The sequence below is a fragment of the Staurois parvus genome, unplaced genomic scaffold (assembly GCF_062004578.1).
Source record: "Staurois parvus isolate SC_StPar_1 unplaced genomic scaffold, SC_StPar_1.0 ptg002187l, whole genome shotgun sequence".
NCBI lineage: Eukaryota > Metazoa > Chordata > Amphibia > Anura > Ranidae > Staurois > Staurois parvus.
In genome coordinates, this window is record NW_028319983.1 from 150,720 (window position 1) to 294,898 (window position 144,179).

General features: G+C 45.3%; 1 protein-coding gene across 1 annotated transcript; it reads right to left on the reverse strand.

Moving 5' to 3' along the window:
• Positions 1 to 9,086: 9,086 nt before the first annotated feature.
• On the reverse strand, positions 9,087 to 110,455 carry LOC149431659 (carbonic anhydrase 4-like). The gene is made up of 9 exons (XM_089665424.1): positions 110,425 to 110,455; positions 107,693 to 107,761; positions 107,410 to 107,436; positions 103,266 to 103,430; positions 101,597 to 101,739; positions 100,682 to 100,771; positions 15,237 to 15,306; positions 12,443 to 12,606; positions 9,087 to 9,516 (listed from the first exon to the last, which is right to left on the reverse strand). The coding sequence occupies exons 2-9, from the start codon at positions 107,748 to 107,750 to the stop codon at positions 9,292 to 9,294; spliced, it is 942 nt and encodes a 313-aa protein (XP_089521550.1). The 5' UTR covers positions 107,751 to 107,761; positions 110,425 to 110,455; the 3' UTR covers positions 9,087 to 9,291.
• Positions 110,456 to 144,179: the final 33,724 nt, after the last annotated feature.

A 144,179-nucleotide genomic window follows, 5' to 3' on the forward strand; every position in this document is an offset into this window, starting at 1 on the left:
CGCCCCCGCTGTCGGAGCTCGGGGGGGCACTTTAAAAGGAACTGTTCCTTCAGGATGGCCTGAATGAGCTGCTCAGGGGAGGTTGCCTTCTCCCCTTCCTGCCACCGGTGACATGCTACCAACAACTTGTGTGCAAACATCTTGAAGGAGGTCTCTGGGAGGCGGGGGGTAGTCTGGAACTGGGCCCGATTTGACTCTGATGAGACCGCATAGTACGGCCCTTTTTATCTCCTTATAGCTCCATTTCTTGAGGGGTTCATCATTTGGTAGGCCTCAGCAGCCCCTCCGTCAAGCAGCCCTACCACATGGTGAGTCCAGTCTGTGGGTGGGACCTCCAGTAGTTTGCATTGGTATTCATAGTCCTGGAAGAACCCTTCCACATCTCCGTTGTGTTCTTGGTAGGGCTTAAAGTATTTTCTGGATATTCTCTGGGCCTCCCGTGCCACAGGGACAGGCATAGGGGCAGCTGATTGGTTCTTTGCAGCTTCCCATTCTTTTTGTCTCTTTTGAGCCTTTTCAATGGCCGCCAGCTTCCTTTCTGTGGTGGCATCCTCCCCTAGAATGGCCATTGACTCCTGCTGCTTTCCTCTGGGTAAATGCATCTATCTCCTATCTCCGCTCTTAACTGGAAAAACGCATTGACTCCTGTTAAATTCAGAACAAATGGTGTATTTATATCGGTGTATGATGACCAGTCCTCACCTCCAGCTGCACTCAGGTTTACGACTGTAGCCTGTTCCCAATGAAACATCCCCCACTATTCATGTGATCCTTATCAGCTTCTAATTGGGGTGGAGTTGAATGCTCATTTGAGCATCTCCCTATAAATTTAGATCAGCTCATGGGGGGGAGATCACTGATGGGGGGCACAGTCTCTGATGGGGGGAGATCACTGATGGGGGGCACAGTCACTGATGGGGGTGCTGCTTCTGATTGAGTGCTGCGTTGAAGGAGTGTGAAGCAGTTGAAATAAAGCAGGAGAACTTCAGCAGCAGGAAGACACAACAACAGCATAAACTCTCCTGCACGCTGGACAGACTGCAAGCAATCACCCCGGGAACATCTCTCACATACCTGAGTCCCACTCCGTGTACCTTTATATAATACTCCCCTCTTCTCCTTTCCATATTACTATCCTCTGTTCCCAAATCTCATTTCTTTACCCCTCTGCTCCACCACAAAGCTTGTACATCTCCCCCTCATTGCTATCATCTCCCTACTACTGCTCTCATCACCTCCCCAAAATGCCTCTTCCACTCCTCCTCATATTCCTCTCCTCCGTTCCCAAAATCCATTCACTATATCCCTCTGCCCCTCCCAAACATTTGTATATTGTGTCCTCACTGCTTCCCTCACCCCTCTACGGCACCCCCCACCTCCTCCTATTACTCCACTCTCCCACTGACCCCAACACCTCCACTAGTAGTTTCTCACGCTCCTGCACATCCCGCTCCCATGCCACCTTTCTCACCCTTCTCCTCCTCATAACCGCGGGGGACATCTCCCCGAATCCTGGCCCTCCACCACCTCACTCACCCACACAACACCCTCCCGCCTCCACGTCCTACCGCAACCCCCGCAACTTAGTATCTGTCCCCCTGCTCCCTAAAATCTCCCCCCCCCCGTTTTCATGTGCACTCCTGAACGCCCGATCGGTGTGCAACAAGCTTACCGCCATCCACGACCTCTTTGTTTCCCGCTCCCTCAACCTCCTAGCGATCACAGAAACCTGGATCCAGCCCACTGACTCCACCTCCCCTGCTGCACTCTCCTACGGAGGTCTCACCTGGACCCACTCACCCAGGCCTAACGTTCGTAAAGGTGGTGGGGTTGGTCTGCTCCTGTCACCGCAGAGCACCTTCCGAGTCCTCCCAAATCCCCCCTCCCTATCCTTCTCCTCCTTCGAGGCCCACTGCGTCCGACTATTCTCCCCAACCTCCCTGAAGATTGCTGTGATATACCGGCCTCCTGGACCCGTATACCGGCCTCCTGGACCCGTATCCCGCTTCCTGGAAGACTTCTCCTCTTGGCTACCCTTCTTCCTCTCCTTTGAGCTACCCACCATCATCCTTGGGGATTTCAACATCCCTGTCAACCTCGACAACCCGGACACACCCATCACCTCCACTTAACCTCCTCCTTTGCACTCACACAGTGCATACAATCCACCACCCACTCCGACGGGAACATCCTGGACCTTGTCTTCTCCAACCGCTGCGCTCCCCACAACCTCACTAACACCCCCTTCCCTCTCTCTGACCACAACCTGATCACCTTCTCTATCTCCTCGTCCTCCAACACCTACCCCTCCAAATGTCACACTACTACCAGCCGTAACCTCCGCAACCTTAACCCTGCCCCCCTCCACTCCGCAGTTGATCAACTCCATGACCGCATCCTCCCCCTGTCCTGCCCCGACTTGGCTATGACCGCCTACAACAATGCGCTGTCAACAGCCCTTGACTCACTAGCGCCTTTAACCACACGCAACATCAGACCCCGACCGCTCCAGCCCTGGCAGACTGATCACACCAAAACCCTCAAATGACACAGTCGTGCCCTGGAGCGACTATGGCGCAAAACCAAATCCCAACAAGCCTTCACCCGCTACAAATCTGCCTTCCGCACCTACACCTCCTCCCTCCATGCTGCCAAACAAGCCTACTTCCTGACCCTCATCAAGGCCCTCTCCTCCAATCCTCGCCGACTCTTCTCCACCTTCAACTCTCTACTCTCTCCACCCCCACCTCCACCCAGCACCTCACTCACCGCTCTCCCCCCCCCCCTCATCCCCACCCAGCACCTCACTCACCGCCCTTGAGATTGCCAATCACTTCAAAAACAAGATTGACACAATTCGCAAGGACATCGCCGCAACTCACACGCCCTCTCAACCCGTCCCCTCTCACACAGCTACCCCCTCATCCCCCCTCCCCCTCGACATAACCCACAGGGACTTTGTCGCTGCTTAAACTCCCTCCAGCCTCATTCCCCCTCACTCAGCTACCCCCTCATCACCCCTCTCCCACGGCCCCACCACTGCTCTGACCTCCACTTCCACCCCACCCTACATTCCTCATACTGAAGCCCCCCCAACACTCCACACCTTTGACCTTGCTACCATCGAGGAAGTCTCCAAGATCCTCTCTGATGCCCGCCTCACCACCTGCCCCCTCGACCCTATCCCCTCACAACTCCTACGACCTCCCTCCCCCTCCATCCTACGCTCCCTCACCCACATCTTTAATCTCTCCCTCTCCTCCGGCACTTTCCCCTCCCCTCTGAAACATGCACACATCACCCCCATACTTAAAAAGCCCTCCCTGGACCCCAATGACCCGAACAACCTCAGACCCATCTCCCTGCTCCCATTTACATCTAAACTCCTCGAGCGCCTAGTCTATACCCGCCTATGCTCTCACCTCAACGACAACAACCTCCTCGATCCCCTACAGTCCGGCTTCCGCCCCCTACACTCCACCGAAACTGCCTTACTCAAACTCTCCAACGACCTGCTAACCGCCAAGGCTAATGGCCACTATTCAGTGCTCCTACTCCTTGACCTCTCCGCAGCCTTCCACACAGTCGACCACCCCCTCCTCCTCAAAAAACTACACTCCCTCGGCCTCAGAGATTCTGCTCTCTCCTGACTCTCATCCTACCTGTCACAACGCTCCTTCAGCGTTACCTATAATGCTACCACCTCCCCCTCTCTGTTGGGGTCCCTCAAGGCTCCGTCCTCGGGCCCCTTCTCTTCTCCATCTACACCTCCTCCCTTGGCCAACTCATACACTCCCACGGCTTCAACTACCACCTCTATGCCGACGACACACAAATCTATCTCTCAACCCCCCACCTCACCCCCTCGGTCTCCGCCCGAATCACACACCTACTGAGCGACATATCAGACTGGATGTCGCTCCACTTCCTTAAACTGAACCTCTCCAAAACCGAGTTTCTTGTCTTCCCCCCAGCCCGGACCCCATCCCCCACTGACTTCTCTATCACATCCAACAACGCCACCATCAAACCCGCCCCGCAGGCCAGAGTACTTGGTGTCATTCTGGACTCCAACCTATCCTTCCAGCCCCAAGTCCAATCTTTAACAAACTCGTGCAGACTCCACCTCCGCAACATGCAGACTCCACCTCCGCAACATCGCCAAAATCCGCACGTTCCTAACCCCAGAAACCACTAAACAGCTCATCCACTGCCTCATCATTTCACGACTCTACTGCAACTCCCTCCTCACTGGCCTGCCTCATCGCTGGCTATCCCCGCTTCAGTCGATCCTGAATACGGCTGCCAGACTCATTCACCTTTCCAACCGCTCCATCTCCGCCACCCCCCTCTGCCAATCCCTCCACTGGCCTCCACTCAGTGTCCTCCACCCCCCTCTGCCAATTCCTCCACTCAGTGTCCTCCACCCCCCTTTGCCAATCCCTCCACTGGCTTCCGATTGCGCAACGGATCAAATTCAAAATCCTAACACTGATGTACAAAGCCGTCCACCATACTGCCCCGAACTACATCACCGACCTAATATCCAAGTACCACCCAACACGCACACTCCGCTCCTCACAAGACCTCCTTCTCTCTAGTTCCCTGGTCTCCTCCTCCCATGCCCGCCTCCAGGACTACTCCAGGGTGTCACCCATCCTCTGGAACTCCCTTCCCCAACCCATCAGATTATCACCTACTCTCCTCTCCTTTAGGCGCACTCTGAAAACCCATCTCTTCAGGGAAGCCTACCCCACCCCCTGCTAACTTACCGACCTCCTCCTCTCTTCCTACCACTCCATCCCCCACAGCTATCTCCTCCTGTGCCACCATCCCCTCCCTCCTAGATTGTAAGCTCCAAGGAGCAGGGCCCTCAATCCCCTCATGTTTTGCATTGTATTGGTATTGTTCTGTCACATATTCTAGAAATTCTGAAGACCCTCTGCACACTGGTATATAGTGGTAATATGTGGTTACACCCCTTTAGCACCTGATGGATAAATGCATGCACTAACTGTTGGGATTTGAGTGCAGGAATCTCTTGTTTGTTGTATTGTTGGGTCAGTAGCCGGACCTGAACCTTGTAGCTCTGCCCATTGTGTCTTTTCCCCTATGCTAGCATTGTGTCCACAGTAGCATTTGCGTAGGCAGAGCAGAGTAGGGACTGGCCAGAGAGGGATGACTTTGACGCAGTTGGCAGCTTAAGCATGTATTGCACTATGTGTGAACTAAATATCCCTCTTTATTGCATAGTCTGCTGGGAAGGGTATATAGCAGTGTGCAGAGGGTCCTTCAGAATTTCTAGAGTTAATGTGGTTACACCCCTTTAGCACCTGATGGATAAATGCATGCACTAGCTGTTCGGATTTGAGCACAGGGATCTCTTGTTTGCTGTCACATGTTCTGTCCCCCTTTGTAATGTACAGCACTGAGCGAACTATTGGCACTTTATAAATACTGTATAATAATAATAATCTCTTCCTTATACCAGATGACCCAAGGGCTCTTGCCGCTTGTGCTGTGAAGCTCTGGTCCGTCTTCCCTCGAGACCGCTTGACCCCTGTCTGTGCCTGACTCTTCCCATTGCTGTTGGCTGGCTTCCTCCAGCATATGGACCAGCTGATCTTTATTAATTCCCTTGTAGTTGAGGCCCAACGTTCTGGCCTTTTCTTGTAAGCTGGTTGCGATCCAGTGTCGATATTTCAGGGCCTCCATTTCCATCGTATTCAGTCTCTCATCTGCCATCTCGAGTGCTCTTGTCTCGCTGCTGCCAACCAGTTGACCCTCATCAGCACAAGCTCCCTGGGTTTGTGAGTACCTAAGGCCTTGCCTCCCACTTTGGGCCTTGTTGCAATACTGCTACTTGAATGCAACATGTCTGCAAATGGAAACAGAGGGGGGCAGTCCTGCTGCAGGTGACCCCATCCCATATTCTCCTAAGGGTTCTAGGGCTGATGCTACCACTAGACAAACTAGATAGCCACCTAGGGCGCAGCCATGGCTGCTGGTTTCTAGCCTAGCACGGGCCCTGGTTCTGGGGGTGTCTATTTGGTATCCTACAAGGGAGATGATGCCTTGAATCCAGAATTTGGTGACCCTTATGATTGTTTGGTCTTCATCATTTGAGTCTCCTTTGGGTCTGTCTGTTATGGTCCAGCCCCTCTGCTCTGTTGTCAGGGACCTCCATATCCATTCAAGACTTTGCCTACCCAGATAAGGACTAGATTCCCAGTGGGGGGTTTAATTCTTTTATATATCAATTTTAAGTGAACAAAAAAAGAACACAAAATGACAAAAAGCCACGGGCTTGGTTTGAGGAGCTTCAAGTACAAAATCAATCTGAGTGGTAAAGCTGAATACAGTAAATCCAATGCAGAAAGAACATGGCGCGGGATATCACGATCTATGAGAAGCGAACAATAACTGAACAAGCAAGGATGAGAGAGTTCGGAGTTATCTGTCCTGGCCACTGATTGGGTAACGGTTCTTTGTCATCCAGCGGACTGTCGCCTTTACCATCCTGTGGCATCTTAGTAAACATAAAGTCAGAGAAAAAAAAAAAGAGATCCTCCATGTTGACTGAACGCATCCATCCAACACTCGAAGCATTGGCCCTTGTGTTCCGTCTTGTGTCATTTATGGCATCCCCATCGTCCTGCGAAGAGTCAGCTTTTTGGATCTTTGTAGTCACCACTTTCTTAAATGGCCCAACACCCGCAAGATCCAACTGGATCAGGCTTTGCCGGGTTTCAGCATTGGCAGCTACCTAACAAAATCAATGACTACCCGTGCTAGGATATAAACGTGAATAGATAAATGAATGAATATTGTGAAAAGGACTGCTGCTGCACAGGTATGATAATCGTAACTACAAGATATACACAATATTGCCCCACATGACCTCTAATGTCCCCCCAGTCTTAGTCCGTAGGGTCCAATATTGAGTTGGCCCCGCCCTTTGCAGCTATAACAGCTTCAACTCTTCTGGGAAGGTCGTCCACAAGGTTTAGGAGGGTGTCTATGGGAAGGTTGGACCATTCTTCCAGAAGCACATTTGTCAGGTCAGGCACTGATGTCGGGGGAGGAGGCCTGGCTCGCAGTCTCCGCTCTAATTCATCCCAAAGGTGTTCTATGAGGTTGAGGTCAGGACTCTGTGCAGGTCAGTCAAGTTCCTCCACCCCAAACTGGCTCCTCCATGTCTTTATGGACCTTGCTTTGTGCACTGGTGGGCAGTCATGTTGGAACAGGAAGGGGCCATCCCCAAACTCCTCCCACAAAGTTGGAAGCATGAAATTGTCGCCTTAAGAGTTCCCTGCACTGGAACTAGGGGGCCAAGCCCAACCCCTGAAAAATAAACCCACACCATAATCCCCCCTCCACCAAACTTTACACTTGGCACAATGCAGTCATGCAAGTACCGTTCTCCTGGCAACCGCCAAACCCAGACACGTCCATCGGATTGCCAGACAGAGAAGCATGATTGGTCACTCCAGAGAACACGTCTCCACTGCTCTAGAGTCCAGTGGCGGCATGCTTTACACCACGGTATCCGACGCTTTGCATTGCACTTGGTGATGTAAGGCTTCCTTTCTAGCTTCTGTGGATTTTAGTGGTGTAGTCTCCACCTCCCCCAAGAAATCGTACATCTCTGCTTTTTAAAGCACCAGAGCCCCTCGGACAGAAATTAGGAATTGTCCACCCAGAGCCGAAGCACCAGAGCCTCATGGACAGACGTTAGGAGGTGCCCACCCGTAGCGGAAGTGCCAGAGCCCCATGGACAGACGGTAGGAGATGCCCACCCATAGCTGAAGCGCCAGAGCCCCATGGACAGAGGTTAGGTGGTGCCCACCCATAGCGGAAGTGCCAGAGCCCCAAGGACAGGGGTTAGGTGGTGCCCACCCATAGTGGAAGTGCCAGAGCCCCAAGGACAGGGGTTAGGAGGTGCCCACCCATAGCGGACGTGCCAGAGCCCCATGGACAGAGGTTAGGAGGTGCCCACCCATAGCGGACGTACCAGAGCCCCATGGACAGAGGTTAGGAGGTGCCCACCCATAGCGGAAGTGCCAGAGCCCCAAGGACAGGGGTTAGGAAGTGCCCACCCATAGCGGAAGTGCCAGAGCCCCAAGGACAGGGGTTAGGAGGTGCCCACCCATAGCGGACGTGCCAGAGCCCCATGGACAGAGGTTAGGAGGTGCCCACCCATAGCGGACGTGCCAGAGCCCCATGGACAGAGGTTAGGAGGTGCCCACCCATAGCGGAAGTGCCAGAGCCCCAAGGACAGGGGTTAGGAGGTGCCCACCCATAGCGGACGTGCCAGAGCCCCATGGACAGAGGTTAGGAGGTGCCCACCCATAGCGGACGTGCCAGAGCCCCATGGACAGAGGTTAGGAGGTGCCCACCCATAGCGGAAGTGCCAGAGCCCCAAGGACAGGGGTTAGGAAGTGCCCACCCATAGCGGAAGTGCCAGAGCCCCAAGGACAGGGGTTAGGAAGTGCCCACCCATAGCGGAAGTGCCAGAGCCCCAAGGACAGGGGTTAGGAAGTGCCCACCCATAGTGGAAATGCCAGAGCCCCAAGGACAGAGGTTAGGAAGTGCCCACCCATAGCTGAATCACCAGATTCCCATGGATAGAAGGAGGTGGTTATCTTTTCTGAGCAAGGGGGGTGATGCCATTACTACTGTTGTGTAAAGAGAGCATTTGAAGACATTCCTGTTCTGAAAAACCTTTTGAGACAGGAGATACTCCTTTTCCAGCAGATAAGTTGTGATATTGCAGTGTGGAGCCCCCTGATGACTGGCCTGGATCTATTGGGTTGCTGCAGCTTTGGACTTGTGCTCCTCCCCCGTCCTGTGTGCAGACCCAGCTATCTTTATGCATATGAACTTTCACCCTAAAAGTCTCCTGAAGAAGTGCAATCTGCAAAAGGCATTGAGACACAGAATTGCCCTCCTCAGCACACCTGAGTCTGCATAACATCTAATAGATCGTCACATGACCATTGATGGGATACGTAAGGTGGCTTCATAAATCTCTTTCTTCATAGGGCTTTGATGCACATTCTGGCTTTCAGCATGGTTGGAACATGTGACATTTAATAAAACATTTAATAAAACATATGTACATTAAACATTATCGTGTTTCTGTGTCCTTCCTGAGGTTGTAAGCACCTTAAAAGTCTCACATTTTGTTTGGTTAATATAATGAATTGTCCCTAGAAAGTGTCCATCCCCCATATAAAGCTCCATTAGTAGGCAGGCAGACCTTTGGTAATACAACTCTGTGACAAGAGCTCAGCAGATGACATGGCCGGCCATCCCTTGGTAGAGCAGCAGCAGTGAGGCCCACAGGATGCCGGTGGGCTGTATGGTGGGAGCCGCAGTGCTGTTGGCAGACGACGTGTTGAAGGACGCTTGCACCTGCCGGTTGTTGAGAGGCTGAGGAGGGCGGAAATTGTTCACCAGTACCTCCAGGTTCCCTGACACATTGTGGTTAACAGAAGTTGTGAAAGCTTGTACCTGAGGAGAAACAAGAAATATCGTCATTTCTCACGTAGAACTGGGACTGAGCTTCCCCGGCTATGTCTACATCGTCATAACTACCGGTTACCATAACTGGTCTTTGTCATGGGGACCTTATACCAAAAAAATCCTCCTCCACAAGAATCATTCCTAAATTATTTACACAGAAAAGGATTCTCACCTCTAAATAAACTGACTGCAAAAAAAGGATTAAAGGGCCCCAAGTGACCCCAAAACCTCCAGTCTGACCCCAGTCTATCCCAACTGTGGCTTTCACAGAGAAAGACAGCATAGTCAGAGCTACTGGAGGAATCTGTACAAGCAGAGGGCAGAAATGTGAATGAAGAGCGACTTTGGTTTCTACAGGAGGAGAGACAGAGCATCCATCATCAGAACAGAAGGTTATACAGAGACATAGGACCTGCTGTGGCAAACCTGAGATCTGAAAGACTCAATGTGAAGACTTCTAAGGTGACACTAATAGCTCCACCAGAAAATGGAAATGTTAGGACATTAGGACCGAGTGGTCTGTGTCCTATAACAATGGGCCTAGGAAATAAATGTCAACCCGGACTTCAAATCATGAGGAAATGGAAAGCCATAAGGAGGAACCTGGGGAGACCTAGACCTGAACCCCTCATGTACAGTTGTGTTCAAAGTAATAGCAGTCAGACATCACTAACCGGATCAATCGCTGTTTTTGGTGGAAATGATATTTCTACATGGCAAATAATTTCCTAGCAGGTGTAGTAGAGTCATAGAAATCCAACAGACCCAACAGTCATGACATGCATGCTGCTGATTCTGTGTCATTGAATCCCTCATTGAAAGGGGCGTGTTCAAAATAATAGCCGTGTGGAGTTCTATTAGTGAGGTCATTCATTCTTTGATAAACAGGTGGCAATGATTGCCCTTATTTAAGGAAGGAAGGCAGCAAATGTTGGACATGCTGGTTACAGTGCATTTCTCTCTGAAATTCTGAGGAAAATGGGTCGTTCCAGACATTGTTCAGAAGAACAGCGTACCTTGATTAAAAAGTTGATTGGAGAGGGGAAAACATATAAAGAAGTGCAGAAAATGATCGGCTGCTCAGCTGAAATGATGGCAAATGCTTTAAAATGGCAACCAAAACCTGAAAGACGTGGAAGAAAGCGAAAAACTACCATTGGAATGGATAGAAGAATAGCTAAAATGGCGCGGACTCAGCCAACAATCAGCTCCAGGAAGATGAAAGAAGGTGTGACGTTCCCTGTGAGGACTCAGCCAACAATCAGCTCCAGGAAGATGAAAGAAGGTGTGACGTTCCCTGTGAGGACTGTTACAATTAGAAGATGCCTATGTGAAGCCAAGCTATCTGCAAGAAGTCCCCGCAAAGTCCCACTGTTGGGAAAAAGACGTGTGCTGAAGAGGTTACAATCTGCCAAAGAGCACATGGACTGGCCTAAAGAGAAATGACGCAACATTTTGTGGGCTGATGGAAGTAAGATTGTTCTTTTTGGGTCTAGTGGGCGGAGACAGTTTGTCAGACGGCCCCCAAACACTGAATTCAAGCCACAGTACACTGTGAAGACCGTGAAGCATGGTGGTGCAAGCATCATGATATGGGGATGTTTCTCATACTACGGTGTTGGGCCTATTTATCGCATACCAGGGATCATGGATCAGTTTGAATCCATTAGAATTCTTGAAGAGGTCATGCTGCCTTATGCTGAAGAGGAAATGCCCTTGAAATGGGGGTTCCAACAAGACAACGACCCCAAACACACCAGTAAACGGGCGACATCTTGGTTCCAGACCAACAAGATGGACGTTATGGAGTGGCCAGCCCAATCCCCGGATCTTCATCCAATAGAAAACTTGTGGGGTGACATCAAAAATGCCGTTTCTGAGGCCAAACCAAGAAATAGAGAAGAACTGTGGAATGTGGTCCAATCATCCTGGGCTGGAATACCCGATCACAGGGGCCAGAAGTTGGGGGACTCCATGCAACACAGATGTACAGCAGTTCTCAGAAACAGTGCGACTACAACCAAATATTCATGAAGTCATTCAAAGGAAAGCAAAATCTTCAAACATTTCTCAGTTTATATAGTGAATGTTGGAGTTTGTAAAGAAGAATACAAACACGGCCATTTTTTTGAACCGTCTAATATTCACTTTTCTTCCATTTTTTTAGAGGAACAACACAAATTTGATGTATTTTTCTTCATGTTGTGATTTGGAATAGAATGTGTCGTGTTCCCAATGCATTTGTGTGGATGGAAAGAAAAGGATTAGAAGGATTTGCAGCTTTACTCACTTTTTACAACACACGGATATTATTTTGAACACAACTGTATGTAAAGAAGAGAGCCCATTGGATTGCACAGAACCTGACCTGGTTTCATAAAGAAAAGACAGATAACCTATCAGAGATGGGATCACGTTGGTCCTACATCCAGGTAAGAACCCCTCTATCCATTGGAGGTGTGATATTATCCTATCACCAAGATGATGTTCTGCACAGTCAGGGGCCTCTCTTCTTTATTCTCTTTCAGTTCTATTCTGCCTTATGGGAATTTGTGGCCTGCCACGGCACATACTGGTGAGCACAACCTCTGAATTGCTCTCATTTATTAGTAGCTGTGCTCACCTTAGAGTGGCCACCTCATCCCTTTAAACCCGAACACATATTAATGACACGGGTTCTGTGGCTGGTTAGGGTGATAATTAAACTCACTTTGTGCCTTATCTGCAGTAAATGGGCCACAGAACCCGTGTTATTAATATGTGTTCGGGTTTAAAGGGATGAGGTGGCCACCCTAGCTCGTCTTCAATTGGTTCCCTGTGGGCAAGGAGGAATATTCAGTCAGGTTTCACAGTTAGGATGACATGTAACTAATGGTGGAGGAAGAGTTGGTGATAGGGGAAGAAGACGACTTACCACCGTACGAGGGACATAGATTGGATTTTTGAAGACTGTCCAGATTACGGCCTCATCACATGTTGGAGTGGTCAGAGAGCCAAGATAGCGATAGTACGTGGTACGACTGACATTGGCCAACAAACCATCGAGAGAGAAAGTCGAATTCAGAGTCAGCATTGTTCCTGGCATGGAAGAACATACAAGGGAAACGGATTATCAGGAGCCATTGTTCCTACATCTAACCCATAACCCAAACTATCAGCACTCCCTCCGATGTAACTATGTATATACCATACATGATGATCCTCGGGAAGCTCAAAATCACTGAACTAGACAATGCTACTACACCCCTACTACACTTCTACTACAATGCTACTACACCCCTACTACACTACTACTACACCACTACTGCACCCCTACTACACCACTACTGCACCCCTACTACACCAATACTGCACCCCTACTACACCACTACTGCACCCCTACTACACCACTACTGTACCCCTACTACACTTCTACTACAATGCTGCTACACCCCTACTACACTACTACTACACCACTACTGCACCCCTACTACACCACTACTGCACCCCTACTACACCACTACTGCACCCCTACTACACCAATACTGCACCCCTACTACACCACTACTGCACCCCTACTACACCACTACTGTACCCCTACTGCACCACTACTGCACCCCTACTACACCACTACTGCACCCCTACTACACTTCTACTACAATGCTACTACACCCCTACTACACTACTACTACACCACTACTGCACTCCTACTACACCACTACTGCACCCCTACTACACCCCTACTACACCACTACTGCACCCCTACTACACCACTACTACACCCCTACTACCCCACTACTGTACCCCTACTGCACCACTACTGCACCCCTACTACACCACTACTGCACTCCTACTACACCACTACTGCACCCCTACTACACCCCTACTACACCACTACTGCACCCCTACTACACCACTACTACACCCCTACTACACCACTACTGTACCCCTACTGCACCACTACTGCACCCCTACTACACCACTACTGCACCCCTACGCACCTCTACTGCACCCCTACGCACCTCTACATAGTGATCTCCACTGGTTTCCAGGCTGAGCTGAGTTGCTGCCCTGCTGCACTATGAACATAGGAGGTCGGCCGCTCAGCACGGGATCTGGGAGCCAATGGAGACCTCTGTAGTAGCAGTGTCTATAGAGTGAATTCCAGCTTCCTGAGGGATCCCACTGGTATGGTAGATGGGTCCAAGCTGGATCAATGATGTATCAAATATCCCTCTTGGAATTCATCTTTAACTAAAAGTATTTGTATCGACTTCTTCTCCATAAATTCACACTCAGCCTATTCTCCAAAGATTCCCCGGCTTATATTTCTTTGAACTGGATGGACTTTTGTCTTTTTTCAGCTATGTAACTATATCTCAGTGGTGTCATCTCTCCTGACATAGGGACTTCAGTATATAATGTCCTCATATGCAGGTCCAGTCATAAGACTTGGCCCCATCATGGCTCTCAGCGGTGTCATCTCTCCTGACATAGGGACTTCAGTATATAATGTCCTTGTAAGAAGGTCCAGTCATAAGACTTGGCCCCATCATGGCTCTCAGCGGTGTCATCTCTCCTGACATAGGGACTTCAGTATATAATGTCCTCATATGCAGGTCCAGTCATAAGACTTGGCCCCATTATCGCTCTCAGTGGTGTCATCTCTCCTGACATAGGGACTTCAGTATATAATGTCCTTGTATGAAGGTCCAGTCATAAGACTTGGCCCCATTATCGCTCTCAGTGGTGTCATCTCTCCTGACATAGGGACTTCAGTATATAATGTCCTCATATGAAGGTCCAGTCATAAGACTTGGCCCCATTATCGCTCTCAGTGGTGTCATCTCTCCTGACATAGGGACTTCAGTATATAATGTCCTTGTATGAAGGTCCAGTCATAAGACTTGGCCCCATCAAGGCTCTCAGTGGTGTCATCTCTCCTGACATAGGGACTTCAGTATATAATGTCCTCATATGAAGGTCCAGTCATAAGACTTGGCCCCATCATGGCTCTCAGTGGTGTCATCTCTCCTGACATAGGGACTTCAGTATATAATGTCCTCATATGAAGGTCCAGTCATAAGACTTGGCCCCATCATGGCTCTCAGCGGTGTCATCTCTCCTAACATAGGGACTTCAGTATATAATGTCCTCATATGAAGGTCCAGTCATAAGACTTGGCGCCATCACGGCTCTCGGTGGTGTCATCTCTCCTGACATAGGGACTTCAGTATATAATGTCCTCATATGAAGGTCCAGTCATAAGACTTGGCCCCATTATCGCTCTCAGCGGTGTCATCTCTCCTGACATAGGGACTTCAGTATATAATGTCCTCATATGAAGGTCCAGTCATAAGATTTGGCCCCATCATGGCTCTCAACGGTGTCATCTCTCCTGACATAGGGACTTCAGTATATAATGTCCTCATATGAAGGTCCAGTCATAAGACTTGGCCCCATCATGGCTCTCAGTGGTGTCATCTCTCCTGACATAGGGACTTCAGTATATAATGTCCTCATATGAAGGTCCAGTCATAATACCATCCTCCTCCATAAGAATGAGGGATGTGGTGGTGTCCAGAGAGTTTGGAAAATAAGACCCCCCCACCCCCACCCTACATACCCAACGTCTCCTGTTGTCTTCAGCCATAGAAGACGGAGTGGAAGCAGCTTCTCTGGACTCTCATAGAAGAGACAAAACTGCCGCATTAGAGGAGTCTGCTTACCAGGAACACACACTTGTGGTAACAGCGTGGACAATGATGTTATCTGGGAGGTGTTGGCTGAATCTAGGACCTGTAAAGAGAATAGAACTCACAGTCACCTCAAGGGAAGGACTATAATCCAGCAGTGTCAGGAGGACCATAAAAGAACCGAAAGAGCCACACTCAATACCTGGAGATCACAAAATACTGAAGAATGAAAAAAGGTTTCAGGGACCTAAGTCACAATCTTAAAAAAAGGACCCCCAAGGTAGTATCATTAGGCTGGGTGGTGGTAGGAGGGGTACAGCCAGTCGGGGGGGGTGAAAAGTTGAAAATGAATCCACAGGATCAATAGGATAGGATGTGTCTCAAGTGGAGCTCCTGGCCCGAGCACCCTACGCCATGCTGCTTTAGGTCCTACAAATGAGGAACGGTATAACAAGGGAGGTCGGGGGGTCCTGGAGAACCAGGCTGATTTTTGGTTACTGGCTGGTCTGCTATGAGGATGGACTGCATCTAAATGGGTGTTGGGGGGGGGGGGGGGCGGGTTACAGCTCAGTTGGTGGAGAAAATGGTTAGAAGGTTGGAAGAGTTTATAAATTAGGATCTGAGGGGTGAGACCTGAACATGTCATTAGTGGGCAGGAGGTCATAGAAGGCACTGGAAATAAAGGTGGGTGGAACAGCGAGAGAAGGGGACCAACACTAGAAGCAGGGAGACCACGTTATCAAGGCACAATGAAGAAAGTATAATTGTGTAATAAAAAAAATAATAAAAAAGTGTAATAACAGAAAGTTTTAAAATCAACAGTAAGCAATAGTAAAATAATAAACACCAATACAAAATGAAAATGGATGTTCACCATTGCGAGACGTCTGGAAAACAAAATGTCAGGGAGACTTCTAGTTCTTGAGGACTACTTTGCCTTGGTGGGAATTTCAGAAACCTGGCTAGACAGCTCACATGACTCATAAATCAAGGGTTAATATTCAAGGGTGCAATGTGTTATGGAGGGACTGGGCTAGTGGAGAAGATGGTGGGGTATGTCTGTATGTCAGGAGAGATGACACCCCTGAGAACCATGATGGGGCCAAGTCTTATGACTGAACCAGGGGCGGACTGACAACTCATGGGGCCCCCAGGCAATAGGGGATCATGGGGCCCCTGTGTCCTTGCCCATACTCAAAAAAGCCTATGAAAAAGGTACCAGGGGCATCTCATGGGGCCCCTACTGACCAGGGGCCCTCGGGCAGTGCCCGAGTTTCCAAATGGTCAGTCCGCCCCTGGACTGGACCTTCATACGCGGACATTATATACTGAAGTCCCTATGTCAGGAGAGATGACACCACTGAGAGCCATGATGGGGCCAAATCTTATGACTGGACCTTCATATGAGCACATTATATACTGAAGTCCCTATGTCAGGAGAGATGACACCACCGAGAGCCATGATGGGGCCAAATCTTATGACTGGACCTTCATATGAGGACATTATATACTGAAGTCCCTATGTCAGGAGAGATGACACCACCGAGAGCCATGATGGGGCCAAATCTTATGACTGGACCTTCATATGAGGACATTATATACTGAAGTCCCTATGTCAGGAGAGATGACACCGCTGAGAGCCATGATGGGGCCAAATCTTATGACTGGACCTTCATATGAGGACATTATATACTGAAGTCCCTATGTCAGGAGAGATGACACCACCGAGAGCCATGATGGGGCCAAATCTTATGACTGGACCTTCATATGAGGACATTATATACTGAAGTCCCTATGTCAGGAGAGATGACACCACCGAGAGCCATGATGGGGCCAAATCTTATGACTGGACCTTCATATGAGGACATTATATACTGAAGTCCCTATGTCAGGAGAGATGACACCGCTGAGAGCCATGATGGGGCCAAATCTTATGACTGGACCTTCATATGAGGACATTATATACTGAAGTCTCTATGTCAGGAGAGATGACACCACCGGGAGCTGTGATATAGTTACATAGTTAGTCTAGCTAAAAAAAGACAAAAGTCCATCCAGTTCAAAGTTCTAATCCTACACCCATAGTTGATCCAGAGGAAGGGAAAAAACTCAGCAAAGCATGATCCAATTTGCTTCCGGATCCCCGTGAGAGGCAATCGGATATTCCCGGGATCAACTTTCCCTATAAATGTTATATCCAGTTATATTCTGTGTATCCAAGAAAGAATCCAGGACTTTCCTACAGCAATCCACTGAGCTGGCCACATCCAACTCTGGAGGGAGTCTATTCCACATTCTCAGCTCTTGCTGTGAAGAAACCTTTCCGTGTTTGAAGATTATATTTCTTTTCCATGGAGATCATATCCCCCCCTTATGTATTATACATGAAGATCAAGACGAAGATCAAGATGAAGACACTAAATGGAAGCCAGTGAAAGGATTGGCAGAGAGGGATGGAGGACACTGAATGGAGGCCAGTGGAGGGATTGGCAGAGAGGGGTGGAGGACACTGAATGAAGGCCAGTGGAGGGATGGGCAGAGAAGGGTGGAGGACACTGAATGGAGGCCAGTGGAGGGATGGGCAGAGAGGGGTGGAGGACACTGAGTGGAGGCCAGTGGAGGGATTGGCAGAGAGGGGTGGAGGCCAGTGGAGGGATTGGCAGAGAGGGGTGGAGGACACTGAATGGAGGCCAGTGGAGGGATTGGCAGAGAGGGGTGGAGGACACTGAGTGGAGGCCAGTGGAGGGATTGGCAGAAAGGGGTGGAGGACACTGAATGGAGGTCAGTGGAGGGATTGGCAGAGAGGGGTGGAGGACACTGAATGAAGGCCAGTGGAAGGATTGGCAGAGAGGGGTGGAGGACACTGAATGGAGGCCAGTGGAGGGATTGACAGAGAGGGGTGGAGGACACTGAGTGGAAGCCAGTGGAAGGATTGGCAGAGAGGGGTGGAGGACACTGAGTGGAAGCCAGTGGAGGGATGGGCAGAGAAGGGTGGAGGACACTGAATGGAGGCCAGTGGAGGGATTGGCAGAGAGGGGTGGAGGACACTGAGTGGAGGCCAGTGGATAGATTGGCAGAGAGGGGTGGAGGACACTGAATGGAGGCCAGTGGAGGGATTGGCAGAGAGGGGTGGAGGACACTGAGTGGAGGCCGGTGGAGGGATTGGCAGAGAGGGGTGGAGGACACTGAATGGAGGTCAGTGGAGGGATTGGCAGAGAGGGGTGGAGGACACTGAATGGAGGCCAGTGGAAGGATTGGCAGAGAGGAGTGGAGGACACTGAATGAAGGCCAGTGGAGGGATTGGCAGAGAGGGGTTGAGGACACTGAATGGAGGTCAGTGGAGGGATTGGCAGAGAGGGGTGGAGGACACTGAATGGAGGCCAGTGGAGGGAATGACAGAGGGGGGTGGAGAACAATGAGTGGAGGCCAGTGGAGGGACTGACAGAGGGGGGTGGAGGACACTGAATGGGGGCCAGTAGAGGGAATGACAGAGGGGGTGAAGGACACTGAGTGGAGGCCAGTGGAGGGAATGACAGAGGGGGGTGGCAGAAGCGGAGCGGTTGATAAGGTGGATGAGTCTGGTCGCTGAGTTCAGGACAGACTGAAGCGGGGATAGTCTGTGGTGAGGGAGGCCGGTGAGGAGGGAGTTGCAGTAGTCCAGACGTGAGATAATAAGGGAGTGAACGAGTAGTTTAGTGGTGTCTGGGGTTAGGAACGAACGTATCTTGGAGATGTTGCAGAGGTGGAGTCTGCATGAGTTTGCCAATGATTGGACTTGGGGCTGGAAGGACAGGTCTGAGTCTAGAATGACACCTAGGACTTTGGCTTGCGGGGTGGGAATGATGGTGGCGTTGTTGGTCGTGATGGAGAGGGTGGGGGGGGGGGCAGGCTGGGGGGAAAGATCAGGAGCTCGGTTTTGGAAGTGGGGTGACATCCAGTCTGATATGTCGTTCAGTAGGTGGGTGATGTGGGTGGAGACTGAAGGGGTGAGGGGTGGAGAGGTAAATTTGCGTGTCATCGGCGTAGAGGTGATAGTTGAAGCCGTGGGAGTGTATCAGTTGGCCAACGGAGGAGGTGTAGATGGAGAAGAGAAGGGGCACGAGGACCAAGCATTGGGGGACCCCAACAGAGAGGGGGAGAGAGGGGGAGGTGGTAGCATGATAGGTAATGCTGAAGGAGCGTTGGGATAGATAGGAGGAGAGACAGGAGAGGGCGGAGTCTCTGAGGCCGAGGGAGTGTAGTTTAGTAAGGAGGAGGGGGTGGTGGACTGTGTGGAAGGCCGCGAAGAGGTCGAGGAGTAGGAGGACTGAGTAGTGGCCATAGTCTTTGGCGGTTAGCAGGTCATTAGTGATTTTGAGTAAGGCGGTTTCAGGGGAGTGTAGGGGACAGAAGCCGGACTGCAGGGGATCGAGGAGGTTGTTGTCGGTGAGGTGGGCGCTCAGGCGATTGTAGACTAAGCGCTCAAGGAGCTTGGATGTAAATGGGAGCAGGGAGATGGGTCTGAGGTTGTTAAGGTCGGTGGGGTCCAGGGAGGGTTTTTTTGAGTATGGGGGTGATGTGTGCATGCTTTATGTATTATACATGGAGATCATATCCCCCCTTATGTATTATACATGGAGATCATATCCCCCCCTTATGTATTATACATGGAGATCATATCCCCCTTATGTATTATATATGGAGATCATATCCCCCTTATGTATTATACATGGAGATCATATCCCCCTTATGTATTATACATGGAGATCATATCCCCCCCTTATGTATTATACATGGAGATCATATCCCCTCCTTATGTATTATACATGGAGATCATATCCCCCTTATGTATTATACATGGAGATCATATCCCCCCTTATGTATTATACATGGAGATCATATCCCCCCTTATGTATTATACATGGAGATCATATCCCCCCCTTATGTATTATACATGGAGATCATATCCCTCCTTATGTATTATACATGGAGATCATATCCCCCCCTTTGTATTATACAGGGAGATCATATCCCCCCCTTATGTATTATACATGGAGATCATATCCCCCCTTATGTATTATACATGGAGATCATATCCCCCTTATGTATTATACATGGAGATCATATCCCCCCTTATGTATTATACATGGAGATCATATCCCCCTTATGTATTATACATGGAGATCATATACCCCCTTATGTATTATACATGGAGATCATATCCCCCCCCTTATGTATTATACATGGAGATCATATCCCCCCCTTATGTATTATACATGGAGATCATATCCCCCCTTATGTATTATACATGGAGATCATATCCCCCTTATGTATTATACATGGAGATCATATCCCCCCTTATGTATTATACATGGAGATCATATCCCCCCTTATGTATTATACATGGAGATCATATCCCCCTTATGTATTATACATGGAGATCATATCCCCCCTTATGTATTATACATGGAGATCATATCCCCCTTATGTATTATACATGGAGATCATATCCCCCTTATGTATTATACATGGAGATCATATCCCCCTTATGTATTATACATGGAGATCATATCCCCCCCTTATGTATTATACATGGAGATCATATCCCCCTTATGTATTATACATGGAGATCATATCCCCCCCTTTTGTATTATACATGGAGATCATAACCCCCTTATGTATTATACATGGAGATCATATCCCCCCTTATGTATTATACATGGAGATCATATCCCCCTTATGTATTATACATGGAGATCATATCCCCCCTTATGTATTATACATGGAGATCATATGCCCCTTATTTATTATACATGGAGATCATATCCCCCCCTTATGTATTATACATGGAGATCATATCCCCCCTTATGTATTATACATGGAGATCATATCCCCACTTATGTATTATACATGGAGATCATATCCCCCCTTATGTATTATACATGGAGATCATATCCCCCCTTATGTATTATACATGGAGATCATATCCCCCTTATGTATTATACATGGAGATCATATCCCCCCTTATGTATTATACATGGAGATCATATCCCCCCTTATGTATTCTACATGGAGATCATATCCCCCCTTATGTATTATACATGGAGATCATATCCCCCTTATGTATTCTACATGGAGATCATATCCCCCCTTATGTATTATACATGGAGATCATATCCCCCTTTATGTATTATACATGGAGATCATATCCCCCCTTATGTATTATACATGGAGATCATATCCCCCCCTATGTATTATCAAGGGAGATCATATCCGCCTTATGTATTATACATGGAGATTATATCCCCCCTTATGTATTATACATGGAGATCATATCCCCCCTTATGAATTATACATGGAGATCATATCCCCCCTTATGTATTATACATGGAGATCATATCCCCCCTTATGTATTATACATAGAGATCATATCCCCCCTTATGTATTATACATGGAGATCATATCCCCCTTATGTATTATACATGGAGATCATATCCCCCCCCTTATGTATTATACATGGAGATCATAACCCCCTTATGTATTATACATGGAGATCATATCCCCCCCTTATGTATTATACATGGAGATCATATCCCCCTTATGTATTATACATGGAGATCATATCCCCCCCTTATGTACTATACATGGAGATCATAACCCCCTTATGTATTATACATGGAGATCATATCCCCCCTTATGTATTATACATGGAGATAATATCCCCCCTTATGTATTATACATGGAGATCATATCCCCCCTTACGTATTATACATGGAGATCATATCCCCCTTATGTATAATACATGGTGATCATATCCCCCCTTATGTATTATACAAGGAGATCATATCCCCCCTTATGTATTATACATGGAGATCATATCCCCCCCTTATGTATTATACATGGAGATCATATCCCCCCTTATGTATTATACATGGAGATCATATCCCCCCCTTATGTATTATACATGGAGATCATATCCCCCCCTTATGTATTATACATGGAGATCATAACCCCCTTATGTATTATACATGGAGATCATATCCCCCCCTTATGTATTATACATGGAGATCATATCCCCCTTATGTATTATACATGGAGATCATATCCCCCCCTTATGTATTATACATGGAGATCATATCCCCCCTTATGTATTATACATGGAGATCATATCCCCCTTATGTATTATACATGGAGATCATATCCCCCCTTATGTATTATACATGGAGATCATATCCCCCCTTATGTATTATACATGGAGATCATATCCCCCCTTATGTATTATACATGGAGATCATATCCCCCTTATTTATTATACATGGAGATCATATCCCCCTTATGTATTATACATGGTGATCATATCCCCCCTTATGTATTATACATGGAGATCATATCCCCCCTTATGTATTATACATGGAGATCATATCCCCCCTTATGTATTATACATGGAGATCATATCCCCCTTACGTATTATACATGGAGATCATATCCCCCTTTATGTATTATACATGGATATCATATCCCCCCTTATGTATTATACATGGAGATCATATCCCCCCTTATGTATTATACATGGAGATCATATCCCCCCTTATGTATTCTACATGGAGATCATATCCCCCCTTATGTATTATACATGGAGATCATATCCCCCTTATGTATTCTACATGGAGATCATATCCCCCCTTATGTATTATACATGGAGATCATATCCCCCCTTATGTATTATACATGGAGATCATATCCCCCCTTATGTATTATACATGGAGATCATATCCCCCCTTATGTATTATACATGGAGATCATATCCCCCCCTATGTATTATCAAGGGAGATCATATCCGCCTTATGTATTATACATGGAGATCATATCCCCCCTTATGTATTATACATGGAGATCATATCCCTCCTTATGTATTATACATGGTGATCATAGCCCCCCTTTATGTATTATACATGGAGATCATAGCCCCCCTTTATGTATTATACATGGAGATCATATCTCCCCTTTATGTATTATACATGGAGATCATATCCCCCCTTATGTATTATACATGGAGATCATATCCCCCTTATGTATTATACATGGAGATCATATCCCCCCTTATGTATTATACATGGAGATCATATCCCCCCTTATGTATTATACATGGAGATCATATCCCCCCTTATGTATTATACATGGAGATCATATCCCCCCTTATGTATTATACAAGGAGATCATATCCCCCTTATTTATTATACATGGAGATCATATCCCCCTTATTTATTATACATGGAGATCATATCCCCCCTTATGTATTATACATGGAGATCATATCCCCCCTTATGTATTATTCATGGAGATCATATCCCCCCCTTATGTATTATACATGGAGATCATATCCCCCCTTATGTATTATAAATGGAGATCATATCCCCCCTTATGTATTATACATAGAGATCATATCCCCCCTTATGTATTATACATGGAGATCATATCCCCCCTTATGTATTATACATGGAGATCATAACCCCCTTATGTATTATACATGGAGATCATATCCCCCTTATGTATTATACATGGAGATCATATCCCCCCCTTATGTACTATACATGCAGATCATAACCCCCTTATGTATTATACATGGAGATCATATCCCCCCTTATGTATTATACATGGAGATAATATCCCCCCTTATGTATTATACATGGAGATCATATCCCCCCTTATGTATTATACATGGAGATCATATCCCCCTTATGTATAATACATGGTGATCATATCCCCCCTTATGTATTATACATGGAGATCATATCCCCCCTTATGTATTATACATGGAGATCATATCCCCCCCTTATGTATTATACATGGAGATCATATCCCCCCTTATGTATTATACATGGAGATCATATCCCCCTTATTTATTATACATGGAGATCATATCCCCCTTATGTATAATACATGTTGATCATATCCCCCCTTATGTATTATACATGGAGATCATATCCCCCCTTATGTATATATACATGGAGATCATATCCCCCCTTATTTATTATACATGGAGATCATATCCCCCCTTATGTATTATACATGGAGATCATATCCCCCTTATGTATTATACATGGAGATCATATCCCCCCTTATGTATTATACATGGAGATCATATCCCCCCTTATGTATTCTACATGGAGATCATATCCCCCCTTATGTATTATACATGGAGATCATATCCCCCTTATGTATTCTACATGGAGATCATATCCCCCCTTATGTATTATACATGGAGATCATATCCCCCCTTATGTATTATACATGGAGATCATATCCCCCCTTATGTATTATACATGGAGATCATATCCCCCCTTATGTATTATACATGGAGATCATATCCCCCCTTATGTATTATACATGGAGATCATATCCCCCCTTATGTATTATCAAGGGAGATCATATCCCCCCTTATGTATTATACATGGAGATCATATCCCTCCTTATGTATTATACATGGTGATCATAGCCCCCCTTTATGTATTATACATGGAGATCATAGCCCCCATTTATGTATTATACATGGAGATCATATCCCCCTTATGTATTATACATGGTGATCATATCCCCCCTTATGTATTATACATGGAGATCATATCCCCCCTTATGTATTATACATGGAGATCATATCCCCCCCTTATGTATTATATATGGAGATCATATCCCCCCTTATGTATTATACATGGAGATCATATCCCCCTTATGTATTATACATGGAGATCATATCCCCCTTTATGTATTATACATGGATATCATATCCCCCCTTATGTATTATACATGGAGATCATATCCCCCTTATGTATTATACATGGAGATCATATCCCCCCTTATGTATTATACATGGAGATCATATCCCCCCTTATGTATTATACATGGAGATCATATCCCCCCCTTATGTATTATACATGGAGATCATATCCCCCCTTATGTATTATACATGGAGATCATATCCCCCCTTATGTATTATACATGGAGATCATATCCCCCTTATTTATTATACATGGAGATCATATCCCCCTTATTTATTATACATGGAGATCATATCCCCCCTTATGTATTATACATGTAGATCATATCCCCCTTATGTATTATACATGGAGATCATATCCCCCCTTATGTATTATACATGGAGATCATATCCCCCCTTATGTATTATACATGGAGATCATATCCCCCCCTTATGTATTATACATGGAGTTCATATCCCCCTTATGTGTTATACATGGAGATCATATCCCCCCTTATGTATTATACATGGAGATCATATCCCCCCTTATGTATTATACACGGAGATCATATCCCCCCCTATGTATTATAGATGGAGATCATATCCCCCCTTATGTATTATACATGGAAGTCGTATCCCCCCTTATGTATTATAAGGGGGGATCATATCCCCCCTTATGTATTATAGATGGAGATCATATCCCCCTTATGTACTGTACATGGATATCATATCCCCTTATGTATTATCATGGGAGATCATATCCCCCCTTATGTATTCTACATGGAGATCATATCCCCCCCTTATGTACTGTACATGGATATCATATCCCCCCTTATGTATTATACATGGAGATCATATCCCCCTTATGTATTATACATGGAGATCATATCCCCCCCTTTTGTATTATACATGGAGATCATAACCCCCTTATGTATTATACATGGAGATCATATCCCCCTTATGTATTATACATGGAGATCATATCCCCCCTTATGTATTATACATGGAGATCATATCCCCCCTTATGTATTATACATGGAGATCATATCCCCCCTTATGTATTATACATGGAGATCATATGCCCCTTATTTATTATACATGGAGATCATATCCCCCCCTTATGTATTATACATGGAGATCATATCCCCCCTTATGTATTATACATGGAGATCATATCCCCCCTTATGTATTATACATGGAGATCATATCCCCCTTACGTATTATACATGGAGATCATATCCCCCTTTATGTATTATACATGGATATCATATCCCCCCTTATGTATTATACATGGAGATCATATCCCCCTTATGTATTATACATGGAGATCATATCCCCCCTTATGTATTCTACATGGAGATCATATCCCCCCTTATGTATTATACATGGAGATCATATCCCCCTTATGTATTCTACATGGAGATCATATCCCCCCTTATGTATTATACATGGAGATCATATCCCCCCTTATGTATTATACATGGAGATCATATCCCCCCTTATGTATTATACATGGAGATCATATCCCCCCCTATGTATTATCAAGGGAGATCATATCCGCCTTATGTATTATACATGGAGATCATATCCCCCCTTATGTATTATACATGGAGATCATATCCCCCCTTATGTATTATACATGGAGATCATATCCCCCTTATGTATTATACATGGAGATCATATCCCCCCTTATGTATTATACATGGAGATCATATCCCCCCTTATGTATTATACATGGAGATCATATCCCCCCTTATGTATTATACATGGAGATCATATCCCCCCTTATGTATTATACATGGAGATCATATCCCCCTTATTTATTATACATGGAGATCATATCCCCCTTATTTATTATACATGGAGATCATATCCCCCCTTCTGTATGATACATGGAGATCATATCCCCCCTTATGTATTATACATGGAGATCATATCCCCCCTTATGTATTATACATAGAGATCATATCCCCCCTTATGTATTATACATGGAGATCATATCCCCCTTATGTATTATACATGGAGATCATATCCCCCCCCTTATGTATTATACATGGAGATCATAACCCCCTTATGTATTATACATGGAGATCATATCCCCCCCTTATGTATTATACATGGAGATCATATCCCCCTTATGTATTATACATGGAGATCATATCCCCCCCTTATGTATTATACATGGAGATCATATCCCCCTTATGTATTATACATGGAGATCATATCCCCCCCTTATGTACTATACATGGAGATCATAACCCCCTTATGTATTATACATGGAGATCATATCCCCCCTTATGTATTATCAAGGGAGATCATATCCGCCTTATGTATTATACATGGAGATCATATCCCCCCTTATGTATTATACATGGAGATCATATCCCCCTTATGTATTATACATGGAGATCATATCCCCCCTTATGTATTATACATGGAGATCATATCCCCCCTTATGTATTATACATGGAGATCATATCCCCCCTTATGTATTATACATGGAGATCATATCCCCCCTTATGTATTATACATGGAGATCATATCCCCCTTATTTATTATACATGGAGATCATATCCCCCTTATTTATTATACATGGAGATCATATCCCCCCTTCTGTATTATACATGGAGATCATATCCCCCCTTATGTATTATACATGGAGATCATATCCCCCCTTATGTATTATACATAGAGATCATATCCCCCCTTATGTATTATACATGGAGATCATATCCCCCTTATGTATTATACATGGAGATCATAACCCCCTTATGTATTATACATGGAGATCATATCCCCCCCTTATGTATTATACATGGAGATCATATCCCCCTTATGTATTATACATGGAGATCATATCCCCCCCTTATGTACTATACATGGAGATCATAACCCCCTTATGTATTATACATGGAGATCATATCCCCCCTTATGTATTATACATGGAGATAATATCCCCCCTTATGTATTATACATGGAGATCATATCCCCCCTTACGTATTATACATGGAGATCATATCCCCCTTATGTATAATACATGGTGATCATATCCCCCCTTATGTATTATACATGGAGATCATATCCCCCCTTATGTATTATACATGGAGATCATATCCCCCCCTTATGTATTATACATGGAGATCATATCCCCCCTTATGTATTATACATGGAGATCATATCCCCCCCTTATGTATTATACATGGAGATCATATCCCCCCCTTATGTATTATACATGGAGATCATAACCCCCTTATGTATTATACATGGAGATCATATCCCCCCTTATGTATTATACATGGAGATCATATCCCCCTTATGTATTATACATGGAGATCATATCCCCCCCTTATGTATTATACATGGAGATCATAACCCCCCTTATGTATTATACATGGAGATCATATCTCCCCCCCTTATGTATTATACATGGAGATCATATCCCCCCCTTATGTATTATACATGGAGATCATATCCCCCCCTTATGTATTATACATGGAGATCATATCCCCCCCTTATGTATTATACATGGAGATCATATCCCCCCCTTATGTATTATACATGGAGATCATATCCCCCCTTATGTATTATACATGGAGATCATATCCCCCTTATGTATTATACATGGAGATCATATCCCCCCTTATGTATTATACATGGAGATCATATCCCCCTTATGTATTATACATGGAGATCATATCCCCCCTTATGTATTATACATGGAGATCATATCCCCCTTATTTATTATACATGGTGATCATATCCCCCTTATGTATTATACATGGTGATCATATCCCCCCTTATGTATTATACATGGAGATCATAGCCCCCCTTTATTTATTACACATGGAGATCATAGCCCCCCTTATGTATTATAGATGGAGATCATATCCCCCTTATGTACTGTACATGGATATCATATCCCCCCTTATGTATTCTACATGGAGATCATATCCCACCTTATGTATTCTACATGGAGATCATATCCCCCCCTTATGTACTGTACATGGATATCATATCCCCCCTTATGTATTATAAATGGAGATCATATCCCCCCTTATGTATTATACATGGAGATCATATCCCCCCTTATGTATTATACATGGAGATCATATCCCCCCTTATGTATTATACATGGATATCATATCCCCCCTTATGTATTATACATGGAGATCATAGCCCCCTTTATTTATTACACATGGAGATCATAGCCCCCCTTTATGTATTATACATGGAGATCATATCCCCCCCTTATGTATTATACATGGAGATCATATCCCCCCTATGTATTATACATGGAGATCATATCCCCCTTATTTATTATACATGGAGATCATATCCCCCTTATTTATTATAAAATGGATATCATATCCCCCCTTATGTATTATACATGGAGATCATATCCCCCCTTATGTATTATACATGGAGATCATATCCCCCCTTATGTATTATACAATGGATATCATATCCCCTCTTATGTATTATACATGGAGATCATATCCCCCCTTCTGTATTATACATGGAGATCATATCCCCCTTATGTATTATACATGGAGATCATATCCCCCTTTATGTATTATACATGGATATCATATCCCCCCCTTATGTATTATACATGCATATCATATCCCCCCTTATGTATTATACATGGAGATCATATCCCCCCTTATGTATTATACATGCATATCATATCCCCCCTTATGTATTATACATGGAGATCATATCCCCCTTATGTATTCTACATGGTGTTCTTATCCCCCCTTATGTATTATACATGGAGATCATATCCCCCCCTTATGTATTATACATGGAGATCATATCCCCCCTTATGTATTATACATGGAGATCATGTCCCCCCTTATGTATTATACATGGAGATCATACCCCCCCTTATGTATAATACATGGAGATCATATCCCCCCTTATGTATTATACATGGAGATCATATCCCCCTTATGTATTATACATGGAGATCATATCCCCCCTTATGTATTATACATGGAGATCATATCCCCCTTATGTATTATACATGGAGATCATATCCCCCCTTATGTATTATAGATGGAGATCATATCCCCCTTATGTATTATACATGGAAATCATATCCCCCCTTATGTATTATACATGGAGATCATATCCCCCTTTATGTATTATACATGGAGATCATATCCCCCCTTATGTATTATACATGGAGATCATATCCCCCTTATGTATTATACATGGAGATCATATCCCCCCTTATGTATTATACATGGAGATCATATCCCCCTTTATGTATTATACATGGTGATCATACCCCCCTTATATATTATACATGGAGATCATATCCTTCCCTTATGTATTATACATGGAGATCATATCCCCCCTTATGTATTATACATGGAGATCATATCCCCCCTTATGTATTATACATGGAGATCATATCCCCCCTTATGTATTATACATGGAGATCATATCCCCCTTATGTATTATACATGGAGATCATATCCCCCCCTTATGTATTATACATGGAGATCATATCCCTCCTTATGTATTATACATGGAGATCATATCCCCCCTTATGTATTATACACGGAGATCATATCCCCCCCTATGTATTATAGATGGAGATCATATCCCCCCTTATGTATTATACATGGAGGTCGTATCCCCCCTTATGTATTATACATGGAGATCATATCCCCCCTTATGTATTATAGATGGAGATCATATCCCCCTTACGTACTGTACATGGATATCATATCCCCCCTTATGTATTATCAAGGGAGATCATATCCCCCCTTATGTATTCTACATGGAGATCATATCCCCCCCCCTTATGTACTGTACATGGATATCATATCCGCCCTTATGTATTATACATGGAGATCATATCCCCCCTTATGTATTATACATGGAGATCATATCCCTCCTTATGAATTATACATGGTGATCATATCCCCCCCTTATGTATTATACATGGAGATCATATCCCCCCTTATGTATTTCACATGGAGATCATATCCCCCCTTATGTATTATACATGGAGATCATATCCCCCCTTATGTATTATACATGGAGATCATAGCCCCCCTTTATTTATTACACATGGAGATAATATCCCCCCCTTATGTATTATACATGGAGATCATATCCCCCCTTATGTATTATAGATGGAGATCATATCCCCCTTATGTATTATACATGGAAATCATATCCCCCCTTATGTATTATACATGGAGATCATATCCCCCTTTATGTATTATACATGGAGATCATATCCCCCCCTTATGTATTATAGATGGAGATCATATCCCCCTTATGTATTATACATGGAAATCATATCCCCCCTTATGTATTATACATGGAGATCATAGCCCCCCTTTATTTATTACACATGGAGATCATATCCCCCCCTTATGTATTATACATGGAGATCATATCCCCCCCTTATGTATTATACATGGAGATCATATCCCCCTTATTTATTATACATGGATATCATATCCCCCCTTATGTATTATACATGGAGATCATATCGCCCCTTCTGTATTATACATGGAGATCATATCCCCCTTATGTATTATACATGGAGATCATATCCCCTTTTATGTATTATACATGGATATCATATCCCCCCCTTATGTATTATACATGGATATCATATCCCCCCTTATGTATTATACATGGAGATCATATCCCCCCTTATGTATTATACATGGAGATCATATCCCCCCTTATGTATTATACATGGAGATCATATCCCCCTTATGTATTCTACATGGTGTTCTTATCCCCCCTTATGTATTATACATGGAGATCATATCCCCCCTTATGTATTATACATGGAGATCATATCCCCCCTTATGTATTATACATGGAGATCATGTCCCCCCTTATGTATTATACATGGAGATCATACCCCCCCTTATGTATAATACATGAAGATCATATCCCCCCTTATGTATTTTACATGGAGATCATATCCCCCTTATGTATTATACATGGAGATCATATCCCCCCTTATGTATTATACATGGAGATCATATCCCCCTTATGTATTATACATGGAGATCATATCCCTCCCTTATGTATTATACATGGAGATCATATCCCCCCTTATGTATTATACATGGAGATCATATCCCCCCTTATGTATTATACATGGAGATCATATCCCCCCTTATGTATTATACACGGAGATCATATCCCCCCCTATGTATTATAGATGGAGATCATATCCCCCCTTATGTATTATACATGGAGGTCGTATCCCCCCTTATGTATTATACATGGAGATCATATCCCCCCTTATGTATTATAGATGGAGATCATATCCCCCTTATGTACTGTACATGGATATCATATCCCCCCTTATGTATTATCAAGGGAGATCATATCCCCCTTATGTATTCTACATGGAGATCATATCCCCCCCCTTATGTACTGTACATGGATATCATATCCCCCCTTATGTATTATACATGGAGATCATATCCCCCCTTATGTATTATACATGGAGATCATATCCCTCCTTATGTATTATACATGGTGATCATATCCCCCCCTTATGTATTATACATGGAGATCATATCCCCCCTTATGTATTTTACATGGAGATCATATCCCCCCTTATGTATTATACATGGAGATCATATCCCCCTTATGTATTATACATGGAGATCATAGCCCCCCTTTATTTATTACACATGGAGATCATATCCCCCCCTTATGTATTATACATGGAGATCATATCCCCCCTTATGTATTATAGATGGAGATCATATCTCCCTTATGTATTATACATGGAAATCATATCCCCCCTTATGTATTATACATGGAGATCATAGCCCCCCTTTATTTATTACACATGGAGATCATATCCCCCCTTATGTATTATACATGGAGATCATATCCCCCCCTTATGTATTATACATGGAGATCATATCCCCCTTATTTATTATACATGGATATCATATCCCCCCTTATGTATTATACATGGAGATCATATCCCCCCTTCTGTATTATACATGGAGATCATATCCCCCTTATGTATTATACATGGAGATCATATCCCCTTTTATGTATTATACATGGATATCATATCCCCCCTTATGTATTATACATGGATATCATATCCCCCCTTATGTATTATACATGGATATCATATCCCCCCTTATGTATTATACATGGAGATCATATCCCCCCTTATGTATTATACATGGAGATCATATCCCCCTTATGTATTCTACATGGTGTTCTTATCCCCCCTTATGTATTATACATGGAGATCATATCCCCCCCTTATGTATTATACATGGAGATCATATCCCCCCTTATGTATTATACATGGAGATCATGTCCCCCCTTATGTATTATACATGGAGATCATATCCCCCTTATGTATTATACATGGAGATCATATCCCCCCTTATGTATTATACATGGAGATCATATCCCCCCTTATGTATTATACATGGAGATCATAGCCCCCCTTTATTTATTATACATGGAGATCATATCCCCCCTTATGTATTATACATGGAGGTCGTATCCCCCCTTATGTATTATACATGGAGATCATATCCCCCCTTATGTATTATAGATGGAGATCATATCCCCCTTATGTACTGTACATGGATATCATATCCCCCCTTATGTATTATCAAGGGAGATCATATCCCCCTTATGTATTCTACATGGAGATCATATCCCCCCCCTTATGTACTGTACATGGATATCATATCCCCCCTTATGTATTATACATGGAGATCATATCCCCCCTTATGTATTATACATGGAGATCATATCCCTCCTTATGTATTATACATGGTGATCATATCCCCCCCTTATGTATTATACATGGAGATCATATCCCCCCTTATGTATTTTACATGGAGATCATATCCCCCCTTATGTATTATACATGGAGATCATATCCCCCTTATGTATTATACATGGAGATCATAGCCCCCCTTTATTTATTACACATGGAGATCATATCCCCCCCTTATGTATTATACATGGAGATCATATCCCCCCTTATGTATTATAGATGGAGATCATATCTCCCTTATGTATTATACATGGAAATCATATCCCCCCTTATGTATTATACATGGAGATCATAGCCCCCCTTTATTTATTACACATGGAGATCATATCCCCCCCTTATGTATTATACATGGAGATCATACCCCCCCCTTATGTATTATACATGGAGATCATATCCCCCTTATTTATTATACATGGATATCATATCCCCCCTTATGTATTATACATGGAGATCATATCCCCCCTTCTGTATTATACATGGAGATCATATCCCCCTTATGTATTATACATGGAGATCATATCCCCTTTTATGTATTATACATGGATATCATATCCCCCCTTATGTATTATACATGGATATCATATCCCCCCTTATGTATTATACATGGATATCATATCCCCCCTTATGTATTATACATGGAGATCATATCCCCCCTTATGTATTATACATGGAGATCATATCCCCCTTATGTATTCTACATGGTGTTCTTATCCCCCCTTATGTATTATACATGGAGATCATATCCCCCCCTTATGTATTATACATGGAGATCATATCCCCCCTTATGTATTATACATGGAGATCATGTCCCCCCTTATGTATTATACATGGAGATCATATCCCCCTTATGTATTATACATGGAGATCATATCCCCCCTTATGTATTATACATGGAGATCATATCCCCCCCTTATGTATTATACATGGAGATCATATCCCCCTTATGTATTATACATGGAGATCATATCCCCCCTTATGTATTATACATGGAGATCATATCCCCCTTATGTATTATACATGGAGATCATATCCACCCTTATGTATTATACATGGAGATCATATCCCCCTTATGTATTATACACGGAGATCATATCCCCCCTTATGTATTATACATGGAGATCATATCCCCCCTTTTGTATTATAGATGGAGATCATATCCCCCTTATGTATTATACATGGAAATCATATCCCCCCTTATGTATTATACATGGAGATCATATCCCCCTTTATGTATTATACATGGAGATCATAGCCCCCCTTTATTTATTATACATGGAGATCATATCCCCCCTTATGTTTTATACATGGAGATCATATCCCCCTTATTTATTATACATGGAGATCATATCCCCCTTATTTATTATACATGGAGATCATATCACCTCTTATGTATTATACATGGAGATCATATCCCCTTTTATGTATTATACATGGAGATCATATCCCCCCCTTATGTATTCTACATGGTGTTCTTATCCCCCCTTATGTATTATACATGGAGATCATATCCCCCCCTTATGTATTATACATGGAGATCATATCCCCCCTTATGTATTATACATGGAGATCATGTCCCCCCTTATGTATTATACATGGAGATCATACCCCCCCTTATGTATAATACATGAAGGTCATATCCCCCCTTATGTATTATACATGGAGATCATATCCCCCTTTATGTATTATACATGGAGATCATATCCCCCCTTATGTATTATACATGGAGATCATATCCCCCTTATGTATTATACACGGAGATCATATCCCCCCCTTATGTATTATACATGGAGATCATATCCCCCCTTTTGTATTATAGATGGAGATCATATCCCCCTTATGTATTATACATGGAAATCATATCCCCCCTTATGTATTATACATGGAGATCATATCCCAATTTATGTATTATACATGGAGATCATAGCCCCCCTTTATTTATTATACATGGAGATCATATCCCCCCTTATGTTTTATACATGGAGATCATATCCCCCTTATTTATTATACATGGAGATCATATCCCGCTTATTTATTATACATGGAGATCATATCCCCCCCTTATGTATTATACATGGAGATCATAGCCCCCCTTTATTTATTATACATGGAGATCATATCCCCCCTTATGTTTTATACATGGAGATCATATCCCTTTTATGTATTATACATGGAGATCATATCCCCCCTTATGTATTATACATGGAGATCATATCCCCCCATATGTATTATACATGGAGATCATATCCCCCCCTTATGTATTATACATGGAGATCATATCCCCCCTTATGTATTATACATGGAGATCATATCCCCCCTTATGTATTATACATGGAGATCATATCCCCCCTTATTTATTATACATGGAGATCATGTCCCCCCTTATGTATTGTACATGGAGATCATACCCCCCCTTATGTATTATACATGGAGATCATATCCCCCTTATGTATTATACATGGAGATCATATCCCCCTTATGTATTATACATGGAGATCATATCCCCCCTTATGTATTATATATGGAGATCATATCCCCCCTTATGTATTATACATGGAGATCATATCCCCCCTTATGTATTATACATGGTGATCATATCCCCCCTTATGTATTATACATGGAGATCATATCCCCCCCTTATGTATTATACATGGAGATCATATCCCCCTTATGTATTATACATGGAGATCATATCCCCCCCTTATGTATTATACATGGAGATCATATCCCCCCTTATGTATTATACATGGAGATCATATCCCCCTTATGTATTATACATGGAGATCATATCCCCCCTTATGTATTATACATGGAGATCATATCCCCCCTTATGTATTATACATGGTGATCATATCCCCCCTTATGTATTATACATGGAGATCATATCCCCCCTTATGTATTATACTTGGAGATCATATCCCCCCTTATGTATTATACATGGAGATCATATCCCCCCCCTTATGTACTGTTCATGGATATCATATCCCCCCTTATGTATTATCAAGGGAGATCATATCCCCCCTTATGTATTATACATGGAGATCATATCCCTTTTTATGTATTATACATGGAGATCATATCCCCCCTTATGTATTATACATGGAGATCATAGCCCCCCTTTATGTATTATACATGGAGATCATATCCCCCCTTAGGTATTATACATGGAGATCATATCCCCCCTTATGTATTATACATGGAGATCATAGCCCCCCTTTATGTATTATACATGGAGATCATAGCCCCCCTTTATGTATTATACATGGAGATCATATCCCCCCTTATGTATTATACATGGAGATCATATCCCCCTTATTTATTATACATGGAGATCATATCCCCCCTTTTGTATTATACATGGAGATCATATCCCCCCTTATGTATTATACATGGAGATCATATCCCCCCTTATGTATTCTACATGGAGATCATATCCTCCTTATGTATTATACATGGAGATCATATCCCCCCTTATGTATTATACATGGAGATCATATCCCCCCTTATGTATTATACATGGAGATCATATCCCCCCTTATGTATTATACATTATTATTATTCAGTATTTATAAAGCGCCAATAGTTCGCTCAGCGCTGTACATTACAAAGGGGGACAGAACATGTGACAGAACAATACCAATACAATGCAAAACATGAGGGGATCGAGGGCCCTGCTCTTTCAAGCTTACAATCTAGGATGGAGATCATATCCCCCCTTATGTATTATACATGGAGATCATATCCCCCTTATGTATTATACATGGAGATCATATCCCCCCTTATGTATTATACATGGAGATCATATCCCCCTTATGTATTATACATGGAGATCATATCCCCCCTTATGTATTATACATGGAGATCATATCCCCCCTTATGTATTATACATGGAGATCATATCCCCCCTTATGTATTATACATGGTGATTAGAGATAAGCGAAGTATTCAAAAATTCAATTCGACTGATTCGGCGAATTCGTGGAAAAATTTTGATTCGAATCGAATATATTCGCTGCGAATTTAACTTATAAAAGGGTTTCTAGGCTTCAGAGAGACTTAATATTAGTGCTGAACACTGTACCTTTAATTTAAATGCCCTTGGAGTCTGCTGGGGAAGAGAAATAATACTGTCAGTCAGTATGACATGCAGATGAGTGCCGTCCATCTTAGAATCACCGCACACTTCACTCATTTGGGCAATCACGGGTCCAAAACCAGAGTGTGGAGCCACAGTGTGGCGGTGGAGGCAGCAGCAATGGGAGGCCATACAGCACCCTGTGACAAAAATGGAAACCACCAGCAGTGTGAGGAGACCTGAAAGTGGCACATGGCAGAGTGTGGCGATGGAGACAGCAGCAATGGGAGGCCGTACAGGGACCCATGACACACTCTGGACCTGGCAGCAGCAAGAGGAGGCGGTACAGGGGCCCATGACAGGTTACGGGCCTGGCAGCAGCATGAGGAGTCGGTACGGGGGCCCATGACACACTCTGGACCTGGCAGCAGCATGAGGAGGCGGTACAGGGGCCCATGACAGATTATGGGCCTGGCAGCAGCATGAGGAGTTGGTACGGGGGCCCATGGCAGATTACGGGCCTGGCAGCAGCATGAGGAGTCGGTACGGGGGCCCATGACACACTCTGGACCTGGCAGCAGCATGAGGAGGCGGTACAGGGGCCCATGACAGATTACGGGCCTGGCAGCAGCATGAGGAGTCGGTACGGGGGCCCATGACACACTCTGGACCTGGCAGCAGCATGAGGAGGCGGTACAGGGGCCCATGACAGATTACGGGCCTGGCAGCAGCATGAGGAGTCGGTACGGGGGCCCATGACACACTCTGGACCTGGCAGCAGCATGAGGAGGCGGTACAGGGGAGCATGACAGATTACGAGCCTGGCAGCAGCAACTTGGACAGGAGGACGTTCAGCTTCTGCACCGTCGGGTGCGTGCTCGCAAACTGTTGTCTCTTGGAAACGGATTCCAAGAAAGACTGCTGACGGAATCCGTGAAGAGGAGTAGCAGGAGAAGGAGCATCTGAACGAGCGGAATATGCCAACAAGCGACAACAGGGGCCCATGACAGATTACGGGCCTGGCATCAGCATGAGGAGTTGGTACGGGGGCCCATGGCAGATTACGGGCCTGGCAGCAGCAATGGGAGGCCCGTAATCTGCCAGCACCCTATGACAAAAAATGGAACACACCAGCAGTGTGTGAGGAGACCTGAAAGTGGCACATGGCAGAGTGTGGCGATGGAGACAGCAGCAATGGGAGGCCGTACAGGGACCCATGAGAGACTGTGGACCTGGCAGCAGCATGAGGAGGCGGTACAGGGGCCCATGGCAGATTAGGGGCCTGGCAGCAGCTATAGGAGGCCCGTAATCTGCCAGCACCCTATGACAAAAAATGGAACACACCAGCGTGTGAGGAGACCTGAAAGTGGCACATGGCAGAGTGTGGCGATAGAGACAGCAGCAATGGGAGGCTGTACAGGGACCCATGAGAGACTCTGGACCTGGCAGCAGCATGAGGAGGCGGTACAGGGGCCCATGGCAGATTAGGGGCCTGGCAGCAGCTATGGGAGGCCCGTAATCTGCCAGCACCCTATGACAAAAATGGAACACACCAGCAGTGTGAGGAGACCTGAAAGTGGCACATGGCAGAGTGTGGCGATGGAGACAGCAGCAATGGGAGGCCGTACAGGGACCCATGAGAGACTGTGGACCTGGCAGCAGCATGAGGAGGCGGTACAGGGGCCCATGGCAGATTAAGGCCTGGCAGCAGCAATGGGATGCCCGTAATCTGCCAGCACCCTATGACAAAATGGAACCCTGGGCTGGGGCAGGCAGAACCGCCGTATCTTTATCACGGTTTTCCCAGGCCACCGAATGGCGACGCTGCATATGCTGACGCAACGCTGTAGTCCCAACATGGGCCCCCTGGCCACGCTTGACTTTCTGGCCACATAGTCGACATACGGCTACGTTTACTTCCTCGGGCGGCTTGACGAAAAATTGCCACACCGCAGAGTAGGAAACTTTGCCTCCGCTACTCCTCACTGGCTGACTGCTACTTCCTCCGTGCACACCGGCACCACTACTGGCCGTGGTGGTAGGCTGCAGTGGAGCTGGTGCTCTACTCCGTGGCCGTTTGCCTCCACTGACACTGCTGTGACCCTGCTGCCTCCTGGCAGCAGCAATGGGAGGCCGTACAGGGACCCATGACACACTCTGGACCTGGCAGCAGCATGAAGAGGCGGTACAGGGGCCCATGGCAGATTACGGGCCTGGCAGCAGCAATGGGAGGCCCGTAATCTGCCAGCACCCTATGACAAAAAATGGAACACACCAGCAGTGTGAGGAGACCTGAAAGTGGCACATGGCAGAGTGTGGCAATGGAGACAGCAGCAATGGGAGGCCGTACAGGGACCCATGAGAGACTCTGGACCTGGCAGCAGCATGAGGAGGCGGTACAGGGGCCCATGGCAGATTAGGGGCCTGGCAGCAGCAATGGGAGGCCCGTAATCTGCCAGCACCCTATGACAAAAAATGGAACACACCAGCAGTGTGAGGAGACCTGAAAGTGGCACATGGCATGAGACACTGTGGACCTGGCAGCAGCATGAGGGGGCGGTACAGGGGCCCATGGCAGATTAGGGGCCTGGCAGCAGCTATGGGAGGCCCGTAATCTGCCAGCACCCTATGACAAAAAATGGAACACACCAGCAGTGTGAGGAGACCTGAAAGTGGCACATGGCAGAGTGTGGCGATGGAGACAGCAGCAATGGGAGGCCGTACAGGGACCCATGAGAGACTGTGGACCTGGCAGCAGCATGAGGAGGTGGTACTGGGGCCCATGGCAGATTACGGACCTGGCAGCAGCAATGGGAGGCCCGTAATCTGCCAGCACCCTATGACAAAAAATGTAACACACCAGCAGTGTGAGGAGACCTGAAAGTGGCACATGGCAGAGTGTGGCGATGGAGACAGCAGCAATGGGAGGCCGTACAGGGACCCATGAGAGACTCTGGACCTGGCAGCAGCATGAGGAGGCGGTACAGGGGCCCATGGCAGATTAGGGGCCTGGCAGCAGCAATGGGAGGCCCGTAATCTGCCAGCACCCTATGACAAAAAATGGAACACACCAGCAGTGTGAGGAGACCTGAAAGTGGCACATGTTTGGGGCATGATTCATGGCGGATTTAGTCAGTTGTGTCAGGAACTGGTGGTTTGAAATCCAGACTAATCCACGCCTGATTCATTTTCACAAACGTGAGTCTCTCCACACTTTGGGTGGACAGTCGTGTCCTCCGCGGAGTTACAATACCTCTTGCCGCACTAAACACGCGCTCCGATGCCACGCTACTGGCCGGGCATGACAGCCTTTCAAGGGCAAATTCAGCTAGTTGGGGCCAAAGGTCAAGTTTTGTTGCCCAGTAGTCAAGGGGATTGTCTACCTCGGTTGGCAGGGTGCTGTCCAAGTAGGCCCAAGCCTGTTGTTTGAGGTCCTGCTCCAGGTCCACCTGATGCTGCTGCTGCGGCTGGTTAGTAGTTTCCTCACTGCGCTGGTGAAGAAAGCTACTCATCATCGACTGCAGACTGAGGCAGCCGCTGCTGGTGGAGCTGCCACTGCTCCTACCACCCCACCCCTCCCCTGCAGCCATGGCAGCGGAACGCGAGCGCACAGGGCCCACAGTGTCTGAGGATGGACGTTGGCGCACAAAGGCAGAGACCAACTGACTACATAGGTGGTTTTTATAGTACGTTATTTTGGCCTCCCTCTCAGCAGGTGTGAAAAAGGCCACTATTTTTGAACGGTAGCGAGGGTCCAACAAGGTGGACAGCCAAAAGTCATCCCTCTGTCTGATGGTTATTATTCGGCTGTCGCTACGCAAGCAACCGAGCATGCTATGGGCCATTTGTGCCAAGGAATGCGAGGGACTCCCTGCCTCCATCTCCACAGCATACTGCCACGGTGCATCTGGGTCCTCTGTCTCCTCCTCCTCCTCTACCAGATGCTCCTGCTCCTCCACTCCTGTCCGCTGAGTGGAAAAACCACCCATTTCACTCAATAATTCCTGAGCACAAATGTCCTCCTCTACCTCCTCCTCTTCTTCCTGTCCTGCCCCCACAGGGGTCATGTGGCGTTGAGATCTGTGCACCACGTCTACCGCACCCTGACCAGCCATTGTTAACAGCATTTGTTCAAGGACGTGCAACAGAGGAATGACGTCGTTCATCCCATAGTCCTGCCGACTCACGAATAGCGTGGCCTCCTCAAAGGGCCTGAGCAAGCGGCAGGTGTCACGCATGAGCTGCCAATGGCTGACATCGAAGTTACACAGGGGAGTACCTTTATCCGCTTGTAACATCAGGAAATCGGTGATGGCCTTTCGCTGTTCGTAAAGGCGGTCTAACATGTGTAGGGTTGAATTCCACCTTGTTGCAACGTTGCAGATCAGGCGATGCTGTGGAATTCCGTTCTGCCGCTGCAGCTCAAGAAGGGTGTGCTTTGCGGTGTAGGAATGGCTGAAATGCATGCAAAGTTTACGTGACATTTTAAGGATGTCTTGCAGTGGGATGGTGGATTTTAGGAACCGCTTGACAACCAGATTGAACACGTGAGCCATGCATGGCGCATGGCACAACCTTCCTTGACGCAGAGCAGACACCATGTTCTTTCCGTTGTCGGTCAACATGGTTCCGATTTTCAGTTTGCGCGGAGACAGCCATCTGTCGATTTCTCTGTTCATTACACTCAGAAGTTCCTCCCCTGTGTGACTACGTTCGCCTGGACCTGGCAGCAGCATGAGGAGGGGGTACAGGGGCCCATGGCAGATTACGGGCCTGGCAGCAGCTATGGGAGGCCCGTAATCTGCCAGCACCCTATGTCAAAAAATGGAACACACCAGCAGTGTGTGAGGAGACCTGAAAGTGGCACATGGCAGAGTGTGGCGATGGAGACAGCAGCAATGGGAGGCCGTACAGGGACCCATGAGAGACTCTGGACTTCGCAGCAGCATGAGGAGGCGGTATAGGCACCCATGGCAGATTAGGGGCCTGGCAGCAGCTATGGGTGGCCCGTAATCTGCCAGCACCCTATGTCAAAAAATTGAACACACCAGCACTGTGAGGAGACCTGAAAGTGGCACATGGCATGAGACACTGTGGACCTGGCAGCAGCATGAGGAGGCGGTATAGGGGCCCATGGCAGATTAGGGGCCTGGCAGCAGCTATGGGAGGCCCGTAATCTGCCAGCACCCTATGACAAAAAATGGAACACACCAGCAGTGTGTGAGGAGACCTGAAAGTGGCACAAGGCAGAGTGTGGCGATGGAGACAGCAGCAATGGGAGGCCGTACAGGGACCCATGAGAGACTCTGGACTTGGCAGCAGCATGAGGAGGCGGTATAGGGGCCCATGGCAGATTAGGGGCCTGGCAGCAGCTATGGGAGGCCCGTAATCTGCCAGCACCCTATGTCAAAAAATTGAACACACCAGCAGTGTGTGAGGAGACCTGAAAGTGGCACATGGCAGAGTGTGGCGATGGAGACAGCAGCAATGGGAGGCTGTACAGGGACCCATGAGAGACTCTGGACTTGGCAGCAGCATGAGGAGGCGGTATAGGGGCCCATGGCAGATTAGGGGCCTGGCAGCAGCTATGGGAGGCCCGTAATCTGCCAGCACCCTATGACAAAAAATTGAACACACCAGCAGTGTGAGGAGACCTGAAAGTGGCACATGGCATGAGACACTGTGGACCTGGCAGCAGCATGAGGAGGCGGTATAGGGGCCCATGGCAGATTACAGGCCTGGCAGCAGCTATGGGAGGCCCGTAATCTGCCAGCACCCTATGACAAAAAATGGAACACACCAGCAGTGTGTGAGGAGACCTGAAAATGGCACATGGCAGAGTGTGGCGATGGAGACAACCCACCGACTGTTTTGCTCGCTGCCAAGCTGCCACCCTCTTCTCCTGATGATGCGGAAGCAATAGCCTGATGACGACGAGGCTTCCAAGTGCGATCAGCCTCATCATCATCAATTAGGGTCTCCGCCTCACTACTAGCCCCCTCGGCTGCGTGTGGGTCAGGAGACAGACCTGTCTCTACACCGGCTACCGAGCCACTCTCCTCGCCACTACTTCTTCGCCTGGCTGCTGAAGAGGCGGATGTCTCCCCCCGTTCCTGACCGCCCTCTGTTAGCTCTTCCTCACTGTACTGGATGACACCGGGAGCACTGGCCTCTGGCTGCGAATAGTGCTGCCTCGACCCCTTCCTCTGCTGACACGTCTGCTCGCTCCTAAAACATTGCCTCCTCTGCCACTCCTCTGCATGTTGTCTGACATACTCTTTAATTAAACGATTCTGTGTCCCTTAGTAACAATTCTGTGTCTGTTCCTGAGTAACAATTCTGTGTCCCTGAGTAACGTTTCTGTGGCCCTAAGTAACAGTTCTGTGGCCCTCAGTAACAATTCTGTGTCCCTCAGTAACAATTCTGTGTCCCTCAGTAACAATTCTGTGTCCCTCAGTAACAATTCTGTGTCTGTCCCTGAGTAACAATTCTGTATCCCTGAGTAACAATTCTGTGTCCCTCAGTAACAATTCTGTGTCCCTGAGTAACAATTCTGTGTCCCTGAGTAACAATTCTGTGTCTGTCCCTGAGTAAGAATCCTGTGTCTGTCCCTGAGTAACAATTCTGTGTCCCTGAGTAACGTTTCTGTGGCCCTAAGTAACAGTTCTGTGGCCCTCAGTAACAATTCTGTGTCCCTCAGTAACAATTCTGTGTCCCTCAGTAACAATTCTGTGTCTGTCCCTGAGTAACAATTCTGTGTCTGTCCCTGAGTAACAATTCTGTGTCCCTGAGTAACGTTTCTGTGGCCCTAAGTAACAGTTCTGTGGCCCTCAGTAACAATTCTGTCTGTCCCTGAGTAACAATTCTGTGTCTGTCCCTGAGTAACAATTCTGTGTCCCTCAGTAACAATTCTGTGTCCCTGAGTAACAATTCTGTGTCCCTCAGTAACAATTCTGTGTCCCTCAGTAACAATTCTGTGTCCCTGCCTGAGTAACAATTCTGTGTCTGTCCCTGAGTAACAATTCTGTGTCCCTAAGTAACGTTTCTGTGTCCCTAAGTAACGTTTCTGTGGCCCTAAGTAACGTTTCTGTGGCCCTAAGTAACGATTCTGTGGCCCTAAGTAACGTTTCTGTGGCCCTAAGTAACGTTTCTGTTGCCCTAAGTAACGTTTCTATGGCCCTAAGTAACATTTCTGTGACCCTAAGTAACGATTCTGTGGCCCTAAGTAACGTTTCTGTGGCCCTCAGTAACAAATCTGTGTCCCTCAGTAACAATTCTGTGTCTGTCCCTAAGTAACAATTCTGTGGCCCTAAGTAACGTTTCTGTGGCCCTAAGTAACGGTTCTGTGGCCCTAAGTAACAATTCTGTGTCCCTCAATAACAATTCTGTGTCTGTCCCTAAGTAACAATTCTGTGGCCCTAAGTAACGTTTCTGTGGCCCTAAGTAACGATTCTGTGGCCCTAAGTAACGTTTCTGTGACCCTCAGTAACAAATCTGTGTCCCTCAGTAACAATTCTGTGTCTGTCCCTAAGTAACAATTCTGTGGCCCTAAGTAACGTTTCTGTGGCCCTAAGTAACGTTTCTGTGGCCCTAAGTAACGATTCTGTGGCCCTAAGTAACGTTTCTGTGGCCCTAAGTAACGTTTCTGTGGCCCTCAGTAACAAATCTGTGTCCCTCAGTAACAATTCTGTGTCTGTCCCTAAGTAACAATTCTGTGTCCCTCAGTAACAATTCTGTGTCCCTGAGTAACAATTCTGTGTCCCTCAGTAACAATTCTGTGTCCCTCAGTAACAATTCTGTGTCCCTGCCTGAGTAACAATTCTGTGTCTGTCCCTGAGTAACAATTCTGTGTCCCTAAGTAACGTTTCTGTGGCCCTAAGTAACGTTTCTGTGGCCCTAAGTAACGTTTCTGTGGCCCTAAGTAACGATTCTGTGGCCCTAAGTAAAGTTTTTTTGTGGCCCTAAGTAACGTTTCTGTTGCCCTAAGTAACGTTTCTGTGGCCCTAAGTAACGTTTCTGTGGCCCTAAGTAACGATTCTGTGGCCCTAAGTAACGTTTCTGTGGCCCTCAGTAACAAATCTGTGTCCCTCAGTAACAATTCTGTGTCTGTCCCTAAGTAACAATTCTGTGGCCCTAAGTAACGTTTCTGTGGCCCTAAGTAACGGTTCTGTGGCCCTCAGTAACAATTCTGTGTCCCTCAATAACAATTCTGTGTCTGTCCCTAAGTAACAATTCTGTGGCCCTAAGTAACGTTTCTGTGGCCCTAAGTAACGTTTCTGTGGCCCTAAGTAACGTTTCTGTGACCCTCAGTAACAAATCTGTGTCCCTCAGTAACAATTCTGTGTCTGTCCCTAAGTAACAATTCTGTGGCCCTAAGTAACGTTTCTGTGGCCCTAAGTAACGTTTCTGTGGCCCTCAGTAACAAATCTGTGTCCCTCAGTAACAATTCTGTGTCTGTCCCTAAGTAACAATTCTGTGGCCCTAAGTAACGTTTCTGTGGCCCTAAGTAACGTTTCTGTGGCCCTAAGTAACGTTTCTGTGGCCCTCAGTAACAAATCTGTGTCTGTCCCTAAGTAACAATTCTGTGGCCCTAAGTAACGTTTCTCTGGCCCTAAGTAACGGTTCTGTGGACCTCAGTAACAATTCTGTGTCCCTCAATAACAATTCTGTGTCTGTCCCTAAGTAACAATTCTGTGGCCCTAAGTAACGTTTCTGTGGCCCTAAGTAACGATTCTGTGGCCCTAAGTAACGTTTCTGTAGCCCTAAGTAACGTTTCTTTGGCCCTCAGTAACAAATCTGTGTCCCTCAGTAACAATTCTGTGTCTGTCCCTAAGTAACAATTCTGTGGCCCTAAGTAACGTTTCTGTGGCCCTAAGTAACGTTTCTGTGGCCCTCAGTAACAAATCTGTGTCGATCAGTAACAATTCTGTGTCTGTCCCTAAGTAACAATTCTGTGGCCCTAAGTAACGTTTCTGTGGCCCTAAGTAACGTTTCTGTGGCCCTAAGTAACGATTCTGTGGCCCTCAGTAACAATTCTGTATCCCTCAGTAACAATTCTGTCTGTCCCTGAGTAACAATTCTGTGTCCCTAAGTAACGTTTCTGTGGCCCTAAGTAACGTTTCTGTGGCCCTAAGTAACGTTTCTGTGGCCCTAAGTAACGATTCTGTGGCCCTAAGTAAAGTTTTTTTGTGGCCCTAAGTAACGTTTCTGTGGCCCTAAGTAACGTTTCTGTGGCCCTAAGTAACGATTCTGTGGCCCTAAGTAACGTTTCTGTGGCCCTCAGTAACAAATCTGTGTCCCTCAGTAACAATTCTGTGTCTGTCCCTAAGTAACAATTCTGTGGCCCTAAGTAACGTTTCTGTGGCCCTAAGTAACGGTTCTGTGGCCCTCAGTAACAATTCTGTGTCCCTCAATAACAATTCTGTGTCTGTCCCTAAGTAACAATTCTGTGGCCCTAAGTAACGTTTCTGTGGCCCTAAGTAACGTTTCTGTGGCCCTAAGTAACGTTTCTGTGGCCCTCAGTAACAAATCTGTGTCTGTCCCTAAGTAACAATTCTGTGGCCCTAAGTAACGTTTCTGTGGCCCTAAGTAACGGTTCTGTGGACCTCAGTAACAATTCTGTGTCCCTCAATAACAATTCTGTGTCTGTCCCTAAGTAACAATTCTGTGGCCCTAAGTAACGTTTCTGTGGCCCTAAGTAACGATTCTGTGGCCCTAAGTAACGTTTCTGTAGCCCTAAGTAACGTTTCTTTGGCCCTCAGTAACAAATCTGTGTCCCTCAGTAACAATTCTGTGTCTGTCCCTAAGTAACAATTCTGTGGCCCTAAGTAACGTTTCTGTGGCCCTAAGTAACGTTTCTGTGGCCCTCAGTAACAAATCTGTGTCGATCAGTAACAATTCTGTGTCTGTCCCTAAGTAACAATTCTGTGGCCCTAAGTAACGTTTCTGTGGCCCTAAGTAACGTTTCTGTGGCCCTAAGTAACGATTCTGTGGCCCTCAGTAACAATTCTGTATCCCTCAGTAACAATTCTGTGTCTGTCTCTGAGTAACAATTCTGTGTCCGTAAGTAACGTTTCTGTGGCCCTAACTAACGATTCTGTGGCCCTAAGTAACGTTTCTGTTGCCCTCAGTAACAAATCTGTGTCCCTCAGTAACAATTCTGTGTCTGTCCCTAAGTATCAATTCTGTGGCCCTAAGTAACGTTTCTGTGGCCCTAAGTAACGGTTCTGTGGCCCTCAGTAACAATTCTGTGTCCCTCAATAACAATTCTGTGTCTGTCCCTAAGTAACAATTCTGTGGCCCTAAGTAACATTTCTGTGGCCCTAAGTAACGTTTCTGTGGCCCTAAGTAACGATTCTGTGTCTGTCCCTAAGTAACAATTCTGTGGCCCTAAGTAACGATTCGGTGGCCCTCAGTAACAAATCTGTGTCCCTCAGTAACAATTCTGTGTCTGTCCCTAAGTAACAATTCTGTGGCCCTAAGTAATGATTCTGTGGCCCTCAGTAACAAATCTGTGTCCCTCAGTAACAATTCTGTGTCTGTCCCTAAATAACAATTCTGTGGCCCTAAGTAACGTTTCTGTGGCCCTAAGTAACGATTCTGTGGCCCTCAGTAACAATTCTGTATCCCTCAGTAACAATTCTGTCTGTCCCTGAGTAACAATTCTGTGTCCCTAAGTAACGTTTCTGTGGCCCTAACTAATGATTCTGTGGCCCTAAGTAACGTTTCTGTGGCCCTAAGTAACGTTTCTCTGGCCCTAAGTAACGATTCTGTGGCCCTAACTAACGTTTCTGTGTCCCTAACTCTCTCCCTGAATACAGACAGGTCTGCCTCTCTTGAATGACTGGAGGCAAATGGAGAATTCTAAAATGGCCGCTATTTATAGCTCGACCATTACACAGTGCTGGCTGGCTGGCTGCTGATTGGCTAATGCGATCACATGTCATGAATGAATGCATTATGGGTCAGCGCGCCTTGTCTGCGCGCCTTCCCAGACATCCCCGCTGTGTCGCCGCACATGTCGCCGCCATTTTAGGAAAAATTTCGATTCACGCATCCGAAGTCTGCTTTTTTTCGGATTCGACGCGAATCGAAATTTTCCTAATATTCGAAACGAATTCCACTTCGCCTACTTCGATTCGCTCATCTCTAATGGTGATCATATCCCCCCTTATGTATTATACATGGAGATCATATCCCCCCTTATGTATTATACATGGAGATCATATCCCCCCTTATGTATTATACATGGAGATCATATCCCCCCTTATGTATTATACATGGAGATCATATCCCCCCTTATGTATTATACATGGAGATCATATACCCCTTATGTATTATACATGGAGATCATATCCCCCTTATGTATTATATATGGAGATCATATCCCCCCCTTATGTATTATACATGGAGATCATATCCCCCCCTTATGTATTATACATGGAGATCATATCCCCCTTATGTATTATACATGGAGATCATATCCCCCCCTTATGTATTATACATGGAGATCATATCCCCCCTTATGTATTATACATGGAGATCATATCCCCCCTTATGTATTATACATGGAGATCATATCCCCCCTTATGTATTATACATGGAGATCATATCCCCCCCTTATGTATTATACATGGAGATCATATCCCCCCTTATGTATTATACATGGAGATCATATCCCCCCCTTATGTATTATACATGGAGATCATATCCCCCTTATGTATTATACATGGAGATCATATCCCCCCTTATGTATTATACATGGAGATCATATCCCCCCTTATGTATTATACATGGAGATCATATCCCCCTTATGTATTATACATGGAGATCATATCCCCCCTTATGTATTATACATGGAGATCATATCCCCCCTTATGTATTATACATGGAGATCATATCCCCCTTATGTATTATACATGGAGATCATATCCCCCTTATGTATTATACATGGAGATCATATCCCCCCTTATGTATTATACATGGAGATCATATCCCCCCTTATGTATTATACATGGAGATCATATCCCCCCTTATGTATTATACATGGAGATCATATCCCCCTTACGTATTATACATGGAGATCATATCCCCCTTATGTATTATACATGGAGATCATATCCCCCCTTGTGTATTATCAAGGGAGATCATATCCCCCCTTATGTATTATAAATGGTGATCATATCCCCCTTATGTATTATACATGGAGATCATATCCCCCCCTTATGTATTATACATGGAGATCATATCCCCCCTTATGTATTATACATGGAGATCATATCCCCCCCTTATGTATTATACATGGAGATCATATCCCCCTTATGTATTATACATGGAGATCATATCCCCCCTTATGTATTATACATGGAGATCATATCCCCCCCTTATGTATTATACATGGAGATCATATCCCCCCTTATGTATTACACATGATGATCATATCCCCCCCTTATGTATTATACGTGGAGATCATATCCCCCCTTATGTAATATACATGGATATCATATCCCCCCTTATGTATTATACATGGAGATCATATCCCCCCTTATGTATTATACGTGGAGATCATATCCCCCCTTATGTAATATACATGGAGATCATATCCCCCCCTTATGTATTATACATGGAGATCATATCCCCCCTTATGTATTATACGTGGAGATCATATCCCCCCTTATGTATTATACATGGAGATCATATCCCCCCCTTATGTATTATACATGGAGATCATATCCCCCCTTATGTATTATACATGGAGATCATATCCCCCTTATGTATTTGTGATGGATTTGGTAAAATGCCTTTTCTGTTTTCTGTTTAAAATATGCATTTTATACATATTTACTTTTATACTTTTTTATATTTCTAAATATATGTGTTGTGAGTATATATATATTTTTTGTCTGCTGGGCTTTGCAGTCCTCCTTAACTTGTTTTGCTCAGAGCGATGCTCTCAACCCCTCCCTTCGCACTGAGATGATTTCACTTAGACTTTGGGAATGTGAAGGGGAGTGAAGAGATAACGGGATGAGAAGCTAGCATCAAGTTTCTACATTTCTCCTATATTTCAGCCAAGCAAAATGTGCCTTTCAGAATGTGACTGTATATACGTAATAGTGACATGTACTCTATTGTTCTCTATGTATAAAAGGTTAAGCACCGCCCTGCAATAAACAGAGATGAGATGATGTGAAGGTGGTTGTACTGGACAGTTGTCCGTGTAATTATTTTCCGGCACGCAATACATATCTCAAAATTAGGAACAGCAGCAGAAATCCTACCCTGAGCCCGATTGTGGTTCTCCCAACCTTTTTAGCTGGCGCCCACGCGGGGCCCCAGGTTGTGACCGATGGAAGTCCGCACGTGAGACTGAGCGGCTGGCCAGGACAGACCAAAAGGGATTTGCGCACCCCTGAGAGTACGGTAGGTACTTTTTATACTTACCACTGTACGATTTGTTTCTGTCCAGCCTTGGCGCCAGTTTTGTCGGCTTCCAGAGGTCATCGAGAGCGGCAGGTAATTTTTATTGCTCGCCTGGGGCTGTTTAACGAACCTGCCATTGGATCTCTGCTGACTGTGTATTTGTTCAGTGTCTGTCGTCCTGTGCGACTGTGATAACTCAGTAGACTGATAGATAAGTTGCAATGAGTGTCCTGACCAGGTGAGCTGTGGGCCCCTGGAAGACGGAACCTTGCAATATGTTGCAATGAGATTTCTGACCAGGTGAGCTGTGGGCCCCTGGAAGACGGAACCTTGCAATATGTTGCAATGAGTGTCCTGACCAGGTGAGCTGTTGGCCCCTGGAAGACGGAACCTTGCAATATGTTGCAATGAGATTTCTGACCAGGTGAGCTGTGGGCCCCTGGAAGATGGAACCTTGCAACAAGCGTCTACGGACGGTGACTCGGGGTTGACGGTGTGAGACCCCTGAGGGTTTAGTTCAGCTGCTGAGGCTTCACGGAGCGAGGGGCGGCAGGTGTAATGTCCTGTTCTGAGTGTATTTGTGAATCACTGTTTGTTCTGAGATAAGACAGAAAGCAGCGGGGGAGGGATATTAATCTAATAGTTGCCCTCGCTGCCTCTGAAACCGTTAGCTGAGACTACGGTGAAAGAACAGAACAGAGTGAGAAGTTGGGTGACCCAGAGAGAGGGGGGAAGATGGGTCAGAAGACAGTCAAGCCACAGAAAGGATTATTAGTATGTGATATTGTAAAGAGGAGAGAAGGAAGTGAAACAGTTAAAAAGTTATCTAAAGTAGCGAAAGTTTGTAAGCTGAAGGTCAGGACTGGCATAAATTATTGCAGGAACAGAGAGGAATGTTATGTGATAAAGGTTTGCTGAACGTGACAGAAGTTTTGTACAGAACTGGAAAAGTGTTGCATAAAGAAGGATAGTTGGAAGAAATTCAAGAAAATGGCAATTGTATAATGTATTTGTATCACAAAATTGTAAATGGAAGTGTGTGCTAAAACCACCGCCCTATGTTGGAATGTGGGGTGGAAGAGGGGAGGGACAGCCCTGCCCTTCATCTAACGCACACTTTATGCCCACCACCCCAGCCCTGCCCAGTGCACTTCCTGATGGCAGCCATCTTGCTGCTCCTGCTTTGTCCCTTCCTGCCCTACCCAGTACACTTCCTGCTAGCAGCCATCTTGCTACATCTGTATGGTCATTTCCTGTCCAGCCCAGTGCACTTCTGCCTGGCAGCCATCTTGGTACACCCGGAAGGCCTAAATAAGGCATATACCCAGTTCTCCCTGTTCTAAACCAGGATGCTTCCTACCACACTCCCGTTTTCCCCAATATGGAAGCGTCACCTTCACAAGCCAGATACATGAATGACAATGCATCTGAATGGAGTGATCAACAGTTGCAAGCAACAAGGGCGCCAATAGATTTGACTCCCAAACCCACGCACAGTGGAGTACAACCTAAACAGGAACAGTACACAAGACAGCCCCGACATTGAAGATTAACGGAAGGGGCACCAGTAATGTATGTCGCTTTTACCCCATCACAAGCAGCGGCCTTAGTGACGAGTCTGCCTGACCCAGAGAAACAGCCAATACCCTTTTATCGCAGGGTAGTGCAGATACAAGAAACTTACTCAGCTGCTTGGAAAGACCTGCTCAGTCTACGCCAAATTAAAGCAGGACATGTTTTCTGGCCAGTTATGCAGACGGCCTTCAATGATGCCTGCCTGACAAGTGTTATTTCCTATTCTTCAGGCGTGGAGTTCTGTGCCCAGCTCCATGACTGGGCAAAGGAGAAATTGGCGGATCAGACTACCACGATTCAAGACATCACCCAAGTTAAAGGGGAGTCTGTGGAGAAGTATTATGCCAGACTCATACAGGCCTTTGATGATCTGGGCTTCTCTCAATATGGAAAGGCACATACACACACATGCTCTCAACTGTTTTTGTCTCATGGCTCAAAGAGGATATTAGGAAAGGTCTGATGGTGGCCCGCCCTGAGTACCGCTCTATGAAGATGTCTGACTTACTGTTGGCGGCCAGAGGCATAGAAAAAAAAAAAAAAAAACCCAGCGCCCCTTATGGTGGTCAATGACGAAGATCCCACCTACACTCGTCCACCACCATTGCCAAATATCAGGGAAAGGATCACCTGTTATAACTGTGGGAAACAGGGACATTTTAGAAGAGAATGCAGAGCCCCAAGATATCCCAGACAAGACAGGGACCCCCGAGAAGGGCAGCGTGAATATCAACCACCACGCCCCAACTCTCGTTAGGAAATGGGCAAACCCGTGTCACTCCTTATGGCAGTATTTTCAAACAAGACTGGGGGACCGTGTAGCTGTAATCCAGGATATTCCTCAACTTAAAGCAGCTAAACAACTGCATGCCTTTCTTGGACTCATATCCTACTGCAGGGCATGAATCCCTGATGCTCTCAAGTCTGTGCCATTTACCTTGTCAAGCAAGGCCATGGATAATTTTATTCTGCTGAAGCAAGCAATATCCACCGCTCCTGCCTTGGGACTTCCAGATTATGAGAAACTTTTCAAACTGTGTCAGAAAAGCAAGGCCACGCCACGAAGGTCCTAGCTCAAGTACATGGAGGGCAAACCAGACCCATTGGGTACTATTCTTGCCATTTGGACCCCGTAGCTAGGGGTGGTCCTTCATGTCTAAAGAGCCATCTTCGCTGCTCAAGCACTGTTGGACAAAACTTCAGATTTCGTTTTAGCACACCTCCTGCTTCTTCTGGCACCGTATGACATTGCTGCCATCCTGAATCAAGTACAACCCCGACACCAGTCCACGGCCAGACATCTACGGTTGCAAATCTTCCTCCTCATTCCTGACAATGTGACCCTCCAAAGGTGTCTCACCCTCAACCCAGCCACCCTTCTTCCATTTTTCTAGGGGGGAGAAGAAGGCGAAGAAGGAGACCCCTGCACTACTCCACATGACTGCCTTGAAATGATGCGCATGGAAACCACACATCTCCCTACAGTGAGTGAAATTCCTCTGGAAAACCCTGATTACACACTTTTTGTGGATGGCTCCATATATGCAGATGAAAGAGGAAAGTACCACACAGGTTATGCTGTGACCTCGGAATTTGAAATTCTACAAGCAGGAGCATTATCACCAACTTTCTCTGCCCAGGAAGCAGAGCTTCAAGCCCTCACTACAGCGTGTAAGATGGCAGAAGGTAAAAGAGCCAATATTTACACAGACTCAAGGTACGCCTTTGGAGTAGCTTATGACTTCGGTATCATCTGGAAAGCCAGAGACTGGAACACCGGTAAAACACGGCCCAGCCATCAAGGATTTAATGGATACACTGCTCCTGCCTGACCAAGTGGCTGTCTTGAAGGTTAAAGCACATGGTAAACTGAATTCTCAAGAGGCCAGAGGGAACCACTTGGCGGATATAGCTGCCAAAGAAGCAGCGAAAAACCAACGAAAAACGTCTGAGGTGGCTGAAGAGGAGAGTGAGACCTCAGTACAGATACTTTTGGCGGTGCATGTGCCATCTGACAAGCAATACCTGATTTTTATGTAAATGGCTGCTTATACAGAAGAAAGGCTGGAATGGATTGATAAAGGAACAGACTACGATGGAGAATTGTATTCGATGAAAGGAAAAACTTGTTTACCAAAACATATGTATCCAGCAATTGTCCATTGGGCGCATAGACATGCACATCTCTCCAAGAACTTAATGAACTCACTGATCAGCAAGTATTACTGGGCTCCACGGATAACCACCTTAACCAGAAATTACTGAGCCTCGTGTGTAGTATGTGCAAAATGCAACCCGGGGAGGACGGAAAAGACACCGCAGAAACATCTGGCAAAACGTCTCTATCCATTCCAGAGGATACAGATTGATCATATACAGATGCCAAAAAGTGGCCGATATGAATATGCTCTAGTGGTGGTGGACATGTTCTCTGGTGGGCCGGAAGCCTATGCTGTTACAAACATGACAGCCAAGACCACGGCTAAGAAACTACTGAGTGAGGTAGTCGGTAGATTTGGGGTCCCAGAGGTGATAGAGAGTGATCAGGGTCAAGCCTTCACAGCAACCCTTATAAAAGAGATTTGGACAGCACTGGGGGTCGAGTTGGCCCTACACACCCCATATCACCCTCAAAGCAGTGGGAAGGTAGAAAGGATGAATGGGACTCTAAAAAACAGGATGCTAAAGATGGCCCAAGAGACTAACATGAGTTGGCCAGACAGTTTGCCTATTGCTCTGTTTAGTGTCAGACACACCCCCCGGGGGAAACATGCCCTGTCCCCTTAAGAAATTTTGTTTAGCTCAGCCCCCAGACTTGGCTGTTACTTTCCGCAACAGTTGCAATTACAATCGGATGTGTTAACTGATTATGTGACTGTATTATCACGTGAATTAACCCGTATCTATGTCCAAGTGTTTTCTCCATTCCAGATTCTGAGTCAGATACAGGAACTCACAGCCTATTACCCGGAGATTGGGTATTAGTAAAGACATTTATGAGGAAACATTCCCTTGAGCCAAGATATGATGGTCCATTCCAAGTTCTGCAGACCACAGCCCCTTCTGACAAGGTGGCCGGGAAGAACACTTGGATACACGCCTCCCAAACCAAGAAAGTCCGAACCCCTGAGGGAAAGGCGTCATCTACACCATGACAACTATGTTGTATATCCTTTTTCTAATGAGTCTGACAGAGGCTCAACAGGTGGATATCACCGAAATAGGTGACACCACTATATTTTGGTACAACTCATCTAACACTCATGTAGTTATTTTCACCTTTGATTTCTGTAGTATAGATCCCATGTGGTGCTATGACCATAATCCATATGATCTTAATACAACGAGCATGTTCCGATAGTAGTGACCAGGTATACATATGTGTCATGGATGATTACTGGGGACCAAAAGATTAGAATAAGATTGGAAGGGATTTGGACTGGTGAGTATGTTCTTGCAAAGGCCATTATGCCTCTCCACATCCTAGCAGAGAATATCCCTGACCCAACGCCTGGCCGTAGGAGGAAACGAAAAGCTCCCTCCGGAAGTTTTGACCCACATGTGTATATAGATGCCATTGGAGTCCCAAGGGGGGTGCCTAATAAATTCAAAGCAAGAGACCAAGTAAAAGCAGGCTTTGAATTTCTGATCCCCATAATAACTGTTAATAAAAATGTAGATTGGATAAATTACATATACTACAACCAACAGAGGTTTGTGAATTACACCAGAGATGCCCTCCAAGGAATCGTTGACCAGCTAGCCCCTACATCCTACATGACATTCCAGAATAGGATGGCTCTGGACATGATTTTAGCGGAAAAAGGAGGTGTTTGTAAAATGATAGAAGGAACCGGAACATGTTGTACATATATTCCTGACAATACTGGCCCGAATGGTGAGGTTACTCTGGCTATAAAAAAATTAGAAGATCTGTCAGTGGAGCTGAAGAAGAACTCAGGTATCTCAGACCCGTGGGATCAATATTTTAGCTGGATGAGTGGGTGGCAAAAAGTGCTCGCCCAAATAGGGGTAACTGTACTAATAATTCTAGTTCTTTTAGCTCTGATTGTATGTTGTATTCTACCATTTGTAAAGAAGTTAATAAGCAAGGTTGTAGACAACAGAACACCTACATTTCTCCATCAAAAAGAGGAGGACCCTTTTGTGATGGAAGAGGATAAACCTTTCACTCCTCTACAGTCCCTCCCTGTCAACAGCAATCTCACAATTTTGTAGGGATAGCATCTGACTTAGTCATCACCCGTCTAACGTACAGCATAAAAGAGTTCCAAGGTACATAAGGACAGATGAGCTAGGCTTTATAGGGACAGAGTAAAACAGTCATTTTAAGGGGGGACTGTGATGGATTTGGTAAAATGCCTATTCTGTTTTCTGTTTAAAATATACATTTTATACATATTTACTTTTATACTTTTTTATATTTCTAAATATATGTGTTGTGAGTATATATATATATATATTTTGTCTGCTGGGCTTTGCAGTCCTCCTTAACTTGTTTTGCTCAGAGCGATGCTCTCAACCCCTCCCTTCGCACTGAGATGATTTCACTTAGACTTTGGGAATGTGAAGGGGAGTGAACAGAGATAACGGGATGAGAAGCATCAAGTTTCTACATTTCTCCTATATTTCAGCCAAGCAAAATGTGCCTTTCAGAATGTGACTGTATATACGTAATAGTGACATGTACTCTATTGTTCTCTATGTATAAAAGGTTAAGCACAGCCCTGCAATAAACAGAGATGAGATGATGTGAAAGTGGTTGTACTGGACAGTTGTCCGTGTAATTATTTTCCGGCACGCAATCCATATCTCAAAATTAGGAACAGCAGCAGAAATCCTACCCCGAGCCCGATTGTAGTTCTCCCAACCTTTTTATATTATACATGGTGATCATATCCCCCCCTTATGTATTATACATGGAGATCATATCCCCCTTATGTATTATACATGGAGATCATATCCCCCTTTATGTATTATACATGGATATCATATCCCCCCTTATGTACTATACATGGAGATCATATCCCCTCTTATGTATTATACATGGAGATCATATCCCCCTTATGTATTCTACATGGAGATCATATCCCCCCCTTATGTATTATACATGGAGATCATATCTCCCCTTATGTATTATACATGGAGATCATATCCCCCCTTATGTATTATACATGGAGATCTTATCCCCCCTTATGTATTATACATGGAGATCATGTCCCCCCTTATGTATTATACATGGAGATCATACCCCCCCTTATGTATTATACATGGAGATCATATCCCCCCTTATGTATTATACATGGTGATCATACCCCCCTTATATATTATACATGGAGATCATATCCCCCCCTTATGTATTATACATGGAGATCATATCCCCCCCTTATGTATTATACATGGAGATCATATCCCCCTTATGTATTATACATGGAGATCATATCCCCCCTTATGTATTATACATGGAGATCATATAACCACTTATGTATTATACACGGAGATCATATCCCCCCCTTATGTATTATAGATGGAGATCATATCCCCCCTTATGTATTATACATGGAGATCATATCCCCCCCTTATGTATTATACATGGAGATCATATCCCCCCTTATGTATTATACATGGAGATCACATCCCCCTTATGTATTATACATGGTGATCATATCCCCCCTTATGTATTATACATGGAGATCATATCCCCCCTTATGTATTATAGATGGAGATCATATCCCCCCTTATGTATTATGCATGGAGATCATATCCCCCTTATTTATTATACATGGAGATCATATCCCCCTTATTTATTATACATGGAGATCATATCCCCCTTATGTATTATACATGGAGATCATATCCCCCTTTACGTATTATACATGGATATCATATCCCCCCTTATGTACTATACATGGAGATCATATCCCCCCTTATGTATTATACATGGAGATCATATCCCCTCTTATGTATTATACATGGAGATCATATCCCCCTTATATATTATACATGGTGATCATATCCCCCCTTATGTATTATACATGGTGATCATATCCCCCCTTATGTATTATACATGGAGATCATATCCCCCCTTATGTATTATAGATGGAGATCATATCCCCCCTTATGTATTATGCATGGAGATCATATCCCCCTTATTTATTATACATGGAGATCATATCCCCCTTATTTATTATACATGGAGATCATATCCCCCTTATGTATTATACATGGAGATCATATCCCCCTTTACGTATTATACATGGATATCATATCCCCCCTTATGTACTATACATGGAGATCATATCCCCCCTTATGTATTATACATGGAGATCATATCCCCTCTTATGTATTATACATGGAGATCATATCCCCCTTATGTATTCTACATGGAGATCATACCCCCCTTATGTATTATACATGGAGATCATATCCCCCCTTATGTATTATACATGGTGATCATATCCCCCCTTATGTATTATACATGGAGATCATATCCCCCCTTATGTATTATACATGGAAATCATATCCCCCCTTATGTATTATACATGGAGATCATGTCCCCCCTTATGTATTATACATGGAGATCATACCCCCCCCTTATGTATTATACATGGAGATCATATCCCCCCTTATGTATTATACATGGAGAATCCCCCCTTATGTATTATACATGGAGATCATATCCCCCTTATGTATTATACATGGAGATCATATCCCCCCCTTATGTATTATACATGGAGATCATGTCCCCCTTATGTATTAAACATGGAGATCATATCCCCCCTTATGTATTATACATGGAGATCATATCCCCCCTTATGTATTATACACGGAGATCATATCCCTCCCTTATGTATTATAGATGGAGATCATATCCCCCCTTATGTATTATACATGGAGATCATATCCCCCTTATGTATTATACATGGAGATCATATCCCCCCCTTATGTATTATACATGGAGATCATATCCCCCCTTATGTATTATACATGGAGATCATATCCCCCTTATGTATTATACATGGAGATCATATCCCCCCTTATGTATTATACATGGAGATCATATCCCCCCTTATTTATTATACATGGAGATCATATCCCCCCTTATGTATTATAGATGGAGATCATATCCCCCTTATGTACTGTAAATGGATATCATATCCCCCCTTATGTATTATCAAGGGAGATCATATCCCCCTTATGTATTATACATGGAGATCATATCCCCCTTATGTATTATACATGGAGATCATATCCCCCCTTATGTATTATACACGGAGATCATATCCCCCCCTTATGTATTATAGATGGAGATCATATCCCCCTTATGTATTATACATGGAGATCATATCCCCCTTATGTATTATACATGGAGATCATATCCCCCTTATGTATTATACATGGAGATCATATCCCCCCTTATGTATTATAGATGGAGATCATATCCCCCCTTATGTATTATACATGGAGATCATATCCCCCCTTATTTATTATACATGGAGATCATATCCCCCCTTATGTATTATAGATGGAGATCATATCCCCCTTATGTACTGTACATGGATATCATATCCCTCCTTATGTATTATCAAGGGAGATCATATCCCCCCTTATGTATTATACATGGAGATCATATCCCCCTTATGTATTCTACATGGAGATCATATCCCCCCTTATGTATTATACATGGAGATCATATCCCTCCTTATGTATTATCAAGGGAGATCATATCCCCCCTTATGTATTATACATGGAGATCATATCCCCTCTTATGTATTATACATGGAGATCATATCCCCCTTATGTATTCTACATGGAGATCATATCCCCCCTTATGTATTATACATGGAGATCATATCCCCCCCTTATGTATTATACATGGTGATCATATCCCCCCCTTATGTATTATACATGTAGATCATATCCCCCCCTTATGTATTATACATGGAGATCATATCCCCCCTTATGTATTATACATGGAGATCATATCCCCCTTAGGTATTATACATGGTGATCATATCCCCCCTTACATATTATACATGGAGATCATATCCCCCCCATTATGTATTATGCATGGAGATCATATCCCCCCTTATGTATTATACATGGTGATCATATCCCCTCTTATATATTATACATGGAGATCATATCCCCTTTATGTATTATACATGGAGATCATATCCCCCTTATGTATTATACATGGAGATCATATCCCCCCTTATGTATTATACATGGAGATCATATCCCCCCTTATGTATTATACATGGAGATCATATCCCCCCTTATGTATTATACATGGAGATCATGTCCCCCCTTATGTATTATACATGGAGATCACATCCCCCCTTATGTATTATACATGGAGATCATATCCCCCCTTATGTGTTATACATGGAGATCACATCCCCCCTTATGTATTATACATGGAGATCATATCCCCCCTTATGTATTATACATGATGATCATATCCCCCCTTATGTATAATACATGGAGATCATACCCCCCTTATGTATTATACATGGTGATCATATCTCCCCCCCTTATGTATTATACATGGAGATCATATCCCCCCTTATGTATTATACATGGAGATCATATCCCCCCTTATGTATTATACATGGAGATCATATCCCCTTATGTATTATACATGGAGATCATATCCCCCTTATGTATTATACATGGAGATCATATCCCCCCTTATGTATTATACATGGAGATCATATCCCCCTTATGTATTATACATGGCGATCATATCCCCCCCCTTATGTATTATACATGGAGATCATATATCCCCTTATGTATTATACATGGAGATCATATGCCCCCTTATGTATTATACATGGAGATCATATCCCCCCTTATGTATTATACATGGAGATCATATCCCCCCTTATGTATTATACATGGTGATCATATCCCCCTTATGTATTATACATGGAGATCATATCCCCCTTATGTATTATACATGGAGATCATATCCCCCCTTATGTATTATACATGGAGATCATATCCCCCCTTATGTATTATACATGGAGATCATATCCCCTCCTTATGTATTATACATGGAGATCATCTCCCCTCTTATGTATTATACATGGAGATCATATCCCCCTTATGTATTATACATGGAGATCATATCCCCCCCTTATGTATTATACATGGAGATCATATCCCCCCTTATGTATTATACATGGAGATCATATCCCCCCTTATGTATTATACATGGAGATCATATCCCCCCTTATGTATTATACATGGAGATCATATCCCCCTTATGTATTATACATACAGATCATATCCCCCCTTATGTATTATACATGGAGATCATATCCCCCCTCATGTATTATACATGGAGATCATAACCCCCCCCCCTTATGTATTATACATGGAGATCATATCCCCCTTATGTATTAAACATGGAGATCATATCCCCCCCTTATGTATTATACATGGAGATCATACCCCCCCCCCCTTATGTATTATGCATGGTGATCATATCCCCCTTATGTATTATACATGGTGATCATATCCCCCTTATGTATTATACATGGAGATCATATCCCCCCCCTTATGTATTATACATGGAGATCATATCCCCCCTTATGTATTATACATGGAGATCATATCCCCCCTTATGTATTATACATGGAGATTAGAGATGAGCGAAGAAATGAAAAATTCGATTCGACTGATTCGGCGAATTCGTGGACAATATTCGATTCGAGTCGAATAAATTCGCTGTGAATTTAACTTATAAAAGGGTGTTTCTAGGCTTCAGAGAGACTTAATATTAGTGCAGAACACTGTACCTTTAATTTAAATGCCCTTGGAGTCTGCTGGGGAAGAGAAATAATACTGTCTGTCAGTATGACATGCAGATGAGTGCCGTCGATCTTAGAATCACCGCACACTTCACTCATTTGGCCAGTCACGGGGCCAAAACCAGAGTGTGGAGCCACAGTGTGGCGGTGGAGGCAGCAGCAATGGGAGGCCATACAGCACCCTATGACAAAATGGAAACCAGCAGGAGTGTGAGGAGACCTGAAAGTGGCACATGGCAGAGTGGGAGCAATGGGAGGCGGTACAGGGACCCAGGTCACACTGTGGGCCCAGCAGCAGCGTGACCAGGCGGTACGGGGGCCCATGGCAGATTTGGGGCCTGGCAGCACCTATGGGAGGCCTGTAACCTGCCAACAACCTATGACAAAATGGAAAACCGCAGGAGTGTGAGGAGACCTCAAAGTGGCACATGGCAGAGTGGGAGCAATGGGAGGCGGTACAGGGACCCAGGTCACACTGTGGGACCAGCATCAGCGTGAACAGGCGGTACGGGGGCCCATGGCCGATTTGACCTCGTTCATCCCATAGTCCTGCCGACTCACGAATAGCGTGGCCTCCTCAAAGGGCCTGAGCAAGCGCAGGTGTCACGCATGAGCTGACAATGGCTGACATCTAAGTTACACAGGGAGTACCTTTATCCGCTTTTAACATCAGGAAATCTGTGATGGCCTTTCGCTGTTCGTAAAGGCGGTCTAACATATGTAGTGTTGAATTACACCTTGTTGCAACGTCACAGCATGAGGAGTCGGTACGGGGGCCCATGGCAGATTACGTGCCTGGCAGCAGCAATGGGAGGCCCGTAATCTGCCAGCACCCTATGTCAAAAAATTCTACACACCAGCAGTGTGAGGAGACCTGAAAGTGGCACATGGCAGAGTGTGGCTATGGAGACAGCAGCAATGGGAGGCCGTACAGGGACCCATGACACACTCTGGACTTGGCAGCAGCATGAGGAGGCGGTATAGGGGCCCATGGCAGATTAGGGGCCTGGCAGCAGCAATGGGAGGCCCGTAATCTGCCAGCACCCTATGTCAAAAAATTGAACACACCAGCAGTGTGAGGAGACCTCAAAGTGGCACATGGCAGAGTGGGAGCAATGGGAGGCGGTACAGGGACCCAGGTCACACTGTGGGCTCAGCAGCAGCGTGACCAGGCGGTACGGGGGCCCATGGCCGATTTGGGGCCTGGTGGCACCTATGGAAGGCCTGTAATCTGCCAGCAACCTATGACAAAATGGACAACCGCAGGAGTGTGAGGAGATTTCAAAGTGGCACATGGCAGAGTGGAAGCAATGGGAGGCCGTACAGGGACCCAGGTCACACTGTGGGCTCAGCAGCAGCGTGACCAGGCGGTACGGGGGCCCATGGCCGATTTGGGGCCTGGCGGCACCTATGGGAGGCCTGTAATCTGCCAGCACCCTATGACAAAATGGAACCCTGGGCTGGGGCAGGCAGAACCGCCGTATCTTTATCACGGTTTTCCCAGGCCACCGAATGGCGACGCTGCATATGCTGACGCAACGCTGTAGTCCCAACATGGGCCCCCTGGCCACGCTTGACTTTCTGGCCACATAGTCGACATACGGCTACGTTTACTTCCTCGGGCGGCTTGACGAAAAATTGCCACACCGCAGAGTAGGAAACTTTGCCTCCGCTACTCCTCACTGGCTGACTGCTACTTCCTCCGTGCACACCGGCACCACTACTGGCCGTGGTGGTAGGCTGCAGTGGAGCTGGTGCTCTACTCCGTGGCCGTTTGCCTCCACTGACACTGCTGTGACCCTGCTGCCTCCTGGCAGCAGCAATGGGAGGCCGTACAGGGACCCATGACACACTCTGGACCTGGCAGCAGCATGAAGAGGCGGTACAGGGGCCCATGGCAGATTACGGGCCTGGCAGCAGCAATGGGAGGCCCGTAATCTGCCAGCACCCTATGACAAAAAATGGAACACACCAGCAGTGTGAGGAGACCTGAAAGTGGCACATGGCAGAGTGTGGCAATGGAGACAGCAGCAATGGGAGGCCGTACAGGGACCCATGAGAGACTCTGGACCTGGCAGCAGCATGAGGAGGCGGTACAGGGGCCCATGGCAGATTAGGGGCCTGGCAGCAGCAATGGGAGGCCCGTAATCTGCCAGCACCCTATGACAAAAAATGGAACACACCAGCAGTGTGAGGAGACCTGAAAGTGGCACATGGCATGAGACACTGTGGACCTGGCAGCAGCATGAGGGGGCGGTACAGGGGCCCATGGCAGATTAGGGGCCTGGCAGCAGCTATGGGAGGCCCGTAATCTGCCAGCACCCTATGACAAAAAATGGAACACACCAGCAGTGTGAGGAGACCTGAAAGTGGCACATGGCAGAGTGTGGCGATGGAGACAGCAGCAATGGGAGGCCGTACAGGGACCCATGAGAGACTGTGGACCTGGCAGCAGCATGAGGAGGTGGTACTGGGGCCCATGGCAGATTACGGACCTGGCAGAAGCAATGGGAGGCCCGTAATCTGCCAGCACCCTATGACAAAAAATGTAACACACCAGCAGTGTGAGGAGACCTGAAAGTGGCACATGGCAGAGTGTGGCGATGGAGACAGCAGCAATGGGAGGCCGTACAGGGACCCATGAGAGACTCTGGACTTGGCAGCAGCATGAGGAGGCGGTATATAGGGGCCCATGGCAGATTAGGGGCCTGGCAGCAGCTATAGGAGGCCCGTAATCTGCCAGCACCCTATGTCAAAAAATTCAACACACCAGCAGTGTGAGGAGACCTGAAAGTGGCACATGGCAGAGTGTGGCGATGGAGACAGCAGCAATGGGAGGCCGTATAGGGACCCATGAGAGACTCTGGACTTGGCAGCAGCATGAGGAGGCGGTATATAGGGGCCCATGGCAGATTAGGGGCCTGGCAGCAGCTATAGGAGGCCCGTAATCTGCCAGCACCCTATGTCAAAAAATTCAACACACCAGCAGTGTGTGAGGAGACCTGAAAGTGGCACATGGCAGAGTGTGGCGATGGAGACAGCAGCAATGGGAGGCCGTACAGGGACCCATGAGAGACTCTGGACCTGGCAGCAGCATGATGAGGCGGTATATAGGGGCCCATGGCAGATTAGGGGCCTGGCAGCAGCTATAGGAGGCCAGTAATCTGCCAGCACCCTATGTCAAAAAATTCTACACACCAGCAGTGTGAGGAGACCTGAAAGTGGCACATGGCAGAGTGTGGCGATGGAGACAGCAGCAATGGGAGGCCGTACAGGGACCCATGAGAGACTCTGGACCTGGCAGCAGCATGAGGAGGCGGTATATAGGGGCCTATGGCAGATTAGGGGCCTGGCAGCAGCTATAGGAGGCCCGTAATCTGCCAGCACCCTATGTCAAAAAATTCTACACACCAGCAGTGTGAGGAGACCTGAAAGTGGCACATGGCAGAGTGTGGCGATGGAGACAGCAGCAATGGGAGGCCGTACAGGGACCCATGAGAGACTCTGGACCTGGCAGCAGCATGAGGAGGCGGTATATAGGGGCCCATGGCAGATTAGGGGCCTGGCAGCAGCTATAGGAGGCCCGTAATCTGCCAGCACCCTATGTCAAAAAATTCTACACACCAGCAGTGTGAGGAGACCTGAAAGTGGCACATGGCAGAGTGTGGCGATGGAGACAGCAGCAATGGGAGGCCGTACAGGGACCCATGAGAGACTCTGGACCTGGCAGCAGCATGAGGAGGCGGTATATAGGGGCCCATGGCAGATTAGGGGCCTGGCAGCAGCTATAGGAGGCCCGTAATCTGCCAGCACCCTATGTCAAAAAATTCTACACACCAGCAGTGTGAGGAGACCTGAAAGTGGCACATGGCAGAGTGTGGCGATGGAGACAGCAGCAATGGGAGGCCGTACAGGGACCCAGGAGAGACTCTGGACCTGGCAGCAGCATGAGGAGGCGGTATATAGGGGCCTATGGCAGATTAGGGGCCTGGCAGCAGCTACAGGAGGCCCGTAATCTGCCAGCACCCTATGTCAAAAAATTCTACACACCAGCAGTGTGAGGAGACCTGAAAGTGGCACATGGCAGAGTGTGGCGATGGAGACAGCAGCAATGGGAGGCCGTACAGGGACCCATGAGAGACCCTGGACCTGGCAGCAGCATGAGGAGGCGGTATATAGGGGCCTATGGCAGATTAGGGGCCTGGCAGCAGCTATAGGAGGCCCGTAATCTGCCAGCACCCTATGTCAAAAAATTCTACACACCAGCAGTGTGAGGAGACCTGAAAGTGGCACATGGCAGAGTGTGGCGATGGAGACAGCAGCAATGGGAGGCCGTACAGGGACCCATGAGAGACTCTGGACCTGGCAGCAGCATGAGGAGGCGGTATATAGGGGCCCATGGCAGATTAGGGGCCTGGCAGCAGCTATGGGAGGCCCGTAATCTGCCAGCACCCTATGTCAAAAAATTCTACACACCAGCAGTGTGAGGAGACCTGAAAGTGGCACATGGCAGAGTGTGGCGATGGAGACAGCAGCAATGGGAGGCCGTACAGGGACCCATGAGAGACTCTGGACCTGGCAGCAGCATGAGGAGGCGGTATATAGGGGCCCATGGCAGATTAGGGGCCTGGCAGCAGCTATAGGAGGCCCGTAATCTGCCAGCACCCTATGTAAAAAAATTCTACACACCAGCAGTGTGAGGAGACCTGAAAGTGGCACATGGCAGAGTGTGGCGATGGAGACAGCAGCAATGGGAGGCCGTACAGGGACCCATGAGAGACTCTGGACCTGGCAGCAGCATGAGGAGGCGGTATATAGGGGCCCATGGCAGATTAGGGGCCTGGCAGCAGCTATAGGAGGCCCGTAATCTGCCAGCACCCTATGTCAAAAAATTCTACACACCAGCAGTGTGAGGAGACCTGAAAGTGGCACATGGCAGAGTGTGGCGATGGAGACAGCAGCAATGGGAGGCCGTACAGGGACCCATGAGAGACTCTGGACCTGGCAGCAGCATGAGGAGGCGGTATATAGGGGCCTATGGCAGATTAGGGGCCTGGCAGCAGCTATAGGAGGCCCGTAATCTGCCAGCACCCTATGTCAAAAAATTCTACACACCAGCAGTGTGAGGAGACCTGAAAGTGGCACATGGCAGAGTGTGGCGATAGAGACAGCAGCAATGGGAGGCCGTACAGGGACCCATGAGAGACTCTGGACCTGGCAGCAGCATGAGGAGGCGGTATATAGGGGCCCATGGCAGATTAGGGGCCTGGCAGCAGCTATAGGAGGCCCGTAATCTGCCAGCACCCTATGTCAAAAAATTCTACACACCAGCAGTGTGAGGAGACCTGAAAGTGGCACATGGCAGAGTGTGGCGATGGAGACAGCAGCAATGGGAGGCCGTACAGGGACCCATGAGAGACTCTGGACCTGGCAGCAGCATGAGGAGGCGGTATATAGGGGCCTATGGCAGATTAGGGGCCTGGCAGCAGCTATAGGAGGCCCGTAATCTGCCAGCACCCTATGTCAAAAAATTCTACACACCAGCAGTGTGAGGAGACCTGAAAGTGGCACATGGCAGAGTGTGGCGATGGAGACAGCAGCAATGGGAGGCCGTATAGGGACCCATGAGAGACTCTGGACCTGGCAGCAGCATGAGGAGGCGGTATATAGGGGCCCATGGCAGATTAGGGGCCTGGCAGCAGCTATGGGAGGCCCGTAATCTGCCAGCACCCTATGACAAAAAATGGAACACACCAGCAGTGTGAGGAGACCTGAAAGTGGCACATGTTTGAGGCATGATTCATGGCGGATTTAGTCAGTTGTGTCAGGAACTGGTGGTTTGAAATCCAGACTAATCCACGCCTGATTCATTTTCACAAACGTGAGTCTCTCCACACTTTGGGTGGACAGTCGTGTCCTCCGCGGAGTTACAATACCTCCTGCCGCACTAAACACGCGCTCCGATGCCACGCTACTGGCCGGGCATGACAGCCTTTCAAGGGCAAATTCAGCTAGTTGGGGCCAAAGGTCAAGTTTCGTTGCCCAGTAGTCAAGGGGATTGTCTACCTCGGTTGGCAGGGTGCTGTCCAAGTAGGCCCAAGCCTGTTGTTTGAGGTCCTGCTCCAGGTCCACCTGATGCTGCTGCTGCTGCTGCTGCGGCTGGTTAGTAGTTTCCTCACTGCGCTGGTGAAGAAAGCTACTCATCATCGACTGCAGACTGAGGCAGCCGCTGCTGGTGGTGCTGCCACTGCTCCTACCACCCCACCCCTCCCCTGCTGCCATGCCAGCGGAACGCGAGCGCACAGGGCCCACAGTGTCTGAGGATGGACGTTGGCGCACAAAGGCAGAGACCAACTGACTACATAGGTGGTTTTTATAGTACGTTATTTTGGCCTCCCTCTCAGCAGGTGTGAAAAAGGCCACCATTTTTGAACGGTAGCGAGGGTCCAACAAGGTGGACAGCCAAAAGTCATCCCTCTGTCTGATGGTTATTATTCGGCTGTCGCTACACAAGCAACCGAGCATGCTATGGGCCATTTGTGCCAAGGAATGCGAGGGACTCCCTGCCTCCATCTCCACAGCATACTGCCACGGTGCGTCTGGGTCCTCTGTCTCCTCCTCCTCCTCCTCTACCAGATGCTCCTGCTCCTCCACTCCTGTCCGCTGAGTGGAAAAACCACCCATTTCACTCAATAATTCCTGAGCACAAATGTCCTCCTCTACCTCCTCCTCTTCTTCCTGTCCTGCCCCCACAGGGGTCATGTGGCGTTGAGATCTGTGCGCCACGTCTACCGCACCCTGACCAGCCATAGTTAACAGCATTTGTTCAAGGACGTGCAACAGAGGAATGATGTCGTTCATCCCATTGTCCTGCCGACTCACGAATAGCGTGGCCTCCTCAAAGGGCCTGAGCAAGCGGCAGGTGTCACGCATGAGCTGCCAATGGCTGACATCGAAGTTACACAGGGGAGTACCTTTATCCGCTTGTAACATCAGGAAATCGGTGATGGCCTTTCGCTGTTCGTAAAGGCGGTCTAACATGTGTAGGGTTGAATTCCACCTTGTTGCAACGTCGCAGATCAGGCGATGCTGTGGAATTCCGTTCTGCCGCTGCAGCTCAAGGAGGGTGTGCTTTGCGGTGTAGGAATGGCTGAAATGCATGCAAAGTTTACGTGACATTTTAAGGATGTCTTGCAGTGGGATGGTGGATTTTAGGAACCGCTTGACAACCAGATTGAACACGTGAGCCATGCATGGCGCATGGCACAACCTTCCTTGACGCAGAGCAGACACCATGTTCTTTCCGTTGTCGGTCAACATGGTTCCGATTTTCAGTTTGCGCGGAGACAGCCATCTGTCGATTTCTCTGTTCATTACACTGAGAAGTTCCTCCCCTGTGTGACTACGTTCGCCTGGACCTGGAAGCAGCATGAGGAGGCGGTATAGGGGCCCATGGCAGATTAGGGGCCTGGCAGCAGCTATAGGAGGCCCGTAATCTGCCAGCACCCTATGTCAAAAAATTCAACACACCAGCAGTGTGAAGAGACCTGAATGTGGCACATGGCAGAGTGTGGCGATGGAGACAACCCACCGACTGTTTTGCTCACTGCCAAGCTGCCACCCTCTTCTCCTGATGATGCGGAAGCAATAGCCTGATGACGACGAGGCTGCCAAGTGTGATCAGCCTCATCATCATCAATTAGGGTCTCCGCCTCACTACTAGCCCCCTCGGCTGCGTGTGGGTCAGGAGACAGACCTGTCTCTACACCGGCTACCGAGCCACTCTCCTCGCCACTACTTCTTCGCCTGGCTGCTGAAGAGGCGGATGTCTCCCCCCGTTCCTGACCGCCCTCTGTTAGCTCTTCCTCACTGTACTGGATGACACTGGGAGCACTAGCCTCTGGCTGCGAATAGTGCTGCCTCGACCCCTTCCTCTGCTGACACGTCTGCTCGCTCCTAAAACATTGCCTCCTCTGCCACTCCTCTGCATGTTGTCTGACATACTCTTTAATTAAACGATTCTGTGTCCCTGAGTAACAATTCTGTTGCCCTAAGTAACGGTTTTGTGGCCCTCAGTAACAGTTCTGTGTCCCTGAGTAACAATTCTGTGTCTGTGCGAGTAACAATTCTGTGGCCCTAAGTAACAGTTCTGTGGCCCTCAGTAACAATTCTGTGGCCCTAAGTAACGGTTCTGTGGCCCTCAGTAACAATGCTGTGTCCCTGTGTAACAATTCTGTGTCTGTGCGAGTAACAATTCTGTGGCCCTAAGTAACAGTTCTGTGGCCCTCAGTAACAGTTCTGTGTCCCTGAGTAACAATTCTGTGGCCCTCAGTAACAGTTCTGTGTCCCTGAGTAACAATTCTGTGTCTGTGCGAGTAACAATTCTGTGGCCCTAAGTAACAGTTCTGTGGCCCTCAGTAACAATTCTGTGGCCCTAAGTAACGGTTCTGTGGCCCTCAGTAACAATTCTGTGTCCCTGTGTAACAATTCTGTGTCTGTGCGAGTAACAATTCTGTGGCCCTAAGTAACAGTTCTGTGGCCCCCAGTAACAGTTCTGTGTCCCTGAGTAACAATTCTGTGTCTGTGCGAGTAACAATTCTGTGGCCCTAAGTAACAGTTCTGTGGCCCTCAGTAACAATTCTGTGTCCCTGAGTAACAATTCTGTGGCCCTAAGTAACGGTTCTGTGGCCCTCAGTAACAATTCTGTGTCCCTGTGTAACAATTCTGTGTCTGTGCGAGTAACAATTCTGTGGCCCTAAGTAACAGTTCTGTGGCCCTCAGTAACAGTTCTGTTTCCCTGAGTAACAATTCTGTGTCTGTGTGAGTAACAATTCTGTGGCCCTAAGTAACAGTTCTGTGGCCCTCAGTAACAGTTCTGTGTCCCTGAGTAACAATTCTGTGTCTGTGCGAGTAACAATTCTGTGGCCCTAAGTAACAGTTCTGTGGCCCTCAGTAACAATTCTGTGGCCCTAAGTAACGGTTCTGTGGCCCTCAGTAACAATTCTGTGTCCCTGTGTAACAATTCTGTGTCTGTGCGAGTAACAATTCTGTGGCCCTAAGTAACAGTTCTGTGGCCCTCAGTAACAGTTCTGTGTCCCTGAGTAACAATTCTGTGTCTGTGCGAGTAACAATTCTGTGGCCCTAAGTAACAGTTCTGTGGCCCTCAGTAACAATTCTGTGTCCCTGAGTAACAATTCTGTGGCCCTAAGTAACGGTTCTGTGGCCCTCAGTAACAATTCTGTGTCCCTGTGTAACAATTCTGTGTCTGTGCGAGTAACAATTCTGTGGCCCTAAGTAACAGTTCTGTGGCCCTCAGTAACAGTTCTGTGTCCCTGAGTAACAATTCTGTGTCTGTGCGAGTAACAATTCTGTGGCCCTAAGTAACAGTTCTGTGGCCCTCAGTAACAGTTCTGTGTCCCTGAGTAACAATTCTGTGTCTGTGCGAGTAACAATTCTGTGGCCCTAAGTAACAGTTCTGTGGCCCTCAGTAACAATTCTGTGGCCCTAAGTAACGGTTCTGTGGCCCTCAGTAACAATTCTGTGTCCCTGTGTAACAATTCTGTGTCTGTGCGAGTAACGATTCTGTGGCCCTAAGTAACAGTTCTGTGGCCCTCAGTAACAGTTCTGTGTCCCTGAGTAACAATTCTGTGTCTGTGCGAGTAACAATTCTGTGGCCCTAAGTAACAGTTCTGTGGCCCTCAGTAACAGTTCTGTGTCCCTGAGTAACAATTCTGTGTCTGTGCGAGTAACAATTCTGTGGCCCTAAGTAACAGTTCTGTGGCCCTCAGTAACAATTCTGTGGCCCTAAGTAACGGTTCTGTGGCCCTCAGTAACAATTCTGTGTCCCTTTGTAACAATTCTGTGTCTGTGCGAGTAACAATTCTGTGGCCCTAAGTAACAGTTCTTTGGCCCTCAGTAACAGTTCTGTGTCCCTGAGTAACAATTCTGTGTCTGTGCGAGTAACAATTCTGTGGCCCTAAGTAACAGTTCTGTGGCCCTCAGTAACAATTCTGTGTCCCTGAGTAACAATTCTGTGGCCCTAAGTAACGGTTCTGTGGCCCTCAGTAACAATTCTGTGTCCCTGTGTAACAATTCTGTGTCTGTGGGAGTAACAATTCTGTGGCCCTAAGTAACGGTTCTGTGGCCCTCAGTAACAATTCTGTGTCCCTGAGTAACAATTCTGTGTCTGTGCGAGTAACAATTCTGTGGCCCTAAGTAACAGTTCTGTGGCCCTCAGTAACAATTCTGTGTCTGTCCCTGAGTAACAATTCTGTGGCCCTAACTAAAGTTTCTGTGGCCCTAAGTAACAGTTCTGTGGCCCTCAGTAACAATTCTGTGTCTGTCCCTGAGTAACAATTCTGTGGCCCTAACTAAAGTTTCTGTGGCCCTAAGTAACAATTCTCTGGCACTCAGTAACAATTCTGTCTGTCCCTGAGTAAGAATTCTGTGGCCCTAACTAGCGTTTCTTTGTCCCTAAGTAACGATTCTGTGGCCCTCATTAACAATTCTCTGTCCCTAAGTATCGTTTCTGTGGCCCTAACTCTCTCCCTGAATACAGACAGGTCTGCCTCTGTTCAATGACTGCAGGCAAATGAAGAATTCCAAAATGGCCGCTATTTATAGCTCGACCATTACACAGTGCTGGCTGGCTGGCTGCTGATTGGCTGATGCGATCACATGTCATTGAGGAATGCATTATGGGTCAGCGCGCCTTGTCTGCGCGCCTTCCCAGACATCCCCGCTCCGTCGCCGCACATGTCAGCCGCCATTTTCGGAAAAATTTCGATTCGCGCGTCCGAAGTAGGCTATTTTTCGGATTCGGCGCGAATTGAAATTTTTCCGATATTCGACTCGAATTCCACTTCGGCTACTTCGATTCGCTCATCTCTAATGGAGATCATACCCCCCCCCTTATGTATTATACATGGAGATCATATCCCCCCTTATGTATTATACATGGAGATCATATCCCCCCTTATGTATTATACATGGAGATCATATCCCCCCTTATGTAATATACATGGAGATCATATCCCCCCTTATGTATTATACATGGAGATCATATCCCCCCTTATGTATTATACATGGAGATCATATCCCCCCTTAAGTATTCTACATGGAGATCATATCCCCCTTATGTATTATACATGGAAATCATATCCCCCCTCATGTATTATACATAGAGATCATATCCCCCCTTATGTATTATACACGGAGATCATATCCCCCCTTATGTATTATACATGGAGATCATATCCCCCCTTATGTATTATACATGGAGATCATATCCCCCCTTATGTATTATACATGGAGATCATATCCCCCCTTATGTATTATACATGGAGATCATATCCCCCCTTATGTATTATACATGGAGATCATATCCCCCCTTATGTATTATACATGGAGATCAAATCCCCCTTATGTATTATACATGGAGATCATATCCCCCCTTATGTATTATACATGGAGATCATATCCCCCCTTATGTATTATACATGGAGATCATATCCCCCTTATGTATTATACATGTAGATCATATCCCCCTTATATATTATACATGGAGATCATATCCCCCCCATTATGTATTATACATGGAGATCATATCCCCCCTTATCTATTATACATGGAGATCATATCCCCCCTTATGTATTATACATGGAGATCATATCCCCCTTTATGTATTATACATGGAGATCATATCCCCCTTATGTATTATATATGGAGATCATATCCCCCCTATTGTATTATACATGGAGATCATATCCCCCCTTATGTATTATACACGGAGATCATATCCCCCCTTATGTATTATACATGGAGATCATATCCCCCCTTATGTATTATACATGGAGATCATATCCCCCTTATGTATTATACATGTAGATCATATCCCCCTTATATATTATACATGGAGATCATATCCCCCCCATTATGTATTATACATGGAGATCATATCCCCCCTTATGTATTATACATGGAGATCATATCCCCCCTTATGTATTATACATGGAGATCATATCTCCCCTTATGTATTATACATGGAGATCATATCCCCCCTTATGTATTATACATGGAGATCATATCCCCCCTTATGTATTATACATGGTGATCATATCCCCCCTTATGTATAATACATGGAGATCATACCCCCCCTTATGTATTATACATGGTGATCATATCTCCCCCCCTTATGTATTATACATGGAGATCATATCCCCCTTTATGTATTATACATGGAGATCATTTCTCCCCTTATGTATTATACATGGAGATCATATCCCCCCTTATGTATTATACATGGAGATCATATCCCCCCTTATGTACTATACATGGAGATCATATCCCCCCTTATGTATTATACATGGAGATCATATCCCCCTTATTTATTATACATGGCGATCATATCCCCCCTTATGTATTATACATGGAGATCATATCCCCCTTATGTATTATACATGGAGATCATATCCCCCCTTATGTATTATACATGGAGATCATATCCCCCCTTATGTATTATACATGGAGATCATATCCCCCCTTATGTATTATACATGGAGATCATATCCCCCCTTATGTATTATACATGGAGATCATATCCCCCCTTATGTATTATACATGGAGATCATATCCCCCCCTTATGTATCATACATGGAGATCATATCCCCCCCTTATGTATTATACATGGAGATCATATCCCCCTTATTTATTATACATGGAGATCATATGCCCCCTTATGTATTATACATGGAGATCATATCCCCCCTTATGTATTATACATGGAGATCATATCCCCCTTATGTATTATACATGGAGATCATATCCCCCTTATGTATTATACATGGAGATCATATCCCCCTTATGTATTATACATGGAGATCATATCCCCCTTATGTATTATACATGGAGATCATATCCCCCCTTATGTATTATACATGGAGATCATATCCCCCCTTATGTATTATACATGGAGATCATATCCCCTCCTTATGTATTATACATGGAGATCATATCCCCTCTTATGTATTATACATGGAGATCATATCCCCCCTTATGTATTATACATGGAGATCATATCCCCCCTCATGTATTATACATGGAGATCATAACCCCCCCCCCTTTTGTATTATACATGGAGATCATATCCCCCTTATGTATTATACATGGAGATCATATCCCCCTTATGTATTATACATGGAGATCATATCCCCCTTATGTATTATACTTGGATATCATATCCCCCCCTTATGTATTATACATGGAGATCATACCCCCCCCCTTATGTATTATGCATGGTGATCATATCCCCCTTATGTATTATACATGGTGATCATATCCCCCTTATGTATTATACATGGAGATCATATCCCCCCTTATGTATTATACATGGAGATCATATCCCCCCTTATGTATTATACATGGAGATCATATACCCCCTTATGTATTATACATGGAGATCATATCCCCCCTTATGTATTATACATGGAGATCATATCCCCCCCTTATGTATTATACATGGAGATCATATCCCCGCTTATGTATTATACATGGTGATCATATCCCCCCTTGTGTATTATACATGGAGATCATATCCCCCTCTTATGTATTATACATGGTGATCATATCTCCCCCCCTTATGTATTATACATGGAGATCATATCCCCCCTTATGTATTATACATGGAGATCATATCCCCCCTTATGTATTATACATGGAGATCATATACCCCCTTATGTATTATACATGGTGATCATATCCCCCCTTATGTATAATACATGGAGATCATATCCCCCCTTATGTATTATTCATGGAGATCATATCCCCCCCCCCTTATGTATTATACATGGAGCTCATATACCCCCTTATGTATTATATATGGAGATCATATCCCCCCTTATGTATTAAACATGGAGATCATATCCCCTCTTATGTATTATACATGGTGATCATATCCCCCCTTATGTATTATACATGGAGATCATATCCCCCCTTATGTATTATACATGGAGATCATATCCCCCCTTATGTATTATACATGGAGATCATATCCCCCCTTAAGTATTCTACATGGAGATCATATCCCCCCTTATGTATTATTCATGGAGATCATATCCCCCCCCCCTTATGTATTATACATGGAGATCATAAACCCCCTTATGTATTATACATGGAGATCATATCCCCCCTTATGTATTATACATGGAGATCATATCCCCCCCCTTATGTATTATACATGGAGATCATATCCCCGCTTATGTATTATACATGGTGATCATATCCCCCCTTGTGTATTATACATGGAGATCATATCCCCCCCCTTATGTATTATACATGGTGATAATATCTCCCCCCCTTATGTATTATACATGGAGATCATATCCCCCCTTATGTATTATTCATGGAGATCATATCCCCCCCCCCTTATGTATTATACATGGAGCTCATATACCCCCTTATGTATTATATATGGAGATCATATCCCCCCTTATGTATTATACATGGAGATCATATCCCCTCTTATGTATTATACATGGTGATCATATCCCCCCTTATGTATTATACATGGAGATCAAATCCCCCCTTATGTATTATACATGGAGATCATATCCCCCCTTATGTATTATACATGGTGATCATATCCCCTCCCTTATGTATTATACATGGAGATCATATCCCCTCTTATGTATTATACATGGAGATCATATCCCCCCTTATGTATTATACATGGAGATCATATCCCCCTTATGTATTATACATGGTGATCATATCCCCCTTATGTATTATACATGGTGATCATATCCCCCTTATGTATTATACATGGAGATCATATCCCCCTTATGTATTATACATACAGATCATATCCCCCCTTATGTATTATACATGGAGATCATATCCCCCCTCATGTATTATACATGGAGATCATAACCCCCCCCTTATGTATTATACATGGAGATCATATCCCCCCTTATGTATTATACATGGAGATCATATCCCCCTTATGTATTATACTTGGATATCATATCCCCCCCTTATGTATTATACATGGAGATCATACCCCCCCTTATGTATTATACATGGGGATCATATCCCCCCCTTATGTATTAAACATGGAGATCATATCCCCCCTTATGTATTATACATGGAGATCATATCCCCCCTTATGTATTATACACGGAGATCATATCCCTCCCTTATGTATTATAGATGGAGATCATATCCCCCCTTATGTATTATACATGGAGATCATATCCCCCTTATGTATTATACATGGAGATCATATCCCCCCCTTATGTATTATACATGGAGATCATATCCCCCTTATGTATTATAGATGGAGATCATATCCCCCCTTATGTATTATACATGGAGATCATATCCCCCCTTATTTATTATACATGGAGATCATATCCCCCCTTATGTATTATAGATGGAGATCATATCCCCCTTATGTACTGTACATGGATATCATATCCCCCCTTATGTATTATCAAGGGAGATCATATCCCCCTTATGTATTATACATGGAGATCATATCCCCCTTATGTATTATACATGGAGATCATATCCCCCCTTATGTATTATACACGGAGATCATATCCCCCCCTTATGTATTATAGATGGAGATCATATCCCCCTTATGTATTATACATGGAGATCATATCCCCCCTTATGTATTATAGATGGAGATCATATCCCCCCTTATGTATTATACATGAAGATCATATCCCCCTTATTTATTATACATGGAGATCATATCCCCCCTTATGTATTATAGATGGAGATCATATCCCCCTTATGTACTGTACATGGATATCATATCCCCCCTTATGTATTATCAAGGGAGATCATATCCCCCCTTATGTATTATACATGGAGATCATATCCCCCCCTTATGTACTGTACATGGATATCATATCCCCCCTTATGTATTATACATGGAGATCATATCCCCCTTATGTATTATACATGGAGATCATAGCCCCCCTTTATTTATTATACATGGAGATCATAGCCCCCCTTATGTATTATACATGGAGATCATATCCCCCCTTATGTATTATACATGGAGATCATATCCCCCCCCTTATGTTTTATACATGGAGATCATATCCCCCTTATTTATTATACATGGAGATCATATCCCCCTTATTTATTATACATGGAGATCATATCCCCCCTTATGTATTATACATGGAGATCATATCCCCCCTTCTGTATTATACATGGAGATCATATCCCCCTTATGTATTATACATGGAGATCATATCCCCCTTTATGTATTATACATGGATATCATATCCCCCCTTATGTATTATACATGGAGATCATATCCCCCCTTATGTATAATACATGGAGATCATATCCCCCCTTCTGTATTATACATGGAGATCATATCCCTCTTATGTATTATACATGGAGATCATATCCCCCTTTATGTATTATACATGGATATCATATCCCCCCCTTATGTATTATACATGGAGATCATATCCCCCCCTTATGTATTATATATGGAGATCATATCCCCCCTTATGTATTATACATGGAGATCATATCCCCCTTATGTATTCTACATTGAGATCATATCCCCCCTTATGTATTATACATGGAGATCATATCCCCCCTTATGTATTATACAAGGAGATCATATTCCCCCTTATGTATTATACATGGAGATCATATCCCCCCTTATTTATTATACATGGAGATCATGTCCCCCCTTATGTATTATACATGGAGATCATACCCCCCCTTATGTATTATACATGGAGATCATATCCCCCCTTATGTATTATACATGGAGATCATATCCCCCCTTATGTATTATACATGGAGATCATACCCCCTTATGTATTATACATAGAGATCATATCCCCCCTGTAATGCCTATGAAATGTGATGGCCTTGGACCTTTTGTTTTTTAGGTCATTTTTACAATAAAGCATTGTGGCCCAAATGCCAGGAGCATGAGAGGTGACTGATTTGTCATTTCTATAGGTGAAAGGAACAAAGTCACAAGATATTCTGCTTAGAGCAAGATAAAACCGAGTTTATGGAATGAAACGCGTTGATGACATCTAGTAACCTCACATTAGGAGGTAAAATCATGTTTCAGGACATCTAAGTTAGAAATCCTTAAGTCTGGGGAGATGAGAAGAAGTTTTGGGGTAGATAAGAAGCAAAAGTGTGACTTTTCAGATAACGAATATGGTGGATGAGAGTGACACTGTTAGCCTCGCTGAACCCCTCTGCTAGCTCCTCCTGTGGTGGGTGTGGCGCCGCCCACTAATGGACAGCTTCCAGAAAATTGGTTTAAAAGGCGGAGGTCCGAGCGAGACCAGTAGAAGCCCCCCTTAGTGGCCAGAGGACGCTCTGACGCTGGGACTTTTACCAAGGCTAAATGGGCTCATCGACTGGTCATGCCTACGGCTTCTCCGTGACCCCCTGGGCTGTGTGGTTCCGATGGGGTCTGTTCCTTCTCGTCTTCCCATAGCTTTGGTAATGTATTCATTCTATGCCCTAACGCTGTCCAATGATGTGTCTATTTCATGCTGTGATGCTCACATTATTATTGGTGTGTGTTATGATGACTATAAGATATATCCTCCTGGGTGTCGTGTGACAATAAAAGTGGGGGTTCTGACAGTGCAAGAATATTGCAGAGGATTCTGTTATATCTTGGGGTGCCGGGTGAATGCTATGATGTAAAATGAAATAAAAAACAAGAAGCGCACCAGCCTTGCGCATTACCTCAGCGACCAAAATTTATTACTTGTAAAAAACATACTCACAAACAGCGAATAAAATCAGGCATGTAAGTCCTCTCAGGGACTTGAAGATAACATGAGTCCCATCAGGGGAATAGGTGTTCAGTACAGCTGACGCGTTTCGAAGGGAGTCCCTTCTTCCTCAGAGCTAACTGAACCATACGTGCACCCTCCTATATATACCCATATCTCTGGACTAAAAATAAGCCCTCCCTACCCGGGTTGGGCAGTCTCAGGATAGTAGGAGGGGCCAAAATCTCATAAACTAACCATCAATATTTACAATGCCATTAGAGAGAGATATAACATATAAATTATAAAATGAATAAAATACATAAAATACATAGAGAACATAAAAAACCTATATAAAATATATATCTTAAAAATATATATATATAAAAAAAAAAAAAAAAAAAAACCATATATTGCATACGCCACCTGTCTGAGTCTTGGAGCGCAGGAGAATTCTTTTTCGTTTTTCCATGGTGTGTTTGTTGGGGCTCCTGCAGCCTGGACTCAGCCTCTGAATACCTTTGACCTGTTTTTCTCCTGGTTCAGCATTTTCAACTGTTACAGGACACACTAGACTGCAAAGACTGTAAAGACTCCTCTTTGTCATATTTTGCTCTATCATGGTTTTATCGATTGAAGAAAGGGAAGTCAGGAGAACTTCCCTAGCGAAAGGTTTTGCATGTAGCATTAATGCATTTGAACATCAGCCAAAAGGTTGTAATAATGAAGCAATTGGTGTAAATACTAAGTCGGACATAGCTATGAGGGAAGATAAAATGGTATCACTTTTCTATAATTTGAAACATGCCTTAGAGAGAGAAATTGTCCAATGGTGGGACATACTATTGTTGCAAAAATATCTAGAAACCTATAGGACCCCTAGAGGTCTTAGAATCACTAAACTATGTAGCTTCCTAGATGAAGATCTAGATAGTAGTTGGAAGGATGAACTCCGCAAATGCAATAGAATTTGGATGAATCTCATAATCCAACAAAGAGAAAGGAATTTATTAAATATTAAATCAGAAATTGCCGGTTTACAAGAAGAACTGGCTGCGTACATCGACATTCCTACATTTAATGAATGGGATATCAAGGTTAATGATCAGATTATGTATTTTGAAACCAATACCATCAGCAGTAAATCAGATAAATTTGAAAGGGATAGATTGGACTACTCACATGGGCGTGAGTTCAATTGGAAACAGAAGGTTTCCAGTGCACCTGCTTCACAGTCTAATAGCCAGTGGAACAATACACATCCATCTAGACCTGAAACCATAAATAACCCAACAGGGCATAATTCACAAGGGCCCCATAAATCAAAAAATGGGTATAAAAGTTCAAAACCTACCTATAATCAGTCTAAGACTCATCAGTATAATTCCTACACACTGAACAATAATCAGAATGCCAGTAATAAAGGGAATTATTCCACCAGGCAGCCGTATAAGACCACACATTATAAAGCCCATTCATCACATGTCAATCATTCCAATGGCCTAGCAACAACATCTACTAGGAACCATACGGGCACTCAGTATAAAGGGACACTAACCCATGAAAATACAACAAGAGAACCACTATCTCCTTACAATTATAGAACAGCTCAGAACTGTCCTAGTTTTCACCAAGATTATAACCATGTATCTGGTCATCCTAATTATATGGGCCCTAAGGGACCATTGGATGCGGATGGGCATGGCAATGCACACTCAGATCAAAATCAATTCCATTTTTTAAGGGAAGCGGCTGCGAACCATTCATTGTTCGCAGCCCCAGCAGATCAAACATTACCATCAATCCCCCCAAGGAAAAAGAGAGAAAGCGGACGAGACGAGGGAAGAGAGGGGGAAAGAGACACCAAAAGAGGAAGGAGATGAATAGCAAAGTTCCCCTCTCTACTATTAAAATCTATAATCTATCAAAATCGACTTTTTCCGACTCAGAACTTGAACTCCTGAAAAAGGGTCTTAATTTTGCACCTTCAAATCCACCTAACCTGTTTGAACTGTTTGTGGATTTAAACAAGTTCATTCGGAATTTGACAGTAAAGAGATTTTTTCTCCTCAAAAATGACAATAGTACTGACAGCACCAACGGTGCAAGTCTTCCATTGAACTCTCCTGTCTTAGACGTTTCACTTGAAAAGCCTATTTTAAACATTCTTGAAGACCTCTACACGGAAGATGGTTTTATGGATAGTGATTTAGAACATCTTTCTCTCACAGAATTGGCGACTGTCTCTCAGGGAGAAATTATACATACGGGGTTTAAACCCAAGTCCTTGTTCTATCCGCATTGGGTCAAAGGTCATTTTGTACCTACTTTCTATGAGACAGTACTTGCGGATTTTAGGAAAATCTGTAATAGAAATGCATCCCCACAGAGACACTATCTACAACAAGATCCACTAAGAACCTCACTTAAGATCCTCAAAGAGAATAAGGATATAGTGATTAGGCAAGCAGACAAGGGAGGAGGTCTAGTCATTCAAGATCGTGACACCTATATTTCGGAGGCCCTGAGACTCCTCAATGACTGCCAAACCTATGAAATTCTACCCAATGATCCCACAGTCCAATACCAATCTAAAATTAAATTATTCTTAGAAACAGCACTAAAAGAAGAAATCCTTACCAAAGAAGAATTTCTCTTTCTTTTTGTTAAACACCCTACTACTCCATTCTTCTATCACATTCCAAAAGTACACAAGAACAAGGACAATCCCCCTGGGAGACCCATTGTCTCTGGGATAGGTAGCCTGACAAGCAATCTAGGCAGCTATATCGATTACTTCCTAAAAGATATAGTGGTAAATCTTTCATCCTATGTCAGAGACTCCAGTCACATACTGGATATACTGGCAGGGTACAAGTGGGAGGAGGGTTATAGATGGCTTTCTTTGGATGTGGTATCTCTATATACGTCCATTAAACACGAGCATGGTCTTCGAGCCATTCAGCATTTTCTAGCCACAAATTCATCACTTCACTATACACAAATGCAATTTCTATATAATTGCATTGAATTTGCCCTAGAGCATAATAACTTTTCCTTTCTGGATAATCACTATCGCCAGACACAGGGCACTGCCATGGGCGCAAAATTTGCTCCTAGCTATGCCAATATATTTATGGGGTACTGGGAAAAGAACTATATCTGGACGAATAACCCCTATAGTGCAAACCTTATCCTATATGGAAGGTATATTGATGATATTATCATCATCTGGAACGGTACAGATTCCCAGCTGGAGGGGTTCCTTAAACATTGCAGTAACAATCCGTATGACATCACGTTCACTCATGTTATTGATGATGATAATCTGGTCTTCCTAGACCTTGAATTAAGACATGATATAAACGGTCAGATATGCTCAAAAACATATTTCAAACCCACAGCGGGGAATTCATATCTACACGCCAAGAGCAATCATCATCCGCAATGGATTCGTAATGTTCCCTTCGGACAGTTCTGCAGGCTACAACGTACGTGCACTATGAAAAAAGACTACTTGGAACAAAGTCTGATCCTTCAAAAGAAATTTGAGGAGAAAGGGTATGATGCACAGCTTATTCAAACAGCATGTAATAAATATTTAGCCCTTTATGATAGTAATTCCATAGATTGTACTGTCGTGGAAGCTGGTGTCCATTCTGAGACCACGACTGACATTTGCAATACAAACGTAGTACGTTTCTGTACTAGATATAGTAACAAAGCCTGGGATATCAAACACACTCTGTCGAAAAACTGGAACATTTTAAAAAACGACCCTACTCTAGGGAAGGTACTTCCTGATAAACCCACATTAATTTTCAGGAAACCTAGGGATCTCAGGAGCATAATAGCGCCTAGCAGAGTACGTAAAAGGAACTACCAGCAGACTTCTAACCCAGGTCCATGGTCAGTGCTATTTGACCAAAAGGGCAGCTACAGATGTAGCGTTCCCAATTGTGGCACATGTGGAGTCATATGGCATCGGAAAAAAGATTTTTTGAGCACAGACGGCAGGAGATTTTCCATTAAACAGTTTATTAACTGTGGGACTTCTTTTGTCATTTATGGCTTAATCTGCCCCTGTGGCCTACTGTATGTAGGCCGCACCTCACGGTGTCTTAGGACACGTATTAGCGAGCACAAAAGTAATATAAAATTGGCAAAAGATAAATATTCAGTCCCTCGTCATTTCAAAGAAACACATCAGAGCAACTACGATGGACTGAAAGTCTTTGGAATAGAAGCAATCACAAAGGACTTAGATAGTGGGAGGAGATACCAAGAACTCTGTAGAAGAGAAAGTTTTTGGATCTTCACATTGGGTACCTTGTCCCCTAGAGGTTTAAATGATGACCTGGAGATTCATACTCTTATTTAGTCACCAGAAAGTACGAATACAATTAGTGACCTCTACTGTTCCACCCCAATTTTAGGTTGCGATTCAAATACATTTGATGTATCTAGTGTATTGAATGTATTTGAAGTATGTATATATATATATATATGTATACATAATTTTTTTATATATATATTCTCTATATTCAGCATTACATATACTGTTATCAACAGAAATGTTCTGAGTGTAAGGAATATGGTTATTTAGTATTAGCCCTGATAGTAATAATATTTGTTCCACTCACTGCTTCATACTATAAGGATACATCTGCCCCCCTGGTTTTTTTTTTTTTTTTTTTTTTTTTTTTTTTTTTTTTCCTTCTGCACATGCGCAGGTTAGGTTCACGCATGCGCAGTTAGGAGCATGGAGCAGTAGCGTGCGTTCCACAGGGTAAACCAGCAAGCAATGAGGGAAGTTCATGTCCTCCCTATGCAGCTGACTACAAATCCCCTTCATCAATGGATCGGGAAACGCATGCAGCTGCCTGGTGATATTTAGTTATATATATAAAAAATACACAGCATCAGGATTGAAGGTGGGAGTGTGGATGTATACGTCTGTGAGTGTGTAAATGTATATACATGTGGATCTAAGAGCTCTGATCTAATCCTCTTCATTATCTGATCATGAAACGCATGCAGCTGCCTGGTAGTAGAAAATACAAAAAACACACAGCTCTGGGTTGAAGGTCTGAGTGTGGGTGGATTTGACTATATGGTTGGACATATATATATACATGGGGTTGTGACACTATGGACACTTAACCATCAAAATATCCGGTGATTAACAATCTGTATTAAGAACTTATGATTATTGTCACATTGATCGCTATATTTCCATCCAGCGTTATGACAAGTCCTCTGGATGAAGTATCCATGGGACACATTGTGCACTAATGCAACACGGAACATGACAATGTTTCATAACTGTGAAAGACCATTATCTCCTCTGGTGTCATAGTCAAATTGAGGGATTAGATGCACACCAAGTGGCGTATGCAATATATGTTTTTTTTTTTTTTTTTTTTTTTTTTTTTTTTTTTTTTATATATATATATTTTTAAGATATATATTTTATATAGGTTTTTTATGTTCTCTATGTATTTTATGTATTTTATTCATTTTATAATTTATATGTTATATCTCTCTCTAATGGCATTGTAAATATTGATGGTTAGTTTATGAGATTTTGGCCCCTCCTACTATCCTGAGACTGCCCAACCCGGGTAGGGAGGGCTTATTTTTAGTCCAGAGATATGGGTATATATAGGAGGGTGCACGTATGGTTCAGTTAGCTCTGAGGAAGAAGGGACTCCCTTCGAAACGCGTCAGCTGTACTGAACACCTATTCCCCTGATGGGACTCATGTTATCTTCAAGTCCCTGAGAGGACTTACATGCCTGATTTTATTCGCTGTTTGTGAGTATGTTTTTTACAAGTAATAAATTTTGGTCGCTGAGGTAATGCGCAAGGCTGGTGCGCTTCTTGTTTTTTATTTCATTTTACAGTGCTGATTGGGCTTCCCCAGCCTTGGTTTGGAGCTGCACAGCCCTTTATGCAGTGGTGTTCGTTCTCCCCAGGCCTGGTTCCATCTTGTGCCACCTGTCTGAGTCTTGGAGCGCAGGAGAATTCTTTTTCGTTTTTCCATGGAATGCTATGATGTGCCAGGGAAGGTATTCATTGGGTAGAGGGTCTTTCACATGCGTAGAATATGGTGTAAATGCTGATTAAAGGTACATGTGTGACTACCTGTTGATTGTGTGCGGGTATATGACTTGTTTTTAGTTATTGCACCCAGCATTGTCATTACATTTGGTGTAGAAATATTGTATACAGAGTTAAGTTATTTCAGAGGGAAGATCAAAGTTACCTTTACTTTCGGTTTTGAGCCGATGTCTGGGCGATGAGCCAAGGGCGTGGTAGCTTTCAAAGAACAGAGGGTGTGTCTTAGAATCTAAAAGTTGTGTTTTAAAATTGAAGTATTAAGACAAAATGTTTCAAAAGAAGCCTTGCCAGTGTGCGGTCTGTGTGCCACGTCTCATGCAGTAGGAGGGAGAGGGATTTTATTAGAATTTGGGAAACATTGGATACATAGAACGGGATATACTCGCTTACCAGACAATCCCCCCCAAATGTCAGGACGGTAAAAACCCCCCCAAATGTCAGGATGGTACAAATCCCCCCCCAAATGTCCGGACGGTACAAATCCCCCCCAAATGTCCGGACGGTACAAATCCCCCCAAATGTCAGGACGGTACAAATCCCCTCCAAATGCCAGGACGGTACAAATCCCCCCAAATATCAGGACGGTACAAAACCCCCCAAATATCAGGACGGTACAAATCTCCCCAAATGTCAGGACGGTACAAATCCCCCCAAATGTAAGGACGGTTCAAATCCCCCCCCAAATGTCAGGACGGTACAAATTCCCCCCCATATGTCAGGACGGTACAAATCCCCCCAAATGTCAGGACGGTACAAATCCCCCCCAAATGTCAGGACGGTACAAAACCCCCCAAGATGGAGATCATATCTCCCTTATGTATTATACATGGAGATCATATCCCCCCTTATGTATTATACATGGAGATCATATCCCCCCTTATATATTATACATGGAGATCATATCCCGCCCATATGTATTATACATTGTGATCATATCCCCCCTTATGTATTATACATGGAGATCATATCCCCCCCTTATGTATTATACATGGAGATCACATCCCCCCTTATGTATTATACATGGTGATCATATCCCCCCCTTATGTATTATACATGGAGATCATATCCCCCTTATGTATTATACATGGAGATCATATCCCCCCTTATGTATTATACATGGTGATCATTTCCCCCTTATTTATTATACATGAAGATCATATCCCCCCTTATGTATTATACATGGAGATCATATCCCCCTTATGTATTATACATGGAGATCATATCCCCCCTATTGTATTATACATGGAGATCATATCCCCCCTTATGTATTATACATGGAGATCATATCCCCCTTATGTATTATACATGGAGATCATATCCCCCCTATTGTATTATACATGGAGATCATATCCCCTCCTTATGTATTATACATGGAGATCATATCCCCCTTATGTATTATACATGGAGATCATATCCCCCCTTATGTATTATACATGGAGATCATATTCCCTTTATGTATTATACATGGAGATCATATCCCCCTTATGTATTATACATGAAGATCATATCCCCCTTATGTATTATACATGGAGATCATATCCCCTCCTTATGTATTATACATGGAGATCATATCCCCCTTATGTATTATACATGGAGATCATATCCCCCTTATGTATTATACATGGAGATCATATCCCCCCTTATGAATTATACATGGAGATCATATCCCCCCTTATGTATTATACATGGAGATCATATCCCCCCTTATGTATTATACATGGAGATCATATCCCCCCCTTATGTATTATACATGGAGATCATATCCCCCTTATGTATTATACATGGAGATCATATCCCCCTTATGTATTATACATGGAGATCATATCCCCTCTTATGTATTATACATGGTGATCATATCCCCCTTATTTATTATACATGGAGATCATATCCCCCCTTATGTATTATACATGGAGATCATATCCCCCTTTATGTATTATACATGGAGATCATATCCCCCTTATGTATTAAATATGGAGATCATATCCCCCCTTATCTATTATACATGGAGATCATATCCCCTCCTTATGTATTATACATGGAGATCATATCCCCCTTATGTATTATACATGGAGATCATATACCCCCTTATGTATTATACATGGAGATCATATCCCCCTTATGTATTATACATGGAGATCATATCCCCCCTTATGTATTATACATGGAGATCATATCCCCCCCTTATGTATTATACATGGAGATCATATCCCCCTTATGTATTATACATGGAGATCATATCCCCCCTTATGTATTATACATGGAGATCATATCCCCCTTATGTATTATACATGGAGATCATATCCCCCCTTATGTATTATACATGGAGATCATATCCCCCCTTATGTATTATACATGGAGATCATATCCCCCCTTATGTATTATACATGGAGATCATATCCCCCCTTATGTATTATACATGGAGATCATATCCCCTCCTAATGTATTATACATGGAGATCATATCCCCCTTATGTATTATACATGGAGATCATATCCCCCCTTATGAATTATACATGGAGATCATATCCCCCCTTATGTATTATACATGGAGATCATTTCCCCCTTATGTATTATACATGGAGATCATATCCCCCCTTATGTATTATACATGGAGATCATATCCCCCTTATGTATTATACATGGAGATCATATCCCCCTTACGTATTATACATGGAGATCATATCCCCCCTTATCTATTATACATGGAGATCATATCCCCCTTATGTATTATACATGGAGATCATATCCCCCCTTATGAATTATACATGGAGATCATATCCCCCCTTATGTATTATACATGGAGATCAATTCCCCCTTATGTATTATACATGGAGATCATATCCCCCCTTATGTATTATACATGGAGATCATATCCCCCCCTTATGTATTATACATGGAGATCATATCCCCCTTATGTATTATACATGGAGATCATATCCCCCTTATGTATTATACATGGAGATCATATCCCCTCTTATGTATTATACATGGAGATCATATCCCCCTTATGTATTATACATGGAGATCATATCCCCCCTTATGAATTATACATGGAGATCATATCCCCCCTTATGTATTATACATGGAGATCAATTCCCCCTTATGTATTATACATGGAGATCATATCCCCCCTTATGTATTATACATGGAGATCATATCCCCCCCTTATGTATTATACATGGAGATCATATCCCCCTTATGTATTATACATGGTGATCATATCCCCCTTATTTATTATTCATGGAGATCATATCCCCCCTTATGTATTATACATGGAGATCATATCCCCCTTTATGTATTATACATGGAGATCATATCCCCCTTATGTATTATATATGGAGATCATATCCCCCCTATTGTATTATACATGGAGATCATATCCCCTTCTTATGTATTATACATGGAGATCATATCCCCCTTATGTATTATACATGGAGATCATATCCCCCCTTATGTATTATACATGGAGATCATATCCCCCTTATGTATTATACATGGAGATCATATCCCCCCTTATGTATTATACATGGAGATCATATCCCCCCCTTATGTATTATACATGGAGATCATATCCCCCTTATGTATTATACATGGAGATCATATCCCCCTTATGTATTATACATGGAGATCATATCTCCCCTTATGTATTATACATGGAGATCATATCCCCCTTATGTATTATACATGGAGATCATATCCCCCCTTATGTATTATACATGGAGATCATATCCCCCCTTATGTATTATACATGGAGATCATATCCCCCTTATGTATTATACATGGAGATCATATCCCTCCTTATGTATTATACATGGAGATCATACCACCCTTATGTATTATACATGGAGATCATATCCCCCCTTATGTATTATACATGGAGATCATATCCCCCTTATATATTATACATGGAGATCATATCCCCCCCATTATGTATTATACATGGAGATCATATCCCCCCTTATGTATTATACATGGAGATCATATCCCCCTTATATATTATACATGGAGATCATATCCCCCCCATTATGTATTATACATGGAGATCATATCCCCCCCATTATGTATTATACATGGTGATCATATCCCCTCTTATATATTATACATGGAGATCATATCCCCTTTATTTATTATACATGGATATCATATCCCCTCTTATGTTTTATACATGGAGATCATATCCCCCCTTATGTATTATACATGGAGATCATGTCCCCCCTTATGTATTATACATGGAGATCACATCCCCCCTTATGTATTATACATGGAGATCATATCCCCCCTTATGTATTATACATGGAGATCATATCCCCTTATGTATTATACATGGAGATCATATCCCCCCTTATGTTTTATACATGGAGATCATATCCCCCTTATGTATTATACATGGCGATCATATCCCCCCCTTATGTATTATACATGGATATCATATCCCCCCCTTATGTATTATACATGGAGATCATACCCCCCCCCCTTATGTATTATACATGGTGATCATATCCCCCTTATGTATTATACATGGAGATCATATCCCCCCTTATGTATTATACATGGAGATCATATCCCCCCTTATGTATTATACATGGTGATCATATCCCCCCTTATGAATTATACATGGAGATCATATCCCCCCTTATGTATTATACATGGAGATCATATCCCCCCCTTATGTATTATACATGGAGATCATATCCCCCCTTATGTATTATACATGGTGATCATATCCCCCCTTGTGTATTAAACAAGGGGGGATCATATCCCCCCCCCTTATGTATTATACATGGAGATCATATCCCCCTTATGTATTATACATGGAGATCATATCCCCCCTCATGTATTATACATGGAGATCATATCCCCCCTTATGTATTATACATGGTGATCATATCCCCCCTTATGTATTATACATGGAGATCATATCCCCCCTTATGTATTATTCATGGAGATCATATCCCCCCCCCTTATGTATTATACATGGAGATCATATACCCCCTTATGTATTATATATGGAGATCATATCCCCCCTTATGTATTATACATGGAGATCATATCCCCTCTTATGTATTATACATGGAGATCATATCCCCCCTTATGTATTATACATGGAGATCATATCCCCCCTTATGTATTATACATGGTGATCTTATCCCCTCCCTTATGTATTATACATGGAGATCATATCCCCCCTTATGTATTATACATGGAGATCATATCCCCCCTTATGTATTATACATGGAGATCATATCCCCCCCTTATGTATTATACATGGTGATCATATCCCCCCTCATGTATTATACATGGTGATCATATCCCCCCTTATGTATTATACATGGAGATCATATCCCCCCTTATGTATTATACATAGAGATCATATTCCCCCCTTATGTATTATACATGGAGATCATATCCCCCCTTATGTATTATACATGGAGATCATATCCCCCCTTATGTATGATACATAGAGTTCATATCCCCCCCTTATGTATTATACATGGAGATCATATCCCCCCTTATGTATTATACATGGAGATCATATCCCCCCTTATGTATTATACATGGAGATCATATCCCCCCCTTATGTATTATACATGGAGATCATATCCCCCTTTTGTATTATACATGGAGATCATATCCCCCCTTATGTATTATACATGGAGATCATATCCCCCCCTTATGTATTATACATGGAGATCATATCCCCCTTATGTATTATACATGGAGATCATATCCCCCCCTTATGTATTATACATGGAGATCATATCCCCTTTATGTATTATAGATGGAGATCATATCCCCCCTTATGTATTATACATAGAGATCATATCCCCCCTTATGTATTATACATGGAGATCATATCCCCCCTTATGTATTATACATAGAGATCATATCCCCCCTTATGTATTATACATGGAGATCATATCCCCCCTTATGTATTATATATAGAGATCATATCCCCCCTGTAATGCCTATGAAATGTGATGGCCTTGGACCTTTTGTTTTTTAGGTCATTTTTACAATAAAGCATTGTGGCCCAAATGCCAGGAGCATGAGAGGTGACTGATTTGTCATTTCTATAGGTGAAAGGAACAAAGTCACAAGATATTCTGCTTAGAGCAAGATAAAACCGAGTTTATGGAATGAAACGCGTTGATGACATCTAGTAACCTCACATTAGGAGGTAAAATCATGTTTCAGGACATCTAAGTTAGAAATCCTTAAGTCTGGGGAGATGAGAAGAAGTTTTGGGGTAGATAAGAAGCAAAAGTGTGACTTTTCAGATAACGAATATGGTGGATGAGAGTGACACTGTTAGCCTCGCTGAACCCCTCTGCTAGCTCCTCCTGTGGTGGGTGTGGCGCCGCCCACTAATGGACAGCTTCCAGAAAATTGGTTTAAAAGGCGGAGGTCCGAGCGAAACCAGTAGAAGCCCCCCTTAGTGGCCAGAGGACACTCTGACGCTGGGACTTTTACCAAGGCTAAATGGGCTCATCGACTGGTCATGCCTACGGCTTCTCCGTGACCCCCTGGGCAGTGTGGTTCCGATGGGGTCTGTTCCTTCTCGTCTTCCCATAGCTTTGGTAATGTATTCATTCTATGCCCTAACGCTGTCCAATGATGTGTCTATTTCATGCTGTGATGCTCACATTATTATTGGTGTGTGTTATGATGACTATAAGATATATCCTCCTGGGTGTCGTGTGACAATAAAAGTGGAGGTTCTGACAGTGCAAGAATATTGCAGAGGATTCTGTTATATCTTGGGGTGCCGGGTGAATGCTATGATGTGCCAGGGAAGGTATTCATTGGGTAGAGGGTCTTTCACATGCGTAGAATATGGTGTAAATGCTGATTAAAGGTACATGTGTGACTACCTGTTGATTGTGTGCGGGTATATGACTTGTTTTTAGTTATTGCACCCAGCATTGTCATTACATTTGGTGTAGAAATATTGTATACAGGGTTAAGTTATTTCAGAGGGAAGATCAAAGTTACTTTTACTTTCGGTTTTGAGCCGATGTCTGGGCGATGAGCCAAGGGCGTGGTAGCTTTCAAAGAACAGAGGGTGTGTCTTAGAATCTAAAAGTTGTGTTTTAAAATTGAAGTATTAAGACAAAATGTTTGAAAAGAAGCCTTGCCAGTGTGCGGTCTGTGTGCCACGTCTCATGCAGTAGGAGGGAGAGGGATTTTATTAGAATTTGGGAAACATTGGATACATAGAACGGGATATACTCGCTTACCAGACAATCCCCCCCAAATGTCAGGACGGTACAAACCCCCCCAAATGTCAGGACGGTACAAATCCCCCCCCAAATCTCCAGACGGTACAAATCCCCCCCCCAAATGTCGGGACGGTACAAATCCCCCCAAATGTCAGGACGGTACAAATCCCCCCCAAATGTCAGGACGGTACACATCCCCCCAAATATCAGGATGGTACAAAACCCCCCAAATATCAGGACGGTACAAATCTCCCCAAATGTCAGGACGGTACAAATCCCCCCAAATGTCAGGACGGTTCAAATCCCCCCCCCAAATGTCAGGACGGTACAAATTCTCCCCCATATGTCAGGACGGTACAAATCCCCCCAAATGTCAGGACGGTACAAATCCCCCCCAAATGTCAGGACGGTACAAAACCCCCCAAGATGGAGATCATATCTCCCTTATGTATTATACATGGAGATCATATCCCCCTTATGTATTATACATGGAGATCATATCCCCCACTTATGTATTATACATGGAGATCATATCCCCCTTATGTATTATACATGGAGATCATATCCCCCCTTATGTATTATACCTGGAGATCATATCCCCCCCATTATGTATTATACATGGAGATCATATCCCCCCTTATGTATTATACATGGAGATCATATCCCACCTTATGTATTATACATGGTGATCATATCCCCCCTTATGTATTATACATGGAGATCATATCCCCCCTTATATATTATACATGGAGATCATATCCCCCCTTATGTATTATACATGGAGATCATATCCTCCCCTTATGTATTATACATGGAGATCATATCCCCCCTTATGTATTATACATGGTGATCATATCCCCCCTTATGTATTATACATGGAGATCATATCCCCCTTATGTATTATACATGGAGATCATATCCCCTCCTTATGTATTATACATGGAGATCATATCCCCCTTATGTATTATACATGGAGATCATATCCCCCTTATGTATTATACATGGAGATCATATCCCCCCTTATATATTATACATGGAGATCATATCCCCCCCTTATGTATTATACATGGTGATCATATCCCCCCTTATGTATTATACATGGAGATCATATCCCCCCTTATGTATTATACATGGAGATCATATCCCCCTTATGTATTATACATGGAGATCATATCCCCCTTATGTATTATACATGGAGATCATATCCCCCCCTTATGTATTATACATGGAGATCACATTCCCCCTTATGTATTTTACATGGTGATCATATCCCCCCCTTATGTATTATACATGGAGATCATATCCCCCTTATGTATTATACATGTAGATCATATCCCCCTTATGTATTATACATGGAGATCATATCCCCCCCATTATGTATTATACATGGAGATCATATCCCCCCTTATGTATTATAAATGGAGATCATATCCCCCCTTATGTATTAAACATGGAGATCATATCCCCCTTATGTATTATACATGGAGATCATATCCCCCCCTTATGTATTATACATGGAGATCATATCCCCCCCTTATGTATTATACATGGAGATCATATCCCCCTTATGTATTATACATGGAGATCATATCCCCCTTATGTATTATACATGGTGATCATATCCCCCCCCCCTTATGTATTATACATGGAGATCATATCCCCCCTTATGTATTATACATGGAGATCATATCCCCCTTATGTATTATACATGGAGATCATTTCCCCCCTTATGTATTATACATGGAGATCATATCCCCCCTTATGTATTATACATGGAGATCATATCCCCCTTATGTATTATACATGGAGATCATATCCTCCCTTTTGTATTATACATGGAGATCATATCCCCCCCTTATGTATTATACATGGAGATCATATCCCCCCCTTATGTATTATACATGGAGATTATATCCCCCTTATGTATTATACATGGAGATCATATCCCCCGTATGTATTATACATGGAGATCATATCCCCCCTTATGTATTATACATGGAGGTCATATCCCCCGTATGTATTATACATGGAGATCATATCCCCCCTTATGTATTATTCATGGAGATCATATCCCCCCCCTTATGTATTATACATGGTGATCATATCCCCCTTATGTATTATACATGGTGATCATATCCCCCTTATGTATTATACATGGAGATCATATCCCCCCTTATGTATTATACATAGAGATCATATCCCCCCCTTATGTATTATACATGGAGATCATATCCCTCTTATGTATTATACATGGAGATCATATCCCCCTTATGTATTATACATGGAGATCATATCCCCCCTTATGTATTATACATGGAGATCATATCCCCCCCTTATGTATTATACATGGAGATCATATCCCCCTTATGTATTATACATGTAGATCATATCCCCCTTATGTATTATACATGGAGATCATATCCCCCCCATTATGTATTATACATGGAGATCATATCCCCCCTTATGTATTATAAATGGAGATCATATCCCCCCTTATGTATTATACATGGAGATCATATCCCCCTTATGTATTATACATGGAGATCATATCCCCCCCTTATGTATTATACATGGAGATCATATCCCCCCCTTATGTATTATACATGGAGATCATATCCCCCTTATGTATTATACATGGAGATCATATCCCCCTTATGTATTATACATGGTGATCATATCCCCCCCTTATGTATTATACATGGAGATCATATCCCCCCTTATGTATTATACATGGAGATCATATCCCCCTTATGTATTATACATGGAGATCATTTCCCCCCTTATGTATTATACATGGAGATCATATCCCCCCTTATGTATTATACATGGAGATCATATCCCCCTTATGTATTATACATGGAGATCATATCCTCCCTTTTGTATTATACATGGAGATCATATCCCCCCTTATGTATTATACATGGAGATCATATCCCCCCCTTATGTATTATACATGGAGATCATATCCCCCTTATGTATTATACATGGAGATCATATCCCCCCCTTATGTATTATACATGGAGATCATATCCCCCTTATGTATTATACATGGAGATCATATCCCCCCCTTATGTATTATACATGGAGATCATATCCCCCTTATGTATTATAGATGGATATCATATCCCCCCCTTATGTATTATACATGGAGATCATATCCCCCCTTATGTATTATACATGGAGATCATATCCCCCCTTATGTATTATACATGGAGATCATATCCCCCCTTATGTATTATACATGGAGATCATATCCCCCCTTATGTATTATACATGGAGATCATATCCCCCCTTATGTATTATACATGGAGATCATATCCCCCTTATGTATTATACATGGAGATCATATCCCCCCTTATGTATTATACATACAGATCATATCCCCCTTATGTATTATACATAGAGATCATATCCCCCCTTATGTATTATACATGGAGATCATATCCCCCCTTATGTATTATACATGGAGATCATATCCCCCCTTATATATTATACATGGAGATCATATCCCCCCCCTATGTATTATACATGGAGATCATATCCCCCCTTATGTATTATACATGGAGATCATATCCCCCCTTATGTATTATACATAGAGATCATATCCCCCTTTATGTATAATACATGGAGATCATATCCCCCCTTATGTATTATACATACAGATCATATCCCCCCTTATGTATTATACATACAGATCATATCCCCCCTTATGTATTATACATGGAGATCATATCCCCCCTTATGTATTATACATAGAGATCATATCCCCCCCTTATGTATTATACATGGAGATCATATCCCCCCTTATGTATTATACATGGAGATCATATCCCCCTTAGGTATTATACATGGAGATCATATCCCCCCTTATGTATTATACATAGAGATCATATCCCCCCTGTAATGCCTATGAAATGTGATGGCCTTGGACCTTTTGTTTCTTAGGTCATTTTTACAATAAAGCATTGTGGCCCAAATGCCAGGAGCATGAGAGGTGACTGATTTGTCATTTCTATAGGTGAAAGGAACAAAGTCACAAGATATTCTGCTTAGAGCAAGATAAAACCGAGTTTATGGAATGAAACGCGTTGATGACATCTAGTAACCTCACATTAGGAGGTAAAATCATGTTTCAGGACATCTAAGTTAGAAATCCTTAAGTCTGGGGAGATGAGAAGAAGTTTTGGGGTAGATAAGAAGCAAAAGTGTGACTTTTCAGATAACGAATATGGTGGATGAGAGTGACACTGTTAGCCTCGCTGAACCCCTCTGCTAGCTCCTCCTGTGGTGGGTGTGGCGCCGCCCACTAATGGACAGCTTCCAGAAAATTGGTTTAAAAGGCGGAGGTCCGAGCGAAACCAGTAGAAGCCCCCCTTAGTGGCCAGAGGACACTCTGACGCTGGGACTTTTACCAAGGCTAAATGGGCTCATCGACTGGTCATGCCTACGGCTTCTCCGTGACCCCCTGGGCAGTGCGGTTCCGATGGGGTCTGTTCCTTCCCGTCTTCCCATAGCTTTGGTAATGTATTCATTCTATGCCCTAACGCTGTCCAATGATGTGTCTATTTCATGCTGTGATGCTCACATTATTATTGGTGTGTGTTATGATGACTATAAGATATATCCTCCTGGGTGTCGTGTGACAATAAAAGTGGAGGTTCTGACAGTGCAAGAATATTGCAGAGGATTCTGTTATATCTTGGGGTGCCGGGTGAATGCTATGATGTGCCAGGGAAGGTATTCATTGGGTAGAGGGTCTTTCACATGCGTAGAATATGGTGTAAATGCTGATTAAAGGTACATGTGTGACTACCTGTTGATTGTGTGCGGGTATATGACTTGTTTTTAGTTATTGCACCCAGCATTGTCATTACATTTGGTGTAGAAATATTGTATACAGGGTTAAGTTATTTCAGAGGGAAGATCAAAGTTACTTTTACTTTCGGTTTTGAGCCGATGTCTGGGCGATGAGCCAAGGGCGTGGTAGCTTTCAAAGAACAGAGGGTGTGTCTTAGAATCTAAAAGTTGTGTTTTAAAATTGAAGTATTAAGACAAAATGTTTGAAAAGAAGCCTTGCCAGTGTGCGGTCTGTGTGCCACGTCTCATGCAGTAGGAGGGAGAGGGATTTTATTAGAATTTGGGAAACATTGGATACATAGAACGGGATATACTCGCTTACCAGACAATCCCCCCCAAATGTCAGGACGGTACAAACCCCCCCAAATGTCAGGACGGTACAAAACCCCCAAATGTCAGGACGGTACAAAACCCCCCAAATGTCAGGACGGTACAAAACCCCCCAAATGTCAGGACGGTACAAAAACCCCCAAATGTCAGGACGGTACAAAACCCCCAAAATGTCAGGACGGTACAAATCCCCCCAAATGTCAGGACGGTACAAAACCCCCAAATGTCAGGACGGTACAAATCCCCCCAAATGTCAGGATGGTACAAATCCCCCCCAAATGTCAGGACGGTACAAAACCCCCCAAATGTCAGGACGGTACAAAACCCCCCAAATGTCAGGACGGTACAAATCCCCCCAAATGTCAGGACGGTACAAAAAAACCCAAATGTCAGGACGGTACAAATCCCCCCCAAATGTCAGGATGGTACAAAACCCCCCAAATGTCAGGACGGTACAAAACCCCCAAATGTCAGGACGGTACAAAACCCCCCAAATGTCAGGACGGTACAAATCCCCCCAAAGGTCAGGACGGTACAAATCCCCCCAAATGTCAGGACGGTACAACACCCCCAAATGTCAGGACGGTACAAATCCCCCCCAAATGTCAGGACGGTACAAAACCCCCCAGATGTCAGGACGGTACAAATCCCCTCAAATGTCAGGACGGTACAAAACCCCCAAATGTCAGGACGGTACAAATCCCCCCCAAATATCCGGACGGTACAAATCCCCCCCAAATGTCAGGACGGTACAAAACCCCCCAAATGTCAGGGCGGTACAAATCCCCCCAAATCTCAGGACGGTACAAAACCCCCCAAATGTCAGGACGGTACAAATCCCCCCAAATGTCAGGACGGTACAAAACCCCCCAAATGTCAGGATGGTACAAATCCCTCCAAATGTCAGGACGGTACAAAATCCCCCAAATGTCAGGACGGTACAAATCCCTCCCCAAATGTCAGGACGGTACAAATCCCCCCAAATGTCAGGACGGTACAAAACCCCCCAAATGTCAGGAAGGTACAAATCCCCCCAAATGTCAGGACGGTACAAATCCCCCCAAATGTCAGGACGGTACAAAACCCCCAAATGTCAGGACGGTACAAATCCCCCCTAAATGTCAGGACGGTACAAAACCCCCCAAATGTCAGGACGGTACAAATCCCCCCAAATGTCAGGACGGTACAAATCCCCCCAAATGTCAGGACGGTACAAAACCCCCCAAATGTCAGGACGGTACAAATCCCCCCAAATATCAGGACGGTACAAATCCCCCAAAATGTCAGGACGGTACAAATACCCCCAAATGTCAGGACAGTACAAATCCCCCCCAAATGTTAGGACAGTACAAATCCTCCCAAATGTCAGGACGGTACAAATCCCCCAAATGTCAGGACGGTACAAATCCCCCCAAATCTCAGGACGGTACAAATCCCCCCCAAATGTCAGGACGGTACAAATCCCCCCCCCCAAATGTCTTCTTTTAACACTTTGATTGCATTGTGATAATGTGATTGTATGGTGGGTAGCTAAGTTCCCTTCCATGAGGGGTGCCTGGAGATCAAACAGAGCCACCCTAGAACAGGAAAAGGCTTCCATCTGAGAGGTGCGCCCCCCCCACTGGAACCAGAATAGATGGGGCCCGACACAGACATGGTGCCTTCCATGGGTCAAGCTCTGGACTTCGGGTTGGACTGCCCACTCATTATACTCACATCAATAACGAAGCCCAGGACTGCGATCCCATCTGGCAGGATCTTGGCGTCCGTCAGGTTCATTCCATCCTTGGTGTGTACAATGTGCATCTGGAGGAAAGAGACCACTGTGAGACCACCGTGAGACCACCATGAGACCAATGTGAGACCACCGTGAGACCACCATGAGACCAATGTGAGACCACCGTGAGTCCACCGTGAGACCACCGTGAGACCACCGTGAGTCCACCGTGAGACCACCGTGAGTCCACCGTGAGACCACCGTGAGACCACCATGAGACCAATGTGAGACCACCGTGAGTCCACCATGAGACCAATGTGAGACCACCGTGAGTCCACCATGAGACCACCGTGAGACCACCGTGAGACCACCGTGAGTCCACCGTGAGACCACCGTGAGACCACCGTGAGAGAGTTTCCAAGTTCTAGGCTACCACTTGGTCTTCTGTTTGTATCATTTCTTTCTGTCAGGTGGGGGGTTGTTGGATGCCAGCTATGGGACTACAGTATGGTCCTTCACACAACTCTTGAGCTGCAGTCAGTCCCCACTTGGTTTCTGTTGCTCACCTGGAACCTGTGTTGCCCATCCCTCAATGGAACAGACAGAAGATAGGACCCCTGTACTCCTCTTAGAATCTTCTTCTTGCAGTCCATTTGGGGACACGGGTCGCTCTCCTCTGTCTTTAGGACCTTGCTCTTGGCAATGTTTGCTACAAAGCTCAGGCATGCAGGTAGTCGGAGGACTTATCCTGAGCTGGCTTAATCCCCCCGTAGGGGGCGGTATAACCTGAAGGTGGAAGGCTCCCCGTGTCCCTCAATGGACTCCAAGGAAATGAATTGGGGGGGCAGCAGTCAGGTCCTCTTTACAATTCTTGGCGTATTTAATGGTAATAAATGCTGAATAAAGCCACTTACCTCCATAGGGTACTGCTTCCCTTTCAGCCGGTGCTCCGAGCCGGAACTCCCACCACCCCAGTGAAAATGAAAGGCTTTGGCAGCGTAGACAGAAGACAGACCCCCCGCAGACACCGAGACCCCATCGCCAATCGCGATCTCCACTGTGGACACAATTCAGATGGAATATCTGTCAGCATTTCAATGGAATATCAGGCACTGTGTAGAAGAAGGGCGCTCGGTATATAAATGGGGTAACATGCACTGTGTAGAAGAAGGGTGCTCGGTATATCTATGGGGTAACATGCACTGTGTAGAAGAAGGGCGCTCGCTATATCTATGGGGTAACATGCACTGTGTAGAAGAAGGGCGCTCGGTATATATATGGGGTAACATGCACTGTGTAGAAGAAGGGCGCTCGGTATATATATATGGGGTAACAGGCACTATGTAGAAGAAGGGCGCTCGGTATATATATGGGGTAACAGGCACTGTGTAGAAGAAGGGCGCTCGGTATATCTATAGAGTAACAGGCACTGTGTAGAAGAAGGGCGCTCGGTATATATATGGGGTAACAGGCACTGTGTAGAAGAAGGGTGCTCGGTATATCTATGGGGTAACATGCACTGTGTAGAAGAAGTGTGCTCGGTATATCTATGGGGTAACATGCACTGTGTAGAAGAAGGGCGCTCGGTATATATATGGGGTAACATGCACTGTGTAGAAGAAGGGCGCTCGGTATATATATGGGGTAACAGGCACTGTGTAGAAGAAGGGCGCTCGGTATATATATATGGGGTAACAGGCACTGTGTAGAAGAAGGGCGCTCGGTATATATATATGGGGTAACAGGCACTATGTAGAAGAAGGGCGCTCGGTATATATATGGGGTAACAGGCACTGTGTAGAAGAAGGGTGCTCGGTATATCTATAGAGTAACAGGCACTGTGTAGAAGAAGGGCACTCGGTATATCTATAGAGTAACAGGCACTGTGTAGAAGAAGGGCGCTCGGTATATATATGGGGTAACAGGCACTGTGTAGAAGAAGGGTGCTCGGTATATCTATAGAGTAACAGGCACTGTGTAGAAGAAGGGCGCTCGGTATATCTATAGAGTAACAGGCACTGTGTAGAAGAAGGGCGCTCGGTATATATATGGGGTAACAGGCACTGTGTAGAAGAAGGGCGCTCGGTATATATATGGGGTAACAGGCACTGTGTAGAAGAAGGGCGCTCGGTATATATATGGGGTAACAGGCACTGTGTAGAAGAAGGGCGCTCGGTATATCTATGGCGCTGTGTGGGGTGGGAGGTTCTGGGCTCTCGGGGTTAGGAGGTGCCAGGCTGTCTGGGGTGGGCTCCCTGGCTGTAGTGGTGGGGGGACCAGGCTGTCTGAGGTGGGCTCTATGGTTGGGGTGGTAGGGGGGGCCGGGCTGTCTGGGGTGGGCTCCCGAGGTGGGCACTCTGGTTGGGTTGGTAGAGGGGCCGGGCTGTCTGAGGTGGGCTCCTGAGGTGGGCTTTCTGGTTGGGGTGGTAGGGGGGCCGAGCTGTCTGAGGTGGGCTCCCTGGTTGAAGTGGTAGGGGGGCCGGGCTGTCTGAGGTGGGCTCCTGATGTGGGCTCTCTGGTTGGGGTGGTAGGGGGGCCGGGCTGTCTGAGGTGGGCTCCTGAGGTGGGCTCAGAGGTCAGTACCTGTGTGCCCCGAGTTCCTGATGGTGAGGAGTTTGGTGGGGTCACCGTAGTTTGTGAACTGGAATGGTCCCAGGCTGACATTGTACTGGGCGGAGCTCTCTAGAATGTCTATAGGTGATTGGCGAGATCCATTACAGAATTTCTGTGTTGTCCAAGTGGTGGGAGCTGCAGATGAGATCCAAATTATATACATCTCCATTCATACACCTCCTATAGAATATACATCTCCATTCATACACCTCCTATAGAATATACATCTCCATTCATATACCTCCTATAGAATATACATCTCCATTCATATACTTCCTATAGAATATACATCTCCATTCACACACCTCCTATAGAATATACATCTCCATTCATACACCTCCTATAGAATATACATCTCCATTCACACACCTCCTATAGAATATACGTCTCCATTCATATACCTCCTATAGAATATACATCTCCATTCACACACCTCCTATAGAATATACATCTCCATTCATACACCTCCTATAGAATATACGTCTCCATTCATATACCTCCTATAGAATATACATCTCCATTCATATACCTCCTATAGAATATACATCTCCATTCATATACCTCCTATAGAATATACATCTCCATTCATATACCTCCTATAGAATATACGTCTCCATTCATATACCTCCTATAGAATATACGTCTCCATTCACACACCTCCTATAGAATATACATCTCCATTCATATACCTCCTATAGAATATACGTCTCCATTCATATACCTCCTATAGAATATACGTCTCCATTCACACACCTCCTATAGAATATACATCTCCATTCATACACCTCCTATAGAATATACATCTCCATTCATATACCTCCTATAGAATATACATCTCCATTCACACACCTCCTATAGAATATACATCTCCATTCATACACCTCCTATAGAATATACGTCTCCATTCACACACCTCCTATAGAATATACATCTCCATTCATATACCTCCTATAGAATATACATCTCCATTCACACACCTCCTATAGAATATACATCTCCATTCATATACCTCCTATAGAATATACGTCTCCATTCATATACCTCCTATAGAATATACATCTCCATTCACACACCTCCTATAGAATATACATCTCCATTCATACACCTCCTATAGAATATACATCTCCATTCATATACCTCCTATAGAATATACATCTCCATTCACACACCTCCTATAGAATATACATCTCCATTCATATACCTCCTATAGAATATACGTCTCCATTCATATACCTCCTATAGAATATACATCTCCATTCATATACCTCCTATAGAATATACATCTCCATTCATATACCTCCTATAGAATATACATCTCCATTCATATACCTCCTATAGAATATACGTCTCCATTCATATACCTCCTATAGAATATACGTCTCCATTCACACACCTCCTATAGAATATACATCTCCATTCATATACCTCCTATAGAATATACGTCTCCATTCATATACCTCCTATAGAATATACGTCTCCATTCACACACCTCCTATAGAATATACATCTCCATTCATACACCTCCTATAGAATATACATCTCCATTCATATACCTCCTATAGAATATACATCTCCATTCATACACCTCCTATAGAATATACGTCTCCATTCACACACCTCCTATAGAATATACATCTCCATTCATATACCTCCTATAGAATATACGTCTCCATTCATATACCTCCTATAGAATATACATCTCCATTCATACACCTCCTATAGAATATACATCTCCATTCATACACCTCCTATAGAATATACGTCTCCATTCATATACCTCCTATAGAATATACATCTCCATTCATATACCTCCTATAGAATATACGTCTCCATTCATATACCTCCTATAGAATATACATCTCCATTCATACACCTCCTATAGAATATACATCTCCATTCATACACCTCCTATAGAATATACGTCTCCATTCATATACCTCCTATAGAATATACATCTCCATTCATATACCTCCTATAGAATATATGTCTCCATTCACACACCTCCTATAGAATATACGTCTCCATTCATATACCTCCTATAGAATATACATCTCCATTCATATACCTCCTATAGAATATACGTCTCCATTCATACACCTCCTATAGAATATACATCTCCATTCATATACATCTCCATTCACACACCTCCTATAGAATATACATCTCCATTCATATACCTCCTATAGAATATACATCTCCATTCATATACATCTCCATTCACACACCTCCTATAGAATATACGTCTCCATTCATACACCTCCTATAGAATATACATCTCCATTCATATACATCTCCATTCATATACATCTCCATTCACACACCTCCTATAGAATATACATCTCCATTCATATACATCTCCATTCATACACCTCCTATAGAATATACATCTCCATTCATATACCTCCTATAGAATATACGTCTCCATTCATACACCTCCTATAGAATATACATCTCCATTCACACACCTCCTATAGAATAAACATCTCCATTCATATACCTCCTATAGAATATACGTCTCCATTCATATACATCTCCATTCACACACCTCCTATAGAATAAACATCTCCATTCATACACCTCCTATAGAATATACATCTCCATTCATATACTTCCTATAGAATATACATCTCCATTCATATACATCTCCATTCATATACTTCCTATAGAATATACATCTCCATTCATACACCTCCTATAGAATATACGTCTCCATTCACACACCTCCTATAGAATATACATCTCCATTCATACACCTCCTATAGAATATACATCTCCATTCATATACCTCCTATAGAATATACATCTCCATTCATACACCTCCTATAGAATATACATCTCCATTCACACACCTCCTATAGAATATACGTCTCCATTCATACACCTCCTATAGAATATACATCTCCATTCATATACATCTCCATTCATATACCTCCTATAGAATATACATCTCCATTCATACACCTCCTATAGAATATACATCTCCATTCATACACCTCCTATAGAATATACATCTCCATTCATATACCTCCTATAGAATATACGTCTCCATTCATACACCTCCTATAGAATATACATCTCCATTCATACACCTCCTATAGAATATACATCTCCATTCACACACCTCCTATAGAATATACATCTTCATTCATATACATCTCCATTCATACACCTCCTATAGAATATACATCTCCATTCATACACCTCCTATAGAATATACGTCTCCATTCACACACCTTCTATAGAATATACATCTCCATTCATACACCTCCTATAGAATATACGTCTCCATTCACACACCTCCTATAGAATATACGTCTCCATTCACACACCTCCTATAGAATATACATCTCCATTCATACACCTCCTATAGAATATACATCTCCATTCATATACCTCCTATAGAATATACATCTCCATTCATATACCTCCTATAGAATATACGTCTCCATTCATATACCTCCTATAGAATATACATCTCCATTCATATACCTCCTATAGAATATACATCTCCATTCATATACATCTCCATTCATACACCTCCTATAGAATATACATCTCCATTCACACACCTCCTATAGAATATACGTCTCCATTCACACACCTCCTATAGAATATACATCTCCATTCATACACCTCCTATAGAATATACATCTCCATTCATACACCTCCTATAGAATATACATCTCCATTCATACACCTCCTATAGAATATACATCTCCATTCATACACCTCCTATAGAATATACATCTCCATTCATACACCTCCTATAGAATATACATCTCCATTCATATACCTCCTATAGAATATACATCTCCATTCATACACCTCCTATAGAATATACATCTCCATTCACACACCTCCTATAGAATATACGTCTCCATTCATACACCTCCTATAGAATATACATCTCCATTCACACACCTCCTATAGAATATACGTCTCCATTCACACACCTCCTATAGAATATACGTCTCCATTCACACACCTTCTATAGAATATACGTCTCCATTCATACACCTCCTATAGAATATACATCTCCATTCACACACCTCCTATAGATCAGGTATACAATGTACAGACTCTGACAGTATACAAGGCAGATGCAGAGACTCACCGCAGTCTGGCTCGGTATAACACCAATCTGTGGAGAACAATGAAGATGATGAGGAGAAGGAAGTCTCACATGTTATGTAACTCATTCAGATCAATAGACAAAGCCATGTCACGGGAGTGTATATTTCATGGACTTCACAAGGACAAATCTTCTACCTGACGCAGCAATGAGGAGATCAGATTCTTCTCCCTCCATTATCACCCACAGCGAGGACTCGGGTGACATGGGGGAATTTATCTCCAGCATTGATGAACAATAATTGGGAAATGCAGTGATGCCATACCTGCTCCGGATTGAGAAAGACAAAGAGCCATCAGGAGGGCCTGGAAATGTGACGCCATAGTCTTCCAACCTGAAGGAAAGTATTTATTGTTATTATTTCAGGTACTTCTATAGCGCCATCAATTTACACAGCACTTTACATATATATTGTACATTCACATCAGCCCCGCCCCCGAGGAGCGTACAATCTAAGGTCCCTAACTCACATTCATACATACACATACTAGGGACAATTTAGACAGGAGCCAATTCACCTACCAGCATGTCTTTGTAGCTATTACACTCAATTCAGCTCACTCCAGAACCTTCTTTTTCATCTGCTGAGCCCTTCCTGACCATAAAGAGGAGTGCCAGCTACGTGTACCATGGAATATACCCTCCAGAACCTTCTTCTCCATCCACAGAGCCCTTCCTGACCATAAAGAGGAGTATCAGCTACGTGTACCATGGAAAATACCCTCCAGAACCTTCTTCTCCATCCACAGAGCCCTTCCTGACCATAAAGAGGAGTGCCAGCTACGTGTACCATGGAAAATACCCTCCAGAACCTTCTTCTCCATCCACAGAGCCCTTCCTGACCATAAAGAGGAGTGTCAGCTACGTGTACCATGGAATATACCCTCCAGAACCTTCTTCACCATCCGCTGAGCCCTTCCTGACCACAAAGAGGAGTATCAGCTACGTGTACCATGGATTATACCCTCCAGAACCTTCTTCACCATTGGCTGAGCCCTTCCTGACCATAAAGAGGAGTGCCAGCTACGTGTACCATGGAATATACCCTCCAGAACCTTCTTCTCCATCCACAGAGCCCTTCCTGACCATAAAGAGGAGTGCCAGCTACGTGTACCATGGAATATACCCTCCAGAACCTTCTTCTCCATCCACAGAGCCCTTCCTGACCATAAAGAGGAGTGCCAGCTACGTGTACCATGGAATATACCCTCCAGAACCTTCTTCTCCATCCACAGAGCCCTTCCTGACCATAAAGAGGAGTGCCAGCTACGTGTACCATGGAATATACCCTCCAGAACCTTCTTCTCCATCCACAGAGCCCTTCCTGACCATAAAGAGGAGTGCCAGCTACGTGTACCATGGAATATACCCTCCAGAACCTTCTTCTCCATCCACAGAGCCCTTCCTGACCATAAAGAGGAGTGCCAGCTACGTGTACCATGGAATATACCCTCCAGAACCTTCTTCTCCATCCACAGAGCCCTTCCTGACCATAAAGAGGAGTGCCAGCTACGTGTACCATGGAATATACCCTCCAGAACCTTCTTCTCCATCCACAGAGCCCTTCCTGACCATAAAGAGGAGTGCCAGCTATGTGTACCATGGAATATACCCTCCAGAACCTTCTTCTCCATCCACAGAGCCCTTCCTGACCATAAAGAGGAGTGCCAGCTACATGTACCATGGAATATACCCTCCAGAACCTTCTTCTCCATCCACAGAGCCCTTCCTGACCATAAAGAGGAGTGCCAGCTACGTGTACCATGGAATATACCCTCCAGAACCTTCTTCACCATTGGCTGAGCCCTTCCTGACCACAAAGAGGAGTGCCAGCTATGTGTACCATGGATTATACCCTCCAGAACCTTCTTCACCATTGGCTGAGCCCTTCCTGACCATAAAGAGGAGTGTCAGCTACGTGTACCATGGAATATACCCTCCAGAACCTTCTTCACCATTGGCTGAGCCCTTCCTGACCATAAAGAGGAGTATCAGCTACGTGTACCATGGAATATACCCTCCAGAACCTTCTTCTCCATCCACAGAGCCCTTCCTGACCATAAAGAAGAGTCCAAGCTATGTGTACCATGGAATATACCCTCCAGAACATTCTTCACCGTTGGCTGAATCCTTCCTGACTATAAAGAGGAGTGCCAGCTATGTGTACCATGGAACATACCATCCAGAACCTTCTTCGTCATCTGCTGAGCCCTTCCTTACCATAAAGAGGAGTGCAAGCTACGTGTACCATGGAATATACCCTCCAGAACCTTCTTCGTCATCTGCTGAGCCCTTCCTTACCATAAAGAGGAGTGCAAGCTACGTGTACCATGGAATATACCCTCCAGAACCTTCTTCGTCATCTGCTGAGCCCTTCCTTATCATAAAGAGGAGTGCAAGCTACGTGTACCATGGAATATACCCTCCAGAACCTTCTTCGTCATCTGCTGAGCCCTTCCTTACCATAAAGAGGAGTGCAAGCTACGTGTACCATGGAATATACCCTCCAGAAAATTCTTCACCGTTGGCTGAGCCCTTCCTGACCATAAAGAGGAGTGCAAGCTACGTGTACCATGGAATATACCCTCCAGAACCTTCTTCGTCATCTGCTGAGCCCTTCCTGACCATAAAGAGGAGTGCAAGCTACGTGTACCATGGAATATACCCTCCAGAACCTTCTTCGTCATCTGCTGAGCCCTTCCTGACCATAAAGAGGAGTGCAAGCTACGTGTACCATGGAATATACCCTCCAGAAAATTCTTCACCGTTGGCTGAGCCCTTCCTGACCATAAAGAAGAGTGTCAGCTATGTTTACCATGGATTATACCCTCCAGAACCTTCTTCACCATTGGCTGAGCCCTTCCTGACCATAAAGAAGAGTGTCAGCTATGTGTACCATGGAATATACCCTCCAGAACCTTCTTCACCATCTCTCTATTATATATGATGTACTCTCTCTGTGGATACAGTATGTAATATCCCAACAAAAGAACTCACCGCGCTCTCCTCAGATCCTCTTGGTGGTCACTTTGGCAGTCCGTGCAGTGTTGTATTTATAGGAAGGTGATCCACCTGTCTTGTGAACATGTACACACTGCTTGGGGGCACGGATGACATTCTGAGAAACATTCAGCCCCAGGCAAGGAAAGTACTAAAGAAACATTCCTCAATCATCATATGTGAGCCTACAAACCTCTTCCATTGTCACTCAGGATGAAAGAGAGTCCATCTAGAGGACATCGGTCCTCATAACCGTGATTTACCAAATACTAAGTGGTATTGAAGGACTGCACTCCCGAGTTACGTCTGCCATATGAAGATAGGAGGCATTGGCCTTATTCATCAGTGACCATGGATAGGAGGTATTGGCCTCCCTCATCAAAGACTGTAGATAGGAGGAATTGTCATCCCTCATCAGAGGCTGTCGATAGGAGGAATTGGCCTCCCTCGTCAGAGGCTGTAGATAGGAGGAATTGGCCTCCCTTGTCAGAGGCTGTAGATAGGAGGAATTGGCCTCCCTTGTCAGTGACTATGGATAGGAGGTATTGGCCTCCCTCATAACAGACTGTAGATAGGAGGTATTGGCCTCCCTCATCAGAGACTGTAGATAGGAGGTATTGGCTCCCTCATCAGAGGCTGTAGATAGCAGGTATTGGCCTCCCTCATCAGAGGCAGTAGATAGCAGGTATAGGCCTCCCTCATCAGAGGCTGTAGATAGGAGGTACTGGCTCCCTCATCAGAGGCTGTAGATAAGAGGTATTGGCTCCCTCATCAAAGACTGTAGATAGGAAGTATTGGCTCCCTCATCAGAGACTGTAGATATGAGGTATTGGCTCCCTCATCAGAGACTGTAGATAGGAGGTATTGGCCTCCCTCATCAGAGGCTGTAGATAGAAGGTATTGACCTCCCTCATCAGAGACTGTAGATAGGAGGTATTGGCCTCCCTCATCAGAGACTGTAGATAGGAGGTATTGACTCCCTCATCAGAGACTGTACATAGAAGGTATTGGCTCCCTCATCAGGGGCTGTAGATAGGAGGTATTGGCTCCTTCATCAGAGACTGTAGATAGGAGGTATTGGCCTCCCTCATCAGAGGCTGTAGATAGGAAGTATTGGCCTCCCTCATCAGAGGCTGTAGATAGGAGGTATTGGCTCCTTAATCATAGACTGTAGATAGGAGATATTGGCTCCCTCATCAGAGGCTGTAGATAGGAGGTATTGGCCTCCCACATCAGAGGCTGTAGATAGCAGGTATTGGCTCCCTCATCAGAGGCTGTAGATAGGAGGTATTGGCTCCCTCATCAGACTGTAGATAGGAGGTATTGGCTCCCTCATCAGAGGCTGTAGATAGGAGGTATTGGCTCCCTCATCAGAGGCTGTAGATAGGAGGTATTGGCTCCCTCATCAGAGACTGTAGATAGGAGGTATTGGCTCCCTCATCAGAGACTGTAGATAGGAGGTATTAGCTCCCTCATCAGAGGCTGTAGATAGGAGGTATTGGCCTCCCTCATCAGAGGCTGTAGATAGCAGGTATTTGCCTCCCACATCAGAGGCTGTAGATAGCAGGTTTTGGCCTCCCTCATCAGAAGCTGTAGATAGGAGGTATTGGCCTTCCTCATCAGAGGCTGTAGATAGGAGGTATTAGCTCCCTCATCAGAGGCTGTAGATAGGAGGTATTTGCTCGCTCATCAGAAGCTGTAGATAGGAGGAATTGGCTCCCTCATCAGAGGCTGTAGATAGCAGTTATTGGCCTCTCTCATCAGAGACTGTAGATAGGAGGTATTGGCTCCCTCATCAGAGACTGTATATAGGAGGTATTTGCTCCCTCATCAGAGGCTGTAGATAGGAGGTATTGGCTCCCTCATCAGAGGCTGTAGATAGGAGGTATTGGCTCCCTCATCAGAGGCTGTAGATAGGAGGTATTGGCTCCCTCATCAGAGGCTTTAGATAGGAGGTATTGGCTCCCTCATCAGAGGCTTTAGATAGGAGGTATTGGCTCCCTCATCAGAGGCTTTAGATAGGAGGTATTGGCTCCCTCATCAGAGGCTGTAGATAGGAGGTATTGGCTCCTTCATCAGAGGCTGTAGATAGCAGGTATTGGCTCCCTCATCAAAGACTGTAGATAGGAAGTATTGGCCTCCCTCATCAGAGACTGTAGATAGAAGGTATTGGCTCCCTCATCAGAGACTGTAGATAGGAGGTATTGGCTCCCTCATCAGAGACTGTAGATAGGAGGTATTGGCTCCCTCATTAGAGGCTGTAGATAGCAGTTATTGGCCTCTCTCATCAGAGACTGTAGATAGGAGGTATTGGCTCCCTCATCAGAGACTGTATATAGCAGGTATTTGCTCCCTCATCAGAGGCTGTAGATAGGAGGTATTGGCTCCCTCATCAGAGGCTGTAGATAGGAGGTATTGGCTCCCTCATCAGAGGCTGTAGATAGGAGGTATTGGCTCCCTCATCAGAGGCTTTAGATAGGAGGTATTGGCTCCCTCATCAGAGGCTTTAGATAGGAGGTATTGGCTCCCTCATCAGAGGCTTTAGATAGGAGGTATTGGCTCCCTCATCAGAGGCTGTAGATAGGAGGTATTTGCTCCTTCATCAGAGGCTGTAGATAGCAGGTATTGGCTCCCTCATCAAAGACTGTAGATAGGAAGTATTGGCCTCCCTCATCAGAGACTGTAGATAGAAGGTATTGGCTCCCTCATCAGAGACTGTAGATAGGAGGTATTGGCTCCCTCATCAGAGACTGTAGATAGGAGGTATTGGCTCCCTCATCAGAGGCTGTAGATAGCAGGTATGTGCCTCCCACATCAGAGGCTGCAGATAGCAGGTTTTGGCCTCCCTCATCAGAGGCTGTAGATAGGAGGTATTGACCTTCCTCATCAGAGGCTGTAGATAGGAGGTATTGGCTCCCTCATCAGAGGCTGTAGATAGGAGGTATTTGCTCCCTCATGAGAAGCTGTAGATAGGAGGAATTGGCCTCCCTCATCAGAGGCTGTAGATATGAGTTATTGGCTCCCTCATCAGAGGCTGTAGATAGGAGGTATTGGCTCCCTCATCAGAGGCTTTAGATAGGAGGTATTGGCTCCCTCATCAGAGGCTGTAGATAGGAGGTATTTGCTCCCTCATCAGAGGCTGTAGATAGCAGGTATTGGCTCCCTCATCAGAGGCTGTAGATAGGAGGTATTGGCCTCCCTCATCAAAGACTGTAGATAGGAAGTATTGGCCTCCCTCATCAGAGACTGTAGATAGGAGGTATTGACCTCCCTCATCAGAGACTGTAGATAGAAGGTATTGGCCTCCCTCATCAGAGACTGTAGATAGGAGGTATTGACTCCCTCATCAGAGACTGTAGATAGGAGGTATTGGCCTCCCTCATCAGAGACTGTAGATAGGAGGTATTGACTCCCTCATCAGAGACTGTACATAGGAGGTATTGGCCTCCCTCATCAGAGGCTGTAGATAGGAGGTATTGGCCTCCCTCATCAGAGACTGTAGATAGGAGGTATTGACTCCCTCATCAGAGACTGTACATAGGAGGTATTGGCTCCCTCATCAGAGGCTGTAGATAGGAGGTATTGGCTCCCTCTTTAGGGGCTGTAGATAGGAGGTATTGGCTCCTTCATCAGAGACTGTAGATAGGAGGTATTGGCCTCCCTCATCAGAGGTTGTAGATAGGAATTATTGGCCTCCCTCATCAGAGGCTGTAGATAGGAGGTATTTGCTCCCTCAACAGAGGCTGCAGATAGCAGGTATTGGCTCTCTCATCACAGGCTGTAGATAGGAGGTATTGGCCTCCCTCATCAGAGACTGTAGATAGGAGGTATTGGCTCCCTCATCAGAGACTGTAGATAGGAGGTATTGGCTCCCTCATCAGAGACTGTAGATATCAGGTTTTGGCCTCCCACATCAAAGGCTGTAGATAGGAGGTATTGGCCTTCCTCATCAGAGGCTTTAGATAGGAAGTATTGGCTCCCTCATCAGAGGCTGTAGATAGGAGGTATTATCTCCCTCATCAGAAGCTGTAGATAGGAGGAATTGGCCTCCCTCATCAGAGGCTGTAGATAGGAGGTATTGGTTCCCTCATCAGAGGCTGTAGATAGCAGGTATTGGCTCCCTCATCAAAGACTGTAGATAGGAAGTATTGGCCTCCCTCATCAGAGACTGTAGATAGGAGGTATTGGCCTCCCTCATCAGAGACTGTAGATAGGAGGTTTTGGCCTCCCACATCAGAGGCTGTAGATAGCAGGTTTTGGCCTCCCACATCAGAGGCTGTAGATAGCAGGTTTTTGCCTCCCTCATCAGAGGCTGTAGATAGGAGGTATTGTCCTTCCTCATCAGAGGCTTTAGATAGGAGGTATTGGCTCCCTCATCAGAGGCTGTAGATAGGAGGAATTGGCCTCCCACATCAGAGGCTGTAGATAGCAGGTTTTGGCCTCCCTCATCAGAGGCTGTAGATAGGAGGTATTGGCCTTCCTCATCAGAGGCTTTAGATAGGAGGTATTGGCTCCCTCATCAGAGGCTGTAGATAGGAGGTATTATCTCCCTCATCAGAAGCTGTAGATAGGAGGAATTGGCCTCCCTCATCAGAGGCTGTAGATAGGAGGTATTGGTTCCCTCATCAGAGGCTGTAGATAGCAGGTATTGGCTCCCTCATCAAAGACTGTAGATAGGAAGTATTGGCCTCCCTCATCAGAGACTGTAGATAGCAAGTATTGGCCTCCCTCATCAGAGGCTGTAGATAGGAGGTATTGGCTCCCTCATTAGAGGCTGTAGATAGAAGGTATTGGCTCCCTCATCAGAGACTGTAGATAGGAGGTATTGACTCCCTCATCAAAGACTGTAGATAGGAAGTATTGGCCTCCCTCATCAGAGACTGTAGATAGGAGGTATTGGCCTCCCTCATCAGAGGCTGTAGATAGCAGGTATTGATCTCCCTCATCAGAGGCTGTAGATAGGAGGTATTGACTCCCTCATCAGAGACTGTACATAGGAGGTATTGGCTCCCTCATCAGGGGCTGTAGACAGGAGGTATTGGCTCCTTCATCAGAGACTGTAGATAGGAATTATTGGCCTCCCTCATCAGAGGCTGTAGATAGGAGGTATTTGCTCCTTCATCAGGGGCTGTAGATAGCAGGTATTGGCTCCCTCATCAAAGACTGTAGATAGGAAGTATTGGCCTTCCTCATCAGAGACTGTAGATAGGAGGTATTTGCTCCCTCATCAGAGGCTGCAGATAGCAGGTATTGGCTCCCTCATCAGAGACTGTAGATAGGAGGTATTGATCTCCCTCATCAGAGGCTGTAGATAGGAGGTATTGACTCCCTCATCAGAGACTGTAGATAGGAGGTATTGGCTCCCTCATCAGGGGCTGTAGATAGGAGGTATTGGCTCCTTCATCAGAGACTGTAGATAGGAGGTATTGGCTCCTTCATCAGAGACTGTAGATAGGAGGCATTGGCCTCCCTCATCAGAGGCTGTAGATAGGAATTATTGGCCTCCCTCATGAGAGGCTGTAGATAGGAGGTATTGGCTCCTTAATCAGAGACTGTAGATAGGAGATATTGGCTCCCTCATTAGAGACTGTAGATAGGAGGTATTGGCCTCCCTCATCAGAGGCTGTAGATAGGCGGTATTGACTCCCTCATCAGAGGCTGTAGATAGGAGGTATTGGCTCCCTCATCAGACTGTAGATAGGAGGTATTGGCCTCCCTCATCAGAGACTGTAGATAGGAGGTATTGGCTCCCTCATCAGAGACTGTAGATAGGAGGTATTGGCCCCCTCATCAGAGGCTGTAGATAGGAGGTATTGACTCCCTCATCAGAGGCTGTAGATAGGAGGTATTGGCTCCCTCATCAGAGGCTGTAGATAGGCAGTATTGACTCCCTCATCAGAGACTGTAGATAGGAGGTATTTGCTCCCTCATCAGAGACTGTAGATAGAAGGTATTGGCTCCCTTATCAGAGGCTGTAGATAGGAGGTATTGGCCTCCCTCATCAGAGGCTGTAGATAGGCGGTATTGACTCCCTCATCAGAGGCTGTAGATAGGAGGTATTGGCTCCCTCATCAGACTGTAGATAGGAGGTATTGGCCTCCCTCATCAGAGACTGTAGATAGGAGGTATTGGCTCCCTCATCAGAGGCTGTAGATAGGAGGTATTGGCTCCCTCATCAGAGGCTGTAGATAGGAGGTATTGGCTCCCTTATCAGTGGCTGTAGATAGGAGGTATTGGCTCCCTCATCAGAGGCTGTAGATAGGAGGTATTGGCTCCCTCATCAGAGGCTGTAGATAGGAGGTATTGGCTCCCTCATCAGAGGCTGTAGATAGGAGGTATCTATAGCAGGAGAGAAGCCCAGACTGTGTGTGCTATATGTACACATCCCAGCAAGCCGTGTACAACGATGAACAGAATATGTAGTCGTGGACTTCATGTGGACTTAAAGAAGAGAATCTGAGTATTGTAAAAACAACTTTATTATGTAACATTTAAAATCCATTACACAATATTAAAAATGACTCTCCACTTCGGGGTTCACAACATGCAAAGATTCCGATTATCGTTCACATGTGGACATTTTGGCAATCCTACTTCAGGATCACATGTGACACAATCAGTACACTGGAACCCCTCCTAACCTTGAATGGAGTAATATCAACCAGTCGGATAGATTGGAACTCATAGCATGTGCATATGGCCCATAGAGGTGCAAATGAGTTGTCCAAGGTGAAGCCGCGACCTCTCGGGTGGGAAATTCAGCTACATTCAGTAAACAGCCAATGGACTTAAAATAGAGGAACCAATTTCCCAATGGGGAATCATCCCGACCCAATGCCAGTAAGTCACCATAAGGGCAGCATGGTGGTCAAGGCACGTACATTCCAGAGAGGGGGATCGTGAGAAGTATCTCAGCTAACATCAATTCAGCCTGGATGTTATCATGTCTACAACAGATCTGTGCTTTTCCTGGCACTGATAGGGTTCTTCTTATGAATTCACATTGCAAGACATGAGACTGATGAGGGAGTTGGGTTGTGCTGTCCGTGCTCCGATCTCTCTATGTTTCGGCTAGGACTACATGTATAGGAACAGCACAGGAGCCCATCAGTCTCGGTGGATATATCTGTTGTGTGTTATTAATGTTTCTGTGACAGACTCGACCAGGAGGGGGGCTTTTGGAGGGGACTGCAGGATAGCCTCTTGCCCACTATGGGCCCTGGCATCTGAGGGGGCTCTATTCTTTGAGCGGTGTGTGCCTGGGGGGACCTTTGGAGTAGTTTTACTTCGGATTCAACTCCATGTCTCCCCAAAACACACAGACCCTGAGAGCTGGAGGACCAGGAGACAGATTTGGGGTCTCTGTGTCCAAACCAGCATTGACTGCTTCAACCTCCCCCTCCTAGACTCAGAGACTCTAAGAAGATGTTGATATAATCAGCTCAAAACAACATAATGCTGAGCACTCTTGCTGTAATCTGTTTATGAATGTGTGACGTGTGTACGGTTCTGCATTTGCCCCATTGTTCATTGAATTGAGTCACCTATTGTTTCTGTTTGCTAGTCCTCCTGGAGGTTCATACATTATAGGATCAGTCTGGGGTCAGCTTTACTTCTTTATCCAATCAGTGTGGAATGTTTATCCCAATGTGTAATATTTGTTTTTATTGTTCATGTGGGGACTGCCCCTCTTTCAGAAGTGTATAAAAGCCTGTATTTCTGTTCAACAAAGAGTTCCAGTTTTGCACCTACACTAGGGTCACCTAGTCTCAGGTGCGATGCCCGGCTATAATACCTTGGTCCTGTGTCCCAGCTGCAAGGAAGCAGTTCTCTGATGGAATCACTCAATTGGGGTGCCAGGCGGTCCCACACATTTGGGGGCAAGCAGTGGCATTTGCTTCCTCCCTTCAATGCAATCCAAACTATCACTGGGATTATGGATGAAGGACAGGAAATGGCAGCTGAATTTCATTTGGGACTGCAGGAAGCTCTGGCCCAGTTTGATGGCCCTGTCTCTGCAGAAGGTGAGCTGGACTAGAAGGATATCATTGAAGAGAATGGTGGAATGAGGACCTAGAGGAGGGTCAGGCTCTCTGGGGAGAATTACTTCCAATCACAGAGCAGCGATCATGTGATCATTGAGTTCTGACCCCTAGAGGAAGCGGGGGACTGATGTTGCATTCACCGAGGTAAGTATGATTTATTAAAAAAAAAATAATAATAATAATTCCCATACTTCTCTTTTAAATATTTGTAAGAGTTTTGGGAACTTTAGTCCCTTCTACACCTCCTATTAGCGGTACCACCTTTAGGAGATTTCTCTCATCTTTCCTTATGCTTCTATCTCCTCTTTAATCTTTTTTATACCCTTACTATGACTCCTCCATCTCTACTCTCCTTCCTACCTCCACCCCCCCTGAACCACCTCTAATTAGGACACCACAAGGCCCGTAGTGAGCTTCTCCTCCCTGTCTGAACATCCCTGAGAAGAGGACACAAGACCTGAGTGAATCATGGAGGAATCATGCCCGTGTCCCGTTTTTCCAAGAGACATTTTAAGGAATCAAAGCTCCAAAAATCTGGAATGCCAGGTAGCCACTTGCTCTCCACATTTACCACAGTTGTGCCCCTGACTCCAAATCTCAAGGAGTCAGTATTTTGATTTCAGAAGGCATAGCATGGTCCTTAACAGACATCCTTTGTGACAAAATGGGTAGATACCTCTTTGTAAAGGACCACCGAGTAACGCTGGCTAATATTGATCCCCACCCCCATCCAAAGCGGGTCATGTGGGCTTTAATAAGCTATGCCTACAGAAGTGGTCCATCAAGTCTGCCCTTTTTTTGTGTTTTCCTTGTGCTTTTGTTATTTTTTTGTCTGAGTATAGATCTATGTTTGCCCAACCATGCATGTTTGAAGCCATTTACTGTTGACTGGCTCACTACCTCTGCAGGGAGTTTATTCCAAGCATCCACTACTCTTTCAGTAAAATATTACTTTCTGAGATTAGTTTTGAACTTTCCTCCAGTTAGTTTAATGTCATGTTCCCGTGTTCTTGATTTTGGTTTCGTGTTGAAAATACCGCCCTCCTGAACCTTATTCACCACCTTGATGTGTTAAAGGTTTCTATTTCAATAATGTTTATTTGGGTTTGATAAGTCATAAGCAGGCAATTGCCCAGCCCCCGCAGGGGCAAGCAATGACAATCATAACCGGAATAGGCATACAAAGGCAAAGGTGGCAATAGAGGTACTATAAAGTAGTCAGAAACGAACATAGCAGCAGCAATACAAAACACCTAATTCAGTTCTGGGGGTAGAGGATCAGGAAAGACCACCCCATGCCGGCAGGGGGCTCCTTAGGACCGCCAACACCCATACAGAGCCACCGTGCACAGCTCATGTAGATACAGGAGGATACGGGAGAGGAGTCCAAGTGCAGAAGAAGAAAGACTAGAGGATAGGGTAGCAGGTAAGAAGGAGCTCATACCTATAGATGAGGCAGAAGAAAAGGACAGAAAAGGAAAAATATAGGCCTGAGGGCCAGAAAGCAGGAGAGGGGAAGAAGACTAGGTCTCAAAAATAAAATAGGACTGCCTGCAAAAGTAAGCCCAAACTGGCTCAGGGAAGAGTGGGGAAGGCATACTGTACGTCAACCATGGTTCCCAGACTTTGAGAAACTTAGCTTGCAAGTCATTGCGAATACTAGACATCTGCTCACTGAGCACCAGGGTAGTCATACGAACTCTCACCCCTTGAAAGGGGACATATGGCTTTTTCCAAGCTTGTGCTATCGCTCTGAAGAAAAGGTAGGAGGTGAGCCTAGGCTGATGAGAAAACAAACCCAGTATGGGGCAATGTAATAGAGCAAACTTGGTCTCTGCATATGGTTAAGTGGAAGGGAGGCCAAATACACGGGACCAGAATCCAACAAATTTAGGGCATATCCACCAAGTATGCAAAACATCCCCTCGCTGGCCACATTCCCGAAAGCTGCGGTCACTGTAGGATGGATTTGCATGAGCGATACAGGCAGGAATCCAGTACCAAAGGAGTAGCACCTTATAAGCCAACTCCAAGGTAGCCATGTTAAATGAGCATTTAGCCACAGAGGACCAGGTCTTGCTCCAGTCCGCTAGATCTACCTCAATTGCCAGATCCCATTCCCATTTAGTGACATAGGAAAGGGCAGTATGGGAAGAGCGACTTGTCAGAGAAGCATAAAGGGCTGAGATAAGACCTGGGGAGCCAGGGTAGTGTTGGCAGGTATGCTCAAATCAGTTTTTCGGAACAGATAAGTGGAAGTCCTATGCAATGAGGTTACCCAGTGTTGGAGTTGGAGATAACGAAAGATTTCTGATTGAGGAATATCACGGAACTCTTGAAGAGTGGCCCATGCAGGAAAGGACCTAGAGGTTAAGAAGTGTTGGATGTAAGAAACCCCACTGTTGATCCACCAGGAGAACGCCCAAGGTTGATCCATGCCAGGCAGGAAGAGAGGGTTGTTTATGATAGTCCCAGACTTATGATGGGATTATGAGTCTCAGACTTGGAGACTGTGATACATGAGCAGACTCAATGCCGCAGGGTGATGGTTGGAAGGCAGCCAGAGAAGTGTTGACATGGGGACAGGAGCACTGTTGGGGAGTTCCAGGAGAACGTCAACTGAAGCATGCAATAAAGATAGTTGAGAGATCTGAGCCACTTGATAGTATTTAGCTATGTTGGGCACCCCTAATCCCCCTTGTAGCCTATGCACAAAAAGAGTAGCCCTAGAAACCCTCGGGTGTTTATTAGCCTAGATACAACGTAGGATCCTATCCTGCAGCACACGTAGAAAGTGCGATGGGACCTGAATGGGAAAAGTGCAAAAGTAATATAGTTGTTTAGGCAGAATGGTGATTTTCACAGAATTTATATGGCCTATCCAGGACAGGTGCTGGAACTGCCAAGATTGCATAAAGGCAAACAGGGTTCGAGGCAATGGATACTAATTAGCTGTGAATAAAGAAGAGTAAGAAGCAGTCAACTGGATACCAAGGTAGTCAATGGAGGATGACGCCCACTTGAAAAGAAAGTGGGATTGTAGATGTGTGCCCAAGTCAGGCTCCTTAGGTGACATTAAGAACCACAGTTTTGTGTAGATTGATCTGTATGCCTGATATCGCTGAGAAGTGAGAAAGAACCCGCTGCAAATGAGGGTCAGGTGGGTGACATCCACAAAAAGATTAAAGTTTATACTAATGGCCTGCGTAGAGAGCACCCGTCACATCGCGGTCAGCTCGCAGGGTCATTGCCAGTGGTTCCAGTGCTAAAATGAAGAGGGCTGGGGATAGGGGGCATTCTTGTCTTGTGCCTCTGAAAACACAGAAGGGCGAGGAGAAGGACCCAGCATAATTTACCAAAGTAGAAGGGGCCAAATACAGGATACAATCCGCTGGGGGTTGGAGGTACAGCCTCCCATGTGCAGCTGCAGTTGGACTGGCCGAAATGGTTTCCCCACCACATTAAGCTTCCTAGCCAGCGTTGGTCCAGGTTTATTAGCACAAGTAGAATATTTGAGTTTAGTCCAGTGTAGGGCCTTCTCGGCACCAGAGGTGGAAAGTAAATCCAACTCCACAGCCAGGGCCTCACAAGCCATTTTATAAGCCACGGTTGGGTGAGCCTTCCAACGTGCGTCTGCATCAGCTGGGACGGAATTTAGTTCAGATAGGCGTCCTTCCCTGTCACGTTTTTTGGAGGCAGCCAACTTAATATGGCCTCAGATGGTGGGCTTATGTACCCAGTAGTGCCATCCACCTGTACCCATCAGTGCCCAGCAGTACCACCCACCAGTGCCCATCAGTACCCAGCAGTGCCACATATCTGTGCCCATCAGTGCCACTCACCAGTGCCCATCAGTGCTGCCCAGCAGTGTCACCCATAAACAAAGCTCTATTTGTGTGAAAAAAAATGATAAAAATTTCATATGGGTACAGTGTTGCATGACCGTGCAATTGTCATTCAAAGTGTGACAGCGCTGAAAGCTGAAAATTGGCCTTGACAGGAAGGGGGTGCAAGTACCCAGTAGGCAAGGGGTTATTATTTTATTATTATTATTATTATTATTATTATACAGTATTTATAAAGCGCCAACAGTTCGCTCAGCGCTGTACATTACAATGGGAGACAGAACATGCAACAGTACAATACCAATACAATGCGATACACGAGGGGTTCAAGGCAGGGGCGGACTGACAACTCATGGGGCCCCTGGGCAATAGGGGATCATGGAGCCCCTGTGTCCTTGCTCACACTCAAAAAAGCCTATGAAAAAGGTACCAGGGGCGTCTCATGGGGCCCCCTACTGACCCCGAGCCCTCGGGCAGTGCCCGAGTTTCCAAATGGTCAGTCCGCCCCTGGTTCAAGGGCCCTGCTCCTTGGAGCTTACAATCTAGAAGGTAGGGGATAGTTTTAGAGGAGGAGATAGCTGTGGGGGATGGAGTGGTAGGAAGAGTGGAGGAGGTCGGGAATTAGCAGGGGGTGGGGTAGGCTTCCCTGAAGAGATGGGTTTTCAGGGTGCGCCTAAAGGAGAGGAGAGTAGGTGATAGTCTGATGGGTTGGGGTAGGGAGTTCCAGAGTATGGGTGACGCCCTGGAGAAGTTCTGGAGGCGGGCATGGGAGGAGGAGACCAGGGAACTAGAGAGAAGGAGGTCTTGTGAGGAGCGGAGTGTGCGTGTTGGGCGGTACTTGTATATAAGGTCGGTGATGTAGTTCGGGGCAGTATGGTGGACGGCTTTGTACATCAGTGTTAGGATTTTGAATTTGATCCGTTGTGCAATCAGAAGCCAGTGGAGGGATTTGCAGAGGGGGGTGGCGGACACTGAATGGAGGCCAGTGGAGGGATTGGCAGAGGGGGGTGGCGGATACGGAGCGGTTAGTAAGGTGGATGAGTCTGGCTGCCGTATTCAGGATCGGCTGAAGTGGGGATAGCCTGTGGTGAGGCAGGCCAGTGAGGAGGGAGTTGCAGTAGTTGAGTCGTGATATGATGAGGGAGGGGATGAGCTGCTTAGTGGTTTCTGGGGTTAGGAACGTGCGGATTTTGGCGATGTTGCGGAGGTGGAGTCTGCATGAGTTTGTTAGTGATTGGACTTGGGGCTGGAAGGATAGTTTGGAGTCAAGATTGACACCAAGTACTCTGGCCTGCGGCCAGTCTGATATGTCGTTCAGTAGGCTTGTGATTCGGGTGCAGACTGAGGGGTGAGGTGTGGGGCGGAGACCGTGGGGGTGAGGTGGGGGGCGGAGACCGAGGGGGTGAGGTGGGGGGGTTGACAGATAGATTTGCGTGTCGTCGGCATAGAGGTGGTAGTTGAAGCCGTGAGAGTGTATCAGTTGGCCAAGGGAGGAGGTGTAGATGGAGAAGAGAAGGGGCCTGAGGACAGAGCCTTGAGGGACCCCAACAGAGAGGGGGAGTGAGGGGGAGGTGATAGCACTATAGGTAACGCTGAAGGAGCGTTGTGATAGGTAGGACGAGAGCCAGGAGAGAGCGGAATCTGAGGCCAAGGGAGTGTAGTTTTTTGAGGAGGAGGGGGTGGTCGACTGTATTGAAAGCCGCAGAGAGGTCGAGGAGTAGGAGCACTGAATAGTGGCCATTAGCTTTGGAGGTTAGCAGGTCGTTGGAGATTGAGCCAGAAAGCAATTAGGACACCTTGATGCTTCTTGGAGTTTTTCTTGGATAAAAGTTTGGGTAATGAGGAAAGAGGTACCGAGGGGCAGAGGACTGGGCAAACCTGGTCTCCTGCAGGCAAACCACATCCACATGCTGCGATTTTAAATGATAAAAAAACCTTGGACCGCTTGAGAGGGGAGTTGAAGCCGTGAATGTTTTGAAAGTGGACTTTCAGAGGGGCAGTAGCCATGGTGAAGAAGGGGTAGATGCTCAACAGCCCATATCTGTGCCACCCATTGTGAGGTGTTCAGGTGGGAGGAAAGCTCCACCTGTCCTGAGACTTTGAAGAAAGAAAAAATAAAGGAAGAAATGCTCAAAGAAGGAAGGGAAAAGAAAAAACAGTGATGACCAAATGCCATCAAAAGCACACCATTGGTGGGGTGCATCCTAATATCTTATTATTAGCTCTACCACCAGACACATAGCTGCTGTTCTTAAACATCAACATGAGCCCACGAGGGGGCTGGGAAATGAAGTAGTCAGAGATCAGCCAGGGGTTGGGTCGAACCCTCAGCCCCAACAGAACAATTTACATAACGAGGGGGGGAAGAGGGGACCATAACATCTAACAACACCACCCAGTGGTGGCAACAAAGTAAAACCATGAGCAAGTGTGTGGGCCCAAGGGGGAATGCCCTGAAATCTGGACAGCATCCCCAAGGTGCCCGGAAAAATGACTCAGTGAGCCACCATTGATGAGAAGGGCTCAGGGCCTTGGTGAGAGGCAGACAAAAAATATGACAATTGTGCACCCCCCAAATAAAAAACCCCATTAACCAGAGAGTGGAGACACCACCACCCTCAGCAATTACAGTCATCTCCTGGAGGACCCTGCAATAAACATTCTGTACCATGATGATATACAGAACTTCACAGTTTAATGGCCCTATAAGGATCCAGGTACAGCAGTGTCCAAACCAGGGTCAAGGGCCCTCAAGGTCATTGAAGGGAGGGGGAAGAAGAGGAGGAGGAAGGGAGAGGAAAGGAGGAAATGGAGAGGAAGGACGGGCAGGAAGGGGAGGCCAGGTGTGGACACCTCAGGGTCGCCCCAGTCACAAGACAACAATGCATAGTAACAGGAAACCATGAATCTTTGACAAATATATACAAGGAACGGTTATGAGAGAAAAAAAAACACAGGGTGTCCAGGTCCTCCCCCATATGTAAAGGGGCTTGTGATGATAGCAGCCCATAGACCAGTGAGCAGGAGGGGAGGACTCGGTCAGCCCAGGTGGCCGAAAATACTAAAAGTGGCATAAGTCCAAAAGGGCTTAGCATGGGGACCCAGGTACTCAAACTGAAAAGAAAAACCAAGACTCCTCTGACCCCAGGAGGGAATATGTGTATGTGATCCAACTCGAACGTCCAGAGCTGTGCAAATGTCAAAGGTAAACTAAATTCGGTTTCAAGATGTCCAAATCATCCAATGCCTGGAACGCGCAGGGTGACGGTATCCCGTAAATCTGGAGACCAAGCAAGGGCATCTCGACAGGTGTAAGGCAGACTCTGCCGGGTGAGCCGGGAGGAAAAGGTAAGTAACCAGGCTAAGTCAGCAGCAAACAGAACAATAGTGCAGTAATGTCAATACACCAACATAGCAGCTGTCTAGCTGAAACTCACGGTCCCTGCGGTAAACACCAGGTACGATGGAGTCCAATGCATGGTGGTACTAGTGATGAGGTGAAAACACGATCAACCTGGGGGGGAGCATGCAGGGCTTGAACGTGGAGGAGTCTTAGGGAGAGACCTCTTGTGACCCAACGCCTTCTCCTGGAGGTGGCCAAGTTGACTTGAGGCCTGTTGAGATATGGAAGGGCATGCTGGACCCTGTGCCGTGCCCCTGAGGCAGGAGATGGAGGGATTCCAGGGTTGCCTCAACCTCTTCAGGGGTAGTGGAGGAATAGCTGTGGCCTTGATATTTGAAGGAGAATCGAAATGGGAAGCTCTAGATGTATTTAATGCGCCGGATCACAAGGGTTTCATCTGGTGGCATTTCTGTAGGGTAATCTGGGAAAGGTCAGAGTAAAGCTGATAGCAGTGACCTTGAAAGCTAAGCTTCGAGTTATTCCTGGCAGCTATGAGGAGAGATTCTTTAGTGCGGTAGTATGTAAACTTAATAATGATATCCCTCAGGGTACCATCTGACCTTTTTGGACCTAAAGCTCAGTGTATGCGGTCAAACTCGAGCTGGTCTATGGGGATAGCAGGAACCAGCTCTTGGAACAAGGACATAGCAGTAGAGGTGAGGTCCATGATGGATTCCAGGATACCTTTCAGGCACAGGTTGCCTCAGCGAGAACAGTTCTCAAAGTCATCAAGCCGTAATAATGGGTCCGCCAGTTCCCTCTTGAGGTTGGTGCGGTCCTGCTAATAGTTCTTTATCACTGGAACGCAACATCCATCTTGTCCTCAGGGCAGTTTGGGTGGTTCCCCAGCTTCTGGATCTCTTTGGTGAGGTGCTCTGCGAGCTTAGAGGTGGCTGTTGATAGCTCGCTTTGTAGCACAATTTTAAAGCGGCATAGGAGGTTGGCATCCCTCAGGACTGGGGGCTGTGGTGTCATTGGAGCCTCAGCAACACTCTCAGTGTCAGAGGGGAGATCTGTATCCCCCGTGAACAGAGGCAGAAGTAGCTCCAAACTTGAGTCCGAGGCTTCCGGAGAGTCCATCGCGGGAAGGCCGCAGGCTCTGTGTTGGTCAGCTTGGCACTGGAAGTGCTTGTGGATCCCGTTCTCTTCCCCACTCATGTAGCAGGTGTGGGTAAGGTAGGCAGTCAGGGAATGTGAGAAAGGCCCCCCCAGGAGGCTGTTAAAAAGGCTGATGTGTCCAGTGGGCGAGGAGCAGGATTACAGAGCAGCCATCTTGGATCACGAGTGCCTCCCACCCCTGTAAAGGTTTCAATCATGTTTCCCCTTTCCCTTCTTTCCTCCAGACTGTACATGTTAAGTTATGGTTAGTTGGAGGGGATTTGAATGTAGCACTAGATCCTGTCTGATGCTTCTACAGGAGCTTCACATTTCTTCTATACAGCCCTATGGTGACTTCTAGGCAAAACCTCTTTTTCCATTTTGGATAGAGTAAAGGAGTATTATAACCCTGGTCAGTTGTTTTGCCATCTGTGTCTCTGGGAAGATTTACCTTTACTTCTGTTCCATAGCCAAATAGGAAGGGAAAGGAAATTCCTCCAAAGTGAGGGAATTCCTGGCTGTCAGCATAATCAGTGTCCCCATTGGAATATTTCCCCTCCATTACTTTTCTGGGGACAACCCAAAATTTTAGATTTTCTGTTACTTTCCATGATAATTGTAAACAGGAGAAATAAAGATTGGGGAATCTCCCTAATGGGGGCACAGACAGCAATTAAACCCTCACAGGGGTTCTAATCCCTTTCCTCTTCATCCAAAACTGAAAAAAAGGTTTGGCCTTTAGTTATACTTCCCTGCACCTCATAATTCTTACTCTCCTTTATATTATTTTTTTCACCAATCCCCCCCCCAGTGGTTTCTGGAGCCATGGGTCCCCGGACCATCTCAGACTGAATACCACTGTCCCTGCATTTGGGAGAACTAGTTTGACAGCCTGGAATGTGGAGGCTGAATGAACACTTAATTCAACAACAACAACAACATTTACTGTCAATTGAGATGGAGATAAAGACATATTTTGCCAAAAACATGGCCTCGGGGACCTCCCCCTGAACGTGTGTATAGATGCTCCTAGGTGTATAATAAGGGGCCCCCTTATTAAACTGGGAGCAAGAGTCAAAAAAGAGAAAATGACAGGAATTGGAGACCCTTCTAGACAGTATTCATGAAAAGAATCCACAGCCTTTAGCTAGTGGCACAACTGCTGAGTTGAAGAATCTGAGGGATTCCTTGAATTCTATTTTTTCTCACCAAAGCAAAAATGAAGCTTATGTACTCAGAGGCATTTTTATGAGTTCAGCAGCAAACCAGGCGGGCCCTTCGTTTGGGTGTTAAAACAGGTGAAATCCCGTTTCTATATTCCTATGATGATGTTCCCTCAGGGTTGGATAGAGGAATCACTAACATAAGTCTGTAACTTGTTTCCAACATCCCAGATAGACAGTGAAGTAGGAGAGCCTCCAATCATGGTGCAGGACTTCAATAAATGGGATACTGAGGTAAATACAAGAAGTTTTATTCAACAAGATAAAATAAATTTATAATTTTACAAATAGATAAAAAGTAGAATTGATGCCTATATTTTATGAAACACTGGAAGTATTGACTTGTGTATGTAGAACATCCTCATTTATTCCACTAGCACTTCATCCGTGGAACGCCCGATGCATTTTAGAATACTTTCTTTCATCAGGGGTGAAATGTAGAGGCGGATGGTAAAGATTAATTCTATATTATAACACGTTGCAGTGAGAACCGTATACATTGATACAATTTCAATATGGTTTACATATACAGTCAGGTCCATAAATATTGGGACATGGACACAATTCTAACATTTTTGGCTCTATACACCACAATGGAATTGAAATGAAACGAACAAGATGTGCTTTAACTGCAGACTGTCAGCTTTAATTTGAGGGTAATTACATCCAAATCAGGTGAACGGTGTAGGAATGACAACAGTTTGCATATGTGCCTCCCACTTGTTAAGGGACCAAAAGTAATGGGACAATTGGCTTCTCAGCTGTTCCATGGCCAGGTGTGTGTTATTCCCTCATTATCCCAATTACAATGAGCAGATAAAAGGTCCAGAGTTCATTTCAAGTGTGCTATTTGCATTTGGAATCTGTTGCTGTCAACTCTCAAGATGAGATCCAAAGAGCTGTCACTATCAGTGAAGCCATCATTTGGCTGAAAAAACAAAACAAACCCATCAGAGTGAATCATCAGGATAATAAATAAATAAATAAATAATGGTAAATGTCCAAATAAAAGTTATCCCAGTTCAGTTTCAGTGGTTTCAATCATTTCAATAATGGTGACTCTAGTATTCCCAGTCGTGTACAATCAGATATTCCGGTTAAGTGCGGCGTATAGATAAAATGCACACTCACCAGATGTGCAATGTGTAAATAAGTGGTGATCTGCTGGGAATCCCTCTATGGTAGGATGGAATGCAGCCCGGGATGGATGGCCCTCCTCTGGAATTGGGATGATAGGTAGTCAGCCAGAGGTCCCCTTTAAGGATAAGCTGGAACGTGGTGGATTACCCTCTTCCGGATACTGGGACGGTCACCAAGGTATTCTGGGAAATGAAATGCTCGGTGCAGAGCAGGAAGGGATATTGCCCATAGTGTAGTATGTAAATCCAAGTTTAATTATGATAAACGATAACATGCCATACAGCTTACAACTGCCGGATGACGGAGCAACTTCTTTTTCTGGTTTATGTTGCTTTTTTAGTATCAGAGTATTTTACTCTTTATCGCTGATGCCATGCAAGTCTCCTGCACACCTGTCAGAATATCTGCTTGCCATACGGGATGTAAGGGATGTCGGGGGATGTAAGGGATGTTGGGGGATGTACGGGATGTAAGGGATGTCGGGGGATGTACGGGATGTAAGGGATGTCGGGGGATGTACGGGATGTAAGGGATGTCGGGGGATGTACGGGATGTAAGGGATGTCGGGGGATGTACGGGATGTAAGGGATGTAAGGGATGTAAGGGATGTCGGGGGATGTACGGGATGTAAGGGATGTCGGGGGATGTACGGGATGTAAGGGATGTCGGGGGATGTATGGGATGTAAGGGATGTCGGGGGATGTATGGGATGTCGGGGGATGTACGGGATATTGGGGGTGTATGGGATGTAAGGGGTGTATGGGATGTACGGGATGTCGTGGGGGTGTATGGGATGTACGGGATGTCGGGGGATGTATGGGATGTCGGGGGGTGTATGGGATGTACGGGTGTATGGGATGTATTGGATGTATGGGATGTTGGGGGTTGTATGGGGTCTACAGGATGTATGGGATGTCGGAGGTGTATGGGATGTACGGGGTGTATGGGATGTCAGGAGGTGTACAGGGTGTATGGAAAGTACAGGATGTCAGGGAGTGTATGGGATGTACAGGATGTATGGGATGTCGGGGGGTGTATGGGATGTATGGGATGTCGGGGGACGAATGGGATGTACGGGATGTCGGGGGATGAATGGGATGTCGGGGGGGTATATGGGATGTACAGGGGGTGTATGGGATGTCGGGGGGTGTATGGGATGTCGGGGGACAAATGGGATGTACGGGATGTCGAGGGATGAATGGGATGTTGGGGGGGTATTTGGGATGTACAGGGGGTGTATGGGATGTCGGGGGGTGTATGGGATGTACGGGATGTCGGGGGGTGTACGGGATGTATGGGATGTACGGGATGTCGGGGGGTGTACGGGATGTATGGGATGTACGGGGGGTGTACGGGATGTATGGGATGTACGGGATGTACGGGATGTCGGGGGTGTACGGGATGTATGGGATGTACGGGATGTCGGGGGGTGTACGGGGGGTGTACGGGATGTACGGGATGTATGGGATGTAGAGGGGGTGTACGGGATGTACAGGATGTCGGGGGGTGTACAGGATGTATGGGATGTACGGGGGTGTATGGGATGTCGGGGGGTGTACGGGATGTACGGGATGTCAGGGATGTCGGGGGGTGTATGGGATGTCGGGGGGAGTACAGGATGTATGGGATGTACGGGATGCCAGGGGGTGTACGGGATGTACGGGATGTCGGGGGGTGTACGGGATGTATGGGATGTACGGGATGTCAGGGGGTGTATGGGATGTCGGGGGGTGTATGGGATGTCGGGGGGTGTACGGGATGTATGGGATGTACAGGATGTCGGGGGGTGTATGGGATGTCGGGGGGTGTACGGGATATACGGGATGTACGGGATGTCGGGGGGTGTACGGGATGTATGGGATGTACAGGGGGTGTAATGGGATGTACGGGATGTATGGGATGTACAGGGGGTGTACGGGATGTATGGGATGTCGGGGGTGTACAGGATGTATGGGATGTCGGGGGGTGTACGGGATGTCAGGGGGTGTATGGGATGTACGGGATGTCGGGGGGTGTACGGGATGTATGGGATGTACGGGATGTACGGGATGTCGGGGGTGTACGGGATGTATGGGATGTACGGGATGTATGGGATGTCGGGGGGTGTATGGGATGTCGGGGGTGTACGGGATGTATGGGATGTCGGGGGGTGTACGGGATGTATGGGATGTACGGGATGTCAGGGGGTGTACGGGATGTACGGGATGTCGGGGGGTGTACGGGATGTATGGGATGTACGGGATGTCAGGGGGTGTACGGGATGTACGGGATGTCGGGGGTGTACGGGATGTATGGGATGTACGGGACGTACGGGATGTATGGGATGTATGGGATGTACGGGATGTCGGGGGGTGTATGGGATGTCGGGGGGTGTACGGGATGTCGGGGGGTGTATGGGATGTCGGTGGGTGTACGGGATGTACGGGATGTCGGGGGGTGTATGGGATGTACGGGATGTACGGGATGTATGGGATGTCAGGGGGTGTACGGGATGTACGGGATGTATGGGATGTATGGGATGTCGGGGGGTGTATGGGATGTCGGGGGGTGTACGGGATGCACGGGATGTCGGGGGTGTACGGGATGTATGGGATGTCGGGGGGTGTACGGGATGTATGGGATGTACGGGATGTCAGGGGATGTACGGGATGTCGGGGGGTGTACGGGATGTATGGGATGTACGGGATGTCAGGGGGTGTACGGGATGTAGGGGGTGTACGGGATGTATGGGATGTACGGGATGTCGGGGGGTGTATGGGATGTCGGGGGGTGTACGGGATGTATGGGATGTATGGGATGTACGGGATGTATGGGATGTACGGGATGTCAGGGGGTGTGCGGGATGTACGGGATGTATGGGATGTACGGGGTGTATGGGATGTATGGGATGTACGGGATGTCGGGGGGTGTATGGGATGTCGGGGGGTGTATGGGATGTACGGGATGTACGGGATGTCGGGGGGTGTACGGGATGTATGGGATGTACGGGATGTCAGGCGATGAACGGGATGTACGGGATGTTTGGGATGTACGGGATGTCAGGGCGTGTGCGGGATGTACGGGGTGTATGGGATGTACGGGATGTCGGGGGATGTACGGGATGTATGGGATGTACGGGGTGTATGGGATGTATGGGATGTACGGGATGTCGGGGGGTGTATGGGATGTACGGGATGTACGGGATGTCGGGGGATGTACGGGATGTACGGGATGTATGGGATGTCAGGGGGTGTGCGGGATGTACGGGATGTACGGGATGTATGGGATGTACGGGGTGTATGGGATGTATGGGATGTACGGGATGTCGGGGGGTGTATGGGATGTACGGGATGTACGGGATGTCGGGGGGTGTACGGGATGTATGGGATGTACGGGATGTCAGGGGGTGTACGGGATGTATGGGATGTTTGGGAGCCCCGCACGGCTGCGCTGTTTTCAAATCTGACAGATAGTATAGGGGAACTTCTCCCCATACTATGGTCAGGGGGGTGGGGGCAGGGTAGGCTTCTTTGAAGGGAAAAGTTTATAGGGGTCACCTAAAAGTGGAGTAGGAGATAGTGGGACAGATTGGGGTAGGGAGTTCCATAGGGTGGGAGAGGTGCAGGAGAAGTCCTGGAGGCGAGCATGGGAGGAGGTGACACAGGGACTGGAGAGCAGAAGGTCCTGGGAGGATCGAAGAGAGCGGTTTGGTCGATATTTTGAGACCAGGTTGGTGATTTCGCTGGGGGCAGAGTTGTGGAGGGGGGGGTGGAATTTTGGAGGGGGCAGAGTTGTGGAAAGGGGGTGGAGTTGTGGATGGCTTTGTAAGTTGTTGTTAGTACTTTGAACTTAATACGTTGGGCGAGTGAAAGCCAGTGGAGGGATTGACTGAGGGGGGGAGGTGGAAACCATCTGCCTTTAGCTTAGGCATGCAGGCAGGGAGGTGAGCTGAGAAAGCCCCTCCCCCCTTCTGAAGACTCGTGGAATGTATGACATCATCAGCCTAGGTCTGGGAACCTGGGGGGGGGGGTGTGACTGTAATGATATAATTATTGCTGCAACACTTAGTCACATCGTAAAATCCTGCGATTTCAGCGCAATTTCAAAGTTATTTCCGGTGCGATTTCAGTGCGATTTCAGCGAGGTTTCCAGTGTGATTTCACAGTGATTTCTGGTGCGATTTCAGTGCGATTTCTGATGTGATCTCAGAGCAGTAAGAACTCAGCCTGCACACCGAGACACTGACATTCACATTCATTAGGTGTGACTGGGCAGGCAGAGGTCCGGGGGGGTAATAATATGGTTGGCCATAGACTGTGCAGTGCGCTGCATCTGTAGGCAGGGGAGAGAATGGCACCTCTGACCCAGAGGAAGGCATTTCCCGGAACACACCAGTCCAGGTCAGGAGCCGGCGTCGGCCCGGCAGAGTTTTCTGTAAATTTGTGTATAATAAATAGAAGAGATTGAGATCAGCGGAGAGAAGGGGGAGGGGTCCCAGCAAGGTCACTCCCATCATTCCTATATCACAAACATGATCTACAGCGCAGTACAAAGTCCTCAGCACAAAGTCTACAGCAAATAAATACGAAATTGTGCAGCGCTAACGACTAAATATCCTCAAAATGGACAAATAAACATTATTGATGATCCAAAAATGAGAAATATACACATACAGTCAGGTCCATAAATATTGGGACATGGACACAATTCTAACATGTTTGGCTCTATACACCACAATGGATTTGAAATGAAAGGAACAAGATGTGCTTTAACTGCAGACTGTCAGCTTTAATTTGAGGGTATTTACATCCAAATCAGGTGAACGGTGTAGGAATGACAACAGTTTGCATATGTGCCTCCCACTTGTTAAGGGACCAAAAGTAATGGGACAGAATAATAATCATAAATCAAACTTTCACTTTTTAATACTTGGTTGCAAATCCTTTGCAGTCAATGACAGCCTGAAGTGTGGAAAGCATAGACATCAGCAGACGCTGGGTTTCATCCCTGGTGATGCTCTGCCAGGCCTTTACTGCAACTGTCTTCAGTTCCTGCTTGTTCTTGGGGCATTTTCCCTTCAGTTTTGTCTTCAGCAAGTGAAATGCTCCATCGGATTCAGGTCAGGTGATTGGCCATTGCAGAACATTCCACTTCTTTGGTGTCTTTTGCAGTCTGCTTTGGGTCATTGTCCATCTGCACTGTGAAGCGTCCAATGAGTTGTGAAGCATTTGGCTGAATATGAGCCGATAATATTCCCGAAACACTTCACAATTCATCCGGCTGCTTCTGTCAGCAGTCACATCATCAATAAATACAAGAGAAGCAGTTCCATTGGCAGCCATACATGCCCACGCCATGACACTACCACCACCATGATCACTGATGAGGTGGTATGCTGAGGACCATGAGCAGTTCCTTCTCCATACTCTTCTCTTCCCATCACTCTGGTACAAGTTGATGTCGGTCTCCTCTGTCCATAGGATGTTGTTCCAGAACTGTGAAGGCTTTTTTACATGTCGTTTGGCAAACTCTAATCTGGCCTTCCTGTGTTTGAGGCTCACCAATGGTTTCCATCTTGTGGTGAACCCTCTGTATTCACTCTGGTGAAGTCTTCTCTTGATTGGTGACTTTGACACACATACACCTACCTCCTGGAGAGTGTTCTTGATCTGGCCAACTGTTGTGAAGGGTGTTTTCTTCACCAGGGAAAGAATTCTTCGCTCATCCACCACAGTTGTTTTCCGTGGTCTTCCGGGTCTTTTGGTGTTGCTGAGCTCACCGGTGCGTTCCTTCTTTTTAAGAATGTTCCAAACAGTTGTTTTGGCCACGCCTAATGTTTTTGCTATCACTCTGATGGGTTTGTTTTGTTTTTTCAGCCTAATGATGGCTTCACTGATAGTGACAGCTCTTTGGGTCTCATCTTGAGAGTTGACAGCAACAGATTCCAAATGCAAATAGCACACTTGAAATGAACTCTGGACCTTTTATCTGCTCATTGTAATTGGGATAATGAGGGAATAACACACACCTGGCCATGGAACAGCTGAGAAGCCAATTGTCCCATTACTTTTGGTCCCTTAACAAGTGGGAGGCACATAGGCAAACTGTTGTAATTCCTACACCGTTCACCTGATTTGGATGTAAATACCCTCAAATTAAAGCTGACAGTCTGCAGTTAAAGCACATCTTGTTTGTTTCATTTCAAATCCATTGTGGTGGTGTATAGAGCCAAAAATGTTAGAATTGTGTCCATGTCCCAATATTTATGGACCTGACTGTATGTTGGTGAATCATCAGGATAATAAATAAATAAATAATGGTAAATGTCCAAATAAAAGTTATCCCAGTTCAGTTTCAGTGGTTTCAATCATTTCAATAATGGTGACTCTAGTATTCCCAGTCGTGTACAATCAGATATTCCAGTGAAGTGCGGCGTATAGATAAAATGCACACTCACCAGATGTGCAATGTGTAAATAAGTGGTGATCTGCTGGGAATCCCTCTATGGTAGGATGGAATGCAGCCCGGGATGGATGGCCCTCCTCTGGAATTGGGATGATAGGTAGTCAGCCAGAGGTCCCATTTAAGGATAAGCTGGAACGTGGTGGATTACCCTCTTCCGGATACTGGGACGGTCACCAAGGTATTCTGGGAAATGAAATGCTCGGTGCAGAGCAGGAAGGGATATTGCCCATAGTGTAGTATGTAAATCCAAGTTTAATTATGATAAACGATAACATGCCATACAGCTTACAACTGCCGGATGACGGAGCAGCTTCTTTTTCTAGTTTATGTTGCTTTTTTAGTATCAGAGTATTTTACTCTTTATTTTATTTTTTACATCATGGAGATATTTTCATTTCATATTCAGATACACGAAATGCTTGATTTAGATTTATTTATTTCATCTTCTCTCTTTATCCAATTCGATATATTTTTGTATATATGTTTATTTGATCATCGTGTTTGTTTTTATTATCATTCTTGTTAGGATAGAACAAACAGCTCTTCTATTCCACCGATTGGTTCTTTATTTGTATTGTGAAGCCACCAATCTGCCCGTTTTCACCCCTTTCTGAATATGTAAATTGTATCCATTATTGATAATTCATTTCTGTGACCAATGATCTGTCATAATATTCATCCCTCCCATCTCCATCGGGAGACGAGCTGTTTGCTCTACCTATACCAGACCCACGGAAGATGGCGCCTGCGTTCACGCATGAGCACTCCCCGTCGATCTTCGGCAAAATGTAACTGTATCAGACCAATGGAAAACGGCACCCACGTTCGCACGCATGTGCATTTTCTGTCGATCTCCGGCAAGATGGCGCCCGGTAATTGCACGCGCAATTTCGGACTATATAAGGAGCATACCAGGCGTCCGGCGGCAATGGCACACCCCTTTTGAAAACGTACAGTAGTACGAAACGCGTCAAGGAGGAGCCTGCACACTGTGACGTCACGCCGCCAGATCACGGAGGTCCGGCGGCCATATGGAAGCACCAGCTGGTCAGTTTTGCAGCAGCTTTAAGCTGAATGCATTACTCGTTTACCCATTGTATGGCGTGTTATCGTTTATCATAGATTTACATACTACACTATGGGCAATATCCCTTCCTGCTCTGCACCGAGCATTTCATTTCCCAGAATACCTTGGTGTGTCCCAGTATACAGAAGAGGGTAATCCACCACGTTCCAGCTTATCCTTAAAGGGAACCTCTGACTACCTATCATCCCAATTCCAGAGGAGGGCCATCCATCCCGGGCTGCATTCCATCCTACCGTAGAGGGATTCCCAGCAGATCACCACTTATTTACACATTGCGCATCTGGTGAGTGTGCATTTTATCTATACCCCGCACATCACCGGAATATCTGATTGTACACGACTGAGAATACTAGAGTCACCATTATTGAAATGATTGAAACCACTGAAACTGAACTGGGAGAACTTTTATTTGGACATTTACCATTATTTAATTATTATCCTGATGATTCACCAACATATATATATATTTCTCATTTTTGGATCATCAATTGATGTTTATTTGTCCCTTTTGAGGATATTTAGTTGTTAGCGCTGCACAATGTCGTATTTATTTGTTGTTTTGAAGGCTCGCGGTTTTCCTTTTTAGTGCAATAGGCGCTCGTCTTATTACGCGCTTGCTGAGTCCCTATTTTACAAAGTCTACAGAGCCTGACCCAAACCGGACCGGACCGGGAACACGGCACCGTATGACTGGAGGAGCTCTGAGTGACCTGTGCCTCTCCCCTGTGCGTCACAGTATTACAGCCCCCTGTGCGGCACATTATTACAGCCCCCCCTGTGCGGCACATTATTACAGCCCCCCCGTGCATCACATTACTACAGCCACCCCCTTGGGGCACATTATTACAGCCCCCCCGTGCGGCACATTATTACAGACCCCCCCGTGCATCACATTACTACAGCCCCCCCCGTGCGTCACAGTATTACAGCCCCCCTGTGCATCACAGTATTACAGCCCCCCTGTGCGGCACATTATTACAGCCCCCCCTGTGCATCACATTATTACAGACCCCCGTGCGTCACATTATTACAGACCCCCCGTGCGGCACATTATTACAGACTCCCCGTGCGGCACATTATTACAGCCCCCCCCCTTGCGGCACATTACTACAGCCCCCCCCCTTGTGGCACATTATTACAGACCCCCCGTGCGGCACATTATTACAGACCCCCCCGCGCGTCACAGTATTACAGCCCCCCCTGTGCATCACATTATTACAGACCCCCCCCGTGCATCACATTACTACAGCCCCCCTGTGCGTCACAGTATTACAGCCCCCCCGTGCGGCACATTACTACAGCCCCCCCGTGCGGCACATTACTACAGACACCCCGTGCGGCACATTATTACAGACCCCCCCGTGCATCACATTATTACAGCCCCCCCGTGCATCACATTATTACAGCCCCCCCCACCTGTGCCTCACATTATTACAGCCCCCCCACCTGCGCATAGCATTTATTATTATTACAGCCCCCCCCAGCCCGTGTGTCACATTATTATTATGGCCCCCCTTCCCCAGTCTGTGTGCTACATTTATTATGATGCCCCCCTGCATATCACATGTATTATTACTGCCCCCCCATGTGTCACATTTATTACCACCCCCCTTCCCCAGTCTGTGTGCTACATTTATTATGATGCCCCCCTGCATATCACATTTATTATTACTGCCCCTCATGTGTCACATTTATTACTGTTCCCCTTCCCCAGTCTGTGTGCTACATTTATTATGATGCCCCCCTGCATATCACATTTATTATTACTGCCCCTCATGTGTCACATTTATTACTGTTCCCCTTCCCCAGTCTGTGTGCTACATTTATTATGATGCCCCCCTGCATATCACATTTATTATTACTGCCCCTCATGTGTCACATTTATTACTGTTCCCCTTCCCCAGTCTGTGTGCTACATTTATTATGATGCCCCCCTGCATATCACATTTATTATTACTGCCCCCCCATGTGTCACATTTATTACTGTTCCCCTTCCCCAGTCTGTGTGCTACATTTATTATGATGCCCCCCTGCATATCACATTTATTATTACTGCCCCTCATGTGTCACATTTATTACTGTTCCCCTTCCCCTGCCTGTGTGCCACATTTGTTATTATTACTGCCCTCCTACCCACCGGTGTGTCGCTTTGGATCTTCTTTGAGGTTTGCAGATCCTGGGGGGTCATCTAGAGGGTACAAAGTAGATGAACATTCAATCAGTAAAATCTCTTCACATGTTCCCACCATTATTATACAGGATTTATAGAGCGCCAACAGTCTACGCAGCGCTTTACATTTCAGACATAAATCTGCAGCTTTGTTATAGGGTGACAACACTCCGTCCCCATCTCCTACTGTGCTCCTATGTTGTCACCATCAGCTTCCTGTCCGCGTATTCTGCATCTTCCCCAGCTATCCAAATGCATGGTTCCCCATCCTCAGGCTGAACCAGAATCCCTTCATATATATGACCTGCAGGATCTCAGCACGTTCAGCCACTCCCTGATTGCATCGCCTGCATTTCATGGAATTAAACTGGCCTTTTATATTGAGTGCAGCTGTGGAGGGGTGAAGAGGAATGTGGAGAGCGGTGTGATTGGAGGATGCCATTGTTTTCTGGATGGAGAGCGGTGTGATTGGAGGACACCATTGTTTTCTGGGTGGAGAGCGGTGTGAGTGGAGGACACCATTGTTTTCTGGATGGAGAGCGGTGTGATTGGAGGACGCCATTGCTTTCTGGGTGGAGAGCGGTGTGAGTGGAGGACACCATTGTTTTCTGGATAGAGAGCGGTGTGATTGGAGGACACCATTGTTTTCTGGATGGAGAGCGGTGTGAGTGGAGGACACCATTGTTTTCTGGATGGAGAGCAGTGTGAGTGGAGGACACCATTGTTTTCTGGGTGGAGAGCGGTGTGATTGGAGGACACCATTGTTTTCTGGGTGGAGAGCGGTGTGATTGGAGGACGCCATTGTTTTCTGGGTGGAGAGCGGTGTGATTGGAGGACGCCATTGCTTTCTGGGTGGAGAGCGGTGTGAGTGGAGGACACCATTGTTTTCTGGGTGGAGAGCGGTGTGATTGGAGGACGCCATTGTTTTCTGGGTGGAGAGCGGTGTGATTGGAGGACACCATTGTTTTTTGGGTGGAGGGCGGTGTGATTGGAGGATGCCATTGTTTTCTGGGTGGAGAGCGGTGTGATTGGAGGACGCCATTGTTTTCTGGGTGGAGAGCGGTGTGATTGGAGGACACCATTGTTTTCTGGGTGGAGAGTGGTGTGATTGGAGGACACCATTGTTTTTTGGGTGGAGGGCGGTGTGATTGGAGGATGCCGTTGTTTTCTGGGTGGAGAGCGGTGTGATTGGAGGACACCATTGTTTTCTGGGTGGAGAGCTGTGTGATTGGAGGACACCATTGTTTTCTGGATGGAGAGCGGTGTGATTGGAGGATGCCATTGTTTTCTGGATGGAGAGCGGTGTGATTGGAGGATGCCATTGTTTTCTGGATGGAGAGCGGTGTGATTGGAGGACGCCATTGTTTTCTGGGTGGAGAGCGGTGTGATTGGAGGACACCATTGTTTTCTGGGTGGAGAGCGGTGTGATTGGAGGACACCATTGTTTTCTGGGTGGAGAGCGGTGTGATTGGAGGACGCCATTGTTTTCTGGGTGGAGAGCGGTGTGATTGGAGGATGCCGTTGTTTTTTGGGTGGAGGGCGGTGTGATTGGAGGACACCATTGTTTTCTGGGTGGAGAGCGGTGTGATTGGAGGACACCATTGTTTTCTGGGTGGAGAGCGGTGTGATTGGAGGACACCATTGTTTTCTGGGTGGAGAGCGGTGTGATTGGAGGACACCATTGTTTTCTGGGTGGAGAGTGGTGTGATTGGAGGACACCATTGTTTTCTAGGTGGAGGGCGGTGTGATTGGAGGATGCCGTTGTTTTTTGGGTGGAGGGCGGTGTGATTGGAGGATGCCATTGTTTTTTGGGTGGAGGGCGGTGTGATTGGAGGATGCCATTGTTTTCTGGGAGGAGAGCGGTGTCCATGAAGGACGTCATGGTTTTCTGGTCCTAGGTGAAGGGAATTCTGGGATGACGGTTGGGGTGTGCAGGGATTTTGGAATATTATGATTTCTATTGATCAGGGATTATCTATATATGGGGCTCATATTTGGGCCTCTAATGACAGCAGGCAAGAGACCATCGAGTGCGCCGTTTCTTTTTTCTGCTTTTTGTATGTTTCTAGTTGTTTTGTCGGGGTGTAAATGTACAAGGGAAGTCTGAACCCCTCCTTTACTGGAAGTCTATTCCCACCATCTACTACTCTATTATACTGTCTGTGGTTGGAGGTGTATTGTAGTCCTGTGACGTTGTATTATCGTATATATTGAGCACATCACACTTCTCCATCCTCCGTACATCCAATGATGGGTCCTCTCACCGGACAGATCAGTAGACATATTACTGTGTGTATAGACACTCTGATCGCTCCTCCCCCTTTCCTCTGACGGAGACGGTGTTCATATCTCCAACACATGGCTTGGATCGCTCCTCCCCTCTTCTCATTGGATGGATCCTATGTTATCTCCAGCATGTGTCTCGGATGGCTCCTCCCCCTCTCTTCTCATTGGATGGATCCGGTATTCTTATCTCTGGCACGCAGCTTGGATCACTCCTCCCCCTCTCCTCTCTGTCACAATCAAATGCATGCCAATGGCGACTAGCTAACCGAGGCGTGGTCCATGACAGGGGTAAAGAGGGAATGAGGGGGACTTACTTTGAGCATGTAAGACTGGCCGTGATACACTTTCACAGCCCGCACTACCTCTGGCCAACTGGGAAACTGCCCTCCAATCCAGCTGGTTGACCACACACAGGCAGATACGAATCTTACATACAATCCGGTGCACTCTAAGGGTTGGGGAGCGGTGTGGCAATTGGCACTCCCTTCTAGGATTCCTCCAGCTACCCTACAAGCTAGTAACATATAGTAGGTTAACTTAAACCACTAGTGAAATGCTGGTATTATTCAAAAAAATGCATAATAAAGTACAAAATATAGTGCTGATAATAATGCAATCATCAATATATGTTCTGTCCCCCTCTGTAATGTACAGCGCTGAGCCAACTATGGGGGCTTTATAAATACTGTATAATAATAATAATATATGAGGGAATATTAGATCAATGTCCCAATAAAGTGACAGTAAATGCTTATAAATAATGTCCCAATAAAGTGACTAATAGTACTTGTGACGGGAGTGACTTTGGGTGGGGGGCCCATAGAACACAGCTTACTTTGGAGAGGTGGAGAGACCCCTGTCTCAGCTCCCCATATTCCTCTTATGTGTAAGTCACCCTGTGCCTGTTAGGGGTACAGGGGGATCTCTCCTAATATTGTGTAGACATGTCTAGGTGGGATGTGGGGGTTGTTCATTGTTTACTGCCATGTGCTGCATTCCATTGTTCTATTGGGTGTCTGGCTTGGCAGCAAACTATTATGGGATGTATGTGTTTGTATATTGGCTTGGGGGGGGGTGTCTGCTGATGTGTCTTTGGTTGCTAGATTTGGTTTCCCCCCCCCCGTGTCCATATGCAGGGAGGGGGGATTGCCCCGCCCTGTGTCCATATGCAGGGAGGTGGGTTGTTCCCTTGAATGTTTATATCTTGTGTCTGTGTTAAAATAAAGCAGTCTATTCCCTGGTTTTTGTTCAAGAGTGGTGTCTGTGGATCTGTGTTCGGACAGGGAAGCGGGAGCCTAACGGAAATATCCTAGTGCAGTCGGGGTCCGGTTCTGTTACACTGGTGGCAGCAGTGGAATTCGAACCCACTCCCCCGAAGAGACTTCCCGTCACAGTGCTAAGTGACAAAAATAAACGACTATCATTTGCACAGATATGACAATTCAATGTCCATAAAGGGACAAAGTGGACATCCAGGTAAATATGATCTCAAAATCGGTGCTTCACGTGCTATGTTCAATAATTCAGTGATGTGCCAGGTAAGTAGTAAGATTACGCACTCACCAGATGTGTAATAGTAATACGCATGTAGAGATATACACTTTGGTCAGCTGGAGGTCCCTTTAAGGATGTATACAGCCTGGTCTGGAATCCCCTTCCTCTAGGTCATCTACAGCCGTCCTCCGTGATGGGCTCTGTGGGTTTGTAAGCTTGGAACTGGAGCTGGTCTGGGGCCACTATGTCAGCTGAGGGACATCTCACCACTACAAGCTAGAACCCCGGGGTCCATCACTCTTCCACTGTCCACACATTCCCACACCAGACATACAACAAATGGTAGCTTGCGACCACCCAAGTTTGTCTGCAGACTGGTCTGCTGGGCCACCACACACACACACAGATCTTCGTCTGGCAGATCTGCTACTTTACAATCTGCATGCAATCTGTCAACACACATTACAATTGCATACAGATTGGCAATGAACTTAGAAGGAGCACATAGGCACTACAATACAACCATCTCTCCGGAGATATGTGCCTGTGTTTAAGTACCCAGAAGTCCCTTATTAATTTTATGAGTTAATATCCCAAAAGTGGGCGGGGCATAAAATATGTACAAAGTATAAAGCGATACAGAAAATACAAAAAGACACACAATTGGCTATTCACTATGACATAAAGAAGGAATAAAAACAGAAATAAAACTTTTACCAAGATTTATCCTGTGACTGGAGCAAGTCAGAGAAAGTCAGTGATTCGCCAGTCAGATGGAACCGGCTCCGTACGAATCACCCCGCCCATATCTCAGGGTCCTCAATTTACTGAAATATGGTTGTGCCGGGAGTTTAGCCCTTGGCCAATCAACCCTGGGGGGGGGGGGTGTGTTCCTGTACCAGCCCACAGGACGTTCTGTGTTCTGAAGTGCCCAGAGCTGAATGGGCCAGGAACGGTTCTGATCACTGGGTCAGGGATAGAATTTTCAACACCAGCGCATCAGTCCGATCGCAACAGTACCAATCACTGTTCATCTGTAGAACTGTTTTATGTGTTTCTCTGGGATGCTAGAGGCTAAAAATACCATTTTACATGTAGATGGAGCCTAAAATGTGTCCAATCAGAAGGAATTATTTCCATCTCTCTGCAACTAATATTTTAGCTTTTATGAGAGATTAAATGGATTCCTCTGATCTGCGGATATAAATCAAAGCTGGAAGAATGTCGGAGCCTTCTGCAGGTCTCCTGCTGATTCTTGTAGGCAAAATGGCTAGGATTCTTCTTCTGAAACTTCAAGGTGAGAACTGCTGGTCTACTGAGCAAAGCTCCATTGGCATCTTGGTGTCACATCTAGCCTAGAAGCTTGCTCTGTCCTTTCAGATGCTAAGTGGTGAACATATGTCTCTGACCGAATACTTATAGTTCAATTCCGTGTTATTATATTAACCACTTGCCTACCGGGCACTTCTACCCCCTTCCTGCCTACAGGACACTTCTACCCCCTTCCTGCCTACCGG

Bases quoted from the DNA above. Each gene is read 5' to 3' on its own strand.
- LOC149431659 (XM_089665424.1), bottom strand. From the start codon at position 107,750: ATGGCGTCACATTTCCAGGCCCTCCTGATGGCTCTTTGTCTTTCTCAA. The intron at 15,307-100,681 runs GTGAGTATAATG...TTCTCTTTACAG, and splicing joins TCCTGGGCTTCGTTATTGAT to GTCCTAGATTCAGCCAACAC. The intron at 9,517-12,442 runs GTAAGTCGTCTT...GTTTCTCCTCAG, and splicing joins TCTATGTCCCTCGTACGGTG to GTACAAGCTTTCACAACTTC.